The sequence below is a fragment of the Solanum verrucosum genome, unplaced genomic scaffold (assembly GCF_900185275.1).
Source record: "Solanum verrucosum unplaced genomic scaffold, falcon-dt-bn FXZP01000545.1, whole genome shotgun sequence".
Lineage (NCBI taxonomy): Eukaryota > Viridiplantae > Streptophyta > Magnoliopsida > Solanales > Solanaceae > Solanum > Solanum verrucosum.
In genome coordinates, this window is record NW_026020593.1 from 1 (window position 1) to 144,179 (window position 144,179).

The 144,179-nt window shown below is 37.0% G+C and overlaps 2 protein-coding genes and 1 long non-coding RNA gene across 5 annotated transcripts; 1 reads left to right on the forward strand and 2 right to left on the reverse strand.

Annotated features, from left to right (window-relative positions):
- Positions 1-13,694: 13,694 nt before the first annotated feature.
- LOC125811281 (ethylene-responsive transcription factor ERF020-like) lies at positions 13,695-14,111 on the reverse strand. The gene has a single exon (XM_049490784.1). It carries the CDS (start codon positions 14,085-14,087, stop codon positions 13,695-13,697), a length of 393 nt encoding a protein of 130 aa, XP_049346741.1. The 5' UTR covers positions 14,088-14,111.
- Positions 14,112-37,660: 23,549 nt separating this feature from the next.
- LOC125811282 (uncharacterized) lies at positions 37,661-68,826 on the reverse strand. Of its 3 annotated transcripts, XR_007441909.1 has the most exons (12): positions 68,617-68,789; positions 63,719-63,932; positions 63,469-63,626; positions 63,219-63,364; positions 58,279-58,341; positions 58,091-58,183; positions 56,257-56,418; positions 53,825-53,916; positions 44,735-44,901; positions 40,506-40,657; positions 40,356-40,413; positions 38,150-38,263 (listed from the first exon to the last, which is right to left on the reverse strand). XR_007441909.1 is itself a non-coding variant. In XM_049490785.1 (10 exons), the coding sequence occupies exons 1-10, from the start codon at positions 68,714-68,716 to the stop codon at positions 37,959-37,961; spliced, it is 1,500 nt and encodes a 499-aa protein (XP_049346742.1). In that variant the 5' UTR covers positions 68,717-68,826; the 3' UTR covers positions 37,661-37,958. The 3 variants fall into 3 exon arrangements, 2 of the variants coding, with proteins under 2 accessions (XP_049346742.1, XP_049346743.1); XM_049490785.1 differs by lacking the exons at positions 40,356-40,413; positions 40,506-40,657 and having other exon boundaries at positions 37,661-38,263; positions 68,617-68,826; XM_049490786.1 differs by lacking the exon at positions 38,150-38,263 and having other exon boundaries at positions 40,355-40,657.
- On the forward strand, positions 50,444-50,685 carry LOC125811283 (uncharacterized). Its single transcript, XR_007441910.1, has 2 exons — positions 50,444-50,535; positions 50,574-50,685. It is a non-coding gene; the product is annotated as an uncharacterized LOC125811283 (long non-coding RNA).
- Positions 68,827-144,179: the final 75,353 nt, after the last annotated feature.

Below are 144,179 nucleotides of genomic sequence, written 5' to 3' on the forward strand. Positions count from 1 at the left end.
TATATTCAATTAGTCAAATTACTTCCAGAAACAGGTAATTAAAGAGGGGGTTTTGTTTGTGTGAAACAAATAGTAAGAATTTAATAAGTAATCAGTAATCAAAACTCAACTTTGGTTGTTATCAAGCTAAGAGAAATAACTAGGGTATACGTGTTCCCCACAAGCTCATAAAGCAGTAATCCTAGTAACAACAATCCTTTCCTAGTGTATTACATGCAAAGTGATAAGTTAGGTATCTCTAAATCCTTGGTCCGGCATCTAGAGAATTTCACCCCGCACCTTGGTCCGGCTACGTGTGTATAATTTACTAACCCTTACCTCTACCTCATATTAGACATCATAATCGATGTTTGGCTTAGTTATTACCTCACAGCAATCGGCACTAGCCTATTAGATAATATCACACTAAATCTATGTTGATAATTCTTTTCTCGTTAATTACCTCCTTGGTCGGGCAAGTAGTAACAAGGCAAGTTCTAACGTTGGCCACCGTTAAAAAGATCAATGCATGCAAAACACTATTTCAATAATTGCTTATTTACTGTTCATACGTTGTTAATTGTTCATGGTTCCCACAACCCTAGTTGTGGATTTAGTTACCCATATTAGCAAGAACACAATTCATAGTTTTAGATGAAGAAATCATGAACTTACGTAAAGTGAATAATAAACCCAGAAATTCAACTTGAATTGCAAAGCCAAAATCTTCAAAACGAATTTAGGAAATCAATAATTGTTAGGTTTTCCAATTAATCTCCCAAGTCACAAAGTAAAACTAGAATAATAATGTCTAACCCTCAAAAACGAGGTTTACATACCATATTTATAGAAAACAAATCCTAAATTAAAAGGGAAATAAATTAAGGAAAGTTTCTTCAGGCACGCGTCTTCATTCCACGAGACTGACTTACGGACCGTCAATGGATCTACGGTCCGTAACTCCCTTCCGTCATCCAGGACTTAGAAAATATTTCAGCTTCCAAAAATAAGCTTCTCTGAAGCAAACGACAGACTTGCAGTACGGACCGTAGATCGATCTACAGTCCGTCAATCCCCTTCGTAGCTCCACACTTAGAATCTTCAAAAATCAGGTACTGGAACCCTCGCAGTATCAATCTACGGATCAATCAGTACGGTCCGTAGATCAATCAATGTACGGACCGTCAATGGCCACTGCGGTTCCACACTTGGTCAGATTTCCCTGATTTGTCTTTCATACCTTGCCTGCTGATCTACGGTCATCACCTACGGACCGTCAATGGACCTACGGTCCATAGATCACCCCCGTGAATGCCCTTTTTCTGCATTTCTTTCGGCTGTCTCTATACTTCCGCGCCTGAACATCTTTCCTGCAAAATACGATAAAAACACATAAAAACCAATACAAAAAGGCCCTAGACACACACAACTTGTAAGTGAAATGTATTAGAAATACCGTAAACTCATGGTATATCAACCATCCACCAAGATGCTCATGATTTCGCCAAGTCTTGTGACTGTTGCCAAAGAGAAGGTGGGATTTCAAAGAGGCAAGAGCTTCTTATAAATCCTATATTGGTGATACAGTTGTTTGATGTATGGGGCATTGATTTTATGGGTCCATTTCTGAGTTCACATGGGATGAAGTATATTCTTGTTGCGGTTGATTATGTATCGAAGTGGGTGGAAGCAGTTGCGCTCCCCAACAATGAAGGTAAAAGTGTCATCGCATTCTTGAAAAAGAATATCTTCTCCAGATTTGGTACACCCGAGGGCGATTATCAGTGATGGAGGTTCCCATTTTTGTAATAAGTTGTTCTAGGCGCTACTTGAGAAATATGGTGTCCGCCACAATGTAACCACTCTTTACCATCCGCAAACTAGTGGGCAAGTTGAAGTGACCAACAGAGAGATCAAATAGATTTTGGAGAAAATTGTGAATGCTAATAGAACGGATTTGTCAAGGAAGCTTGATGATGCTCTATAGGCCTATCGCACTGCCTACAAGTCTCCCATAGGTATGTCTCCTTACCAACTTGTATATGGGAAGTCTTGTCATTTACTGGTAGAGCTAGAGCATAAGGCTATGTGGGCAATGAAAAAGCTAAATTTGGATTGGGGCGCCGCATCTAATCAAAGAATGAATGACTTGAATATCTTGATGAGTTTCGCCTAAAAGCTTATGAAAGTTCAGCCTTGTACAAAGAGAAGATGAAAAGGTATCATGATCAAAGAATTGAAAAGCAAGAATTTGTGGTGGGTGATCTTGTGCTTCTATTCAACTCTAGGTTGCGCTTATTTCCGGGCAAACTCAAGTCCAAATGGACCGGGCCATTTTTGCTCACAAAAGTGCTCCCCCATGGAGCGGTTGAGCTTAAGAATAGTGAAGGAACAAGGTTCATGGTTAACGGGCAAAGGATCAAGATCTATCTGGGTAACGCAGAAAGTGTGCAAGAAGGTGTTAAGGCCTACTATCTTGATGAACTCTGAGTAATCAAGAGGCATGCGTCGTGTCATGACGTTAAATCAAGTATTGCTTGGAAGGCAACCCAAGATATACAATCTAGCAAACTATAGGTTTTTCTTTTCAGTTTACTAGTTTTGTTTGTTTAGTTGCTTTTCTGTGTTCCTTTTCTTTTGGTTAGTGTTGGCTAGATATATCATAGAGTCTGTGTCTAAAAATTGTCTAGAAAATGTAAAAAGAAAGGCCTAATGGGTACAACATGTGCAGGGACGAAAAGCAAAATCTGCAGAAAAAAAGTCTGGTGCAGAGGTCTACGAACCCCATCGACGGTATGTGGTTCATTCCACGGACCGTGAATGGTGTCCGCCGATCCCAGGTAAGGTCCTTGAATTTTTAAAAGTGCAAGTGTGATCTACGGTCCTCATCTACGGACCGTAGATTGACTCATGGACCGTAAACGGGGTCTCGTGGGTCCAAACCCTAGTCTACCTGACCCGACTCGGACATCTTTTAAATAAAACCCCCTCTTCTTCAAATCATTCCCACTTCCCTCATTTGTACTCCCAAACCGTTTCTACACCCCTCTAACTACCCCAATCACTCGATATTACCATAAATCCACCATCAATTACCCCATACTCATTCTCCCATTTAACAAAGCACTCTCTTCTCCCCCAACTCTATCCCATTCCCCATTTTCAAAGGTGCGGTGTCTGGGTTCGGTGCAAAAGGCAAGAAAAGGTTGTAGGAAGTCTCGAGTCATCACACAATCACCTCATTCCCATTGCTTATAAGGTAATAGACTTTCATTTCACTTTGAATTTCGATTCAGTGATTGATTAAAGAAAGCCCGGAATTGGGTCTTGACCTTGGGTAGTTGATTGTTTGTAAAGGCATGCTAAACTAGAACTACAAACACCCTTGGGATGATACATAGTGATTGTGTGTCTTTATAATATATAAAACCAGTATAATGAGAGTCTACATGCTAGTCAAAATTTGATACGCTCAAATTACACCTCTTTTCAGAAGCATAAGCGATCGTTATCACGTAAGGAACCCAACTTGTAGGTTGGGGTCGATCCCACGATGAATATGGTTTAGACTTAAGTTCAATAACGATTTTATTCGTTTAGCTAATGCATTTCCGAGACAAATAAGTAAAAGGGGGGGTTGTGTAACAAATTTTGGAAATTATGAAGTAATTAGTAAGCAAGATTCAAACTTTTGTTGTTATCAAATTGAGAAGGAAACTATGGCGTATGTGTTCCCCATAAGCTCATAACTCCATAATCCTAGTGATAGAAATCCCTTCCTAGTGTATTACATGCAAAGCGATAAGTTATGTATCTCTAAATCCTTGGTCCGGCATCTGGAGAGTTTCACCCCGCACCTTGGTCCGGCTACGTGTGTATAATTTACTAACCCTTACCATTACCTCATATTAGACGTCACATCGATGTATGGCTTAGTTTTCACCCTCGCACCAATCAACATTAACTCTATTAGATAGTATCACACTAAATCTATGTTGATAATTTTTTTCTTATTAACTACTTCCTTGGTCCGGCAAGTAGCAACAAAGCGAGTTCTAACGTTGCGCACCATTGAAAAGACTTTTAGACGAAAGAATTATCAATGCATGCAAAACACTATTCGGGAATTACTTAGTTACTATTCATACTTCGTTAATCGATTATGGTTCCCACAACCCTAGTTATGGATTTAGTTACCCATGTTAGCAAGAAAACAATTCATAATGTTTGACGAATAAATCATGAACTTACGTAGTAGAGTAGAATAATCCCAGAATTTCAACTTGAATTTCAAAGTAAAAATCACCAAAACATGCTTAGAAAATTAAGAATTGCTAAAGTTGCAAGTTAATCTCCAAAGCCAAAAACTAGAATAAAAGTAGTGAAGTCTAACCCCCAAAAATGAGGTTTACATGCCCTATATATAGAAAAATAAGTCCTAACTTAAAAGGAAATGAAATAAGGAAATAATATTCCAGCATGCGTCTTCAATCTACGACAGTGACCTACGGACTGTGGATTGATCTACGACCCGTAGGTCCCTTCCGTGACTCAAGACTTAGACATTTTCAACTTCAACAATTGACACCTCTCAACTTCAATTGACGGATCTACAGTACGGTCCGTAGATAAGTCTACGGTCCGTAGATCCTCCTCCGTAGCTCCATACTTAGAATCTTCCAAAATCAGGTACTGGAACCCCTCTCAATCGCATTTGAGGGATCAACAGTACGGTCCGTAGATCAATCTATGGTCCGTCGTTTGCAACCGTGGTTCCACACTTGGTCAAGAATTCCCTGATCTTCCTCCATGCCTTGCAAGTCTATCTACGATCATCATCTACGGAACGTGAATGGACCTACCGTCCGTCAATCCCATCTGTAGATGGGCTTTTCTGCACATTCTTCAGTTGTGTCTCTTAGTTTTCGCGTATGAACATATTTCCTGCAAACATAATAAAAATACGTATAAGCCAATACAAAATGGCGCTAGACACACACAAATCTTAATTGAAATGTATTAAAAATACCATAAACTCACGGTATATCAACACCCTCAACTTAAATTCGTTGTTTGTCCTCAAGCGACACACTAAAACTCTAAATGACACTTTGTATAGAAGCAAGCATTTCAAGCACAAGCAATCACATGGCTTTCTACCTCGACTCCCTTCTCGAGTGAAAATCTTTTCTCTCAGACTCAACAAGCTAACTTGTGCGGATCCAAACATGACAACGACCGACCAATCAACACACAACATACACTATTTTACTATCACCAAGGTACCAACTTTCCGACAATGTACCTAATGCCTTTACTTCAAATGAAATCCCTTTTTCACACAATGAATTTGATTTTGAGTACAAGGATTCATTCAACACTCACACTCAGAAGTAACTTCAAGTACAGTTAGTGCTCAATACCATAGGCTTTCCCTTATTTTCACTGCTTAGACTCTCCAAACTAGGTTCTAGGATCACTATAGGACTTTCTTGTCTTGTAACGTAGGCTCAGGGTCAGGTGTGGTACATTTGGGTACTTTTAGTGACTTTCTACCCTCCTTGACATTACATTAGGCTTTCTACCTCTTTTTGCCCTATTTTTGACATCCTACCGTTTTATCTTCTTTCTCTTGATTCTCTTCAACTATGGATGTGACTTTAGACTTTGTAGCTCTTTATTTTTCATTTTCATCTTTTTCTTGTGCTTTATTCTTTTCTTTAGCTTTCAACAAGTCACATCCTTTCCTTTCTTTTCTTTTTTTTCTCTATTTCAATATCAAACTCTTTTCATACCCATTTTTCTTTCAGTTTCCTCTTTCATAGCAACCCTTAACTTATGGATTTTCCATTGGTTGAGGTGCACAATACCCGTTGCCAGATCAGTGCCAAGATTGAGGTTACTTTTTACATTAGCCACTCTCAACTTAGGCTTTTGGCCTAAGTCGAGGTGCACATGTCCAAGGAGGGACTGGGGCCAACATAGTAGATTATGGGAAGGTGAGTTAGAGGTTTAGAAAGAAATGGTCTAATTTAGGCTCAAAGCATTTGGATCAAAGGGAGCATTTATTTCATTTGGTTGGATTCTTCTTTTAGGCAATTTGTGGACTTATCAGAACAAGGGCCTATGATCACTTCCTAGCCTCTAGAGTAGATTGTCTTAGCAGGACTAACCGGGCAAGTTCTAGATTGGCACAAAAACTATTTGAATAATCAACTATTCTCACACTCTTGGCACATAGTTTTATTATTAGATTATCAGATTACCCAATTCAAGTTTTAGCTTAAGTCATGACATCAAGTTGATTCATTATCATGTCATACTCAAAGCCAACACATTCAACTCATTCTAGCCTACAGATTTTAGCACATATCACAAAAGTTTTTGGAAAGGTATCATTTCTTTCAAAATGTTTCATATATTTTTATTTTTATTTGCCATCATGTTTCTTTCTTTCTCATGCTTCTACACATACAATCCTAACACATGACAGTTCAACATAAATTAAGCAGTCTCTTGGGGGGAAGAACACAGGCAAGAAAACCCCAAGAGAGGATTATAAGCTGGGTTACTCAGACTTCACCCTATCACACACAATCCATTTACCCCACCCCCAACGAAAAAATAGGTGCAATTGTCCCCAATGCACACAAAAAGCAGTAAAAAGTAATGGATTTGGGTGAAGCGAACCTGTGGCGCATAGGGCCGACGAACCATCAAAAATGGGTGGGTCCGGTTTCCCAGAGCCCGCTACAGCAACATTGGGGCCACCTTCAGTAGTGCCCATGTCAGCAATCACAGCACCCTCAGTAGTGCTATCAATCATTCTAACCTCACCATCAGTGGTGCTCACAGCATGACTCTCAACAGTCAGAACCTCGACAACGGGCACAGAACTCGCAGCCCCACGTGCACTCTCACGAAACTTTTGTTGGTGCAACTCCTCATCTATAATAGAGGCTTTTTGAGCCTGTTCAGTCCTCTGGCGCTCCCGCTTCTTTGCTCGGGCCTCCTCAGTAGTGTCAGAATTTTGACTAGAGCGGTGCCTCTTCCCATGAGTACAGGTGGGCTCGGGTTGTGCATTTGTATCCTCTCTAAATAGAGCATTGAGTATGTTATCATCAGCCAATGCAGTGGGTGCAGACTTTGGCTCATCTGTGGGCGCAACAAGGATGGAATCAATGGCGGCCTATAGACTATCCAACTCAGTCCGAATGGAGGAAAAATCTGTGACCGGGGCTGGCCATGCGAGTACTCTCAACTCGAAGGCATCCAGACACTTATGAACGACCTGAACCTTCTTATCCATCATGGTTTCCATCCTCTTCTCCATCCTAGCCTCGGACTCTACAATGGACTTTTGCATCCATGGCTTCACATGGTGAAGCAGTGTGGCCATCTGCGCCTCCAACTTCTGAACTCAAGCTAACGGCACAACAAAGGCTCCAGAAGGCGGGGTGGCTCTAGATGAGATGTGGGCCTGACTAGCGGCCTGAGAAGAGGAAGCTGGGACAATCAGTGTGGGCTGGAGGGGAAGGCTCATCACCCTGCATCTGCTCGACAGCAGCTACTAAATCAGTACCCAATGGCACATCGATCAGCGGCCTTCTGTGAGGTGCTGCCACATTTGCCTCATCCCGAATAAGGCAATATCTAGGGTCCCCGTTGCCTATATCAATTTGTCACAATGCCAGATCGGCACACCATAGTCTTGAAAAATGAGGCACGAAAAAGGGTAAGTAGTGGAGGTCTTGAACGCCCTCTCATGAATCTCTATCAGCAACATGCGAGCGAAGTCAATCTCAAACCCAGCTACTAATGTTGCCGCCATTACTGCTCTATCCCATGTAAGTGCATTATCGGCCTTTGTAGGTGACACTCTGTTCCGCACCAGCAACCAAAAAAACTTGGCCACAAAATTCAAGGTGGCCTTACGAATACCCAAACGTAGTGAGCTAACCCACTCCACAAGCTCTCCATCTGCAGCTATTTGTCTAGCCAACCACAGTAAGACACCCTTCCTCTGTTCGCCATTACGCGTGAAGGCTCCAATCCTCACAACATCCCATCTGTACTCATATTCGGTCGTGTTGAGTGCCCAAGTGTGATCAGGGCCAAGGCCGTAGAGGAATCGGTTGATAGTGGTATGTGATATGTCCATTGTAAAATCTCGGACCATAGTAGTAGTGAGAGGGTCCTGGGTTGTGGGATTGGACCTCTTGTCAATCGAACCTCAGAGAGTGGCAGCATAGGAGGCATAGAACTCCCGGAAAATCTCCTCACTATAAGTCCCGGGGTCTCGAGCCATCCCATCACACTTGTGAAGCTGAAAAAGCCGGTGGATGTCGAGAATAGTGTGTAAACTCCCCGTGAGGACTCTGCTCTCTTCAGTAATAAGTCGAGCCATTTTATCTTTCTCGTTCCGCATCCTGGCATCCCAGTAGATTTTCCATTGCCCCTCAACACACGATTTGTTTGGCTCCCCAGCCACCAAATCAGGGACGTAGCTTCGTGACACCAGGACTTCTGTCGAACTAGTGGCCTCATCAAACGAGGCAGCTTTGTCATGTGACCCTGAGCCTATGCCGGATCCAGAATCGAAGTCGGAAGCATGGGCAGGCACTTGGTGGACTCTGAGCCGGAAGTAGAACTAGCCTCAGAACTGGAAGTAGAACCAACCGGTGACCCGATTAGTGTGTTCTACTCATCAGACTGGGAGACAGTGACTACGTCGGTGACCACCTGCCGGGATGTATTCCAAGTAGCCCGAGGTGCAGTAGGGGATGTCTTCATGGCTGGTGGAACATATGCTAGATCATTTTTTGTGTCTGTGTCTTCATCAATCAGCCTAAAAGTAGGCTGCACAGATTTTGATTTGCCCCTTTTGGAGTAGGTCACTTGCTTCGTAGGCGCCATGGTACCTGTGGATGTCTAATTAGTACCAAAATAAAATCATAACACACTTGAAAAGATTTTAGAACTAAGAACGAACAGAAACGAAAAATAGAAAAAAAACTCAGACAGTGGCTTCAATGGCCACCTACGGTGGGCATCTATGATCTGTAGGTTGACCTACAGTCCATGGATCCCTTTCGTAGATCAGAGGTACCAAAAAGTTGGTCTCTGATGGGAACCACGAATGTGCAGAACGATCCATAGATTGATCTACGGACCGTAGTCCACTTTCGTGGTTCCATACTTGGTGAAATTTTCATGTGCCACCAACCACGGACCTGATCTACGGTCCGTAGACATGGTCTCATGGATGGGATCTGTGCCAGGTTTCAGGCATCCTTCATGTTGACCCTAATTTGACCGATTTCAATAATGTCACCTAATCTAATCATGCATTTCAACAGAAATTATGCTAGTTTGTCATTCTAAGGGTTTCGATTACTAAATTCACATGAATTGCACAACAAATTAGGAACCCTAAGTCATCTTTATCACTAAAATCCTAACCATAGTGAATTTCATACATTTGGTTGTGTTTTTTTTGTACATTTGCCTCTTTGGCAGTGCAATAAACTTTCTGTACAGTCTACTAAATGTGCTTTTATGGGTTATAGTACTTCACAAAAAGGTTTTATTTGCTATGATCCATCTTCTTATAAATTTCATATTTCTAGAAATGTTGTTTTCTTTGAGAATCAGTATTTCTTTCCTACGATTGTAGATTCATCTTCTGCTTCTCCTCTTCTTCCTACTTTTGAGGATTTATCATCTTCTTTTAAGAGGTTCAAACTTGGATCTGTGTATGAACGACGTCGACCAACTTTATCCTATCCCAACACTGATCTGCCGCCTGAAACTGTACCACAACTAGAATCTGAGAATTCTTCAAGATCCGGTCCTCTTGAGCCTACTCAGCGATCTACCAGAGTATCTCGTACTCCAAATTGGTATGGATTTTCCTCTACTTTATCCAACATATATGTTCCATCTTGTTACTCACAAGCTTCCAAGCATGAATGTTTGCAGAATGCAATGGAGGGAGAACTTTTGGCTCTTAAAGAAAACGGCACATGGGACATTGTTTCATGTCCTTCAAATGTCCGCCCTATTAGATGTAAATGGGTTTATTCAATCAAACTTCATTCTGATGGAACTCTTGATCAGTACAAAGCTCAATTGGTTGTTCTTGCTAACAGACAAAAGTATGGGGTGGCCTATGAGGAGACTTTTGCACCCGTAGCCAAAATGACTATAGTGCGAACTATTATTGCCATTGCTGCTTCACAAAACTGGTCTCTTTATCAAATTGATGTCAAAAATGCTTTTCTTTAAGGTGATCTTAAAGAACATATTTATATGAAACCTCCACCTGGTTTGTTCTCATCGCCTACATCAGATGTATGCAAGTTGAAGCAGTCTTTGTATGGATTAAAACAAGCTCCAAGAGCTTGGTTTGATAAGTTCCGGTCTACTTTGCTACAATTTTCTTTTGCGCAGAGCAAATATGACTCATATTTGTTTCTTCGGAAAACCTCTACAGGTTGTGTTCTTCTTTTGGTGAATGTAGATGGCATTATTATCACAGGAAGTGATTATTCACTAATCACTTTCCTCCAACAGCAGCTTAAAGATTTTTTTCATATGAAAGATCTTGGTACTCTTACTTATTTTTTGGATTTGGGAGTTCATAATGTTGCTTCAAGTGTGCTTCTAAACCAACACAAATATACTCAGGATCTGATTTCTTTGGTTGGTCTTCAAGATTCCTCCTCTGTATATACTCCATTGGAATTGAATGTGAAGTATTGTCGTGAGGAAGACGATCTTCTTCCTGATCCAACTATATTTCGACAATTAGTTGGGAGTCTAAATTACCTTACTATTACTCGGCCTGATATCTCTTTTGCAGTTTAACTAGCTAGTCAATTTATGCAAGCTCCCCGTCATCTCCACTTGGTGGTTGTTCGTCGCATCATTCGGTATCTTGTAGGAACATCTACTCGTGGATTGTTCTTTCCAAGTGATTCTCCTATTTGTCTTAATGCTTTTAGTGATTTTGATTGGGCGGGATGTCCTGATACTCGTCGTTCAGTCTCTGGTTGGTGCATGTTTCTTGGAGAGTCATTGATATCTTGGAAGAGTAAAAAGCAAGATCGTGTATCAAAATTTTCAACATAGGTTGAATATCGATCCATGTCTACTGCTTGCTCCGAGGTTGTATGGCTTCGTGGATTACTTGCTGAGATTGGATTTCCTCAATCTCATCCTACTCCTTTCCACGCTGACAATACAAGTGTTATTCAGATTGCTACTAATTCAGTTTTTCATGAGAGGACCAAACACATCGAAGTGGATTGTCATTATATACGAGAAGTTGTAGATAAAGGAGTCATTACTCTTCCACATGTGTCCAGTGATCTTCAAATAACTGATGCGTTTACAAAATCCATGGCACGGCAACGCCATCAGTTTCTAGTAGGCAAATTGATGCTTCTTGATCCACCAGCATCAATTTGAGGGGGGATGTTAGCATGATGGACAACTAAATGATTGTATATATTAATGTAATTATATTGTGAGATAAATTAGCATGATCATATACATTTGTTGTAGAATCAAAGGAATTAATATTGTGATAGAATAGCTGATTTGGAGGGATAGCAAGGGAGATTTAGAGGGATTGAATAGCAGATTTGAAGAGATAGAATAGTTGATCTTTAGGGATAGGAATGGTGGATCTTTAGGGATGTGTAATTTTTATTCTCTACATAATGGAAAGACTCTCTCACTTTGACAGGCATTCAGCAGAAAATTGACAAATCTATTAAAATACTCGTCATATATATCAGAGATCACAAACCAAATGGGGTATATATGATGACAACCTGATGCCTGAAATTATATGTAAATTCCAACTTATTTTGACTGACCCTAAAGCATAGGAAATTACCAATTGTAAAAATAATAATCACGTTTTACAATGTGATCAACAACATTTCTTCCTTTATTAACATATGAACCCTTCCCCTTAACCACCCTCTCATTACCTTATAATGTTATTCCCTCCGGTTGTGCACTATGCAGGGATTTAGTCAACTAAAACTGTCTTTTGAAAAATGTATTTGTAATTTCTGGGGTAACGGTGTATCCGACCTACATAGCTCTACCTTACCTGAGGCAAACCAGAGGCCGAGTCATCGTGAATGCATCAGTGGAGACCTGGTTACCGTTGCTACGAATGAGCTTATACTCTGTAAGTATTGAACACCATATAGACCTTTAAATTGCATTTGTTCTGCCTTCTGATTTAACATTCTTGAGACTCTTCCTTTTGTCAATGTTCATAGTACACCTTAAGAAGAAATAATTTTGGTCGTATGCTTCTTTTCAGTTGCTTTCTTTTTCCTTTTTGGCTTGAACAGGCAGCAAAAGCCATAGTTATAAACTTTTACGAGACCCTGAGGTTAGAGATGAAGGATGATGTTGGGATCACGATACCAACACACAGATGGATAGGGCCTGAAATAACAAGGGGAAAATTCATGATGGATTGGAGGAAGGTGTAGATATGCAATGGAAAGAAGAAACGGAAGTAAGACTCTCTTCTCGTTGTGGAATTGATATTATCTGACTCTTCCAACACACTGCTACTTCATAGATGAACACGTTTGAATTTGTTTAGGCAGAAAACAGTCATTCTTTCATTTAATAGTTTACCCAAGAGTTGCTCAATAAATCAGTTGATTGGAATTTTGAGGAAAATTTCCTTTCTAAGCAGCATGAAACACACGTCGTAGGTGTTTCAATGTGTAAAGCTTACATGAATTTATTTTCCGAGCAGGATGGAACACACGGCATAGATGCTACACATGTTTTCCATTTCAAAGCAGTTGTTACCTTTTACCAGTTTTAATTTCTATATCTAGCAACTGATACAATTACAAGGTTATTGGAATAAGCTACATAGCGCTGTAAATTTTATAGTTACGGGTTAATTTTTTGCAGAGTTAAGATTGTTCGAAGATGTGAAATTATTACTACTATATAATTTCCTTGTCATTTATTAGGATCTCAACTTCAGTTCATTTAAATATGTATTACTAATTTTTTTGGTAACTTGTGGGTAATATATTATGACCATCACATTACAATGTTTGTTTATGACTTCTGGGTTAAGGCTCCGGCATCCGGAAGTTCAGAGGAAGGGTTTTCCAAGTTGATTGTGCGGGGGGAATGTCGTGGAGATCCGTACATGAAATATCCGGGCTGGTATGACATTTCCCTTCTTTATATGTTGAAGAATGTTTCTTTACACAATGATATTTTCTATTCTCGAGCTTAGCTTTTGTGTCGTTGTTACTGCTTTTGCTACTACTTTTTTTCCCTTTAGATGAAGCAGAGCACAGCAAGAGCAGCTTGATAACTGATGTAGTTTTGATTAAGCCTAGTAAAGATTAAAGAAGCTCTTTCGGACAGGGGCAGAGTGGGGGGTGCAAGGAGGCTCCTCTGTGTAAGGGAGTATCTATTGCAATGGTTATAGGTTTACGTTCATCCAGTAGCTTTATATTTGCGTTCATTATGTGTATAAGAATTGCTAGGTCATTGAAATAAATTTGTGTAATAAAGTTTTGTGTCAAAACTCAATCCGTCCAATTACTGAACATCATCAAAATTCATGAAATCGAACCAAACTTGAGTACATGTACAAGCAAAAAAGGTATTAAAAATTGATCGAGTAAAGTTGTGCTGTGCTTCACACATCAATATTGATAATCTTCAATAGAAATGTTGAGATCTTGATTTTGCCGATAATTATCAACAGTTTGACGATGTTGTTGATCAGCAGGTGTTGGTGTTGTAAGAAACTGAGCATCAATAGCCATGGCAGCATCAGAGGCAACTTTTTGTACAGATGTTGGTGACATTCCAGGTTGAACATTAGGCGGTAACATGGAAGGGAAGTTTAATTTATGTAAAGACGATGATTCTGGACGGAGACAATAATAGGCTATGTCATGTGCTATAGCTGCAGCTTCAGGGCTAGTGTAAGTACCTAGCCAAAGCCGTTCACTACTACCTGGAACTCGAATTTCCGACACCCATTTCCCCCATTTTCTCCTCCGAATCCCTCTGTATTTTGCACCTGAACTCATCTTTCTTCCTAATTACTCTTATGCTTGCTGACTGTTGTGTTGCCTTTGACAAAAATAAATAAAAATAGTGTTGGTTATTTATAGGTTGAAGATTGTGCAAGTCAACCCCTTAGGCCTCATGCATGTGGAGTGTGTGGACATAGAATACCCACTCAGGTCAATGGTCAAATTAAAATAGGTTGAAGCACTATGGACTAGCTTTTGATCCATTCAAGGGGGGCTAAATTGCTACAAAGAGGCGCAAAAATATCTTCATGATATGATTGAAATTTGATGCCTTGACAATTATTTGATGTATCATTTAAAACATGCAATACTATTCGGTTTATGGGTGCTTTTATAATAATGAATGGATTTTTAAATTATTACGAATTAACATCAAGTTATTTGATGTATTACTCCCTCCGTCCTTATTTATTTGTCAAATATTTTTAATTTAATTTTTTTTTAATTGTTATTTCTGACAAATCAAGTATAGACAATTTTTTTTTTATTATACCTTCAATATATTAATATTAAGTTAATGTCTTTGAAAATGTAATGAATAAATATGTTTGAGACTCTTTCATTAGTATGATTAAAATGGTAAATTTACTTTATTAATTATTTTTTTCTTAATAGGTGTGTCAAGTCAAAATTTGATACGCAAATAATGACGGAAGTGTATCATTTAAAGCATGTCTTCCTATTAATTAAATCGGATATTTCATTTTTTCAATTTATGTTGCTTTTACATTATTTTTGTAGAAGTATTATTTTGGAGTTTAAGAGTTGACCAATCTTATAATTTGGAAATTCTATTTCTGATGTTCATTTAGCTATTCGCCACAATTTTAAAAAATAAAATAATCTTAAGGACAAAATATGGAATATTGTAGCTTGTTATCTTCTAGAGTTGAAGTCTTATTCGTGAGTCAATTGTATAAATTCAAGTATGGAAAAGGCATCATCCCTGACGTCATGAATTAATTAGTGGACCAGAGTCATAATTAATTAGGTGATAGAGTCCAATTAAGAGTTTGTTTCACAATAGAGCTAATAATTATTCCCTCCGTTTCACAAAGAATAGTCTAGTTTGACTTGACACATAGTTTAAGAAAATAAAAAAGACCTTTGAATCTTATGATCCTAAATTAAAGTTATGTCAAATGTACAAAACCGCCCTTTAATCTTGTGGCCTTAAACATGTCACGTGGAAAACTGAAATTAAAATGTTACAAAAAAAAAAAGAGGTCGTTCTTTTAGAAACAAACTAAAGAGAAAAGGAGGTCATTTCTTTTTTAAACGGAGGGAGTACTTATTTTTAAAAGTGTTTTTTTTAAATAACTTTTTAGAAAAATGTTTTTTTTCTAAAAAATAATTTGTGTTTGACAAATTCGTTTGAAAAATGTTTTTGATAAGCTATTTGTGTTTCGTTATTTAAAAAAGAAGAAGGTGTTTTTCAAAGTCAATTATGAAAAAGGGCAAGCATCAATTTGCTTTTAATATTAAGATTATTTTATATAGAAAAATATAAAATAAAAAATTTATTAAATAAAAATAAAAAATAAAATTATTGAAGGAAAATTAATCAAACTTATGAGATATGCTAATTAATTAATAAGTGATATATTGATAATTATATATGTATATATTTAAGGTATATTTAGTCTTAAAAATAATTTTTTACTTCTACTTTTTTTAAATTAGAAATTTTTAGTTTCTTTCCAACAACAGAAAAAATGTTTCTTCTTTCATTTAAAAGCAGTTTTAAGAATTTGAAAAACACTTAATTATTCAAAATTAATGTTTTTTTCTCATAAAAGCACTTCTTGCCTCCCAACAGTAAATACCAAACAGACTCTAAGAGTAAGATTTTTTACACCTCCAAGTAATATAATTTAATTTATATAAATTAGTCTAATTCAATTTAATTTATATAATTTGATACTCTTTCAATCCATTTTTATTTATTTTAGCATGCGTTTGGCCGGTGAAACGTCGTTTGGGATGTCTTCCTTAGCCAATATGTTTAAGTGAATTTAAGCTTCAAATCCTTCAAACTTTCTTTTCAAGAAATGTTTGCACATAAGAGAACTGACCCCTAAAATCCTCTCAATTAGCATTAAAACATAACAATAATTCATGAGTATGTCTGTATGAGTCTGATAACTTATCAATATGCAAGGCATAAATAAAACATATAATCAGCTGAAATAGAAAATAAATGTAAGAATCAATCGGAATGCCACATCAAACGAGTTATTTGTGACTCTAGAGACGTAGGAGGTCTCGTACGCATACATAATAATATATATATCTGCCTAACTGATTATAACGTAGCGGTATATATATATATATAACCTGTAAAAATGTCATATAAGAACTGCCTAACTAATTATAGTTCGATGGTGTATATAACTCATATGAATGTCGTATAATTCCTTCCTTTTCAATATAGATAAGTGGTGTGTATAGCTCTTATGAGTGTTATAGAAGGTCTATCCAACCCGTCGTGCTCATACTATCATATATATGCAACATAAGGCTTACCCAACCGCCTATAGGTTGGTGGTATGCATATTCTTATGTTTTTATATATGTGTTGAGTTAAGCATACACACATTGAAAAGTCCAACTCTACAAATTAAATATGGTGCACAACACATTTATAAACAAGACTCTACTAGACATGACTTGCAAATTTCGCAGAATATGACATTGCTTTAATACCAAGCTTGTCAAAACTCAACTTAAGGATGCAATGTGCACTTAACGTCATACTTGACCCTGAGCTAACCTTGCTGGACAACTATGCTACTAACTTTATACTAATCACAAAATTAATAAAGTAAACAAATACATCTTGGCTTAAAAATAAGCCCTCAACCGACAAGATCCCTGCCAACATAACATGTAGGAAATTCATTCAATTCCAACAATTAATATAAAATAGAAACTAAATTTAGTGTGGGCCTTTGAGGCCACCATGCTAACGATAATAAATTAACTCTATGCGGTCCGTCGAGACCACCATGAGATCTAGAAATAATATAAGTTGAGCACATATATTCATAGATGACCAAGGCCAAATAGCTACTATGTTAAAAGGAAAAAACAACAAGGCCAACAAAGCCGACAACACACATTTATATCACCCAAAGTCTGCAAGCCTCTTAGAGTAATATACTTCATTGAGTTCCCCATCGATTGTATATAACAAAAGACTAACAAAACTTTTGAATTTAACTACTCCGGAAGAAGTGGAGCTGACCAATATGTTAGCTTAGATACACTATTGAGGAGACATGTATACTTGTCTGTTGAGACCTACATGCAAGAACGTAGCACTCCCAAGCAATAGCGTTAGTACAAAATAATATACCAAGTATGAAAGATAGTAGAATAACGGACATACCTAGAATATATTGAAAAGAATAAACTGAGCATACTAACTTTCTACTAAATGTAGCATTCAAGCAACAACCTACACGGGCTTCAATAAGCTCGATAAGTATAAACAATACAACCTATCTGGGCCTCCATAAGATTGACATATATAATTCAATCTATATATCCTTATTGGTTATATTCTAGCCCCGTATGCAAATATTACATCTCACTAGCCTCCCACACTCTGGGTATAGCTCCGAAGGCAATCGTTATGATCTAATAGCCCCTTCAGCATCATGTATATAGCCCCTTAGGCATTCTGCGTATCCCAATATCCCCTTAGGCAATATGTATTTAGCCGAAAAGGCAATTACTATCTTCCAATAGCCCCTTTGGCATCGATTTAACCCCATAAGCGATAGGTATAACCCATAGAGATATGCATGACTCATTACACTGCAACAAAAATAACTTTTAGCGCTATTAAATATTGACATTAATAAAGAGTGCTAAAGTTTTTACCGGCATTAGTTAAGTGTCATTAGAACCAATAATTGCTAAAGGCTTTAGCGACATATACAAAGAGTGTTAATTGCCTCTAAAAATATATATTTAAAGACAATTAAGAATTAACTGCCGCTAATGATTATTTTTGATGTAGTGTTATCTTCTTTAGGCAATCTGCATATAGCCCCAGACACAAGTCAAATCCCTACATCTAACTACAATAGCCACGAGGGCAATACCAAACAATCAAATAGCCCAAAGTCAAGCAATGAGGGATGTTTATATTAACTACAAAAGCTGTCATAATCGAATAATACTACGAGTAATATAATTTGGCTACAACAACTAGCCATATCTTTACTAAGATTTAAAAATACTTGTCGAAAGAAGGAAATAGTCTTAACATACCCTTTTTATGTTGATGAGTCAATGTTTATTATTTACAAAAAAATTTACCACTAAGAACAAAATTAAAAAAAAAAATCAATTTTTTCTTGATTTTGTTAAATAACAACTATTTTAAAATAAGAATAACAAGTAAAATAATCGAGACAAAGTACTTCCTCCTTCCAACAATAGTTGTCCACTATACTATTTTGGGATGTCCAATAATATTTGTCCACTTTATGAAATTAATAGATAACTTCACATTTAGTTCTTAATTTACTCTTATAATTAATTATAGGCATTTTCCTATTACATTTTTCAAGACATTGTGTTTATTATATGCAAAGGGTGATATAATAAAATTATCCTTTTACTTATAATTTCTTAGGAAATATACAAACTCAATAGTAGACAAGTATTATTAGATAGAGATAGTAATAAATTGAAAAGGTTGACAATGTCCACGGTCAAAGCTGAAGTAGGATTCAAAAGCAGTGAGCATTTCCTAATTAATTAGGGAGAAAGGGAACAACAATTTCAAACAACTTGTACATGTGAGGAAATTTGTGGCACGTAAATTTATTGCAACACCAACTACTAAATAAAAAATGGAAAAATCCTTTTGGCCAGAATTTAATCAAAACATTTGGCTAGAATTTAGTCAAAAAAATTGGCCAGAATTTAATCAGAATAGTATTTTACTAATGTTATTTTACTTTTTTGAAAATATTTACATTTTTAACTTTAATACATTTTAATTAAAAAATGGAAAAAATATCAATTTATTTTAAATTTAAAAAATATTTAAAAAAATTTAAAATTCTGACCAAATTTTTTGGTCATTATTACCAAAAGGCAACATTTGTCCCTTTCCTATAAACGCGTTGAATTCCACGCTTGGGAGCTGGGGCACCTACACCGACATAAAAATGTACTCCTCAAAATGAACATTAGTTATTGCCCCCTTTATTATCTACTTCTCTATCTCCTATTTATTTGTCCATTTTTAATTTGACACATATATTAAGAAAATAATAATTGACATAATAAGTCTACCATTCTACAACTATTAATTGATAGAATTTCAAAATCAATTTACTCATTAAAGAGATTATATTTTTGTTTTCAAAAATATTAACTCTCTAAATAAATTGAGGGGTATAGTAGGTAAACAATATTGTCTTTTCTTTATTTATAAAAAATGACAAGTAAAAATTCAAAATTGGACAAGGAAAAAGGGAAAGTGGGAGTACTCCATAGGTCCCATATTAACTGATTATTATATTAAATATAGTTGTCCAATATTAGTTGATCACTGATGTGTCGTGAAATCATGACACATTTGACGCTCGAAACTAAGAATTAGTGTGAGAACTTGAGTGTATCTATGTGGATATGATGTGTGCTTTGATGATTGAACAAGTAAAACACTTCGATGCGAAAGATAGAAAAATATGAAGAAAATATCTGAAACAACACCATGGAGCCCCACACGGGTCGTGGTCATGATGACGAGTCGTCTAAGGCGCGTGAAGCTGAGGCACTGAAGGTAGTGAAAATGACCAAGTGCCAAGTAAAGACCACGGAGCCCTAGACGGGTCGTGGTCCACTTGACGAGCCGTCTGAGGGCTCGTGAGGAAGCAACAATGGAAGGACCTTGGGAGCTAAGTGTTGACTGAAGGCCAAGGGACCCTAGACGGGTCGTGTTTGAGTAGAAGAGTCGTATTGTTGCTCGTGGGCAAGAGGCAAGAACTCCAGTGAAGACTCAAGTTCAAACACAAGTTCACAAAGCTCTAGACGAGTCGTCTAACCTCAGATGAGCTGTCTAGTAGCTCATGAAGGTCATCAGTGAAAGAAGAACCACACTGTCAAAGTGTGGGACGATGAGAGGGTTCACGTGCCGTTTGGCATGTGATGAGCCGTCAAGTGGGTCATGAAGTGTCGCGACAAGTCAGTCCTACTTCGAGTAGGACTTGTTTTTACAGACAATTTTAATTATTTAGGGTTTATATTTTAAACACCACTTCTTATCATTCGACTTTGGCGATAGTTTCCATATTCTAAACTTGGTTTTTGTCAATTATTTTTGGATCAAAACTTCGTGATCGTGACTAAGTGTTGATAATCAAGATTTTGTGTTGGTTTGCAATTGTTGTAAGTTAATTACTTTATGCTTTCAATGATGACTACTACTTGTTTACTTGAAAATATAAGCTGCTAAACACCACAACCAAGGTTGTGGAAACCATGACTAAAGTCAAGTAATGAATTCAAAATACTAGTAATGTATGATTGTTAGTTGTGCATGTGATTCTTACTTCATCATCAAATCTAGCTAATGAGTGCACGCATTAGAACCTTCCCGTATTTATCACTTGTTTCAGAGAAAGTGGTAATTAGGAAAAAGTAAAATCATATTCTATCAACTTGTAGTGAAAATTCGAGTTCAAGAGAAGAGAATTTCATCAACAAACATGCCAGGGTAAAAATGAAAACCTCTAAGACCGAGAGAAAAAGAGTGAAAGTCATCTAATAGGACTGAGAAGCGTTTAGATGCATCTAACATGCTAGGAACGTGTAATGCTAACAACTAATCATTGTTTGTATATGATTCAACACTAAATTAAAAGTCATGGGGAACACAAATTCTAGTCTCATTAATCAACTACTACAGTCTCTAAATTGGAGCGATTGTCATTTATGTTAACTTTGATACTCAGTTCACAATTAGTTACTTAAACAACAACAAACAACCCCATATTTACTTTATTTAATTACTTTCGTTTTGGAAATTGTAACCACAATTTAGTAAGAGTGTCAGTTAGGCTATTTCAGTAAGCAAATTCCTTGTGGGATCGATCTCAACTCCAGTTAAGTTATATAAATAATCATCGATCATTTATACTTCTTAATTGAGGTGTAAGTTTGGACGTATCAAATTTTGGTGCCGTTGCTGAGGAATTTCGGTTCAAAAATATTTTACTAGCAATTATTTCAATTGTAGTTGTATTTCCTAATTTTACTTCTTGTTTCTTATCTGTGTCACTTTCAGGTGAGTTCACTAGTGCATGTCAAATACCAGAAGTAATGGAGCTTCTTTAATTGCTTACTACCCGGAGTTAAGCAAAATAATAAACACATACAATGAATACACACTACTAAAAAACTGCCAAAAAATGACGCACTGAAAAGCGACGAATTGCGTCGCCCAGAAAAATGACGACTTTTGTCACGTTGTCCGTCGCTTTTTAGTAAAAATAATTATTTTTAAAATTATTTGACAAAAAGCGACGGACAACATCTCTTAGTCCGTTGCTTTTTTTAGCGGATTTTTGCGCCAAATATATATATAATTTATAATTAATTATTTAATATAGGTAGAGACGCTGTCCGTCTCTTTTTATTTAAAATAATTATATATAAATTTAAAAATAATCACTCTGTCCGTCACTTTCTATTAATTGTTATTTACTCCCTCCGTCCCATTTTATGTGGCACCATTTTCTTTTTGATCAGTCCCAAAAAAGAATGTCACATTTCCTTATATGGTAAGTATTTAAAGGTACAATTCCTCTTTTATCCTTGTTGGTCCCACTTAATTTTAAAGAAGTACTCCAATACATTTATGAGGAGAGAGAAAAGTGAGTCTACTTTTTAATATGACTATTTTTTGAAGGGAAAATTTGGTAAACATTTCAAAGTCTTCATTTATTTCTTAAACTCAGTGCCTAGTCAAATGTTGCCACATAAAATGGGACGGAGGGAGTAATAATTATTTTTTAAAGAAGCGATGGACAACATCTTTGTGTCCGTCGCTTCTTGGTCAAATATTTAAAAAAAGCGACGGACAGTGTCGCATAATCCGTTGCTTGTTGGTCAAAATCTTGGTCAAACATTTAAAAGAAAAAGTGACGGACATAGAGACGTTGTTCGTCGCTTTCCTTAAAATATTTGGATACCCAGTCGGGTTTTTTTCCACATTCTTCCTTCTCTCTAAAATCGTTCCAAGCCCAGACGCTGTCCGTTGCTGCCATCGTCGTTGCTGCTGCTGCCACCGCCTAGCTCCCTCTCCATTGTCTCTAATTTATCCTTTAATTGAAGGTTAGGATTTCTTTAAATTAGTTTTTAATTTTTTATGTTTGACTTTGTTAATTAGAGAATGAATTTGTGTTTTGGATTGAATGATTGATTGTGTTTGTTAGAGAATGAATTAGGGTTTCTTGATTTTAGTATTTGTTTGAATTTGAAAATCTTTAATTTGATTGTGAATTGGGATTTTTTAAAATTTGATTGTTAGTTAGTAAATTGTTAATAGAATGAAGTTTGAATGTCATAACATATATAGGATGAATGTTTGAATGTGATGAATATAAGAGGGTTTTTTTGAATTAGAACTTGAATATATATATATATATATATATACTAATTTTTGGATTAGAAGTTTATACATGACTAATTTTATAGATTGGAGATGTGAACTTGAATTAATTAGAATTAACTTGAACTTGAACTTGGAACTAATTAGCTTGAATATATAACTAATTAAGTTTAGAAATTAGATATGAACTTGAATTGAAAACTTGAAATTATTAAAACTTGAATATATATATATATATATATATATATATATATATATATATATATATATATATATATAAAACTAATATTCTTGGATTTGAAGTTTGTATTTAACTAATTTTAGAACTTTTCGTGCTAGGCAACTGAGGAAGCTCAACATCTAAATAAGTTGATACAAGACTATATTGCTTCTTTCATCAAAGTAGGAGATAAGGTTGGTGCTTCTAAATTTCTAAAGTTCAAGTACAATTGTTTTCAATAATGTGTTTGTGTCCATCTAGTATTGATACTTAGCTTTAATTTTGTGATAATTTTTTTGTGTCCATCGAGTGTTTGTTAAGCATAAGTACCAACACTAGTTGATCCTATTGATGAAAAAATTGATTTTCTTGCAAGATCGATTTGTGTCCATCTAGTGTTGATATTAAGCTTTAATTTAGGAATAATGTGTTTGTTTAGCATAACTACCAACACTAGTTGATCCTATTGATGACAAAATTGATTTTCTTACAAGATCGATTTGTATCCATGTAGTGCTGATATTAAGCTTTAATTTAGGAATAATGTGTTTGTTTAGCATAAGTACCAACACTAGTTGATCCTATTGATGACAAAATTGATTTTCTTGCAAGATCGATTTGTGTCCATCTAGTGTTGACACTTAGCTTTAAAGAGTTGTTAAGTTGTTAAAGTTAAAAAGTTGTTAAGTTGTTTAAATAAGTTAAAATAAATAACGTGGTTTAGTAGGTGGATTTAGTTGTTGGAATTAAGTCAATACTAAACTAGTTAAAGTTATAAAATTGTTAAGTTGTTTAAATAAGTTAAATTAAGTAATGTGGTTTTGTTGATGAATTTAGTTGTTGGAATTAAGTCAAAACTAAACTAGTTAAAGTTAAAAAGTTGTTAAGTTGTTTAAATAAGTTAAAATAAATAATGTGGTTTAGTTGGTGGATTTAGTTGTTGTATTAAGTAAAACTAAACTAGTTAAAGTTGTTATGTTGTTTAAATAAGTTAAAATAAATAATGTGATTTAGTAGGTGGATTTAGTTGTTGGAATTAAGTCAATACTAAACTAGTTAAAGTTATAAAGTTATAAAGTTATTAAGTTGTCTAAATAAGTTAAATTAAATAATGTGATTTAGTTGGTGGATTTAGTTGGTGGATTTAGTTGTTGTATTAAGTCAAAACTAAACTAGTTAAAGTTGTTAAGTTGTTTAAATAAGTTAAAATAAATAATGTGGTTAAGTCAATACTAAACTAGTCTTAGGACTACTACTAGTTTGAATTTGAAATTTTAATTAATTATTATAAATATATATTAACTATGAATTAATGTAGTAAAATTATTATTAAATTTTATTTATAATATAATTGAATATCTATATTTTTGTAGATGGATCATCGGTTGTGGATGTATAATATGCATTATGAAACTGGTGCTGATTTGAAACCTGATTATTGACAGTGTTAGAAATTTTATTGAACATATAATGACACTTGACATTTTCAAGAATAATGGATTGGTTAGGTGTCCTTGTAGTGAATGTAAGTGCTTAAATTTTTTTAAACCAAATAGAGTTATGGTTCATTTGTACCGTAATGGATTTAAGCCTAGATATTTTGTATGGATTGATCATGGAGAAAGTGATGGATTGGATGGTATGTTTTATAATTCAATGCCTGTGGATGTATATAATATGGTTGCACCGCATGGCCAAATTAGGGTTGAATAGGTTAGGGTTGAACATGATAGGGTTCATGAAATGATCAATCATGCTTTCGGGGTTCAAGATGGGATGGAACCAGAACAATATTTTGATGAAGCTCCTAATGAAGAAGCAATACACTTCTATGATCAATTAGAAGAGTCTAGTCGTCCACTATGTGAAGGGTGAATGGAGTCTGCATTCTGCCTTGTCAGTTGCGATTAGATTAATGAATATTAAATCAGATTGGAATGTTCCTAATGCAGCTATGGACTCAATGGTTGATCTTTTGGGTGAACTAGTTAATCCGGAGTTTAACATACCAAAGAACTTCTATCAGGCAAAGCGTTTGGTGTGCAAGTTAGGATTGACGTATGATAGAATTCATTGTTGTGTTAATGGCTGCATGTTGTTTTACCAGACTGATAGTGAATTAGAAAATTGTAAGTTTTGTGGACATACTCGTTATAAGAGGACTCCGGCTGGAAAGATGGTCCCAGTTCAGGCGATGCATTATCTACCTCTCATTCCTAGGTTAAAGAAGTTGTGTTCATCGATGAGGTCTGCCCCATATATGAGATGGCATCATGAATATAGAAGGTCGCCGGGTGTCTTGTCTCAATCATCTGATGGTGAAGCATGGAAGCATTTTGATAATGTATATCCTGATTTTGCTAGTGAACCATGAAATGTTAGAGTGGGGTTGTGTTCAGATGACTTCACGCCATTTTCTAATAATGCTTCACCTTATTCATGCTGGCCAGTATTTCTTACTCCGTATAATCTTCCTCCTGAAATGTGCATGACCAGTCACTACATCTTTCTAAGTTGTGTTATTCCAGGTCCCCGTAATCCAAAAAGTTGGATTGTGTCTATCTACAACCATTGATAGATGAGCTCAAACAATTGTGGTTTGAAGGCGTTTTGACTTATGATATATTAACTAAGAAGATTTTCGTTATGCGTGCTTCTTTAATGTGGACTATTAATGAGTTTCCTGCATACGGGATGTTGTCTGGTTGGATGACAGTTGGAAATCTAGCATGTTCGTATTGCATGGAAAATAGTAAGGCATTCACTTTAAAGCATGGCAGAAAAAATACATGGTTTGATTGTCATCGCCAGTTCTTGCTAATGGATCATGAGTTTAGAAAGATGAAAATGCATTTAGGAAAAATAAGCTTGAAAGTGACCCCCCACCTCCATTACTCACAGGGCATCAAATTTGGGAGAGAGTTTCTCAATTACCTAAAGTTACAGAAGCTTCACCTTCTAGACTTCCTGAATATGGTGTTGAACATAATTGGACTAAACAAAGCATATTTTGGGAGTTTCCGTATTGAAAGGACAATCTACTACGACATAATCTTGATGTGATGCACATTGAAAAAAATTACTTTGACAATTTGTTTAACACAGTGCTGGATGTTAAGGGTAAGACAAAAGACAATCCAAAAGCTAGAATGGGCATAAAGGAATATTGTAGGAGAAAAGAGTTATGGCTGCAAGAATTACAGAATGATAAAATAGTTAAGCCCAAAGCCAGCTTTTTATTTACATTGGATGAGAAACGTGAAATTATTGAGTGGGTTAAAAATTTGAGGATGCCGGAGGGCTATGCTTCGAATTTAGGAAAGCGGGCATATATGAATGAAGGAAAATTGATAGGTATGAAAGTCATGATTGTCATGTGTTCATGGAAACTTTAATTCCTATCGCTTTTAGCCATCTACCCGAAAGGATATGGAAACCAATCACAGAGATAAGTCTTTTTTTTAAAGGTTTGTGTTCTGGAAAGTTGTTGGAGAGTAGTTTAGACAGGATGGAGGAAAATATTCTTGTTACTACTACTAAGTTGGAGAAGATATTTCCATGTGGTTTCTTTGATGTGATGGAGCATCTTCCAATTCACCTTGTACAAGAGGCCTACTTCGGAGGTCCTGTTCAAACAAGATGAATGTATCCATTTGAGAGGTATCCATTTGAAATATTCACTAAGTTATATATATTCACCAAGTATTTTATATATTAACATATATATACTTGCAGAAAAATTGGTAGTTCGAAGCAAACGATTAAGCAAAGGGGAAAGATCGAAGGATCATTTGTTCAAGGTCATAAGGGGAAAGAAACTGGTGATTTTTATTCTTATTACTTTGGTGATGATGTGTCATGTAGGAGAAACAGGCCCAATCGCAATGATGAAAGCGATATTGATCCTTTATTTTCACTGATATCAATTTTTAATCAAAAGTGGTCGAGGATCTAAAAAGCGTGGAAAGCGAGGCTTCACTAATATGGAAATGCAATCAGCTATGAATCATATTTTGCTTAATTGTCCAGAGATTCAACCATATGTCAAGTACATGTTATAATATGTTATTAAATTACATACTAATAAGTGATCATTAACTAACGAAATACTTGAATGTAAAATGATCAGCTTGTTCGTAAACACATGGGGTAATGAAGCCATCTATACAAAAAATTTCAAATGGCTAAGGAACTATGTAAGTGTGCAATCACTAAGTATTTAATAATATATTCATGTTATACTAAATTATATTACTTGAAATAACAATCACATAGGTTTACGATGAATATTCAAGTGTCCAACATTTGCAATTAGTGAAAGAAGTAGCACTTGGACCTGAATCTCAAGTATTGACAATGAATAAGTATTGTGTCAATGGTTTTAAGTTTCAAACTGAAGAAATTTCTAGGAGCATGAAAATAAATAATAGCGGTGTCTACATACAAGGTGATGTTGATGGTACTGGTCAAACTATTGAATATTTTGGTGTCATTCAAGAGATTATTGAAGTGAGGTATTCAGGTTGGCCTAAGCAGAAGATTGTATTGTTTCGGTGTGAGTGGTTTGACCCATCACATAGAGGCACAAAGGTGGACCATCAACATAATATAATTGAAGTTAAGCACACCAAGAAATACAAAGTTGTGATCCTTTTATTATTGCACAAAATGCTAAACAAGTGTATAATGCTTCATATCCATTGCGTAGAGACAAAGCTGATTGGTGGGTTGTTATAAAAAGTAAGCCTGTGGGAAACATTGAAATTGACAATGTCTTAGATGTGGCGTATCAAAATGATGTTGCAATTGTTCAACAACAAGTTTATGTTGAATTGGAAACCACACTACAACATCCTCAACACATATTAGAAGAAGTATATGATGATGAGATACTGAATGTTAAGGAAGAAATATCCGAGAATGAGGAAAATGAATCATTTGATGACGAAGAATGGGACGATAATGAAAATGAAACAACTGAGGAGGAAGAATGGGAGAATGATGGAATTGAAACAAGCGAAGAGGAATAGTGTAGAATGAAAGCTAGCTAGTATATATATGTAAGAGTATTTTGCTAATTTTATTGAATTTAGGATTTTTATATATATTATATATGCAAATTTGCATACATATGTCATCAGACAGTGACAGTGATAGACATTGCGAGCATCTTGGAGTTTGCCAGACTAAACAGGCTAAAAAGAAGAAGTCTAGGAGACCCATAGATCCTGAGGATATTGCAGGATCTATTTCTTCTGTGCCAGAGCGCATCAGCCATGATACTCATATACTTGTTGTTCTGTTTGGTACGGCGGATCCTCGGCAATATTATCTTAATTACCGTCGACCAGCAGGTGCTTCCTCTACTTCACAGGCAGTGCCTTCATTACGCTACGAGGACCTACCTTTACATGCTATTCGTCGAGGATGACCCTTATCAGCAGGTACTCCATCTCCCACAGGTGCATCTCCTCAGTTATCTACCATGAGGATTAGAGATTCTTGTAGCGAGCAGTCAGATGCTATGGCCGGTACGCCTCCATTGACTCAGATTATGTGTATCCTGATGTATCACCCTCATCTACAACTACACCTAGTGCTACTCCGGATGAGATGCTTCCTCTAGTTCCTGGCCAGAAGGACAGACTTGGTAGAGTCATGATTAAGCCAGATAGATCATCGTAAGTTTCTTTTGTTATCTATTTGTTAGTTTATTTTATTTATTTATTATACTTTAATATATTATTCATGAACTAACATATTTATTATGTTTTTTGGAGGTGGCATCCGACAAAGGATGCTGCCCGGGCTTTAAAATACTGTGTTAGGAGACTATATACACATGCTTATCACTCTTGGGACGAGATCCCAAACAGTATATGCCAGGCGATGTTTAATAACTTTAAGGTATATATTTTTTAGTTAAGTTTAGTGTACTTTACTTTTTTTCACTATCGATCTAATTAACGTTATTCAATTTTTTTTATTCAGACTATGTGTACTTGGGAGCCGAGGCATAATCATGTCCTTTTGACCACATTTGAGAGGAAGACATCCACCAGACTGTTTGTCTGGCTAAAGAAAGTTTGGGATAGTGTTTAACGTCCGGATTGGATGTTAATGCATGTTTTTGATGATCTGGATCGGTATTGGAACACAGACAAGTTTAAGGCAATATCAGAACAAGCCAAAAAGGCTAGAGGCAGTCTTAGGGGTGGCTCATTGCACATCGGAGGTGCAAAGTCTGTTGGAACAATTGCAAGAGAGATGGTAATTAGTTCTAATTCAAACTTTTAAATAAGTAATTAGTTGATTCATATATATATGGTTATAAATTTCAATTTTTTATTTCTAGGAAAAAGAATTAGGATGCACTCCCATTGCACCGGAGGTTTTCAAGAAGACTCATGTCAGGATGAAAGAAAATGAGTCGGATCCAGATGTGTGGGTGGAGGAAAGAGCCGAACAAACTTTTGTAAGTTATTTAATATGAATAATATTTATTAATCATAAATATATTTATGATATGTATATATATTGATGTCACTTTTTATATTTAATATGCAGAATGAGTTTCAGCATTACGTCGCTGAGAATCTAGATAGTTCGGTCGAAATGACACATGAACTTTCCACCCAGATCTGGAAAGAAAAAGTGGTAGGGGGGACACACAAGGGTAGAGTCTATGGTCTAGGCTCTCGAAACAATGTAAGACGACTCCAGTCAAGCTTAGAAGAAATTGGATCGTCAAGTCAAGCCAAGGCACTTGACTATGTTCAGATTGTTGCTATGTCCGATCAAATAGCTAAACTTACAACGACACTGGCAAAGTCAGAGCGGAGAAGAGTAGCTGAACAAGAAAGCATGAGCAAGACCGTTCAGCAAATCCAAAAACAAGTGATGAACCTCGCTTGTGGAACTACTACTTCGGCTCCCGAGGAAAGCGATAATTACAGTACTGATAGTGAGGATGATTGTGTAGGACCCACTCCCTAGTTTACATCGGTGAACTTTTATGAATTTTTTGTAATTTTGAAAGACTTTATAAGTCTTTAAATTTTGCTTTAGATACTTTCGAATGTTATTTTAAGTTTCTAGTTTTATGTTTTGTGTAGATTGTTTATAATTGTGTGTTTGATTGGGCTAAATAGTAGATCAATCGAATTGAATTGCAGGTTTCTGCTGTAAAAAAAAATTGCAGAAAAAGCGACGGACAGCATGGTTTTGTCATTCGCTTTTCTGGGTTTTAATTTTTTTTAAAACCCAGAAAAGCGACGGACAGGGTCCTTTTGTCCGTCGCTTTTCTGGATTTGCATAAAAAATAATTTTTAGAAAAGCGACGAACAGATTCAAAAATTGAATTTCTTCAAAAGTGACGGACTGTGTCGCCTTTTAGAAAAAAATTTTAAAACAAATTAAAATATAGCGATGGAGTCCGTTGCTTTTGTAAAAAAAAATCAAAAAAAGAATAATTCAAAAATGCGACGCGGTCCGTCGCTTTTTAGCGATGGTGTCCGTCGCTTTTGAAAAAGCGTCGAACCAAAAAGCAACGGACATAATTGCGTCGCATTTCCGTCGCTTTTGGCCAAAAAAGCGACGGACTGCGACGCTTTTATCTGTCTCTTTTTGGCAGCTTTTTAGTAGTGGCACAAGAACTCGAAGCTCAGAGACAGAGACTGAGACAAGATGCCGAGACCATTTCTAGAGGTGCTTAGCAAAATGCTCATGACTCATCTAGGGTGGTAAAGGAGCATGAAGGAATAGATGAAATAGATCCTCCTCACCACCAACCACTAGCTCTAAGGGCTGGATCCAACAACAGGCACATATGGTCTTTGAAGAAGACGATCTAGATTTGGATGGGGCTGGAGCTACTGGAGCGATAGTATTGCCAATGCTACCTGAAGAGTAAAGTTCACCACCACTAGCACAATGATCCAACTGCTGAACTTGAAAGGAATGTTCAGAGGAGCTGCTAGTGATGATGCCAACCAACACCTAATGAACTTCGTGGCTATTTGTAAATTAGATGAGATTATTGGAGTTAGCCAAAATGCTATGAGGCTGAGGTTGTTTATGTTGTCTCTGAATGGGGAAGCGACAAACTGGCTAAATGAGTTGCCTTACACCTCATTTATGACTTGGGTTAAACTAAGGAGGCATTCTTGGAGAGGTTCTTCCCTGAAGCAAAAGAGTTGTAGATGAAGGACGAGATAGGGGCCCATAAGCAACTACAAGGTGCAGCAATGCATGACACTTGATGGAGATTTAGCCAAAAGTTGAAAAAGTACCCAAACCATGGCCTCACTGAAAGGCATTTAAAGCAAGAATTCTACAAGTCACTAAACTTTGACTAAACCAGTTGTGGATGTAGTACGTGGTGGATCCTTCATGGAGAAGCCATTTTCAAAGATTATGTCAATCATGGATGAAGTCTCTTAGAACAACAGAGTCTGGCAAACCAAAGATGCAGAGGTAGGAGATCTTAGGTTCACTTTTGAACTCTCAGCTGAGCAAAGGAAGAGAGAAGAAGAGAGGGACAAAGACATGGAACACATAAGCATTAGATGGATATGCTCACGAAGCACATCATATTGGGTCCAGAAAAAGGAAAGGTTGTCGGTGTTGTTAACAGGTATGAAGAGTAGGATTTTGACGTAGATAAGGAGACCAAGTACTTGAGAAACCAAGGGGTTTTCGGAATTATAACTCGGGCAACCAAGGATATACTTCTGAAAATCAAGGTCGGAATTATCAAAGAGATGGGCCATATGATAGACCAGGAAACCGGTAGTAAGGTAACAGGCAAAACAATGAGGGATATAAAAATGAACGGAGTAGTGTGCATGTACCTTCGGGTAATCGAAATCGAACAGGTAGTAGTTCCAGTGGTTCCAAAATGGATGACATGTTAGCTAAGGTTCTTTGGAAGGTTCAATCTACAAATGTGGGAGTGAAAAAGTTGAAAAATGATTTTTCTAGTATGAGTCAGATCATTGACTCACATTCGACGTCCATCAAGTAGTTGGGGCAATTGCCAGCCTCATTAAATCCAATAAAGAATGGAACACTACCTATGCTGGAGACGTCTATGCATAACCCATGTTTTCTAAGCTATGATGATATAATGTGGATTTGAACAATGAAAGATGAGTTTATGAAGATATGCATGTTCTTTATGAAATTGATGAAAATGATTTAAGATGGCTTTGAGGATGAAGCATAAATGTTTTTGTTGTTGTTGTGAAAGGGTTTTCTCACATATGGATTCTTAGAGTTGAAAGGTTTTTCTCAACTAAACTTTGAATCAAGATTTAGGAGCTATATCTAATGAAACCTAGATTGTATTGACTACTTGATGTGCCTTTCATGTATGATAAGACAAGCGACGATTACCCATGTCTCTTAATAATAAGGCAAACGGTGATTACCCATGTATCTTAATGATAAGACAAGTAAAGTCTAATGACTTTTTCGTGGGATTTATGCTTAGCACCGAGTGCAGAAGAGGAGATTACTCATGTCCCATAAACTATGTGCCACCATAGGTTGTCTTAGATAGACATTAGCTAGTGGATCTACTTAAGCTAGAAGTTATGGTTCTTACCTTGGCAAGTAACGAAACCCCTTTTCGGTGTAGGGTAGACATCGGATTCCATGTTATAGCTCACATGGTCTATATTTCATTTAAAGGCTACTTCCCACAATAATAATGAACTAATGTTACGTCTAGAAGTATCTCACATGTGTTCTAAGATGATTTTCACTTGCATTGACCATAATCATGATTATGCTTCTAGTCTCTTATCTTATGTTTTAACTTGGTCTTTGCATATCAGAAAAGTCCTTTTAACATTATTTGGTAACTTTTATGCATTATTATCATATTTGGTACATTCTTTTTACTAACGCATACTCTTTCCTACATTCTTTCAAAATGTAGGGTCCGACGCTCTGATTCTGCATCCTCATGGCTAATGATCACTTTAGTAGTTTTGAGAAGTGATGAATCCTCATGTTCAGAGGACAAAACCTTTATTGCTGATCGTCTTTACTTTTCTGATATTTTATGTGATGTATGGGTTACGTCCCAATCACTCTTGACGTAATATATGGCTTTGAGACTATGTAAGACTTCTGCTTCGTTTTGACAAACTCTTTATGATATAAACTGTCTTTTAAACTCCTAAACTCTATTATCTTGTATGATGTATACTAAGTGGCTTGTGTAGGGCCCTCTCGAGGTCCTATGCGCTATGTCATGTCTAGGGAGTACTTTGGATCGTGACAATAGGAATCTTTCTCTTGGTGTTAACCAGATAGAGAGCCCAGGATCTGATACCAATTGATAGAATGTATGCGTCCAGTAATAGTCAATGGACCAGGTTCCTTGACAGAATATAAGCGCAGAAAGTAAATAACTCAAGGTAAAACAGACACAAGAATTTTACGTGGAAACCCCCTTGCTCAAGGGGGGAGAAAATCACAACCTGTCTCACAAGATTTCAATCTTAACTCCATTTCACTCAAAACAGAGTATAACTTCAGATTAAAAACTCTTGTAACCTAGGAATTACAACTCTTTAATCCCTTCCTCTTACTGCAGCAACTCTACTACAAGCAAAAAATTAAGCAATAACTTTATTGCATACTGAACCAACTAACTCTAGTGGATTTAGACTTCAACAACCCGATATAGCTAACTCTAGCTAAGAATTGATAAGCTCAATAAGAACTTCAAACAATCTAATTCCTTTATAACTTAGGAATAGATCTTACACGTTTAACCACTGAAATATAAACCCTAGCAACAACTAAGAGCAATGATAAATGTCCTTCTACTGTTCTTGAGCAATATTCCGTTGACAAAGGCTTTTGCTTTTGAAAAATATCCTCTCTTTTTTTTTATAGAAACTTGCTTTGTGTCAATGGAGAATTAACATATTATAGGATAGGCACAAACACACAAAGAAAATTGGATGAGAGTCTATTGTGTTGTGGGAGACACACACCAACCACAATAGGTTTTGCATATCCAAGCTTTTGACCGCTATAGTTTTTACTACACGAAACTCTCAATTTCGTTAGGATCAGGTCCAAAGTTTGCTCAATCATGAAAACTTCAGATACTCAGACACAACTTAAAATAACAAGTCATGTGTTTTCTTTTTTTCTTTTTACCATAATAAATGTGAATATATGATTAATGTGTATTAAATTGATTATTATTGAAAGCAAATAAAAGTTTTTTTTAATTTTTTCCACATCAAAGAAGGAGTTATGGAGAGTTATTACTCCAATTTATTTATAATAATTACCATAATAATATTTTAATAATTGTCTTAGCTTGAGGCTTGATTTCCTGGCACCAGTCTTAAGGTGGTCCAGGAGTTGGGTGCTCTTTATTTTATAGTTATACTAGGCAATTTATCCGTACTTCGCGCAGGTATAAATAATCTTTCTAAGCTTTTGAACAACCTTTTTAATAATCGACTGTTACAAGAAAAAAAATGTAACTTTTAGTAGGTTTTAATAACATTTCAATAGAAATTAAATGATTTGACATTATAACATATCTCAAGAATTGTAAAAATATAATGAATGATTAAAAACATCTTCATATCTAATCATTTTTATCTTTTACATAATTTATCATAAAATATGTGATGATATAATTGTCTTGTTAAAACTGAGTGATGTTTTTATGTAGCGATTAAACATCATTTTTTCTATTTTTTTGTACATGAAAAATATAGAATCTGATAATTTTATGGTTAGAATAACTCCTTTTGAAAAAATATTGGTGAAAGTTTTCGATAATCAATATTAGTTATAAATAAGTTAAGTTATAAATAAGTTAAGACCGTTATAAATGTACACCATAACAACATAAATAAATATTTTTAGAGACAATCTACTTGCATGAGGTCAAACATTCACCACTTTTCGTTATTGTTACTTTGTTACTCTAACAAAATTTATAGAAGGAGAAAAATAAATTTGAAACAACAAAATAATATTGTTGACCCTTTTAGAAATTCATTCTTTATTAAACTACTGCTCTGAAGGCCCTTCTAGATGCTTTATCAATGCAACTTTACGACTTTTTCAGAAATATGTATGTATAATTGTTGCATTATGAAAGTACAAGTAGATCACAATGTTGGATTCTAGACTCATGTTAAAGAAATATTCTCGAACATTAAAAAATTAAAAATGAGTCTAACCTAGATAACTCAAATGCTCAGCAATGACTTGGAACATGAAGGACAACAAATCTATGTTAATAAACATATCTTTTGTAGCTTAAGATATTACTTTTATTTAGAGCAGGTTTTGTTTCATATCCTTCAAATTAAGCTTGCCGAAAATAGTCATAACTCACACCAAAAATATTTAGAAGAGCCGAATGAGAAGGAAAAAAAGAAAAGCATTAAAAGGACGAAAGGTTTGTCCAAGTGAGATCATATACATACCAAACGAAAAATAATCAGTACAATTTTAAAGAGACAAGAAAACAGCGAGAAAAAACATACATTAAAGGGAGTAAACTATGATATATACAATGATGATAACAAATCATTCTAACCAGAAAAGTTCACATGTTTTGAAATAACATACCTCAAAAAATTAACTAACACTTCATCAACTTTCAATTCTTAAAGTACTCGTAATATCCACTGATAAAATTTTGTAAAAATAGATAACCACAACATAAAAACCAAAAAATATGGACATGCAAAGTAATTAACTCTCGGAGGATTTTCTAAAGAACACAAAATCCCGTCCTTGTATGTGAAGGAATGACGTTGTTGATGAAGAAATTAGATATTTGTAAGGGCTTTTTTTTTATTGTACGCCTTCAACAATCCTAGTAGAGAAAACTTACTTGAATATTCAATTAACATTTGTTATTTAATTTGTACTAACAAATACTTATACAATAATTTTGCAGAAAAAAACAACAACAAAGTTTAAAGCATGTACTAAAAAATAACAATTAATAATATAAACATAAATTAATGACTGTAAAAAACATACCAGGATCTGTAACAATAAAATGAAACAAAATGGAAAATATCGAGCCCACTGAATGCACGGTGTCCCCTTAAGGAAATTATTCCCCTCTAGTACCCGAGGTTTAAAGGAATAGATCCTCTCAGGATAGAACAATTTTATTCACCAGTGTATTGATACAAAAACAATGGTGTCAATAAGTCATTCAACAGGAGCAAAGTACACAAATATTTAATTGTCCAAAAGAAGAAGAAGTTCAAAATTTTCGTTGTTTTAAAATGAGAGGAAATTCCCCTATTTATAGACAACAAAGGGTAGTGTGAACAAATGCTTATTGTGTCTTATCGGAAAGGTCACAACTTTTTGGAAAAGTTACACCCTTCGGAAAGGACACAACCTTTCATAAAAGTCACAACTTTTCATAAAAGTCACAACTCTTCATAAAAGTCACAACTCTTCATAAAAGTCGCAACTTTTCATGAAAGGGGAAGGCTAGTCTTGGAAATAAAATAAATTAAAAGGAAATTCTTGTTTGTGGTGGCGCCACGTAGGCAAGGCTAGGGCTCTCTTTTATATGATATGATTGATGAGTGCTGGTAATAATGTTTCACAGTTGTTACCAAAAAATATATTTTAATAATATAAATAACTGTATTTATGTTGTCAAACTTTTTATTGTCCTATCTTCAACAATACATACATGTATTATTTTTAAAAATTATTTTGTTATCGTCGCTCTTTGATAATCTCTATACAATTGGAGTAGGTAAGGATCCACCAAGTCATTATATGATATCATGACTTATCTTTTATATCTCAATTTACAATATGTGTTTAATTTATTTTTTTAATTATTGTAAAAATATAACCGCAGTCGTAATCTTGCATTATTGCAACTTAATTCTCTCATCTCGCAATGTCCTCTACAAGAATGAGAGTTCAAATACAAAAAATCTAATATTAACGGATTTTATGGGACACAAATTGCATTAGATGAGTGTCTGTACGAACATCGAAAAAATATCTCTAACTTTTGAATTTCGTGCATAACTATGTTTGAATATAATGCAAGTATTTCTTTCTCACTATGATTTACGACAAATGTATCTTTATTTATTTATTTTTATTATTGTGGCATTTATACAAAAAGAAAGTCACGTAATTTATGATCGAGTAGATTTGATATTGTTGGTTGAACCAATAATATTACTATAAGAATCATTGAATTTAGTATAAAACTATGATAATTAGATTGTCAATTAACTGAAGCTTTTCATATCAACATTTATGTTTTCAACTTTCTTTATCAATATGAGAATTTCTTTTTAGCAATGTTTCGGAAAAAGTAAAATCAAAATCGTATCCTAATTTGTGTTTCTCTTTTATTATATTATTTATTAATATATTTATCAAATAGTGACATTAATTATTTAAAAATATATTTAATTTTTTTCTTATAACCGCCCAAAGTCCTTACAGGTACACTAGTTAGTCTTATAATGCATATCTTTTTACTGCTCATATCTATTTCATGTTTGTCTTGTGGTTTTTGCGATTATACCTTCAAGTTTCTCTAATCTCATGGGTGGTTTAGGTCATCAGACCTATAGAAATCCATCGTTATTCTTTTTCCACCAATAAATTCTAATAACTGCAATGCGAATCTATGAATCTATGATTATGGTGAAAAGATATCTTGAAGATGAAACACTAAAATACAAAAGAACATTGATGAACTTGAATAATAAATATGTACAGTTCTTATAGACACACATTGAACTCTTACCAGTATTGTTCTCAATGCTAGTTCCTAAATCTGGCATGCAGCTCCAACAACTGTTACCAGCTACTTATACCTATAGTTAATCTTGTTAGCTAAGCTTAGGAGAAAATTGAATGGTAAAAGCTTGGAGCTAATTGGAAGAGAGTAGAACTCCCATCAAGGTTTAAAGGTGAAGCCTCGCATGATCAGAATAAGGGGAAGTTGCTACTAGCAATGCCGCCACTTAAACAAGCCAAGCCCACTACAACTCTCTGCATCATTAACATCTGTTGAGTCTGACCCGCTTCCAACTGATTCATCCGAACTCTCCTCTTGTAGAAGCTGAATTCTATCAGCATGTTTGATGATCCAGTCAGTGAATTCAGGAGACGAAGCTAATTCAGCTACAGCTTCCTTGGTAGACTCTTGCGTGAAATCTTCCCACTCCTTTGGCGAGAATCTCTTTCTGTTAGGTGTCTTGTGAAAAGTTGAATAGTATTCGCCCACTTTTTTACCCTTGCCATCTGAAAAACCTGGAAGGACCAAAATAAGCATCATAATGAAACTTGAGTGCTGCAATCTGCAAATCCCTAACATGGAGACCAAGAGCAAAAGGTGATAAAATATAATGGAAAATGGTCTGACACTGATAAAGTTGGAAACACAGGAAAAGGTGAACATATAATGTATATATACCACATTCAAACTAGTAGCATAAAAGACCTAATCAACGTTAAGGCAACCCATAACACATTGGTCAATCAATTTTTTCTTATGTGGTGGCCGTTGTGTGTGTGGGAGGGGGTCGGGGGATAAGTAGGACTTTAGACATGGATATCAAGCTCACAAGGCTGAATATTTTGCATCAGAAAATGGCTAGAAGCAACATAATTACTATAGTTTTGGGGGTATCCAAAATTATGAAACAGCCACAAAACATTGATAATTCAAGAGATCAATTACACCACGAGCCCAATTTATTGGACTCCTCTCTAGTGAACCATCCATCCATTTCTCCCAGTTGGCCCTTGTATGTTTTAGACATGTCTACTTTATAATTTAAGGGGACCAGATTTATTTGCTTAACTACAACTCTTAATCCAGGTTAATATCACTATTCTCTCATGTTCATTGCATTAGTTATACCTTTGGTTCCAACCACTTTACCCCTCCCTGCTTTCCAAAATCCATCTATGCTCTAGAAGGGTCTCAGTTTCAGAAATTATGTTTTTATGATCACACACGGTAGATGTGTACATTCACAATTTCACTTTACAAACAGAAATAACTTTCTCAAAGCACAAAGCTTTTTACATGTACAAAGGAAGAATTTTGAAAAGAAGAAACTTCAGAAGAATCAAGTATGATTTCAAATAGAATCCATCATCATGAATAGAACAAGCAAACCAAAAAAAGAAAAGGATTTCACATGGAAACCACAAATTCTCGGTCCAACTGCATCCACACACAAAACAAGTCCATTCAGCAAACTTGTCATTCCCAATTTCCACACTGCTCAACAGTAAATGCCTTTTGGCTAATTAATGTTGGTGTGGATTTTTCAACTAGAATGTACAACCACGTTCCTAATTTTTGTATCTCATATTTACAATGTAATGAAATCCCAAGTCTTCAAAATATTGGAATTTGAAGAAAACATTCAGAACTTCATGCTTTAGATGATTTGGGATATGTGAAACGTGAGAGGATGACGACTATCTGGCAGCAGAGAGGAGAGAGGATCCGATGGGAGAGTGGAGAAGAAAGAGAATGATTATTAACTTGGGTTAAGGTTGAAGTTAAGCAAATAACTCTGGCCCCTTAAATTTTAAAGGGGACACATGTAAGACATACAAGGGCCAACCGGGGGAAATGGAGGGATGACTCACAGTAGAGGAGCCAGAACCTCAATCAAATTCTAAGGTGGTGTGAAAAATTGGTGGTACTTACATTATCCAATTACAAGATGCCTTCTGAAAATCTTTATTTTTTCCCAATATATTTTTCCCTTTTTCTTTTTCCTTCTTTTTCTTTTTCTTTTTGCAAAAAGAAAACTTCCTCCTCCATTTATTTCCAACATGAAATGCTTTCCAATATGGTGCTTCCCTTCTAGATACTAGTACTTTCCAACTCTTCCTATTATCCTTTTTCCTTAATTTTTATTTTTTATTATTATTCCCCAAGCAGATTTTAGTTTACTGTATAGTAATTTGTAGGTCGGTGTTTTGATGGTGGTGATCAACACAGTGACTTTTTAAGCTATTATCATATTTCTTTGTGAGTTCTTAATATTTCAAATCTTATCTCCTATTGTTCATTGGTGGCATCTTTATCCCATAGGGAGTCAAAAGATATAAAACTTGGTTCTTCAAAAATAATTTTTCGTATTTTGCTATTTTTCTTTTCCATTAGTGTAAATATTTATTATAGAAAAGTACTCTCTAAATTCCTGTCTACCTTTTTTCAATATAAAGCATGTAGCAAATTATGAAGTTTGTATAACACATTTGTCGCACTGAAACTTATTTACGTTTTTCATCTGGAAAAAAAAATTTATTTAACTTCTGAAAGTTAATCATTGACTAAAATACAAAATAAATCAATTATGTAATTACACTTGTGCACCTGTTGGCTCTACAGATTTGTCCTAGTCTTCATACCAGATCTGTTTCTGATTTGAGCTCTTGACAAGTCAGAACCAGAGAAGATTGATGATTAGTGAACAGCTGTGGGTCTAAAAGAGTACAAAGATCCAAAGAGAACTCCATATCTCACCGGTTTGGCATCTCTGATGTCACTGTTTTTCCTTTCTTTCAGCTATGGAAATAAAACATGTAAGCTGTCCTCAGCTCCGATGATGTGAAAAAGGCTCAACGCTACCATGGATAACCCAAGATTTTGCTCAAGGAATGCCATGGATCTGCTAGCTAGGAAGAGGAAGACGGAGAGGTCATGAACTTTTTGCTCCTTTCCTAATCTGTCCTAAGTAACTAGTGGGGTTTTTGGGTCCAGTTTTTTATAGTTGTGGACTTTTTTCTTTGCTTTTTGTTCTGTTCAGATGTCGGTCCAGTTTTTTGTATATAACTTTGAAATTTTTTATAATTTCCCCCATTTTGGGGGTTCTAAGTTGAAAATAAAAAAACACTTGTGCAGTAAAATATGACATCGGGAATCATATTGTAATTACATTATGGCAAACAAAAATGTCTTTGTAATTACGTTATTGTATAATTATCATGGTGCATAATTAATAACACATGTAGTCCCTAAGTTAATTACACAATCGTTTCCAAACACACTTAGGCCCCATTTGTTTGTACTAAGATTAAGCATCTGAATCTGAATGCATATCTAAGTGATTAAGAAACGTCGATTAAAGTCTATAACTTGAAAGTGTGAAGGAGTATTTGAAGCTCATAAGGTTAAGACTATTAAGTGTATAAAGGTACTTCATATAGTTGAACAAGATTTGCATGCAATATTGAAGCTTAAGTATGTGAGCCAACCCACAATGGGTTTCAAGATTGTATGTGGTCTTTTCTGGTTCATAGATTGGTGGAGTGCAAGGCTTTAAGGCCTAAATTTAAACCTAAGTGTTCGACCATATATTACATCTTCACTACATTGAAGCACCTTGCAAACAGTGAGATTTTTCCAAGGATACGGCCATCTACGAGAGGTTTTACGGACATAGAAGTCGTTCTACAACCGTGTATTTGACCGTAGAAAAGATCGAAGAAGCTGAATTTGCAGAATCGGAAAATTTTTACAATCCATGGTGGGATCCACAACAAGTTTCACGCCTGTAGATGTTTTACGGCCAATTGCCAATCCGTGGATTTAAGCAGGCATAAAGTTTATGAAAGCTTAAAACATGCTCTAAAGCTGATTTCTCATCATTTTTTTCACATAACTCACCCATAAGCTCTCCAAGGGGGGTTTCTACGATGTCCAAGGTAAGGATCATTCATGGTTCAGGCTCGATTTTTGCCTGTTTTCGACGTGGTTGCTAATTAAAACTTTCTTCACTTCTAGTTTGAAGCACCATATACCAGCAAAGCTCTGGTTGCTAGTGTACTAAGCAAGGATCATCATATTGCCTCAAATCTAGTGTATCATAAAAGAACTAAACATATTGAGGCTAACTGTCATTTTATTTGTAAGTGTGAGAAATATTGAAGAAAAATATTATTGAATGTGTATCTACATTAGTGTTGTGAAAAGCAACAAAAAGCGTGCTTAAAGCGCGAAGCAAGGCGCAAGCACTGCACTTTTATGCTCTGAAGCGAGGCGCTACTGAAAAAGCGAAAGCTTCAGTAGGCAAAGCGAGAAGCGCGCTTAAAGCAAAGGCGACAAAAAGCTCGCTTAAATGAGATAAGCGCTAGTTAAGGTTAAAAAAATTCTGTAAGGTATTTTTTAAAATTTATGTAAGTATACTCGGGCAACATCTTTCCAATTATTTTTCCTCCTTGGTCGACTTGCTGCGACACTCTACAGGTTAGTTCTCTTCTTCTCTTCTCTTCATCTCTTCTTCTCTTTGGTCGACTATTGCTCTGTTTTTTTCTCTTCTTCTCTTTGGTCGACTGCTGCTCTTCTTTTTTCCTCTTCTTCTTTTCTTCTCTTTGGTTGACTGCTGCACTGTTTTTCTTTTTTTGTTTTGCTGGCTGCTGCTATGTTTTGTCTCTGTACTTTTTTTCCTTTGTTTTTTTGTTGTTCTGTGACAGAGTTACTGCTGCGCTGTTTATAATGCTATGCTCTGTTTTTTTCTTTTTTTTTGTTTTGCTGGCTCCTGCTCTGTACTGTCTCTATATTTTTTTGCTGTTCTGTTACTGAGTTACTCTTCTATTTTTGCTTGTAGTAAGTTGTATTTCTTATTCAATGTCACAATGAAGAATAGGAGTTTGATCCTTTGTGATTTGGTTATGTATTTGTTTTATATGTTATGACTTGTGAGGATTATTGACTATCTATTTACTTTTTAATCTAAGAATATGTTACCTCTATTTAGTTATTTAATTTTTTTTTATTTTTATACTAGATACCGCTTTAATTGAAAAAAGTGTGTGCTTTGCTTCTCGCTTCACAGCGAGCCCTCATCACTTTTTTTCGCTTTTCGCTTCCCAAAAAATTGCTACATTATTACATTGAAACCCTATTTATAGCCACTACACTAGACTCCTTTTCCAACTAGGACACTACAATACAATCCTTTTCTAAGTAGATTTCTATATACTATTTCTATTGGTATTCCTATTCTAAGTAGGATTGTATATATTATTCTTGTTCATATTCCTATTCTAAACTCTCCCTCAAGCTGGTGCATACAAGTTATATGTATCTAGCTTGTTACAAATGTAATTAATACGAGGATCGATGAGGGGCTTAGTGAGATATTTGCAAGTTGATCACTCGACTTCACAAAATTGACAGTCAATCTCAATGTGCTTAGTCTTCTCATGAAATACTGAATTTTGATGCATAATGTCTACCAAACATAGAGTGATAAATTCCCGGTGTTGAACTTCCCAAACCAAGCTTGAGAAACCTGTTTCAGACCATTTACGTAATCGACATACAAGGCTACGAAACTTCCCTTGAGCAACAAAATTAGATGGTTGTTGCTCCATATAGACTTCTTCACACTGCAGCAATCACCAGAAAGTGCTCAAAATCTGGTCTAAAATAATTGGATCGTCTTGGAATCAATAGATGAGTCGATGTTAAACAAGAAAGTCATCGAAAAACCAACTGAAACATGCTCATGCGTTGGCTTATTAAATTTGATGGTTGAAAGTGGTCACAATTTGAGAAATACAATTATATGAGTAGGGTTAGAATGATTGCATGACCCTACTGAAAAATAGAAATTATATGAGTAGGGTTAGAATGATTGCATGACCCTACTGAAAAATAGAAATTATATGGGTAGGGTCAAATTGACGATACGACCTACTGAAAAGGAGAAATTATGTGTAAGATCGAAATGATGGCACAACCCTACATAAATTAGAAAGTAGTCACCGAAAAAATGGCACGGTACTACACAAATCGAATATGAAAAAGCAGTCACTAGAAAGATGGCACGGTGCTACACAAATAAGATATGAGAAAGTAGTTACTGGAAAAATGCACGGTGCTACACAAATCAGATGTGAAAAAGTGCTCCGAAAAAATGCACATTACTATGCAAATTAAATATGAGAAAGTAGTCACTGAAAAGATGCATAGTGCTATCGGCTACGGAAATTAAATATGAGACAATAGTCACCAGATAGATACACGGTGACCCAACTTTCGCTAACATAAACATTGGTCAGACGGGTGGCAATGAGGAATAGACGCCCGCCGGTAGCGGAAGCTCTTTGATTCTTTACCAAGATCGAAGAGGCTCTGATACCATGTGAGAAATATCGAGGAAACATATTATTGAATGTGTATCTACATTATTACATTAAGACTCTATTTATAGACACTACACTAGACTCCTTTTCCAGACACTACAATACAATCCTTTTTCTAAGTAGATTTTTGTATACTATTTTTATTTCTATTCCTATTCTAAGTAGGATTGTATATATTATTCTTGTTCCTATTCCTATTCTAAACAGTAAGATTCAAGAAAACTTGATTTCCACCGACAATGTGAAGAAAGGAGAGCAACTAGTTGATTTGCTCACAAAGGCGATGAGTGAGACTCGAGTTAATTACCTTTGTAGCAAGTTAGGTGTGATTAATATCTATACTTCAACTTGAGGGGGAGTATTACAAAATGTATATAGACATCATTCTTAGTAATGTAGCCATAATTGGGTAGCAGATTTGTAGCAAGCCTTCTTTATTTTCTTTCCTAAGTTGGCACATAATGTATTGTATTTATATCTTGCTTATCTATTGGATTAAGACATTTAACTTCCAGTCAATCACACACATGAACCTTTAGCATCCATTGTAAGTTGGACAAGTATAAATGTGGTACCCTAATAAATATAAAGTAGAGCTAATACCTTTGACAGGAGAATCAGACCATGCAGATGAGCTCGGGCTACTGTATGGAACTCCAACCGAACCAAACTTTCTAGATTTGCTAAAGAACTCAGCACGTTTTCTATTCATGTTTATCTGCTTACTACTCTTTGCCCAAACATCTCCGATTCCAGAATATGACAAATCCCTGCATGCAACGTACAGATGTGTGAACAAAGAGCACTACACGTTTCAAACCAAGAAACAGTTCTAGCATCATATTTTACGTGATTTGAGAGAAGAGAAAGAAAAGAAAAAGAAGACCCCTTAAAATGGAAGTGATTGGAGGTTAGGCAGACAAAAGGATTCTATCTATAGCAAGGAGATTGGCTTAATATTCTCGCTTACCACATTTAGGAAAAGTAAAAGGAAACAGATTCAGACAAAGGCCGTTACACTAAATATCAAATGATAAGATAAAAACATGGGATATACAGGTGGAAGCATCTTTTGGCAAGCAAAAACAGGGAGTTCCACCTGGCTAGTAAGCAGCACAACAGCCTACTCAGGAACAAAAAGAGACATCAGGAAAGATAGACAATGAAAAGCAGCAAGTTGATAAGAATACAGATATACAGGAAATACACAATGTGAAAGACTAACAAACAAAGGAAAGAAACATCACAATAAAGTGGACACTGTGGAGTTGGTGATCAATACAGAAGGGATAAATGATCAAGTGGAAGCAATAAAAGTAATAGATCAATCAGTAGAAAGCAAGGAGAAGGAAAAACAAGATAATAACAAGAAAACGGCCCATTCAGAGCTGTTGGTAAACAAACAGAAAATAGAGCAACTCCAAAGGATGTGACAAAACTGAGACACAATTGACAGACAAGGTCTCTGACTTGGTACAAAATGTTAAAGAGGTACAACTCAAAGACACGGGACCACAAAGTACAGAACTACAGAAGGAGCACGGGGCAACAAAGTACAGAACTACAGAAGGAGATTATATGTTATCAAAAACTTCCTTACTTATTCCCAATCCTGAGATCATTCCCCTCTAGAGTTAGAATTTTCACAAACAGAAGAAAAGATATCAAGCCATTCAGGTTCTTGAATTTCTGCACAAAACATGAGACTTTTAAAGCTTTGATTCAAGAGAACTGGAATGCTGAGTTTTGTGGCAATCCCTTCATTGTTTTTCAACATAAATTGAAAAAGGTGAAAAGAGCTCTACTGAAGTGGAGTAAAGACACTTGATGAATTATATTTCAAGGGCAATTTGAAGAAGATCCAAGTCCTCCAAAAAGGAAAAGTTTATATAAAGTGCAAGCAAAACTCAGCAAAGATATCTACATTTGGAGGAAAAACACTGGAAACGCAGGTGTTTAAAGTGGCTTCAAGATGGTGAAAGGAACACAAAGTTTTCCATGCTTATGTGAATGGTAGAAGAAAGAAGCTAAGACTCACAGATATTCAATGCAGAAGGGGACAGACAGACATCAAGGAGATAGCAGATGAGGCTATTAGTTTCTTTCAGAAACAATTAACTGAGCAGCATATGTCAGAAGATTTTAACCTACTCAAACACATTACTAATTTGATTGATGAAGAGAAGCACATAAAGTTAACTGAATTAACAACAAAAGATGAGATTAAAATGGCAGTTTTTGAGCTGAGTGGAGAAAGTTGTAGTGGTCCTGATGGCTTAACAGGGAAGCTCTATCAAACAGGTTGAGAAACTTTAAAAGAAGATGATCAATATAGTGAGGGCTTTCTTTGTTGGACAGGATATTCCCAAGTCCATCATATACACTATCCTGGTTTTATTACCTAAGAAGGAGAAGATAAACATCTTTTCAGATGTAAGATCAATAAGCCTGAACAACTTTAGCAATAAGATCTTATTCAGGGTGTTGCATGATGATTGGTGAATCTATTACCTGGTATTATATCACCAAATCAAGCAGGTTTTGTTAAAGGAAGAAGCATTGTAGAGCATGTGTTATAACTTACGAGCAAGGGACATAAGAAAGAGGACCAAAACACCTAATGTAGTGATAAAGCTTGATATGACAAAGGCATATGATAGATTATCTTGGTTGTTTATCACCAAAGTGCAATTTGGATTCTCAAAGGTGATCGTTGATATGGTTTAACAGAACCTTGTCACATAACTGGATGGCTAGATATGATAAAATACCTGGAGACCTACAAACCAACACTGTACTATAAAACGATACAACGGACTTTGCCAGAGGTCGGAAGCAACAAGTGCAACACAGATTGGGCCAGCAGGGGCTATCCTGGTAGAAGTTCATATGGTTTTTGCTTAAGGAATCACCATGGAGACTTGTTAAACGCTCAAGTAAAGGACCGGAGCTCCTCTTTACCTTCTTTTTTTCTCTGTCTTTTTTCATTGATGGATAATCGAATCTATTTCAGATTAGGGGGCAAGTCCTATGATCTAACTGAGTCCAAATCTTGCTCGGAGACTTGGTATGACTGGGTGGAAAGTTCGAAAAGCCAGATGAGGAGGATGGTGTTGAGCAAAGGAGCTCTTTTTTGGTTATGCACAAGGTTGAAAGAAGCTACTGCCATAAAGGGAAGAAGCTTTAAATCTTAGAGGAGTAGAGTTATCTCTACCAACATTTACTGCTCTTTAAAGTTCAACAAATATGGCAGATTCATTTCAATTATTACGGTTAATGCCAAACAAGAGCAGTCATCATCATGCCAGAAAACAAACTTGATGAAGGTTGGAGTGGTCTTGTGACTATGATTGAAAACTTCATTAATAGAGATACAGGAGTACAAGGTGCAATAAATACTACTAGGGATGCTTCAAAGAAGCCTTGCATAAAAGTAAATGGACTCAGAGAGTCTGAAATAGACATGGAGCAAGTGACCCTAAAAGCAGCCTCAAAAATAGAGGGGAATGATTTTCTCAACAGATGCCTGGTCGGATGCTTTACTGACTATGTCCAGATACCCACTCGGAATGACGTGAGAAAATGGGCTCAACAGATGTGGAAAGGGGCTCAAAATCTTCAGGTCTATGATATGAATGGAGTCCAATTTTTGTTTGAATTCCAATCCAGAAAAGCTGCTCAGCATATCCTGTTGGGGGATTGGAGAAGACAAGGAAGCAGACTTTTGTTAGAATGGTGGTCTCCAAAAGCAGGTGCTTTTCCAGATCACAAAACTTTCGACTGGTTTTGGATTAGGGTTTTAGGGCTTCCATTGCACTTATGGTCGGAAAAAGTGATGAAGGAGATTGGGGAAAAATGTGGCGGTTGGATTGAAAAACGAGGAGGAAACTAAACTCAAAAATCATCTTAGATGAGCAAGAATTCGAGTTAAAGGACCCAGAGAGCAGATCCCTTCCACAATCGAAGTAGATGATGGAGATTATACCTTCTCGTTGCCGGTTTGGTGTGAATCACCGGCGAGGTACTAAAGGAGTGGGGTGGATGAGAACAATAATCGAGATGTCAGGGATGTCTCTGGGTAAGAGTGTGGCAGTCTGCCACAGCCCATGAAGGAGAAAGAGACTATTCATATGATAACCCAGGGGTCTGAAAGGGATATTACATCAAGCATTAACGAGAAAAGGAGATAAGGATTGATGTGACTAGTGGGACCCCTTCTGATGGCTCATTTAATTCTAAGGAGCCGTTGGGTCATATCTTTATTTCTGCTGGGCCAAATATCTCATTAAATCTTGTTGGGCGTTCAGCTCAAAGGATTCAGTCTTTTAAGACTTATCAAAAACATTTTGTGAAACCTTTTACTTATTTCATTAATGTAGAACTCGGGAAGGATTACTCCTTGAAAGCTCTTTCTCCCTTTGGAGATAATGTAGAAGAGGCCATGCGAATGACCACCACCTCAGTAGACAGGGAAGAGGCTTTTATTTTGCCACCAGAGTCCAGCGAACTTCTGAATATCAACATGCAACAGGACAATGACAAAATTGGAAGGGATGATTTTTGACCTTTAGACCCCGGAGGAGATAAGTTTGGGGGGGGTGCAACAGTGGGCATCTAACTGTTTACAGTGACCCAACAGCACTTAACATCGAAGAATTACAGGGGGAGGGCTACATAGAGGACAAGGCAACGCTTTGGGTTCACTCCAATGTTATTAAACTCAGTCAGCGATTCGGAGCAGCTTTCACAGGTTGTGAAAAAATTGCTTTTCGTTTATTCATGAAGGTGGACGAGAAGAGGGGTAAGGAGCAACAACAACACAAGGGCGACAAATCAATAAAAAACAAAGACTTGGTGCCTAAAGAGGTTAGAAATCTGGTCTTTGACATGAACTTCAAAGACGGAGAGTCTAGGAGCAGGGGGAGAAACTACTCCTTAAGTTATCAATGAAAATAAAAATTCTTTCATGAAATGTCAGGGGTCTTAATAGGGAGAACAAGAGATGTCTTGTAAGGAACTTTTACAACAGTGGGGGGGAGATATTCATGTAATTCAAGAAACTAAGCTAGATGGGGAAACTCTAATTTAGTTGAACAACTTTGCTTTAACAGATGGATGGGGGAGATACATATGGAGGCTATAGGAAGTTGTGGGGGGATAGCAGTGTTATGGGATAAAAGGAATTGGTTGGGTGAATTGGTTGACAGTGGTGACCAAATGATTACATGTAAATTTGTCGGCATTAACCAAGACCTCACCTGGTATCTGAGTGCGGTTTACGCTGAGTGTGGAAGAATCGAAAGGAGGAATCTTTGGCTGGAATTATCTGCTATTAGAAGTCAGTGTGATGGGCCTTGGGTAGTATGTGGGGATTTTAATGTTACTAGATACCCAACTGAGAGGACAAATGGACATAGAATCACAGGTGCAATGGCTGAATTTTTTAAATGGATTAATGAGATGGAATTGTTTGACCCTCCTTTATTTGGAGGATCTTACACCTGGAGGAGGGGAGAAAATCATATGAGTGCTTCTACAATTGATAGATGTTTGTTTTGTTCCCAATGGGAGGAGCTTTTCCTTCAGATCAAACACAATCTTCTTCCCAATGTTGGATCTGATCATAGACCTATCATGCTTGTTTGTGGGGATTGGAAAATTAAGAAGTCCTATTTCAAATTTGAGCAGTGGTGGTTAGGTGCGGAGGGTTTTAAAGATAAGGTGCGAGTTTGGTGGGCTTCGTTTCAGGTCAGTGGCACCCCTGCTTCCATTTTAGCCACTAAACTGAAGCTTTTAAAAGACAAACTGAAGGAGTGGAACAGGGAAAGGAATGTCAGTTGGAGGAAAAAGGAGGAAATCTTGAATGAAATCTCAATGCTAGAGAACAATCAAGATCAGAGGCTGCTCACTGAGGACGAACTGGCCCAAAAGTCCAATTATTTTTGGACTTTGAGAAGCTGGCTAGAAATGAGGAGATAGCTTGGAGGCAAAGGTCCAGAGTTCAATGGTTAAAAAGTGGAGATAAGAACACTAAATATTTCCACAGGATTGCCACAGCACACAAGAGTTTCAATGCTATTGACTCTCTAGAAGTGGAGGGTGAAACAATTACTGATCCTGCAGTGATAAAAGAGAACATTCAGAACTTCTATCAAAACCTATACAAGGAACCGGAAAATTGGAGACCTGACTTTAACCTCCATGAGGCTCCAGGAATTACCAATGAGGAACAAGAACGGTTGCGAAGGCAATTTGAAGAGGAGGAAGTTCTTAACAGTATCAAGCTCTGTGCCAGTGACAAGGCACCTGGCCCGGATGGATACCCTATGTGTTTCTACCAGTGTTTTTGGGAGGTCCTGAAGGAAGATATCATGAACACTTTGCAACATTTTCATTCTCACCAGGTCTTTGAAAGAAGTTTCAATGCTTTCATTCTCACCAGGTCTTTGAAAGAAGTTTCAATGCGACTTATGTGGCTCTCATTCCCAAGAAAATTGGAGCTGCTGCATTAAGGGATTATAGACCTATCAGTCTCATCAGTGGGGTCTGTAAAAATCATTGCCAAAGTGCTGACAGAAAGGTTGAAAAGGGTAGTAAATAAATTGGTGAACACTCATCAGATGGCGTTTATTAAAGGAAGACAGATTATGGACGCTGCTCTTATAGCCAATGAATGTGTGGATACTAGATTGAGAGGGGAGGTGCCAGGCATTATGTGCAAGCTAGATATAGAGAAGGCTTATGATCACGTGAACTGGGATTTTTTGCTAAACATTCTCAGACAGATGGGATTCAGTGAAAGGTGGTTGAAATGGATTGGCTTTTGTATTAAAACTGTTAGGTTCTCCATACTTGTAAATGGAGAACCTGTGGGTTTTTTTCCGTCAGAGAGGGGTCTTGGACAAGGTGACCCTCTCTCCCCTTTCCTATTCATCATTGCCATGGAGGGTTTCAACAGTATGATGAGGATTGCAATTAGCAACAGGTGGATAAAGGGATTCAAGGTTAGCAGCGGAGCAGGAGTAGATATGGAAGTATGTCATCTGTTGTATGCAGATGATACTGTGATATTTTGTGAGGCTATAGCTGAACAAATTTGCTATATCAGGATGATACTAATTGTTTTTGAAGCCATTTCTGGTTTAAGCGTTAACTGGAGGAAAAGTAACCTCTTTCCTATTAAAGAAGTGGTGCAGATGGAGGAACTAGCTGGTACCTTGGGGTGTAAGGTAGACAAATTACCAACAGTCTATCTAGGCATGCCATTAGGCAACAAACACAAAGAATTGATTATCTGGGATAGGATTTTGGAAAAGACGGACAAGAAGTTGGCAAACTGGAAGACACAATACTTGTCTCTTGGAGGCAGTCTCTCTTTGATAAATGCAGTTTTGGACTCGCTTCCCACATATGTGATGTCCCTATTCCCTATTTCAATAAGTGTAGTCAAGAAGTTGGACCGATTAAGAAGAAGTTTTATTTGGTTTGGGAACAAGGAGGGAAAGGGGTATCATTTGGTAGAATGGCAGACTGCACAATTACGCAAGGAGGCTGGTGGTTTAGGAGTAAGGAATCTGAAACTGCAGAATGATTGCTTGCTCATGAAATGATTATGGAGATTAAATGGAAATGAACATGCTCTATGGAAGGAGGTAATCCTGAATAAGTATGGCCAGACAGAGCAATGGTGTACCAATGCAGTATCAACCACCTATGAAACATCGGTATGGAGATCTATAAGGAATCTTTGGCGTAGACAACAACAACAACAACAACAACCCAGTGAAATCCCACTAGGTGGGGTCTGGGGAGGGTAAATAGTACGCAGACCTTGCCACTACCTCGTGGAGGTAGAGAGGCTGTTTCCAGGAGACCCTCAGCTCAAGAACATCAAATCTAAGTGACAGGAGAGATATATATAAAACAAAACAGCCAATACAAAAGATAGCGTATAATCAACAAATGAGACAATAACATCAAGAAAGATATTGGGAGTGAAACGCAGTAAACAGCATAAGGTTAGGACTACTCCAAACGCTAACAACCCAAACCCTCTCAAGGGAAGACACACGCTAACCCTACTAACCTTCAACCTTAATACGCGACCTCCACTCCTTCCTATCTAGAGTCATGTCCTCGGTAATGTGAAGCATAGCCAAGTCTTGTCTAATCTTTGGCGTAGACTAGTAAAGAATTCATATTATGAGGTGGCTGGGAACAAAATACTATTTTGGAAGGACCTATGGATTGGACAAGAAGTTTTAATGCAAGTTTTCCCTGATCTGGCCAATATATGCACTAACCTTGAGGTTGCAGTGGCTGATAGCTGGTCCCCACAGGGATGGAACTTCTTCTTCAGGAGGCATCTTAATGACTGGGAAGTATGCAGGTTTGTGGAGCTATTGCAGATGATTGATGGTTTCAAAGGCACTACTGTAGAGGATGACACTTTTAGATGGAAACATGATAAGGATGGCAAGTTCTCTGTAGGTAGAATTTATAGGAAAGAGGTATTCCGGATGCCTGAGAACAAAATAGGTCCTTGGAAGCATGTATGGAAAAGAATGGCTCCTACTAAGGTCAAGTGCTTTGCTTGGTTAGTAATCAGTAAAGCTTGCCTCACTCATGAGATCCTGCAGAAAAAGGGATTGCCAATTGTGTCCAGATGCATGTTATGTAGTGACGCTAGAGAGACAAATAATCATCTGTTCCTCCATTGTAAAGTCACATCTCAACTTTGGACTATGTTCCTCAGTTTAACAGAGACAAAATGGTCAATGCCAGAGCACACAGCAAACTTGTTAAGTTGCTGGATTAGGAGAGGGGGAAGCAAGACACAGAAGAAGTGGTGGAGAATAATCCCACACTGTATCTGGTGGACTATCTGGAGGGAGAGGAATGGAAGAAACTTTGCAGATAGATTCAACAACATTCAGAAAATCAAAGAGAGCTGCATAACAACTTTCTACTTTTGGTGTAAAGAACATTGTATAGAAAATGCTGAACAATTAGTAGATCTTTTAGGATTACTGTAATTAGTCTCTTGTTCTAGCTTGTTACTTCCTTTTTGGAGGTCTCCAGCATACCTTAATGCTGAGGAATACAACATTACCAGTTTCAAAAAAACAAAAAAAAAAACGCTCAAGCAAAGGAACTACCAAAAAATCACCTTACATTCCTTGGGCAAATTCTGCCATTTTTCGTTATCATTCATGCCATATGGGGTACATACCTTTAAATTAAATATTCTTTAAACTTTTATAACATGAATATTATTAAATATAATTTTTTGGTTAAGTTTTGTCTATAACAACCAAATAAAATTTAAATGCTAATGGTGTTATAGGCGTATACAATAACATTCAAAATAAGATCTGGACAAACGAGGTTGTTATAGAGAGGCCTCACTGTAATTCCACTATACACACTTGTTAGGGGGATGAAGAACAAAGAATTTTCAAAGGATAGAAAAGAGCCAAAGGATATCTTTCAGTCATGTGTATTTTGGTGTAAACATAGTTGTACAGATTTTTGAAAGTTAAATGTTGTACATGATGTTGTCATTGGTGTGTAGATTAAAGACAGATTATTTATTTATCAAAAAAGGACGAAAGAATTGAGGCCAATTATACTGCATAACAGAGAATGACCATGAAGAAACAATTCAAAGGAGAACTTAAGACAAGAAATTACCTTGACGCATGCCGCTGCACAGAAGTTACAGCAAAGCAAATAAGCCACCAAGAACTGAGCACCAAGATCGCTAAAGGAGAATCAAGTGTGCTCTAGCAAAGAAAAAGACAAAATTAAGTGCACTATATCTTATGTTAATAACAGCGTCAAGCATGTGTCCGCATGTGTATTAGATTAATTTGACTACATCATAGTGCAAAAATATACATGGCACATCAGAATTTTCACAGATACTTCATCCCTTCCTAGTTATTTTTCTATTATATAAACCATAAAAATCATTTTATAGATAGCACACCAAGATGATGCCAAAATTACATTGTCTAGCATTGAGCTTCTAGAAAGTCTTCCCAACCCCAAAAGTATAGATGACGTAAAAGAGAGTTCTTGATCTTCAACAATGGTTTTCAGTTCCTTATTTCTTTAATCAAGTAATAATACTTTATTAACAATGGACACAAAACATATACTTGTATATAAGGAGTAAACCAAAAAGTAGAGAACTTCACAATGTATATGATTTTCTAAGAATGACATTAATTCTTCTATACCTAAAGGAAACTTATGGGTGCAGCAGCAAAAGAGAACAAGGGATAAGATGCTATCCTCAAGTATGCAAAATCCTTCTCTATTCCATCAAGGTTCTCCTAAATCTTTCTCCATACGATCAAAATAAGTGCTACTAGAGCAATATCCCACGCCCTGACCCTACTCCCCATGCCTACCCTGAATGATTGTATTCCCGAAAAACTATATTAAATGATAAAGACGAAGATAAAGTAGTACAAGTAGGTGTGTCACCTACTTAAGAACAGTGTTATCAAAAGCGCGCTTAAGCCCTGAAGCGAGGCTTAAAATGTGTTGAGCGCTTCGCCTCGCTTCATGTGCGCTTCAGTGTCGTCATCAAGGTTCTAAGGCAAACGTTTCCTTGCCAATGAGCCTCTTATGAAGAAGTGAAACTAACTAATTGATATTTCACTTGATCATAAATTTTTTTCAATTTCTTTGGTCATATATTTGTCATTCATGTTTATAATTATTAGTCTCGGACTAAACATATATATTTATATTCTTTTCTCCCTTTGCACCTTTTTTCATTAAAGTCCACGCTTTATTTCTCTTAGCGCTTAAAGCCCCCACGGACCTTAGAGCTTTTTTGCGCATTTCGCCTTTGATAACACTGCCTAAGAATACAAGGCCAAAGTTAAGAAAGCAAGTAGGTGCATCACATGCTTACCAAGTTTAAGGCCCAAACTAATAGGGCCAAAGGGAGATGTTTCTTCCTCAATCTAAAATCTTAAATCATAAATAAGTGGCCTCATTTGGTATGAACTACCATCATTGGATTTATATAATAACCAACCTTCAATGTTGGGTTGATAAAATCCTCCTTAAGAGATAACCTAATCAAAACATGTTGATTACGGAAGGAACCAATCTAACAGTCTCCCTTCATACTATATTGTGTTGGAATAGTCGATCTCAATTCCTCCAGCTCAAGCCATCCATATGAAAATTTGCCAATAGCGTGTTGGAGATTTTCAATGATGACAATTCTTTCAACTTCCGCTTTAGTCCATCCAATATACGGTTCTCCATGTAGCATCGTAACTAGAATGGCAATGGTACGGTTCTGCATGGCGTTCTTCATTGTTTGAGGTTTCAAGAGATTGGAGTAGTTCATATTGGGTATGGGGTTGGCTTTAGGATTCGAAGGATGTGGGGCTAATGGGGTTGTTGAAGAAGAAGGTTGCACCAGAGACTGCCTAAGGCGAAAATCCAAGTGTATGTAGGGTTAGGGTTTTACATGAGAGAGAAGAGAGCTCCATAGCTATTGCAGAATTTTCATTAAAGGTCACCACACTCCGAAATGGTCCTTAACATAGCTATGAAGAAATGGCACCTGGGCCTAACTCAACCCCAAAAGCTAGCTCATGAGGGGAGGATTGCCCAAGTCCATATAAGGAGGCAACCAATCCATTCCCCTACCAATGTGGGACTTTTATCCACTCTAACACCCCCTTCACGCCAGCTGGAGCGTGGACCACGAGTCCAAACGGGGATGGACCTGGCTCTGTAACATGTTAAATTAGGTCTTAGGCCTAACTCACACTTCAAAAGCTAGCTCAAAGGGATGAGGACTTACCCAAGTCCATATAAGGAGACCACCCGTCCATTCCCCAACCAATGTGGGACTTTTACCCACTCTAACAATAGTCATTGCAGAATAATTGTATTCTTTCTCTTACTTTGTTTCTCTATTTTATTCTTAATCAAAGTTTCACTATTAAATTTCTAATTAACTGAAGACTGAAAAGATAATTGTGATTTCTGCTAGAACCCAACAACTGAGCATAGGAAGAACATATATGTGCACATAAAATGCCATCATATCAACATCGAAGTAACTGAACAAAAGAAGTTCTCAAAACCTGGAAGATGAAGGTAATGCCAATGATGCGTATGGCCCATTTAACAAATTGCGCAACACCAACATCCACATTACCATCATCTGATATAACAAATTTCCGCACCAACCAATATCCTAGACCAGCTCCAGCAAGGATGATTCCGACAAGAATAAATACAGCGACCTGAAATCAAGATGAAATCCACTAAGATACACATCCATGATCTTTTTTGGTGCAAGTCACATATTCAAATGCATAAATGAAACATATCAAAAGACTCATAGGAAATTAACATCAAACTGGTTTCTTTATGGAAGATACTCCCATACAAAAATCTTGCAGTACACATCAAGTTGCAAGGGCCCAAGAAAGTTTTATGAGCAAGAATAGAGTCAACTTTCTTTTCCAAAATGAATACGGTTTATGGGAAGAAAGTCAACATATGAAACTGAACTCCAATACCGTAAATAGAAGTACTCATCAGGGGGAGATTGAATAAGGAATTGACTTCTCTAAAAAGAAGAGAATACTATTTCATCAGCATCTGACATTGCTTTACTTGGCTTATCTAGTAGACTGTTTTTAGCTTTTACGTGTCCAGAGGGATCAAACATTTAGCTTTAGTAAGTGCTACTACTCCTATGTTTTTGGTAGTTAGCGATTATATGATGTTCTTTTTGCTCTTGGAGTAAGAAAAATATGTCTGAAAGATGCATAGCAGTGAAATCAAGAGATTCCAGAATCTCTCTTTCCTGATCAAGTAAAAGACTAGGCCAGCAAGGTCTTCCTTATTATACGTGTGTGCAAGAGATTTTGTTTAGTGTAAGGAGTAAGGCAGAATTCATAAATGAAATTGAACACCCTGTTTCATTCTCTGTTCATTGATGATACATGAACTAGTTTTCGGATATCTATCAGATATGAGTGTATGGAGGTATCCAATACTAGTTTATTTTTGACAAATAATTGCAAAGTAACACCTTTTTTTTTTAATTATCACTCATCCAATATGGGTACGGCAACCACACCCAGTTTTTAAGGCATCATTTGGCAGGTTAATTTATCAATCTGAATCGGCAAACTGAATATACTACCTCCGTCCCATAATACGAGGCACAATTTGACTTCAATAATTAGTTTGACCAATTTTGGCCTTGAAACAAGCAATAACATAATTACTATCCAAAAATAAAATTATACTTACTTCAACTATGTCCACTGTTGCTCTTTCCTCGTAATAGTTTCAACTTCAAATATCAGAATTACCAACAAAAAAATTGCACTCAAAATTTTACTAAGCGTCACTTCCAAACGTTAATTATCATACTGTAAATATTGGGTCAGGTGTCCTCAACCCTCCCTCCACAAAATTCAGTTTAATTTAGCCAATTTACTCTAAAAAGGCTTAATAGATCAATCTACTTATGAACCATTTGAGGTTTTACAACATTATGAACAAAGAGGTCAAGCAGTCTTTAGCAATATGTATAGAAATATGCCTTTACACAGACTATGGTACTCCTAGCTGTCTTCACATGATACTTGTATATTAGGACTAACTCAAGTTCCCAATCATGTGTCCATTAAGATGTTCAACGATTAATACAAAGCATAAACCTGTAGGTGTTCAAACACAAATGAACGGCAGTGAGACTTAATAGTAGGCAAAACGTAAATTGCCAAGGACTTTAGAGGCTTAGGATCAGAAAAACATTAAAGCAAAGCTAAAACGATTCAGCCACAATGACGATAAGCCACAGAGTAACAAGACGAGATAAGAAAGGAAACAGTCTAGGATTAACACATGGGTAAACTGTTAAATGAACATCCTATTTATTGCAAAGAGAGAACATACAGGATTGTGGAACTCTTCACTTAGCCCAAAGTTTGAGACGATGGAATTTATCAGCATAGAGAATTGATGCACCAAAACTGATCCTGCTCCAAGCTGAAATAAGATTCAGATTGAAGATAACTAACAAACCATCAGCACAAGCAAATTTATCACTGCTGAAAATGAATTATTTGGACTAAATATCTAACCACTGATCCATAGATAGTCAGGTAGAATATATTTTTCCTTCCAGTTGGCAGCAACTTCATCCCCTGTAAAATGAAGCAAATGTAACATACCAGATGTTATGAGGGAACTCTTAAGAGAAACTCAGTCAGAAAGGCTTGTTTTGTATTGACGAAACTTGAATAACAACAACAACAACAACAACCCAGTGAAATCCCACTAGGTGGGGTCTGGGGAGGGTAAATAGTACGCAGACCTTGCCACTACCTCGTGAAGGTAGAGAGGCTGTTTCCAGGAGACCCTCAGCTCAAGAACCACATCTCAAAGTGACAGGAGAGATATATATAAAACAAAACAGCCAATACAAAAGATAGCGCATAATCAACAAATGAGACAAAGACATCAAGAAAGATACAGGGAGTGAAACGCAGTAAACAGCATAAGGTAAGGACTACTCCAAACGCTAACAACCCAAACCCTCTCAAGGGAAGACACACGCTAGCCCTACTAACCTTCAACCTTAATACGCGATCTCCACTCCTTCCTATCTAGAGTCATGTCCTCGGTAATATGAAGCATAGCCAAGTCTTGTCTAATCACCTCTTCCCAATACTTCTTGGGCCTACCTCTACCCCTCCGCGTACCCTCTACCACCATTACCTCGCACATCCTCACTGGGGCGTCTGCGCTCCGTCTCTTCACATGTCCAAACCATCTCAGTCTCGCTTCCCTCAGCTTGTCCACCACCGAGGCCACTCCCACCTTCTCCCGGATAACCTCATTCCTAATCTTGTCGCTCCTAGTGTGTCCACACATCCATCTCAACATCCTCATCTCCGCAACATGCATTTTATGAACATGTGCGTTCTTAACTGGCCAACACTCCGCTCCATACAACAAGGCCGGTCTAACTACCACTCTGTAGAGCTTACCTTTAAGTTTCGGTGAAATTTTCTTATCACACAATACTCCAGAGGCAAGCCTCCATTTCATCCAAGCAGCCCCAACGCGATGTGTGACATCGTCGTCGATGTCGCCACTCCCTTGGATTACAGCCCCAAGATACCTAAAACTTTCCTTCTTAGGAATGACTTGTGCGGCAAGTCTCACTTCCACGTCTGTCTCATCCAACCCATCGCTAAATTTGCACCCCAAATATTCTGTTTTGGTCCTACTCAACCTAAACCCTTTGGACTCCAGCGTTTGTCTCCACACCTCCAACCGCGCATTAACTCTGTCCCGCGTCTCATCAATCAGTACTATGTCATCCGCAAATAACATACACCACGGGACCGTCTCCTGAATGGACCGCGATTGACGAAACTTGAATAAGCTAGTTAATTTTCTTTCCAATGTCAATCTGATAAATCCAGGTGATACAAACATACAGCTCTTTGCAAGATCTTGTAGCTCAATGTTCCAGGTTTCTCTCTTAAACTGCCTAAAATTTACATATTGAAGTCTAATCCCTACATAAATGGTTATCATATTCCATGCAATCTTTTTGTTTATATCATCCTAGTTCTTGTCAGGTGTTATTCCTAATAAGTGTTTATGCATATATTTGTATCCTCTTGCAGTCCTTTTCTTTTCTAACTTATCAACAATCGTATGGGGCTGCATCAAACAAAAATGGAAGTCGATTGTCATCTAATATGGCTCTCATTTGCTGGTTCCGTGTGTGTGTGTGGCGGAGGGGGGGATGGGGGATGTTTACAATTGGAAAATTAGATGGCATCTTATTTTTATGGTAACTGATGTTAAATCTTTTTATAGATGAGTACATCCAGTCTACTCTGGCAAAGATCTCACATTGGGGATGTGTTTTCCACCAATTTCACTAGTGATTGACGGAAAACTATGGTTGAAAGTACTTAGTATGGAGAACAGAATGTATTTCATTTCGGGAGAAAATCATATGATCTAACTGAGTGTAGCACTGATTCGGAGATAAGGTTTGAGTGGGTTGAGCGTAGCAAGAACTTAATACCAAGGACGACAATCAGCAGGAAGATTCTCCTATGGATATGCCAGTCAATGCGAAGAGTGTCAAAGAACCAAGGTAATGTCCTCAAAAGAGAGAAACATGGACCAAACCTTGCAAGTCTTTTTGCTCTCAGAAGTTCAATCACTATGACCGTTATTTGAGTGTGGTCGCAGTACAGAAACATATAAGGTCAGTAACTATTATGCCAGAAAATACACTAAATGCGGGTTGGAAGGATGTAGCAACAAAAAGGAAGGCGTCACTACTAAAAGAACATTTATTACATGTGAGAGAACACCTATTACAAGTGAAAAGCAGAGTGTTGAAGGAACTAATATTGAGGTGCTGGCTAAAAGAAAATGGAAGATCAATGACTTACAGATGATGCAGTCAACTGAGAACCCCATCAGAGTCAAAGAAGCTACCTACCCTTCAAAATTAGATCTCCTGAGTAGATGCATAGTTGGAAGATTCATTGGCGACTATGAAACTCCAACTCATAATGAAGTGTCTAGATGGATTTGCAGCACACAGAAAGATGCTAATGCTGTTCAGATGAATGACATGGATGGTTTCAAATTTCTATTTGAGATTACGATGAGGAAGATGGTGGAACATATTTGGTTGGTGAATCGAGATGGCAGCGAAGCACCTGGGAATTAAATTGGTGGAAACCAACGTCCGATGAATTCTGACTAATAAAATTTGTTTTCCAGAATTTTAGGGCAACCATTTCATTTACGGAACCAGAAAATCATGAAGGAGATGAGAATTGCGGTGGCTGACTGGAAACAGAGGAAGAGACAGAACCCAAGAACCATCTGTGATGGGCTCGAATTGATAAGTTGGTAGTTTATGGGCTCAAAAGGTTCAACTCAATTGATAAGTAGGTAGTTAATGGGCAGCAAGATTTACTAAGGACTATGGAAAAGGTTGAGGGTTGAGGGTTGTGTGTGGAGACTTCAACATAACCAGTTTCTCAACAGAAAAGCAAGTGGCGGCCGAATCTCTGAATCCATGTCTGATTTCTCATAGATTATAAATTACTTAGAGATGGTAGATCCTCCTTAATTTGGGGATCTTATACATGGATGAGCAGATATAATAGACTCAGTTCCTCAAGAATTGTTGACAGGTTTCTTGATTTTACTAACTGGAAAACAGAATTCAAAAGCATCAAACAATCCATCCTTCCTAGAGATAGATGGCATCTATCACAGTTCAATTATACTCATGAGAATCTACAAACAAAGAAACAAACAAACAAAAAAGGAAAATACAACTAAGCTCAAGATACTTCTTGTGCCAGGAGAGCGTAGAAGACAACAAAAATTTTACATTGTAAAGTGACAGGACATTTATAGCAACTTTGTTTGAGCATGACTGACAGAATCTACTATGGATATGCTGAAATGCTGGAACAAAATGGAAGGTAGTGAAAGCCAAGAAGTGGTGGAAATCAATATATGGTGGACTGTATCGAAAGAGAGAAATGCAAGGTGATTTGAAGACAAGAATATCTCTACACAAAGACTTAGATGAACAGCGTAATGTCTTTTTATTTCTGATGTAAAGAGAACCTTGTAGAGGATGCTGAATCTCTAGTAGATATTATGGAATCTCTAGTAGATTGTTTGTTTAGGGGAACTGTAAATACAGTTTCTAACATTTCCTTAATGATGATGAATATACTGTTACCCTTTTCCATTAAGGAAAAAAAAAAGATGACACCTGACATCCCCCATGGTGTATTTTTAAAAAAGGAATAAAAATAGACCAACACCAAAAAGTTCATCAATCTCCTTAACCACAACAAGACAGTACAAGGACAATTCATATGTATCACAAGGTTAAGGAAAATTCTAGTAGGCCTATGCCCACAAAGGTACATGTTATGAAGGACCTGAACTAGTACATGAAGAATATGAACTACAAGCAAAAAAGGAAAAACAAAAACTAGCTTTTAGATTTCACTGACTTTTTTTTTTTTTTTGAGAAAGTTTTAGATTTCACTGACTTATGACTGAATAAAGTTCATTAACTTACCAAAGCGAACAATGCCGCAAATTTAACCCACTTAAGGTTTCTTTCTGGCAGATCCTAATGTTGACATTTCTACAGTAACTCTCCTCTACTAATATTTTGTTTTTGAAAAAAGTAACAGCTCTCCTCTACTAATGTTCTTTTCCACATACGAAAAAAGAGGTTTTTGTTAGTTCTGCAAAAGTGAAGCCAAGGCTTCCCCTTTTGTGTAACCTTGAAACCTATAAGAGCCAGTGAGTTTGTTTTTGCTTTTTGGATCAAATAAGAGCCAGCGAGTTTTCATTACACAACTTCTCCAATAGACCCTTCTGCACAATTTCCTTGTAATTTTGAGATCACACTAGATTTCACAAAACTAAAAACCTTGGAGAGATTAGCAGCTTTCTATCTACATCAGTTTCAATCTTTTTTTTAAAAATGGTAATGTTATCAGTTTCAATCTTTCTTCCAAAAAGGTTATTTAAGGTTTCAATTGGAATAGAAGTATTTAACTCTACGAAAGAATGTAAAGAAAAGAAAGATGAGAGATATAACCACATCAATTGAAAAACCCATAAAATTAAACACAGTTTTCTGAAAAATTGGATAATGTTGGTTAGCCACTTATACCAATAAATAAGGATCACATTTCTCATTATTTGGCATGAGCCATAGGTCTAGTAAGTTTTTTAGGCTTGGCAAAGGCATTGGTATTAACCGAGCAGCTAAAAGTTGAGCTATAGGGCCATAAGGGCCAACATATACACAGAAACAGCTCTAGACCCTTACACGAACGGGTAAAAGTAATAAATTGAAGCAAATAAGACGGTTATCCCACACAAGCCTCCCTGTACACATAATATAAATAGGAAAAAGACCTAAACTATTTTGATACATACATAAAAATGATGACAGCAGAAAAACCATTCCACAGCTAAAGATGAATAACTTTACCTGGAATAGAAGGACAATGATGACAAGACAAACTCCAATAGCCATTGAACTGCTGTAGTAAAATGGAACCCAACTACTTACAATAGGTGCCACGAGCAGCAGCATTATACCAAATGCAAGAAACAGCAGACGCCATCTTTGTAAATCTGCACATTGTAAAAAGGAGGTAACTAAGCCGTAGACAAGAAACAGAAGGAAACAGATTCCACAGATCCCTAAAGTCCCAAGCATAACAATGCATCTGCCCAACCTTCTTCAATAGTTACAGTAACAGAACCAGAAAGACCACCAACAAGCTTCACATCAAGAATTCTATCCTCATAAGGGGACATGACAGAGTTCCATGGCCCTTTCTGTAAATTCTTCCACGCATCATGTTCACACTGGCACAAGCCAAGAGAAGAATTCCTGCAAGATAGAAATCCCTGAGTCATAATCTCCAATGGAAAAGACTAAATCATTGTCAGAGAAACTTGAGAATAGAGGCATTCTCTACTTACTTGTGAAAGCATATCTGTAATTTTCCCAGCAATCTATCTGGGGTTACTGCTGATGGGGCCCAACTAACTCGATATGCACTAGAATAACTGCTAAGTCTCCATCGTGATAGACCGGTGATTAGTATGCGTTCACATAATACATCGTCTTTTGACAAAGGGTCTGTCACAAATTTAATTGGAGTCACATTCAGTATCTGATTTTTCAATTTGACACCTGTCATGTCAAAAACACTAAGTTGAGTAATGCAAGATTGAGTGCTAACATCAAGATAGTATTCTCTGACAACTTATGTGAGTCAGCATCTGATTCATTTTCACTATCAAGGATATCAATCTCGAGAAAAAGCTATTTTATGCAGACCTACATAAATTAAAATTATTCAAGTTTGCGGCTTTTTATTTTCCCCTAGGAAATGGAGTATCTTCAAACCTTTAGAAAGCTATCGTCTAGAGTGTTCTTGTCCCAGGTTAAAGATGCAAACATCGGTCTTTGTAACATCTTAGTTGACTTGACAAATCCTTTATGGACTAAATCATATATATAGTTTATAGATGTCATTGTAATGCTTTCAGATAATTGGAATTGAAACAGTTGAGAAGTTTGTCACAATTGTTCATTTTTCAAATGGTATGTTGTCCAAAGAATCCACAATTAATTCCTTGACTTCTAGCTTTTCTCTTTCTCAATATTCTTTTTGACAGTGTATCACTTATAATCTTTTTCTTTGCTTAGTCACTACTGCTAACCCTGCATCTTTTTTATCTCTCCTTGAGCCGAGGGTCAATCGAGACAACCTTCCTGCCATCACAAGATAGGAGGTAAGGTCTGCGTACACACTACCTTCCTCAAACCCCACATGTGGGATTTTACAGGGTTTGTTGTTGTTGTAGTCACTACTGCTCACCAAACAGCCCAGGATTCACCTCCATCTTTTTACTACATTATGCCTCCAATATATATATATTAAAAGAGTCTCTATGTGGCCTGGGTATAGCTGTGTTGAATGGGTATAAATGCTTAATGTCTCTCCTGCAGAATGCATTAAAAACAAGCCAAAAGTGAGCACAACCGAGCAATTTAACCGGCACTCGTACCAAGATCCTTCCAAGCAATATTTTGCTCTACATTTTTTTTGGTTTAGAATTTTTGCTCTACAATTTATTTATTTTTTGATAATGCTAACATTCTGTATATTAACAGGCATACTAAACAATTACAAAAAAGGATCTTCCTGACTATTTTCCTTTTACATAATGTCTAACACATCAAAATATCTTCTGTTTCTTTAAAGCACTCCTAACTACACCAAAAATAAAAACAGACCAAACAATTCATCTTCAACTTCTTAATAATACATTGCTTATCCTCAAAATCTTCATACAGTCCACCAAATACATGTTGGGGCAATCCTCCATCTCTCCTTCGCCTTGGACAAAATACCTTCTCTGCCCCCAACACTCTGGTACCTCCTTTGCCCTTGCTGGCATCACCCACTAGATACCCCTCAAGTTAATTAAAATTTTCCAGATCTTTGCAATGTAAAAAAAGATAGTTGCTTATCTCTGTCTTTTCCCCACACAAAAGCTCTGGAACATAACTGAAGTCCCTACTTCTCAGTTCTGCCTGTGTTAATACAGCCTCATTTGCCACAAGCCAAGTGAAGCAAGCTACTTTATATGGAATCTTCTCATTCCAGATCATTTTCCATGGTCAGCATCCCACTTGGTTGTTGACTTAGATCAGTTACCTATATGCTTCATTCACTTTATATTTTCCCTGTGTATTTCCTTGTGATACCATACCATCCACATCTCCAGTTACACCCTCAAATTGGGGTAGTGTTCTATAAAACTCAGTTATCCTCAATCCCCAATCATTTAAGAGTCTCCTAAAAGTTAACTTCCAAACCTGTTCAGAATAAACTTCAGCTACTATTGCCTCCTGTTGTTGGCCTAAGTTGTAAATGTCTAGAAAAGTTTGTTGCAGAACCCCTTGGCCCATCCACTAATCCTTCCAAAAGTTTATATTTACACTATTCCCTACTATAAACCTTGATTTACTTATCATTTTGGCCACAGATTTCTAATGGATCTCCTCACACTGCATCCATAAGGGATATTTACTGGATTGGTGGTCCAATTTCCTTCTCCCCTCATTTTCTTCTAATTACTTCCTTGCATAAAGGATTTTCTTCGGAAACAAATCTCCATAGTCATCTCATCATCAAACTTTGGTCCTGCGCTTTCAAGTTCCTGATTCCCGTTCCCCTTCTTTCTTGTTTATTGTCAAGATATCCCATTTGACTGAGTGGGTCTTCTTTCTATCATCATTACCCTGCCACACAGGAAGTCTCTCCTTAGTTTATCATATCTATCCACAACACTAGCAGGGATTGGATATATAGACATCATGAAAGTTTGGAGAGCATCCAAAACACTATTAATGAGTGTCAAATCTAACCCCAAGGCATAGGTATTGCATTTTCCAATTTGTCAGCTTCTTCTGGCATGTCTCCATCACTCCATTCAAGACCCCTTTGATTTTCTCTTTGCTCCCAAAGGCATGCCCAAAAATATAATATGTGATTCTCCCACTTTTCCTCCCAAAATATCAGCTAGCATATGAACCTCTTCCACAACATTTACTGGTAAGTGTAGCTCTAACCCCAGTTAATATGCAGCCCTGAAATGGCCTCAAATACGATGAAAATAACCCTCGGAAATCTGAGTTGATCCTTGTTAGCATTACAGCATATTGTAAATGAGTTATTTCCATGTTGTTGTCTTAATCTGGAATGAACTTCAACGTTTTTGTCCATTGAAGGAAAGCTAACACACGTGAGAGTAGCAACATACACTCCATGACAGTCATGAATGTAATCTGGAGTTTCAAATTCTTTAAATTCAAAGTGCCACAAACGTGAGTCGAATCAAGTGGTTGTTACTGCATTAGTTTGGAAACACTTTAAGGAGCTCATACACAAAATTTGGGATCTATTTAGAGAAGATTTGAGCTGATATCCATAAAATCCACCACTGAAGAGCTCCGAAGCTCAAATTTTAAAATTCAGAATGCCACAAATGTGAATTGTTTCGTGTGAGTAACATATCAAAAGAAGCAAAACGTTGAGCGCTCATATCGAAAAGTGTCCCTGTTTAGAGAAGATCTGAGTTGCTCGGGATAGAAAATAATTTCCAGCTCATTGAAGAAGATGACTTGCTGCAAATTTCCTGTTTTTGTGCCCTTGGACAGTGAAGGAGGAGCTGAGCATTGAAACATTGAAGAACAATTCGGGTACACAACCAGTTCAGCTCCACGAATTGCTGCCCAGAAAGTTGTTAACTTCGTGTCCATGAAACACCAGAACCAGCTGCACTTTGTCTCCACGAAATTTGTTCATTCCCACGAAGTTGCTGCCTAATTTTACATTTGAAATTGTTACTGTCTTTTGGATGAGAGTTTAGAAACATGAAGAAGAAAGCTGAAAACACCGGCAGCCATTGAAGCTTATCCAAAAGCTTGAGTTTGAATTTCGACTTGCCGCAAACGGGCTCCGTTTTGAGTGGTTAATATATCAAAAGAACTGGCACGTCAAGAGGAGCTCATACCTAAAATTTGGGGCGATCTTGGAGAAGGTATCTGGTGGTTTTGCATCAATTTATAGCATCAGCAATACGAAAAATGTAATGAACACCTGGAAAAAAATTCCAGACTTGTATGATGCGGAAATAACCACTAATTTACTGTTTTCTTTCCATTTTTCTTTAGAGATCTTTAACTAGATTACATTGAGTATTAATCCTACTTGCATTAATCATGTTTATTTTTGTGTCTGTATTTCTGTCATGCCAATTTCTTTGGAGCTTTTCTTGTTTGACTTTGGTGCTAACTATTTGATTCAAGTATGTTAGGTTTTAGAGTCATCCGTTATTCATTAAAACAAAATTCATTCTGTCCCTAAGGTAGGTTTGAGACTCGTGACAAGCGATTGATATGAGCAAGAACGGTACAAGTATGTAGTAGAAAAAAAGGGAAAAATTCTCTTTCCACCTACTTCTCCTAATCCTCATCAAGGAATTTTGGGCACTTACTCTAAATCCCATAAAAATGAGAGATAAAAGATTGAGATAGGAGCAAGGGAATGAATCGTGGCAACTCTATGATGAAAAAAGGAAAGGACGTGCGGAGTGAAGTAAGAGAGTCGCCACAAAACCAATCTAGCCTTCTTCTTTGTTCTTAACACAGACTCCTAAAAACGAGCCTACACTTAATGAAACAACAAGTATGGTGGTCTCCTTGAATAAATGACTTGACGTGCTTGAAAACATGGGATTGGAAGCTTTGCCCCAAGGTAAAGAAAATCTTTTGAGACCTTGAATGTAGAATAGTTAAACTTGACACTGAATATTTTGAATGAACAAAGTGTGCGAGATAGCTTGTGTTCATGTGAGCTTAACAGGTTAGGCACCTCTAGTTATCTCCTCAACCCTTAAAATACATAGTAATTCCAATTTCATTGATAATTATACAATATATATGTGCACATAACAGGCAGTCCTTTCAATACTGTTCAGGTAATCAAGTGAAGACGATACAATCTCCAAAGTCCACAAATATATCTCATGAACTCTTTCACTATACCCTAAATATAGAGAAGGTTTCTAGTCACAAAAAAATTGTTCGCTAGTTCGGCTTCTCAATAAAGCAACATGTAACTATAATTTTCAATGGCTATTTTGAACCTTCTGAGTTGATGAAGTATTTGTGAGTATTAAAATTGTCAAAAGTAGCAAAATTGGGATGCCCCAAATTCAAATATAGACTACACAAGAAGAATATGTAAAGGAGAAAGACATAAATTAAAAAAAAAAAAAGAGAATAGTGGAAAAAGAGTAACCTTGGAGAGCAGCAACGTGAGCAGTTGAAAGAAACAGAGAGACGCAAAAGAGTACGGGAAGAAGAAAAGCACTTCTGCCGAAGAATAAGAGGAACCCCATTAATGGATCCACTTCCCAAACTCCGCCTCTTCCTCTTCCTCTCTTCCTCTCTTCCTCTCTTCAGTTTGAAATGAAAAAAGAATTCAAAGGCGGTACATGCCTAGAGAAGACGCAATCAATAGGTACTTGTGTGAGACTTCCTCCAACTCTTAGGACCCGTTTGCCAAATAAAATTTGGGGGAAAATTTGACAAATTGAATGAGACAAATGACAAATTGTATGAGACAAGTATTTGTCTCATACAATTTGTCATTATTTAGCAAATTTTTTTGATAAATAACTTAAATTTTCAGATACTAGAAAAAATTAGTATTTGGGTTAAATTTTATTATTTGGAAGCTTTTAAAAATTCAAATTCTATACCAAATTTTTATCTTTTATAAAAGCACCTTCTATAGTTATTGTTTGCGCTATATTACATTTTTTTTACGTGAACAACAAAGCAGTGATGGAATATTCAATGAATATGAAAGTGATGATATGGTTGTGGATGAAAATAACGAACGATCAACTCAGGGTAACAAAGTCATTAACTTCGTCTACTTCACGATGTATAGAATGATGTGTGTTGTACTCACTTCGAACTACCACATTGCTCCAGTGTCATGGACACTACTTGTTATTTGCTGCAACGAAGATCCAATTAACATATAGAAAGAAAATATTATATATATATTATGTGGATTTTCATTAGTCATACATATAATAAAGGCTAAACCAATTGCTGAAACCCTAAAGTTGACAACAATTTTCACTTAGACATTTTAACTAGATTTTTTCATCTTAGACATCTCATATCGAACCTCGTTATGTCATTTTGACACTCTTTTTACAAGCACTTGTTGACTCCAAGCGTGTATTAACCAAGCGCGTCTATATGGATTAGATGCCCAATTATATCATGCCAACTCATTTAAAGTCTATCATATTAAAGAAAAATATAAACTAAAGAGAAAAAATAAAGATCAAAATACATGACAAAGTAACCAATGAAAAAATGACATGTGGTCATTTTATCCAAAAAAAAATAAAAATTTGACAAATCTATCTATCTATCTATCTATTGTTGAAAAACTATATGCACAGCGAAAGCATACCAGAATCATACAACTTACATGAATAATAGACAACACATAGTTTATGCTAGAACAAGTACAATCATGTTAGAGCACATAAACTTTCTGAAATATAATTCAACAATTACCTCTTGAAGCGTGAGTAGATACATTCAAGTGAATCCACAAGCTAGTCGACAAACTAGAACCTTCAAGCGAATCCACAAACTGGACCAGAGTTCTGTCGTCTTCTACATTGATCCCAAGTTCACTTTCGAACTCTCTCAATACTTGCGTGGGCAAGTATCTTATATAAAACTTATTCTCCTTCAAGGGTTAGAAGAATCCCTATTTATAGAGATTTCTTCCTCGTCCAAGGAGAAGAAGAAACACAGTCTTTCCTTAGAATAGAAAAAGACATGTATTTCTCCCTTTCCTTATAATGGAAAAGACATGTACTTTTCGTTTTCCATAGAATAGAGAAAGACACATACTTCTCCTTTTCCTTAGAATAGAGAAAGATCATACTTCTCTCTTTTCCCCTTAGAATAGATTCTGAGTTTTAGTTAAATATGGGCATGGTAGGGACCACATAATTAATTACTGAGGCTTCCTATTATGGAAATAATTCTAAATAATTAATTTGAATTATTCTTACCATAATAAATTACAAATCATTCCACTATAAATTCGTAATTACACTCCTCTATTTATATTTTGAAATTCCCCATTAAACACATATGTAATTCCCATGTTAAGATTACATATACTAATCAATAAATTAAATTACTGACGAATTTAATTCAATGATCAATTTCCTTTAGAACATTGTTTAACTTATTTCATGTGTCGGATTCATAAATCCACTTGCAAGGTTTCATGCGATGGAGACTTCTAAGTTTCTCAAAAAGACATATCATCAATCTTTATATCAAGACATGGATTACGTCAACTAACTTATTATTTCACCAATATATATTATTATCATCCAATCTACCAGACATATTGACCCATCTCACTACTAAAAAACAGCTTAAAAACGACGAACAGAAAAGCGACGGACGGCGTCGCTCCAAAAAGCAACGCCTTTTGCCACACTGTCCGTCGCTTTTTAATAAAAATAATTATTTTTAAAATTATTTTACAAAAAGCGACGGACGGCATCTCTTAGTCAGTTGCTTTTTTTCACAGATTTTTGCGCTAAATATATATATAATTAATAATTATTTATTTAATATATGTAGAGACGCCGTCCGTCGCTTTTTATTAAAAATAATTATATATAAATTAAAAAATAACCACGTTGCCCGTCGTTTTGAATTTATTTTATTTTATTAATTAATTTTAAAAAAAGCGACGGACGGCATCTCTTAGTCCGTCGTTTTTTGGTCAAAATATCTAGTCAACTATTTTTAAAAAGCGACGGACAGTGTCTCTTAGTCCGTCGCTTTTTGGTCAAAATGTTGGTCAACTATATTTAAAAAAAGCGACGAACTTAGAGACGCTGTCCGTCGCTTTTTATTAAATATCTAAAAGACATATTGCCATTTTCTTATTTTCCTCTCTCTCTCTCTCTTCACTTTTATTCTCTCCCTTCTCTCTCTCTCTTCACTCTTATTCTCTCCCTTCTCTCTCTCTCTCTATATATATATATCGATCTCCCTCCTATCGCCATCGCCGTCGCCGCCCTTCCCGTCGCCGTCGCCGGTCATCGTCCTCTCCCAGTGCCCACCTTCCCCGTTGCCGTCGCTGCAGGTAAGGGGTTAAATTTTTTTTTTTTCAATTCTAGTGATTATAATTGATTTCTGTTAGTATATTATTGTTTTTGTTTGTTGGGTTGTGTTATTCAATTGTTAGTTTGATTTGATTATTGTTAGTTAGGTATAGATAATTGAAGATTTTTTAAAAAAAATTGGGCATTTTTAAATTGGGCATTGTTAGTTAGTGAAGAATTAGCATTGTTGTATTTTAGGACTAGTTTAAACTCGAGAATATATAATTTTAGGTTGAATTGGTATTTTTTTTGGATTTGATTTTATGACTAGTTAGTAAAGTGTTAATAATTTGAAGTTAGAAATTAGTAATTGAAGTGTTATAAGTAGATGATGAATGTTTGAATGTCATGAATTTAGATGATGAATGTTTGAATGTCATGAACTTAGAACTTGAACTTGAACTTAGAATTTGAACTTGAACTTGAACTTAGAACTTGAACTTGAAATTAGAACTTGAACTTGAATTTAGAACTTGAACTTGAACTTAGAACTTGACATTGAACATAGAATTTGAACGTGAACTTAGAACTAGAACTTGAAATTAGAACTTGAACTTGAACTTGAACTTGAACTTGAACTTATAATTTAAAGTTAAACTTAGAACTTGAAATTAGAACTTGAACTTAGAACTTAGAATTTGAACTTGAACTTAGAATTTGAACTTGAACTTAGAACTTGAACTTGAACTTGAACTTAGAATTTGAACTTGAACTTGAAATTAGAACTAAAACTTGAATTTAGAACTTGAACTTAAACTTAGAATTTGAAGTTGACTAAGAATTTGAACGTGAACTTAGAACTTGAACTTGAAATAAGAACTTGAACTTGAACTTAGAATTTGAAGTTAAACTTAGAACTTGACCTTGAAATTAGAGCTTGATCTTAGAACTTGAACTTGAACTTAGAACTTGAACTTGAAATTAGAACTTGAACTTGAACTTGAACTTGAACTTAGAACTTAGAACTTGAACTTGAACTTGAACTTAGAACTTGAACTTGAACTTGAACTTGAACTTGAACTTGAACTTAGAACTTGAACTTGAACTTAGAACTTGAACTTGAAATTAGAACTTGAACTTGAATTTAGAACTTGAACTTGGCTTAGAATTTGAACTTGAACTTGAAATTTGAACTTGAACTTGAACTTAGAACTTGAACTTAGAATTTGAACTTAAACTTAGAACTTGAACTTGAAATTAGAACTTGAACGTAGAATTTGAACTTGAACTTAGAACTTGAACTTGAAATTAGAATTTGAACTTGAACTTGAAATTAGAACTTGAACTTGTAATTAGAACTTGAACTTGAAATTAGAACTTGAACTTAGAATTTGAAGTTGAACTTAGAATTTGAAGTTGAACTTAGAACTTGAACTTGAACTTGAACTTAGAACTTGAACTTGAACTTGAACTTGAACTTGAACTTGAACTTAGAACTTAGACCTTGAACTTGAAATTAGAACTTGCACTTGAATTTAGAACTTGAACTTGGCTTAGAATTTGAACTTGAACTTGAACTTAGAACTAGAACTTAGAATTTGAACTTAAACTTAGAACTTGAACTTGAAATTAGAACTTGAACGTAGAATTTGAACTTGGACTTAGAACTTGAACTTGAAGTTAGAATTTGAACTTGAACTTAGAACTTGAACTTGAAATTAGAACTTGAACTTGAAATTAGAACTTGAACTTGAAATTAGAATTTGAACTTGAACTTAGACCTTGAACTTGAAATTAGAACTTGAACTTGAACTTAGAACATGAACTTAGAACATGAACTTAGAATTTGAAGTTGAAATTAGAACTTGTACTTGGAACTAATTAGCTTGAATATATAACTAATTAAGTTTAGAAATTAGATATGAACTTGAATTGAAAACTTGAACTTATTAAAACTTGAATATATATTTTGATTCATCTTGTTCTTCTTTTTCTTTTGATTCAGAGTTTGTTGCTTCTGAATTACATTCTAGCTCTTTCTCTAGATCATATAAATCTTTTTCTTCCATTTTTTGTTTTTCAAGAAATTTTTGGATTAATATTTCATCCATACTTCCTTTTTGATAAGTGTTTCCACTTGCTATATATATATATATATATATATAACTAATATTCTTGGATTTGAAGTTTATATTTAACTAATTTTCGATCTTTTCGTGCTAGGCAACTGAGGAAGCTCAACATCTAAAAAAGTTGATACAAGACTATATTGCTTCTTTCATCAAAGTAGGAGATAAGGTTGGTGCTTCTAAATTGCTAAAGTTCAAGTACAATTGTTTTCAATAATGTGTTTGTGTCCATCTAGTATTGATACTTAGCTTTAATTCTAGTGATTATAATTGATTGTTTGTTAGTATATTATTGTTTTTGTTTGTTGGGTTGTGTTATTCAATTGTTAATTTGATTTGATTATTGTTAGTTAGGTATAGCTAATTGAAGACTTTTATTTTTGGGTTTTTTTTTTAAAAAAAATGGGCATTTTTAAATTGGGCATTGTTAGTTAGTGAAGAATTAGCATTTTTTGTATTTTAGGACTAGTTTAAACTTGAGAATATGTAATTTTAGGTTGAATTGGGATTTTTTTGGATTTGATTTTAGGACTAGTTAGTAAAGTGATAATAATTTGAAGTTAGAAATTAGTAATTGAAGTGTTATAAGTAGATGATGAATGTTTGAATGTCATGAATTTAGATGATGAATGTTTGAATGTCATGAACTTAGAACTTGAACTTGAACTTTGAACGTGAACTTAGAACTAAAACTTGAAATTAGAACTTGAACTTGAACTTAGAATTTAAAGTTAAACTTAGAACTTGAAATTAGAACTTGAACTTGAACTTAGAATTTGAACTTGAACTTAGAACTTGAACTTGAACTTAGAACTTGAACTTGAACTTGAACTTGAACTTAGAACTTGAACTTGAACTTAGAATTTGAAGTTGAACTTAGAATTTGAACGTGAACTTAGAACTCGAACTTGAAATTAGAACTTGAACTTGAAATTAGAATTTGAACTTGAACTTGAAATTAGAATTTGAACTTGAAATTGAAATTAGAACTTGAACTTGAACTTAGAACATGAACTTAGAATTTGAAGTTGAACTTAGACTTGAACTTGAAATTAGAACTTGAACTTAGAACTAATTAGCTTGAATATATATAACTAATTAAGTTTAGAAATTAGATATGAATTTGAATTGAAAACTTGAACTTATTAAAACTTGAATATATATATATAACTAATATTCTTGGATTTGAAGTTTATATTTAACTAATTTTCGAACTTTTCGTGCTAGGCAATTGAGGAAGCTCAACATCTAAAAAAGTTGATACAAGACTATATTTGCTTCTTTCATCAAAGTAGGAGATAAGGTTGGTGCTTCTAAATTTCTAAAGTTCGAGTACAATTGTTTTCAATAATGTGTTTGTGTCCATCTAGTATTGATACTTAGCTTTAATTTAGAAATAATATATTTGTTAAGCATAAGTACCAACACTAGTTGATCCTATTGATGACAAAATTGATTTTCTTGCAAGATCAATTTGTGTCCATCTAGTGTTGACACTTAACTTTAAATTTAGAAATAATATATTTGTTAAGCATAAGTACCAACACTAGTTGATCCTATTGATGACAAAATTGATTTTCTTGCAAGATCGATTTGTGTCCATCTAGTGTTGACACTTAGCTTTAAATTTAGAAATAATATATTTGTTAAGCATAAGTAACAATACTAGTTGATCCTATTGATGACAAAATTGATTTTCTTGCAAGATCGATTTGTGTCCATCTAGTGTTGACACTTAGCTTTAAATTTAGAAATAATATATTTGTTAAGCATAAGTACCAACACTAGTTGATCTTATTGATGACAAAATTGATTTTCTTGCAAGATCGATTTGTGTCCATCTAGTGTTGACACTTAGCTTTAAATTTAGAAATAATATATTTGTTAAGCATAAGTACCAACACTAGTTGATCCTATTGATGAAAAAATTAATTTTCTTGCAAGATCGATTTGTATCCATCTAATGTTGACACTTAGCTTTAAATTTAGAAATAATATATTTGTTAAGCATAAGTACCAACACTAGTTGATCTTATTGATGACAAAATTGATTTTCTTGCAAGATCGATTTATGTCCATCTAGTGTTGATACTTAGCTTTAAATATAGAAATACTATATTTGTTAAGCATAAGTACCAACACTAGTTGATCCTATCAAGGACAAAATTGATTTTCTTGCAAGATTGATTTGTGTCCATCTAGTGTTGACACTTAGCTTTAATTTAGAAATAACATATTTGTTAAGCATAAGTACCAACACTAGTTGATTCTATTGATTTAGTTAATTGGTGGATTTAGTTAATGTTGTTATGTTGTTTAAATAAGTTAAAATAAATAATGTGATTTAGTTAATTGGTGGATTTAGTTAAAGTTGTTATGTTGTTTAAATAAGTTGAAATAAATAATGTGATTTAGTTAATTGGTGGATTTAGTTTTTTGAATTAAGTCAATACTAAACTAGTTAAAGTTATAAAGTTGTTTAATAAGTTAAATTAAATAATGTGGTTTTGTTGATACTATGGTCTAGGCTCTCGAAACGATGTTAGACGACTCCAGTCAGGCTTAGAAGGTATTGGATCGTCACGTCAAGCCGAGGCACTTGACGGTGTTCAGATTGCTGCTATGTCGGATCAAATAGCTAAACTTACAGTGGCACTAGTAGAGTCGGAATGGAGAAGAGTAGCTGAACAAGAAAGCATGAGTGAGACCGTTCAGCAAATCAAAGAACAAGTGATGAACCTCGCTCGTCGACCTACTACTTCGGCTCCCGATGACACCGACGACGAGAGTGATGAGGATGATTATGTAGATCTCACTCCCTAGTTTAGATCTCTAGATATTTATGAACTTTTTGAAATTTTGAAATGAATTTTGAAAGACTTTATAAGTCTTTAATTTATGATTTAGATACTTTTGAATGTTATTTTAAGTTTGTTGTTTTATGTTTTGTTTAGATTGTTTATAATTGTGTGTGTTTGATTGGGCTAAGTAGTGTAAAATTGAATTGAAATGCATTTGCAGGTGGGCAGCAGAAACTGACAGTTGTTGCTGTAAAAAATATTGCAGAAAAAGCGACGGACAGTGTGGTTTAGTCCGTCGCTTTTTTGGGTTTTATTTTTTTTAAAAAAGCGACGGACAACGTGGTTTTGTCCGTCGCTTTTCTGGGTTTTAATTTTTTTAAAAACCCAGAAAGGCGACGGACAACGTGGTTTAGTCCGTCACTTTTCTGGGATTTTCAAAAAAAAAAAATCTAGAAAAGCGCGGATTGCGTCGCCTTTTAGAAATAAAAAAAATGAAAATTAAAATAAAGCGACAGACTCCGTCGCTTTTGTTAAAAAATTCAAAAAAATAAACGTAAAAAAGCGATCCAGTCCGTCGCTTTTTGCGACTCAGTCCGTCACTTTTTTAAAAGCGACGCAGTCCATCACTTTTTGAAAAGCGACGCAGTCCGTCGCTTTTTGAAAAGCGTCGGGTTAAAAAGCGACCGAGGTGACTGCATCGCTTTTCCGTCGATTTTGACCAAACAAGCGACACAGTCCATCGCTTTTGGCCGTCGTTTTTTGTCAATTTTTAGTAGTGTCTTAGAATCTCACCTTTGAATAAATCAAAATGATAATTAACATCTACAAATCATAATAGTTATATAACGATTTAGAATATATGTACATTTAACAGTTTAGAGAATATGTTTTTTGTCAATCAGTCTAAAACAACTATCTCTACTCAGTCCCGTTCAATACATACAAAATGCACTAGCACAAGAAGTTGGAACTATACCATTCCCATAATCAAGATAAACTACATATAATCTTGTGCTATAATCGTACCAATGACATGTCCAATTCCCATCTTAGATTGTGAACAAAAAACTTTATAGTTATAAGAACCGATGATTTAATCCTCTATGTATAAACTAAAACTCTATATACTAAATCATCTGCTATATAATTAAACAGACAACATAAACGAATATATGATCTAATAAAAATGAATAAATAATTATTCTATAATAAATACTATATCTAAACACATGGTTAATAGTATATATCCCAACATTCATGTCACGACCCAGGGGTACCCCCTAGATGTAACAAGGCGTATAAGACACCGATAGGCCTCATACAAGCCACTTAGCATATCATAACATAAAGTAGTAGAAAAGGTGCGGGAATTAAAACTTTTCAAATACAATCAAAGTCTTTTATAAAAGCAAACGGAAGTCCAACATGACATTGTATCAAACAATCTAAACATGAGAAATAGAAATCTTGGGATGCAACCCATACAACAGTCTCAAAAATAAAGGAAAGACATAAAAAAGATAAGGTGATCCAATCCTTGAATACAATGAAGACTCACCAAAGCTCCACTTCACAATCCTCTAGGAACCTAGCCACAAGTGTGTGAATCGGGAACGCCGGACCCTACATTTGATAAGAATGTAGGCAAGAGTATGTGTTAGTACAATCAAGTACTAAATATGATGTTTAGCATAAGCAACATAAACATAAGCATTAGTCAACATAATACATAAGGCATAAGCATAATCAATGTATATAAAGCATTATAATGAAAAAGGAATACTCCATTAAGCAACCTCACTTAAGCTTAGCCAAGACATAGGTCATCCACCTCTTTTCAAGCTTACATCATGTAAGGCATATCTAGCAACACTCTACACAAGTCAATTTTATAACATAATCTCATTAATCATACTTACTTTTAAAGACATGGGGATTTGCCTCAATGCCAATTTATAAAGGCTAATGAGTATTCACCTCTTGACCTACTTACTTTTAGATTGCGGGTACTCGCCTCCACAACCTCATCATATGATGCGGGTACTCACCTCCACATCATTTCTGTAACACCCCAAAAATATTTTCGAACTAAGATTCGAATCGTTCTTCGTAGTGAGTGAGATTTTACCAAAGAATTAAAAATTTCTTAAGTGTTAAGGTCTCTAGATGTATCACCTTGAGTTCCAAAAAGAATTAAATTGGAAATAGCAAAATCTGAAATTTTGCAAGTTAAGCTAAGTATGAGTTTTGGGTCGACTTCAAACAACCATAACTTCTAGCTCAAGATGAGTTAGGTGTGATACCAGATACCGTAGGGAATATCTTTGAATTATATTTCCAATGCCACCGCGTTTTCTTAGTTTCGAGTTCGTATGAGAGAGATATGTCCATTCGAAGTTGGGCTGTCTAGATAAGGCAAGTCAAAACCGGATTTTAGAAGGGTATTTTGGTCTTTTCCTTACCCAATTAGATTTAATTAGTTTTTAGTAATATTTTAGGGGTATAATCTGATTAGGTTCAGTTGTATGATCCTAGTTTACGACTAAGATTTTAGTTGAGAGTTCAAGAAGAGAAAAGAAGAAGAGAGAAGAGGAGAAAAGAGAAAGGATCGAAGCGTTCGTCGAAAATTTTGAGAGTTGTTGTGGATTGTCGCCATGGGTTTGATCCCTAAGAGGTATGTAAGCTTCCATAGTGCTGGGTTTGTTCACCCACATGCCAAACGTATTATTTTCAGCGAAGTTTCATTCTCAAAAAGTTGAAGGATTTAAGTTCTTGATAGGTGTTCTTGAAGTTCTTTCTAAATCTTGTTGTGGGGTTTTTGATGATTTTTTGAGATCAAAGTGAGTGTTTTAAGGGCTGTATTGAGTATATTAGAGTGTACTTATGTTAAGTAATTGATTCTAAGTGATTGGGGAAGAAACCGTTCGATTCTAGGCGAGTTAGGGTGAGAAAACGAGCAAAGAAATTCGTCGCATATTCTGGGTTGGGGCCTGGCGTGTTGCGCCAGCCAGAGCGCCCCAAAGTAGGCTCTGAATCTTTGGTGTTGGCGCTCTGCGCCACCCATAGCTCCATGGTCGCCTGCCCCGTCCAGTTTGCAATTGGTTGCTCCGTTTGAGTTCTTTCGAAGGGTACTTTCACTCTTTTTCGATTCTAACTACTCTAAGCTACTTCTAAACACCTAAAATCATTCCTAACATGATCATAACCTTGAATTCATAATTCAAATTCAAGGTAAAGTTAACAGTTAAGTTTTGAGAATTCTTTCGAACATTCTAAGAAAGTCCCTTTGAGTCATTTTGTGGACTCTTCTACAACTTCTAGTAACTTGTTTCAAGACTCGATCAAGTGAGTATGAGAATAAGGAGAATGTATTCATGAGTCTAATTTTTCATCACGAGATCCTTCATATCATGAACCATAACTCTTGAATTCATAATTCACATTCAAGAGAGAGTTAAGAGTAGAGTTCAAGCAAAGTTTTGAGTTCAATTGTGAATCCTTGGAGATCCATAATCGATTTGAGTTAAAATTTGAGGAAGTAAATATGAAAATGAGAAGAGTCGTATACCTGAGTTCCTTATTGATATTTTGACCCTTGAGTCAAGTCGTTCATGCCTATAACTTCTGCATGAACTCAATCAGTTGAGTACCTCTGAGAGGAGTAGTATCTTCAAGTTCTAAGTCTTGGGTATTGAGTTCCTAATCCCCTTTGAGATTATATTTCTAATCATTGGACTATTACATGTTACCCGTGAAGTCTTTGAGTTGAATTGTTCATGCCCATAATTCCGCATGAACCCTATAAGTCGAGCAGTCTTAAAATGAGAAGTATATTTGAGTCCTTGAGTTGGGTTATTCATGTCCATAATTCCACATGAACCCTCTGAGTTGAGCATTCTTGAAATTAGTAGTATCATTGAATTTCTTGAGTTTCGAGTATTTGAGTTCTATCTATGGTTATTGAAAACCTTGTATTGAGTCGTTCAAGTCCATAATTTGGCGGGAACCATATTTTAGGAAGTCTTTTACAAATGTTTAAACTTTGATCTAAGACTTAAGCTTTGAAGCTGAGTAAAGAGTAAGAGTAAAGTTCATTTTCTTTAAAATGATAGATGGGAACTAAGTATTCCCAAGAGTAAATGTTTTCACATTTAAAATGAGAGGAAACTGAGATTTCCAAAAGAGTTTTGAGCAAGAAAGGGAACATCGATTCCAAGAGAGCTTTTAAGCTAAGTTTTGAGTAATTATCTCAAACCAAAGAAAGAAGTTGTTTTAAAACATATGAGCTAAGTATATTTTTGGGAGTAGTATTGAGCACCGATATGGGGATGCGAGTTCATATTAACTCAAGTCTCCATAAACCATGTAGCCATCATGGGTATTAATGGGTCATGCTTTTTAGATGATCACATAAGTTAAGCTAGTGGATCCACTAAGTTAAGTAGTTCTATATGACGGCAAAGTATAGGATAGTCTGGCAGCGTGATGGTAAGAACGTTGTATTACCACTTAGGCTCATAGTGGTGGTTGTCGGTTAGAGAAACTCCCACAGAAACTATATTACTTTATTATATAAGTAAAGTTGAGTTTGTTATTGAATTTTCTTTAACGAACTAAGTTGTTTTTACTGTTTTATAAAGCTTTCCATATATTGCATGGGTATTGTTGCTTTATATTGAGTTGAGTACCCAGAGTCGAATATCATATCTTTGAGTTGAGTATCTAATCTCTGAGTTGAGTATCTTATCCTTGAGTATTCCTTAAGTTGAGTAAGTTTGAGAAGAGGCAAGTATGTTTCCTTTTTACGCTTATGTTTACGCTTTAGAATTCCTCATACATGCTCATACATTCCACATACTGTGCCATTTGGCCTGCATCTTCTCATGATGCAGTCACAGGTATTTAGGATCATTAACAGGAGATTCGTTGATACATCCGGGAGTTCGAGTTAGCTATGGTGAGCCTCCTTGTTTCCGGAGGATTTCATTTACTTTTCAGTTTAGTCAGGATGTCGTGGGTCTTGTCCCAACTTCCATCTTTATTAGTTAGAGGCTTCATAGATAGTCAGTATAGTTGAGCAGTCTGTATTATTCATTTTATTAAATGTTTTAAAGATTTAAGTTGCCTATTTTATGGCGAGTTGAATAATTTATTTTTATTCAGTTTTCTTGTGAGTTAAAGCTTGTGTTTAAGTTTCATGAATTTTATTTCAGTTTTAAGCTTTTGCATGCTTGAGTTAGTCTTCCGCTTGTAGTCAGCCAATATGAGGGTTCGCTTGGGGATCAACAATGGTCTTCGCATGCCGGCCACGTCCAGGGTGTAGTCTCGGGTCGTGACAATTTCATAAGGAGCATGGGTACTCGCCTCCATGTCTGTTCATCATAGTAAGAACGTGGGAACTCACCTCTTGTTCAAGTCTAAGGAGTAGGGGATTTGCCTTTTATCCTTTCATATGGAGGTCAAGGGTAATCGCCTCTAGCCTCATCATTCATTAAGCATTTTAGTCTAAATTCATTTTAGGTGAGCAATCCTTTCAACCTAGAATCATTCATATGAGTAAACCTTTCACATTCATTTAATCATTCTTATCAATTCATTATAGGAAGTATCTCTTCCAAATCATAGCATTTACAATTAACAATGCATAGTCTATGCCTTAATCTCAAGCAATTAACATGATATTCATCATATATACTTCAATCTAGATCAATTCTATTCATAATTCATCAATCATATTAGGAGATATCTAACCCATAGAGTTTCCATCACATGGCATCAAACCCATTCTATACATATTACCCTAAAATCATAGGATAGGCATGGGTTCATGTAATTTCATCCTAAATACATGCAATTCTATCAATTCAATCATAAACAATCATAATCCACTCAATTGGATCAACATTCATCATAACCCACAACAATGGAAGAAACCCTAACTAGAATTGGGAAATTCTTCATCAAATTATGGAATTCTAAGGGACTCAACGGGAGGAAGGATCCCATGGATGAAAACCCATCATACCTTAGTCACAATGCCCACAAAAGATTGAAGATTTGAGGACTTGACCTAGCTTCAATCTCCTTTTTCTTCTTTTACCTTCTAGAGAGAGAATATTTGAGAGAGGATTTGGGTTTTGTGATTTGAGAGAATGACTTAATTGGGGGATTTTGGGAGTTAAAAATACTTATATATGTGGTCTAGTTCTAGGCAAAATGACACCACTTTAATTTAATTAAAACCTGAAAAGACTCTTATGCCCCTAAAATTAACTGCCAGTGATGAACCACGGACCCCTGACCGACGGACCGTCGACTGACCTACTGCCCATCTTGGTTAGTTGTGGTCCATGGTCAGAGAATTTGGCCAATCCAAGATACTCCCATCCATGGACCGTGGACCCACCCACGGGGAGTGGTCCTGGCCATGGTTCACTGCCTTAGGCAGTGCCTAGGGTGCCCTATCCACGGAGTTCACCCATATAGCATCTGTCTAACCACGGGGCGTGGATGGCCCACGTGGGTGGCATCTGGAAATGGTGAAAAATGGATAGGCTTTCCTCTTTCGAATCCGGGGTGTTACATTACCGCCCCCTTAGGATCATTCGTCCTCGAATGAGATTCTAAGCACGTTTCCAAACGAAAAGACTCAAGACTAGCAGCCCATCATGCATGCAACTCATCTAAATGCACACAACTAAGGAGGAAATATCAACTCCAATCTCCATATACTCAATGCACCACAAGGGAGTAGGAACTACATCTAATAACCCAATATGCATGAAATTTTAACATTTTTAATGTTCAAGGAGGCACTATCATCTCCATCTCAAAACAATGCTCTACATAATCTCATAGAGCTCATATGCAATTCAATCTTCAAAAAGCACAATTTCTAAGGGGACATCTCCACTCCAACTAAAACATGTTCAATATCTCATCTCATGAAGTCTATAAGCAACTCATACTCAATACTCAATAACATGAGGAAAATAATGCACAAAAGCCATTAAACTTAAGCATTTTCATGAACATGCAATTTCAAGGAAATCATGGAAACACATAAAACATACATGATTGCAAACATAAGCAAAACAAGAGGAACTTATTACCTCAAGCTAGGATAGGTGGAAAACGATGAGGATACCGGGACATCATATCGGCTTCCGCCTCCCAAGTAGCACCCTCAACTAGATGGTTTCTCCATAACACCTTAACAGAAGCTACCTTTTTATTCCTCAATCTCTTGACTTGCCGATCCAAGATCACAATCGGAACTTCTTCATAAGAAGGGCTCTATTTCACTTCTAACCCTTCTAGGGGAATTATGGATGTCAGATCTCCAACACATTTTTTCAACATAGAGACATGGAAAATCGGATGCACCGATGCCAACTCATTTGGCAAATCAAGCTCATATGCAACCTTACCAACACGTCCCAAAATTTGATATGGGCCTACAAAACAGGGAATAAGTTTCCCTTTCTTCCCAAACCTCATTATACCCTTCATGGGTAAGATTTTCAAATAGACCCAATCATTAACCTCAAACTCAAGGTCTCTCCTTCTAACATCGGCATAGGATTTTTATCGGCTTTGGGCGGTTCTCAACTTCTCTCTAATGAGCCGGACTTTATCCATAGCCTCATGAACTAATTCAGGTCCAATCAAAGCAATTTCACCCACTTCAAACCACCCTATAGGAGATCTACACCTCCTACCATAAAGATTTTCAAAGGGGGCCAATCCAATACTAGAATGGTAGTTATTATTATATGTGAACTTTATTAACGGTAAGTGATCATCCCTACTTCCCTTGAAATCGATGATATATGCTCTCAACATATCCTCTAAAGTTTGGATCGTTCGCTTCGCTTGCCCTTCGGTTTGTGGGTAAAATATTGTGCTCAGCTTAACCTTAGTGCCAAGACCCTTTTGGAAGGATTTTCAAAACTGAGAAGTAAATGGAGTACCTCTATCGGAGATAATGGACAAGGGCACACCATGTAATCTTACCATTTTTGTCAAATACAATTTGGCATAATCTTCCGCCGAATAAGAAACCTTGACGGGAAGGAAATGTGTCAATTTTGTCGTTCGATCTACAATCACCCAAATAGAGTCATGTTGGCACCCGGTGCGAGGCAAACCAACTATAAAGTCCATATTTACATAGTAACACCCCGTATCCGAAAATAGAGATTTCAGATTTTTGGTGTTACAGGTGGCACTCACGGACACCATCCACGGACCGTAGATGGACTCACGGTCCGTCCTGCAGGTCCGTGGTTCATGACAGAAAACTTCCCCAGAACTCAGTCAGAAAATTTGGCTAAGTGTTGACCCACGGCCGGACTTACGGTCTGTAAGTCAGGTCACGGACCGTAGTTCGTGTCCGTGGATCGATGCCCCAAAAGACCAGCTTCAGTCTCGAACTACGTTTGACCAGAACGGACCGTCATTCGATCCACGGTCCGTAGGTCTGACCGTAGATCGAAGGTTAGCAGCCAGTTAGCTGAAAATTCTGATGGATCAACTTCAGATGGTCATAACTTTTAGCACAAAATGAATTATGTGTCCCATGACCTATGGTTAGATAGATAATTGAATTATCTTTCCAACGCCACCAAGTTTGCTAAATTCTGACCTCCGAGTAAAAAGTTATGCCCGTTTTAGTGAAGACCTGTCGGGCAGACTCGACCGTCGATTGATTGACGGACCGTCAGTCAGGTCCATCAGTCACTCCGACAGCAGCTAATTTAAGGGTCTTTTGGTCTTTTCCTATTTTTTTTAACCCCTAAGATACGTCGTTTAGACCCTAAATCATGAGACTTTAATCAGTTTAAACCTAGAAACATAACTAGAACTTACCTAAGTCAAATCATTAATCAAACTTAGAAGAATTAGAACGCTAAGAGGAGAAAAGAGGTCAAGAACCCTAGTTCAAGAACGCAGCAAGTTTCCTTCAGTTCCAGCCCCGAAATCGAAAGATTTCTCCGTGGAATTCGTCACCAGGTATGTGGGATTTCACTTGTGGGTTCATTTCACCCATTAGGTCCCTAGAATTCAGTCAGATTCTTGATTCCATGATTATCAACAGACCTAGAGTTTCTAGAATTATAGCAGATCATCATAAATTAGTTATTTAAATGTTCCAAATCAGATTAGCATGTTATTGCTCAGTTTATCGCATGAATTTCAGAACCCTAGCTATGTATTTCTTTAGTTCTTGAATTACACATGCTAGGTCAGATATTTCAGTATTCAGTTTTACATGCCTCAGTTTATGAATGCATCATTATCAGATTAATTGTTGCATTCTCAGTTTGCATGTTCAGTTTCGAGCTATCCAGTATTTACAGAAATTCAGTCATAACCAGTTAACTACTTAATTCATTGGGAGTAGCATAATACCGAGTTGGACTAGGGTTTCAGCGTACCCATATAGTTCCAGAACTACGAGCCACGTAGGTGTAAGTCCCCTCTGTGGGCAACATCAGTTTAGTGATCACGCCAGCATGCCTTTATACCTCTGGCAGGGTATATTGGGTCCTCTCGATGGGGCGTATACATCGGACTCCACATTTAGCTCATGTGGTTTTATGTCGGTTATTAGTAGTTCCCACAGTTCAGTCAGACTCTATTGCATTGACCATATTTCAGTACAGTCAGTATTCAGTCTTAGCATGTTATAAATTTGGTCATTGCATTCAGTTAGCTCAGTATTCAGTATTTCAGTATCTATATCATGTTCAGATTATATCATTGCTCAGTATGCTTTGTTCAGTTATATGTTATTTCAGCTTTACTCTATCCTGCATGCTCAGTACCTTTCAAGTACTGACGCATACGTGCGCTACATCTTCTCGTGATGTAGGTTCAGGTTCTCAGTATCCAGATCACGCTTAGATCGGTTCCCGGTCTTCAGTTCAGCTGAATCAGTTGGTGAGTCCACATTCTTCGGGGACAATAGTCATGAGTTTCTTTGCAGTATTTTAGTCCTTTAGTTTCAGTTTTGCTACACTTAGCTGGGGCCTGTCCCAGCATTTCTAGTCAGTTTAGAGGCTTATTTCAGACATAGTTAGATTCAGCTTAGTGTTTTGAGTTTGATATTTCTTTTGTATTAAACTCTCAGATTTGATATATTCATTTATAGTAAATGGGTATTCCCCATCTTTTCAGATTTATTTATAAATTAGCTTCCGCATCAGTTTATTATCTTTAGTATGCTCATGATCATGCCAGCAGGGTTAGCTTGGGATCACTTGTGGTCCTAGGTCCCGTGTTCGCGTCTCGGGGGTAGCTCGGGGCGTGACAAACTTGGTATCAGAGCATTAGGTTTAAGTGTCCTAGGATGTCTGAAAAGCCGCACTAGGTAGAGTCCTTTTTCATGGGTGTGTAGTGGCACCACATCTAATGAGAGGGGGCTACAAAGTGTCTTTAGGAAAAATCTTCATTTTCTTGTTACTCTTATCGTGCGTAAGGTATGATCTAATTCCATTCTAACTAGACGTTCTACGTTTCAGTGATCATGCTTCCTCGTAGAGCTTATGCTAGGAATGCGAATGCCAGGAACACAAACGCAGCTCCTCCAGTTCCAGATCAAGAAGTGTCGAATGCTGAATTCAGGAATGCCATTCAGATGTTGGCTCAGAGTGTCGCTAACCAGAACAATCAGCGGGTTCAAGCTCCTTGAATGCAAATGGTAGATCAGCAGCAGCAAGGGTCCGTGACTTTGTTAGGATGAATCCTCCAGAGTTCTTAGGATCGCAGACTGGTGAAGATCCCAGAATTTCTTGGATGAGATCAAGAAGATCTTTGAGGTAATGCAGGTCACTGGGAATGATCGGGTTGAGTTAGCATCTTACCAACTTAAGGATGTAGCTCATATCTGGTATACTCAGTGGAAGGAGAACAGGGGTACAGATGTTGCTTCTATTACTTGGGATTGTTTCAGCGAAACCTTTCTGGACAGGTTTTTCCCCATAGAGTTGAGAGAAGCAAGGGCCCAGGAATTTATGAACTTAAGGCAGGGTAACATGACTGTCCAATAGTATGGGCTCAAGTTTAACCAACTCTCCAGGTATGCTCCTCACATGGTTGATGATTCCAGGGCTCAGATGAATAAGTTTCTCTATGGAGTGTCAGACTTAGTGAAAACAGAGTGCAGGAATGCTATGTTGTTGGGAGACATGAACATCTCTAGGCTCATGACTCATGCTCAGCAGGTTGAGGGTGATAAGCTTAGGGAACAGGCTAAGGAGACTAAGAAAGCAAGAACAGGTAACTACGAGTATTCCCACCAGAAATCGGGTGGTGGAAACCGCTCGCATTTTTAGCAGAAGTCTTCGACTCCAGCCCCTTCATCAGCTAGTGTTCCATCCCCCAGGTTCCGTAATGATCAGAAAGGTAGGGCGTCAGACTCTTAGTCTCAAGGTGGTGTTTTAGGCACCAAAACCTACCCAACTTGCCCGAAATGTAGTAGGAACCATCCGGGCGAGTGCCTTGCAGGTAAGGAAGGATACTTTGGGTGTGGTCAGTCTGGTCATAGATTGAAGGATTGTCCTTCAAGACAAGGTCAAGGAGGAAATAATGGTAGAGCTCAGTGTACAACTTCAGCAGCACCAACAGGTCGCCCGACTCAGCAGGGTAACTCTTCTGGTACTGGTGGCGGACAGCGCCGAAACAGGCTTTATGCTCTTCAGGCTCGTCAAGATCAGGAAGATTCTCCTGATGTAGTCACTGGTACGTTACGAGTCTTTGATCTTGATGTTTATGCTTTATTAGATCCAGGGGCTACTCTTTCTTTTGTAACTCCATATATAGTAGTCCAATTCAGTGTTAGCCCAGAAATTCTCTCAGAACCTTTCTTAGTCTCTACTCCAGTCGGTGACCCAGTTATAGCTAGACGGGTATACAGAAATTGCCCTGTCACAGTCTCTCAGAAAGTCACCTCAGCAGATCTTGTAGAGTTAGAAATGGTAGACTTCGATGTCATTCTAGGCATGGATTGGTTACATTCATGTTATGCCTCAGTTGATTGTAGAACTAGGATTGTTCGTTTTCAGTTTCCAGACGAACCAATTCTAGAATGGAAAGGTAGTAGCTTAGCGCCTATGAGTCGATTCATTTCTTACCTTAAGGCCAGAAAGATGATCTCTAAGGGTTATCTCTATCATCTAGTTCGGGTTAAGGATTCTAGTTCCGAAACCCCAACTCTTGAGTCAGTTCCTGTAGTCAGTGAGTTTCTAGAAGTGTTCCCAGAAGATCTTCCTGGAGTTCCTCCCGAAAGGGAAATAGACTTTGGAATTGATCTCCTTCCAAATACCCAGCCTATCTCTATCCCTCCTTACAGAATGGCTCCAGCTGAGCTTAAGGAATTGAAAGAGCAGTTGAAAGACCTTTTAGATAAGGGCTTCATTAGACCTAGTATTTCACCATGGGGTGCACCAGTGCTATTCGTGAAGAAGAAAGATGGTTCTCTCAGAATGTGCATTGACTATAGGCAGTTGAACAAGGTCACAATCAAGAATAAGTATCCCATCCCTAGGATTGATGACTTGTTTGACCAACTTCAGGGTGCTAGTCATTTCTCAAAGATAGACCTCAGATCAGGTTATCATCAGCTTAGAGTCAGAGATAGTGACATTCCGAAGACAGCCTTCAGAACTCGGTATGATCATTATGAATTTGTAGTTATGTCATTTGGACTAACCAATGCTCCTGCAGCTTTCATGGATTTGATGAACAGAGTGTTCAAGCAGTACTTGGACTTGTTCGTTATCGTCTTTATTGATGATATCCTCATTTACTCTAGGAATGAGGAAGAACATGCAAGTCATTTGAGAGTTGTTCTGCAAACTCTCAAAGATCACCAGTTATTTGCAAAGTTTAATAAGTGTGAGTTTTGGTTACAATCAGTTGCCTTCCTTGGGCATATTGTGTCTAGTAAAGGAATTCAAGTAGATTCCTAGAAGATAGAAGCAGTGAAACAATGGCCCAGACCTACTTCTGCTACAGATATCAGAAGTTTCTTGGGTTTAGCGGGCTATTATAGACGGTTTGTGGAAGGATTTTCATCCATAGCCTCACCATTGACTAGGTTGACTCAGAAAAAGGTTAAGTTTCAGTGGTCAGATGATTGTGAGAAAAGCTTTGCAGAACTGAAAACTAGGTTGACTACAGCTCCTGTCTTGACTCTACCAGAGGGTTCAGATGATTATGTGATCTATTGTGATGCATCCAGAGTCGGCCTAGGTTGTGTGTTGATGCAGCGAGGTAAGGTTATACCTTATGCTTTCAGACAACTTAAGGTACATAAGAAGAATTATCCAACTCATGACCTCGAGCTAGCAGCAGTGGTGTTTGCACTTAAGATTTGGAGACATTACTTGTATGGTGTTCATGTAGATGTGTTCACAGACCATAAGAGCCTCCAGTATGTATTCACCCAGAAAGAGTTGAATCTTCACCAGAGAAGATGGCTAGAGTTCCTCAAAGATTATGATATGAGTGTGCATTACCATCCTGGTAAGGCAAATGTAGTAGCAGATGCCCTTAGCAGACTATCTATGGGTAGTGTAGCACATGTTGAGGAAGAAAGAAAAGAGCTAGCAAAGGATGTTCACAGACTTGCTCGCCTAGGAGTTCGTCTTATGAGCATATCAGATGGTGGTGTAACGGTTCAGAATGGGGCAGAATCTTCTTTGGTAGTAGAGGTTAAGGAAAAGCAAGACAGTGATCCAATCTTGCTTGAACTTAAGGGTGCAGTCCACAATCAGAGAGTGGAGGTTTTCTCCCAAGGGGGAGATGGTGTACTTCGCTATCAAGGTAGATTGTGTGTTCCTGATGTGGGTGAATTGAGACAGCATATTCTTGCAGAATCCCATAATTCCAGATATTCTATTCATCCAGGCGCCACTAAGATGTACCGCGATCTGCGGGAAGTCTATTGGTGGAATGGTATGAAAAGAGATATAGCAGATTTTGTGGCTAAGTGCCCCAATTGCCAGCAAGTCAAGGTAGAACATCAGAAACCAGGAGGTATGACTCAAGAGATTGACATTCCTACTTGGAAGTGGGAAGTGATCAACATGGACTTCATCACAGGTTTACCTCGTACTCGCAGACAACATGACTCCATTTGGGTGATTGTTGATAGGGTTACTAAGTTTTCTCGCTTTTTGGCGGTCAAGACTACAGATTCGGCGGAGGATTACGCCAAGCTTTACATAAATGAGATTGTGAGGTTGCATGGGGTTCCTTTGTCTATCATCTCAGATAGAGGTCCTCAGTTTACATCTCATTTCTGGAAGTCATTTCAGAAAGGTCTTGGTACTCAGGTTAATCTTAGCGCAACATTTCATCCATAGACGGATGGTCAGGCAGAGCGTACCATTCAGACCTTAGAGGACATGTTGAGAGCTTGTGTGATCGACTTCAAGGGTAGTTGGGACGATCACCTTCCTCTTATTGAGTTCGCCTACAACAATAGTTACCATTCCAGCATTCAGATGGCCCCTTATGAGGCATTATATGGGCGTAGATGTAGATCTCCAGTTGGTTGGTTTGAAGTAGGTGAAGCAGCCTTGATAGGACCAGATTCGGTCCTTGATGCTATGGAGAAAGTGCAACTCATTAGAGATAGACTTAAGACTGCTTAGAGTCGCCAGAAGTTTTATGCAGATGTGAGAAGAAGGGAACTAGAGTTCCAAGTTGATGATTGGGTTTTCCTGAAAGTGTCACCCATGAAGGGAGTGATGAGATTTGGCAAGAAAGGAAAGCTCAGCCCCAGATATGTAGGCCCTTACCGGATCTTGAAAAGGATTGGTAAAATGGCTTATGAGTTAGAGTTGCCAGCAGACTTAGCAAAAGTACATCCAGTCTTTCACATTTCTCTTTTGAAGAAGTGTGTGGGTGATCCAGCATCCATAGTGCCATTAGAGAGTGTGGCCTTGAAAGATAGTCTTTCTTATGAGGATGTACCAGTTGAGATTCTCGATCGTCAGGTTAGAAGGTTGAGAAATAAAGAAGTCACTTCAGTCAAGGTTTTGTGGAGGAGTCAGTCAGTAGAGGGAGCTACTTGGGAAGCAGAAGCAGCCATGAAGTCCAAGTATCCTCACCTCTTTCCTTCCGATTCCATTCCAGTTTGAGGTAATAGTTCCTCATCAATTTTTCAGTCATTCATGCGAAAATTCAGTCTTAGAATCATGTTCCTTCAGTTTATACTTGCATTTTCAGCGTATTTGCATGTTCTTGGAACTCAGTTCAGTCAGAAATTCAGTTCTCAGCGTTTAGTGGTAGGGATTGCAGCCCTTTCCCTACATTTCAGCTAGATTAGTCTTCATTCGAGGACGAATTGTCCCAAGGGGGAGATAATCTAACACCCTGTATTCGAAAATAGAGATTTCAGATTTTTGGTGTTACAGGTGGCACTCACGGAGACCATCCACGGACCGTAGATGGACTCACGGTCCGTCCTGCAAGTCCGTGGTTCATGATAGAAAACTTCCCCAGAACTCAGTTAGAAAATTTGGCTAAGTGTTGACCCACGGCCGGACTTACGGTCCGTAAGTCAGGTCACGGACCGTAGTTCGTGTCCGTGGATCGATGCCCCAAAAGACCAGCTTCAGTCCCGAACTACGTTTGACCAGAACGCACCGTCATTCGATCCACGGTCCGTAGGTCTGACCGTAGATCGAAGGTTAGCAGCCAGTTAGCTGAAATTTCTGATGGATCAACTTCAAATGGTCATAACTTTTAGCACAAAATTAATTATGTGTCCCATGACCTATGGTTAGATAGATAATTGAATTATCTTTCCAACTCCACCAAGTTTGCTAAATTCTGACCTCCGAGTAAAAAGTTATGCCCGTTTTAGTGAAGACCTGTCGGGCAGACTCGACCTACGGACCCAATCGACGGACCGTCAGTCAGGTCCGTCAGTCACTCCGACAACAGCTAATTTAAGGCTCTTTTTGTCTTTTCCTATTTCGTTTAACCCCTAAGATACGTCGTTTAGACCCTAAATCATGAGATTTTAATCAGTTTAAACCTAGAAACATAACTAGAACTTACCTAAGTCAAATCATTAATCAAACTTAGAAGAATTAGAACGCTAAGAGGAGAAAAGAGGTCAAGAACCCTAGTTCAAGAACGCAGCAAGTTTCCTTCAGTTCCAGCCCCGAAATCGAAAGATTTCTCCGTGGAATTCGTCACCAGGTATGTGGGATTTCACTAGTGGGTTTCTTTCACCCATTAGGTCCCTAGAATTCAGTCAGATTCTTGATTCCACGATTATGAACAGACCTAGGGTTTCTAGAATTATAGCAGATCATCATAAATTAGTTATTTAAATGTTCCAAATCAGATTAGCATGTTATTGCTCAGTTTATCGCATGAATTTCAGAACCCTAGCTATGTATTTCTTTAGTTCTTGAATTACACATGCTAGGTCAGATATTTCAGTATTCAGTTTTACATGCCTCAGTTTATGAATGCATCATTATCAGATTAATTGTTGCATTCTCAGTTTGCATGTTCAGTTTCGAGCTATCCAGTATTTACAGAAATTCAGTCATAACCAGTTAACTACTTAATTCATTGGGAGTAGCATAATACCGAGTTGGACTAGGGTATCATCGTACCCATATAGTTCCAGAACTACGAGCCACGTAGGTGTAAGTCCCCTCTGTGGGCAACATCAGTTTAGTGATCACGCCAGCATGCCTTTATACCTCTGGCAGGGTATATTGGGTCCTCTCGATGGGGTGTATACATCGGACTCCACATTTAGCTCATGTGGTTTTATGTCGGTTATTAGTAGCTCCCACAGTTCAGTCAGACTCTATTGCATTGACCATATTTCAGTACAGTCAGTATTCAGTCTCAGCATGTTATAAATTTGGTCATTGCATTCAGTTAGCTCAGTATTCAGTATTTCAGTATCTATATCATGTTCAGATTATATCATTGCTCAGTATGCTTTGTTCAGTTATATGTTATTTCAGCTTTACTCTATCCTGCATGCTCAGTACCTTTCAAGTACTGACGCATATGTGCGCTACATCTTCTCGTGATGTAGGTTCAGGTTCTCAGTATCCAGATCACGCTTAGATCGGTTCCCGGTCTTCAGTTCAGCAGAATCAGTTGGTGAGTCCTCATTCTTCGGGGACAATAGTCATGAGTTTCTTTGCAGTATTTTAGTCCTTTAGTTTCAGTTTTGCTAGACTTAGCTGGGGCCTGTCCCAGCATTTCTAGTTAGTTTAGAGGCTTATTTCAGACATAGTTAGATTCAGCTTAGTGTTTTGAGTTTGATATTTCTTTTTTATTAAACTCTCAGATTTGATATATTCATTTATAGTAAATGGGTATTCCCCATCTTTTCAGATTTATTTATAAATTAGCTTCCGCATCAGTTTATTATCTTTAGTATGCTCATGATCATGCCAGCAGGGTTAGCTTGGGATCACTTGTGGTCCTAGGTCCCGTGTCCGCGTCTCGGGGGTAGCTCGGGGCGTGACATACATCTTCCCACTTCCAAGCGGGAATGGCAATATCTTGAGCTAAACCTCCTAGTTTTTTATGCTCAACCTTTACTTGTTGACTATTTGGACATTTAGCCACAAATATCGCGATATCCTTCTTTATCCCATTCCACCAATAGACTTCCCGTAAATCACGGTACATCTTGGTGGCCTCCGGGTGAATGGAATACCGCGAACTATGGGCTTCTGCCAAAATTTGTTCCCTTAGCTCATTAACATTTGGAACACATAGTTGACCTTGGTATCTAAGTACCCCATCTCCCCCTTGGGAGAAAGCCTCAACAGACTTCTTGAGTACCCCTTCCTTCAATTCCACCAAAGTCGGATCAAGACATTTTTTAGTTTCACATCATTTACAAAAGATGATTCGGAGCCATTATGGACCATGACACCACCTTTGTCGGAATCTACCAATCGAACACCTGATCGGGCCAACCTATGGACATCTCGGGCCAATTTTTTTCTATCATCAGCTGTATGTGAAACACTACCGATCGACACCCTACTAAGAGCATCCGCTACTACATTCGCTTTTTCGGGGTGATAAATAATACTCATATCATAGTCCGTCAATAATTCCAACCACCTTCTTTGGTGAAGATTTAGATCTTTTTGGGTAAACACATATTGTAAACTCTTATGGTCGGTGAAAACATCCACATGGACCCTATACGAATAATGCCTCCAAATAGGCAAATACCACCGCCGCTAATTCAAGGTCATGGGTAGGATAGTTCTTATCATGAACTTTTAGTTGCCTCGAAGTATAGGCAATCACTTTACCATTTTGCATAAGTACATATCCCAATCCCACTCTAGAGGCATCACAATATACCATAAAGAAATTTGTACCTTTCAGGTAAGGTCAAAACCGGAGCGAAAGTAAGTCTATCTTTCAACTCTTGGAAACTTTTCTCACAAGCATCTGACCATATAAACCTGGCCTTCTTTTGAGTCAAAGTCGTCAAAGGAGAAGCAATTGAGGAAAAACCCTCAACAAACCTTCTATAAAAACCAACCAAGCCCAAGAAGCTTCTAATATCTGTCGGTGATAGAGGTCTAGGCCAACTCTTGACGACATCCGTCTTAATCGGATCCACCTCAATACCCTTGCTTGAAGCAATATGGCCTAAGAAAGCCATAGACCTTAACCAATATTCACATTTACTAAACTTTGCATAGAGTTGTTGGTCCTTGAGAATTTGGAAAACAATCCTCAAATGATCAATATGCTCATTCTCACTTCTTCAATAGATCAAAATATCATCGATAAACATAATCACGAACATATCAAGGTATTGTCTAAACACCCTATTCATCAAGTCAATGAATGACACCGGGTCATTAGTCAACCCAAAAGACATAACCAAGAACTCATAATGACCATATCGGGTTCTAAAAGCCATTTTTGGAATATCTTCCTCTTTCAACCTCAATTGTTGATAACCCGATCGGAGATCAATTTTAGAGAAATAACTTGCCCTTTGAAGTTGATAAAATAAGTCATCTATTCTCGAAAGAGGATACTTGTTCTTTATGGTCACTTTGTTCAATTGGCAGTAATCAATACACATACGGAGTGAACCATCTTTATTCTTAACAAACAACACCGGAGCACCCCATGGTGAGATACTCGATCGAATGAAACCTTTATCCAATAAGTCCTTTAATTGTTCCTTCAACTCCTTAAGTTCCATCAGAGCCATTATATATGAAGGAATAGAGATAGGTTGGGTATCGGGGAGAAGGTCAATCCCAAAGTCTATTTCCCTTTCGGGCCCTTTCGGGAGGAACACTGGGTAAATCATCGGGAAAAACTTCTGCAAACTCTTTTACAATAGGAGCCGACTCAAGAGTATGAGTTTCAGACTCCACATCCCTCACCCTCACAAGATGGTAGACACAACCCTTTGAAATCATTTTCCTAGCTTTAGGTAAGAAATAAATTGACCTCTAGGCATAGAATTCTGCCCCTTCCACTCAAGGATAGTCTCATTTGGGAATTGAAATTTGATCACTTTAGTCCTACAATCAATAGAGGCATAGCAAGAATGCAACCAATCCATACCCAAGATGACATCGAAGTCAATCACATCGAGTTACACCAAATCTATTATAGTGGAGCTATGGGATAAGGAAATGGGACACCACCTATAGATTCTTTTAGCCACCACAGAATCACCAACGGGGGTAGAAACAGAAAAAGGTTCTAATAATACTTCGGGGAGCACATCAAACCTCATATCTATAAAAGGAGTCACAAATGACAAAGTCGCACCCGAATCAAGTAAAGCATACACATATATAGGGAAAACTTTTAATATACCAGTCACAACATCCGGGGAACTCTCTTGGTCACCTCTAGTTTGGAGAGCATAGAAACGATTTTCCTTTGGAGCATTTCCACTTGAGCCACTTGGACCGGATGAAGGGTAGGGTTGAGCTCTACGACTAGTGTCTCTATCATTTTTAGTAACCAAAGGGCAATCCCTTATTTTATGATCCATTTTAACACACCTGAAACAAGCATTAGAGCCCGCTAGACACTTCCCTTCATGGTTTCTCCCATATTTAGCACAAGTAGGCATCAAAGATTTACCACCATCTCCTTGGGTTTTAGGGTTTGGCACCCTTTATTTCTTGGCCACAGAGGAGCATTTGTAGAATCTTTCCCGGAGTACCTTTGTCGAAATCTAGAATGACCCCGTCCACCAGACCTAGCATGAAAATAGTTGCCATCATCCACTCTAGCCCTTTTTACCTCCTTAGATCTCTCTTTGAGATTTTCTTCCTCAATTTGTTGATCATGCAAGATAAGGCGAGAAATGTCCATGTCATGAACAAGCATAGTGGTGCAACACTCTTTGACAACCAAGTCGAACACTCCCGAAACAAACTTACTCATTTTGGCCCTACGATCCTCCACAATGGAAGGAGCATACTTGGATAGTTGAGTGAACCTCAAGGCGTATTCCCTTACACTCATATTTCATTGCCTAAGGTTGATGAACTCAAGTAACTTGGCCTCTCTCATCTCTAAAGGGAAAAACCGATCAAGAAAAGCACTTTTGAACCTTTCCTATTTTATGGGACCCGCTTCCATCGGCCTTGCCTCTTTCCACTGATTTAGCCAAATCTGAGCAACTCCTTTGAGTTGGTAAGCGGCTAGTTCCTCCTTCTCTATCGAAGTCACACCCATGATAGAAAGTGCCTTATAAACCTCGTCGATAAACTCTTGAGGGTCTTCCTGAAGTTTAGAGCCATAAAATTTGGGCGGGTTCATTCTTGTGAAATCTCTCACACTTGCCACCGCCGTACCCACACTTGGGTTCACGGGGGCTACCATCTCTCTATTGGCCTGTGCTGTCACGGCTTGAGCCAACACTTGGAACGCCGATCAAAACTCCACATTGGTCACATTCTCATTCAATGGGTCAATATGACCATGCGGAAGAGCTTTGGGAGGAACCTGAGGAGGGACCTCTTTCTCAATGTTGCTTTCCTCCAACCTTCTAGCATTAGCCCTTCTAGTAGTCATTTCCTGAAAACCATCGGGCACGGATTAGGAGAAAGACTTATAGAGTTAAATTCCATGTCAAGACTTAGAGAAATGAAGAAGTGAAGTTTCCTAAACATCTAATAGTCTCTCATTCATAAATGTGGCGAACTTCACACTTATGAACAAAACTCTACTAGACGTGGTTTGAGACATCTTAGAACAATTCTAAACCTTGTGCTCTGATACAAAGTTTGTCACGACCCAGGGGTACACCCTAGATGTAACACAACGTATAAGACCCCAAAAGGCCTCATACAAGCCACTTAGCATATCATAACATAAAGTAGTAGAAAAGGTGCGGGAATTAAAACTTTTTAAATACAATCAAAGTCTTTTATAAAAGCAAGCGGAAGTCTAACATGACATTGTCTTAAACCATCTAAACATAAGAAATAGAAATCTTGGGACGTAACTCATACAATAGTCTCAAAAATAAAGGAAAGACATAAAAGAGATAGGGTGATCCAATCCTTGAATACAATGAGGACTCACCAAAGCTCCACTTTACAATCCTCTAGGAACCTAGCCACAAGTGTGTGAATCGGGAACGCCGGACCCTACATTTGATAAGAATGTAGGCAAGAGTATGCGTTAGTACAATCAAGTACTAAATATGATGGCTAGCATAAGCAACATAAACATAAGCATTAGTCAACATAATACATAAGGCATAAGCATAATCAATATATATAAAGCATCATAACGAAAGAGGAATACTCCCTTAAGCAACATCACTTAAGCTTAGCTAAGACATAGGTCATCCATATCTTGTCAAGCTTACATCATGGAAGGAGTATCTAGCAACACTCCACACAAGTCAATTTTATAACATAATCTCATTAGTCATACTTACTTTTAAAGGCATGGGGATTTGCCTCAATGCCTAGTTTATAAAAGGCTAATGGGTATTCACCTCTTGCCCTACTTACTTTTAGATTGCGGGTACTCGCCTCACAACCTCATCATATAAATCGGCTACTCACCTCCACATCATTTCATAAGGAGCATGGGTACTTGCCTCCATGTCTATTCATCATAGTAAGAACGTGGAAACTCACATCTTGTTCAAGTCTAAGGAGTAGGGGAATCACCTCTTATCCTTTCATATGGAGGTCAAGGGTAATCGCCTCTAGCCTCATCATTCATTAAGCATTTTAGTCTAGATTAATTTTAGGTGAGCAATCCTTTCAACCTAGAATCATTCATGTGAGTAAACCTTTCACATTCATTCAATCATGCTTATCAATTCATTGTAGGAAGTATCTCTTCAACATCATAGCATTTACAATCAACAATGCATAGTCTAGGCTTTAGTCTTAAGCAATTAACATCATATTCATCATATATACTTCAATCTAGATCAATTCTATTCATAATTCATCAATCCTATAAGGAGATATCTAACCCATAGAGTTTCCCTCACATGGCATCAAACCCACTCTATCAATTTAACTCTAAAATCATATAATTGACATGGGTACATGTAATTTCATCCTATATACATGCAGTTCTATCAATTCAATCATAAACAATCATAATCCACTCAATTGGATCAACATTCATCATAACCCATAATAATGAAAGAAACCCTAACTAGAATTGGTGAAATTCTTCATCAAATTGTGGAATTCTAGGGGACTCCATGGGAGGAAGGATCCCATGGATGAAAATCCATCATACCTTAGTCACAATGCCTAGAAAAGCTTGAAGATTTGAGGACTCGGTCTTGACCTAGATTCAATCTCCTTCTTCTTCTTCTTCTTCTACTTCTACCTTCTAGAGTGAGAATATTTGAGAGAGGATTTGGGTTTTCTTTTGTGATTTGAGAGAATGACTTAATTGGGGGATTTTGGTGGTTAAAAATACTTATATATGTGGTCTAGTTCTAGGCAAAGCGACACCACTTCAATTTAATTAAAATCAGAAAAGACCTTTAAACCACTAAAATTAACTGTCAGTGATGATCCATGGACCCTTGACCGACGGAGCGTTGATTGTCCTACGGCCCGTCCTGGTTACTCGTGGTCCATGGTCAAAGAATTTGGCCAATGCACGACACCCCCATCCACTGCCGTGGACCCACCCATTGGGCGTAGTCTTGACCGTGGTTCACTGCCTTAGGCAGTGCCTAGGGTGCCCTATCCACGGAACTCACCCACGTGACGTAGGTCTAACCACGGGGCGTGATTGACCCATGTGGGTGGCATCTGGAAATGATGAAAAATGGATAGGCTTTCCTCTTTCGAATCTGGGGTGTTACAATTCATCCATCCATCCATCCAACTTAAAAGCACGAGTTCTCTAACTTGAGTATTAAATTACTATAACACTCCAACTAAAAACACGCAACTATATCTATGTGAATAACATAGTTCTCTTGAAAGGGTGCAATTTTTTCGATGAGTTATGATTTTTTCGATGGATTGTGACTTTTCTGATGAGTTGTGATTTTTTCGAAAGGTTATAAGTTTTCCGATAAGTTGTGACTAGTACAAAGGATTGTGACTTTACCAAAGAGTTGTGACTTTTCCAATGGATTGTCACTTTTCCGAAGGGTCGTGACTTTTCATATAAGGTACAATAAGCACATGTTTATATTACCTTTGTTGGCTATAAAAAGAGGAATTTCCTCTCATTTTTCAACCACACAATTTACTAATCTTTTACTCTTCTTCTTACACTTTAATTTTTTTTCCTGTGGTTTATTGTTGTTGACTGAGTAGAAGGTCAGTGGAATTTGAGGTACCACCATTATGATTAAGTAAATCATTCTATCCTAAGAGGATATATTTCAAAACCGTTAGTACTTGAGGTAAATAACTTTAGGTGATATAATAATTGTTTTTCTTTTTTTTCTTATTATCTATAGTAGTATGTAATGTTCCAATATATTTATTCTATTAAGCATGGAATACATGTGCAATGCACGTGTCCGAGAACTAATTTTAAGAAAAAATAAACACTCCCACCCTTTCCCCGGTCATCTTCTCCATTGTATTACTCCATTTTTATTATTTTCTACCTTTTTCTTTTGAATTATTGTGGTTGAATTTTATATGATTTGGGGTGTTTTTAATATGGATTCAATTTCTTGTTTATTTTTTGGTATACCTAAGCTTGTAATGTGAAATTTAAATTGAAATTATTGTAATAAAAGATTTAACCTCCGTTTAAGTACTTTAAGTTTTGAGAAATAATGAAAGAAATAGTGGCTGTAAAATGGGAAAGAAGAAGCAAAAAAAAAAAGGCTAAAAAGCTCCTCCCGCGTCAATAGTGAGTGCACACACCCACTTTATCATGTTAGTAAGACGTGTGACATAGCGAAGTCTGACATGAGATGTCTAAAATGAAAAAAAGTCTAGTTAAAGTGTTTAAGTGAAAAATATTGTCAAATTTAGGGGGACACCGATAGGTTATAAATAAATATTGAAAAATGAAAAGTATTTTTATTAGTATTATGTTATAAAGTAGAGCTGCTTATTGGATGGATAGGACGGATAATTATCCTTTACAATTTGACTTTTCAAATTTTAAATATACTAATCCGCTAGCAATCAATAACCTATCAGTTGATTTGGTATCAAATTAGTAATTAACGGGTGGTTATTAGGTGGTATATTGTCTCAATCATTTCATTCCCTTCTTTCATTTCCACTCATCATTATATTGATCGCTCATCAAACAAAACAATATTATATATCTCTACTTGGGCGGATAATTTTGTAATTGTAAATCACAATGAGAAATATATGAAAGTATAAAATTTGAGTATGCATAAATAATAAGCATATATTTAACAAATATACTTACAGTAAAAATGTAACTGCAATAATTCTTAACGGGTTAACAATTTACTCAATAAGGAAATTGAGTAATCCACCCCCACACAGATAAACCGCTAACTAATAGATTTTAATATGTTCACCAACCATCAATCCGACAATCCAATACCAATAATCCGACTTTACAGTTGGTTTATTGGTTATCGTTCAATTTTGAACAATCCTATTATAAAATCTAATTAAATATTCTTTAAATTATCTAATCCATCATTAATTTTTAATGTTGTTTTACTCTCATCATTAATTGAAATAAAAGTTTTACTAAATTTTATATTGATCCAATTTTCTTATTTTTTCTATTTAATAAGTAAACATTCTTGATCATTTAGAGGTATTTTTGTATATATAGATGATTTAATGGTAAGTTTTAACAAATGTTCCCTCTTACCAAAGACACATCTTTCATTTATGAGAAAATACGACAAATCCCTCTTGAACTTGGCAAAACTTATTTTAGCACTTTAGCTATACGTGTGGTTATTTACCCTGTAATTTCATTTTATGTGAATTTAATACAGCACGGCCAAACAGATGATGTGGCAAAAAAAGAAAAAAAATTGAAGGTGTAAAATATTGTTTTTTTAATATTTTTTTAAAATGGTCCCACTAGTATATATATCTATATCTATATTACCTTAAAAGCATGAACTCCTAACTTGAATGTTAAATTACTATAATATCCCTAATTTAGGTTGTGACTTTTTCGATGAGTTGTGATTTTTCTTATAGGTTGTAATTTTTTTTAAAGGGTTGTGATTTTTCCAAAGAGTTGTGACTTTTCAAAGAGTTGTAACTTTTTCAATAAGTTGTGAAGTTTCCAAAGGGTTGTGAGTTCTCGGAAAGGTCATGACTTTTCAGATAAGACACAAAAAAAACTTGTTCATACTACCCTTTGTTGACTATGAATAGAGGGGTTTCCTCTCATTTTTCAACCACCGTGTTTTAAATCTTCTATTCTTCTTCTTTTTGCATTTTTTTTTTGTGATTTATTTACGTTGAGTGAGTTCGAAGTTTAGGGGAATATGAGTTACCACTATTCTGATGATGTACATTGTTCTATCCTAAGAGAGTATATTCCTTAACCTCGAGTACTTGAGGAAAATAATTCTGATGAAGTAATAATCATTTTTTTGCTTTGTATATACATTAGTATGTAATGTTCCAATATATGATGTTAACATGATGTAGTCTAAATTCATTTGTTTTTGTTAACAATTTCTCTTGTGATGTAGATAGATGTTTCTGAATATTTTTTTTCCAAAATTATTAAACTTCTCAAGAGTTAAAGAACTGTCAAGATTTTTTTTTTGATGCCCAAGACAAATGAATGACTTATTTATCAATGCTACTTGTGTGATTTAGATTGTCAGGAAGTTTGCTTCAAAATAGTTATTACAATATAAACATTGTCACTTTCTTTTACTGATTTACTATTTCTTAATATTTTGGTATTTTTGATTAAGAAAAGTTAATATGACTTGTAATAACGTCAGTTGAAGATTGTATTAGTTTAATTTTTATTGTAGTCTAAATTCATTTGTTTTTGTTAACACTTTATCTTGTGATGTAGATATATGTTTCTGAATATCTTTTTCCTAAATTATTAAACTTCTCAAGAGTTAGAGAATTGTCACGACTTGTTTTTTTGATGCTCAAGACAAAATAATGACTTTATTTATCAATGCTACTTATGTGATCACGATTGTATTATCAAATTAACAAGATCTTCTAACTTCAAAATATATTATTTTAAAAATTTTCGTAAAAAAAACTCACAACAAATGTGAAAATATGTGAATATATATGAATTTAAGATTTATCATTAACAAAATAAATTTATATTCAGTAATATAGAGTAAGCATTTTCATTTTGTCCCTACACAAAATTAAAATCTAATAACTATGAAAAAATAATAATAGTATAATTAATTAAAAGTCCTATTTATTTATGTAAGTATAAAATTTATTAGAAATTCATCTATTACACATTAATTCTTTAGTTATAACATTATAAATTCTCTTAGTTATTACTAATTATTGCAAATGTTATTCATACTCTTTTACATTCTTTAGTTATAATATTATGAATTCTCGTAGTTATTACATTAATTATTTCTATCTTTCATCCTCTCTTATATTAACTTTTGACCAATAATTTTTCATATTATTATACCGCCTCTATATACGTGATAACACAGTGTTGTTATTTTTCCTTGGACGAATCATGCTTGGTTGAATAAATTGAAAACTGTTTACAAGTATATCAACTATATCTTTGTTGGATGTAAGATAAACAGGTGATTATTTATATGATTTCACAGATCAAATATATTCTTTAATTTATTTTTTTTCGGTAAAAAATAAAAGGAAACCTTTCTCAGTTAACTATGGACAGTCAGAAACTATCTTTGATTTATGTACACATTCAATCAAGAAGTCAAATATGAGAGACAATATAAAGAACGACATCTATTATGTTATAACTTATAAAATAAAAATTATTATACAAAAATAGTTCTAAAAAATAAAATGTAGTTGTTCACCGCATGTTCATATGACATCTAAACAGATTAAGTGGAATACACGTACAAAACACATTCGGTTATATGACAAGAAAAATACACAACAAATATCGTCTATAAGGTAATATTAGTGAGATACGACTAATTATATGATTGAACCTCATCAAATTGAAATAAATATATACATTATTACATTTAACTATGAAAATTTTTCATTGACCATCTTCATAGGTTTGTGTGAATAAGAGATATATATGACGATCCACATTAAATATTCACAAAAGAATCTGTAATATTATTTTGTGCAATTATTCAAATCTCTGCTTAAATTTTCTGAATTGATAATCACGTGCAACTTACGTGTCGAAAAACTATTATTATATATATAAGGAAAAAATCACCCACCCCCATTCTTTTTCTTCTTCAACCCCCCCCCCCCCCCCCTACCTGCTCGTTTCTTCTTCCTCAAACTCCCCACCCCACCCAATCCTCTTTCTCCTTCTTCAAACTCTACACCTAAAATACACTTTCTCGTTAAACATGGAAACATAAAATCACATTCAAGATCCACATAATTTTCTTTACTCTTTACTTTTGAGATTTGATTTTTCTTAGAAAATTATGATTTTTTTTTGAAAAATGAAGCTTGGGCATGAAAAAATATGAGGTTTTGTCAAACGATCTCTAATGTTAATGGTTGACAATGATGGTGCAAGCGACGGGTAGAGAAATAATTTTTTTTTGTAAAATTCACTACATATAAATATGTGTTTTTCTTAAATTAGTTAAGAATTAGAACTTGATTAGTATATAAAAATATAAAAATGAAGAACATCGACTGCCGACAATGACAATAAGGGACGGTGAGTATTGAAAGAAAAAATCATTGCTAATGACTTCAATTTTTCTTAAGCTAATTAAGAATAAAGGATTAATTAGTATTTGAAAATTTTACGAAAAAATCCCCCAAAAAAGAAAAAAAATGAATTTAAACAATCAAAAATCAAATTTTATAGAATTTCCAATATGACTCTGACGTGGTGCTTATGTGGTTATGATGTGTCAATGATGTGGCGCGTGTATAATACACTTTCCATTTTGAGTATGGTATTATATTTATAGGGTGGTATTAATTCACTTCAAATATGTTAAGGGGGTATTTAAACGTCCGCGTAATTTAAGTGCTAAAATAAGTTGTGCTACCAAGTTCGAGGGTTGTGTTTTCTCTTCATTTTTTCTCCCTTCCATACTTCCTGACTTCCGCTTTCTTGTGACTTATTTTCTATAGTAGTACTACTCAAAGAGAGAGGAATAATGTTTGGAGACTCTTCCTCTATCCATTTTTTCTAGTAAATTTTTTTTCTTTTATGTACTGTAATTTGAGTGTTCACGTTTTGTTTTTTATCTTAGATTCAGTTTATAATCTTTCTATAATTTTATTTAAATATAATTTTTTGTGCACTTCTCATCTTCCTGAGATTTAAGAAGCAAGTTCAATTATGCACATCAATTTTCCAATACATTAAATTTTGATAATTAGTTTTTTGTTGTTGTTAGTGTGGATTTCACTATTTTCGTATTTGTTATTAACTTCTGACTTTGTTTCTCATTTTTTGGACCAATTTGTCTCTTGTGTCTGTGTTCTTGATTTTGGTAAGTTTTTTTCCATTTTTTTTAGTGATTATAGCATTTGTGAGCCTAATTTTATACATGTATTGTATCTTATTTTAAATTCATGTATAATATTTTATAATGTTAGTTGCTTTTTTCTTATTTTTACTATTTTTTTGTTCCTTTACTTTAAATGGATTTATGCAAATAACTCTCATTACTTGAAGACATGCATTTAACATGTTTGATGATGTGCTTCACAAAATTGAAATTAGATAGAAGTAAAAGAAATTTTGAAGACGAGATAAAGGAGTAGAAGAGGCTTCATGTTGTAAAAATAATTTGGGGAAAAAATTGATAAGCATTTGTACCTCAGGTAGCTTCAAGTTGTATGCTTTAAGTATATAATAAATAATAGAAAATTGATAGACATTCGTACCCAGGTACCTCCAAGTTACACATTTCAAGTATATAATAAATAATCGAAAATAGATGGCATAAAATTGTGTCTAATCATGTACTTCATAGCATTGTCCTCTTCATTCCAATATCAATTGCTATCATTGTGGATCTTGAATATGAATCAATACCTAAAATAATGATCTCTAAAATATTATGTTGAATGTCAAAATTATTTTCAAATTTTCTAATTTTGTGTTCTCTTGTGCTTGTTTTGGGAGTTTCTAAAACTTGACCAGTTGACTTCGGTCAAAAGTTCAGGAAGATGACCTCAGAATGCATTTCTGACAGTGTGTTAGCTCTGGAACATTGATTTTAGTCTCTAAGGACGTTCAGTGCGGATCCTAAAGTTTTTCGAGCGAATCCCAAGCCTCCTTGTAGAATTTGGCCTAAAACAAAGTTTGGATGTGGGGGTCACTTTTCATCGAGACGACCTCGATTGGAAATTATAAAAGCTTTGTTGAGTCCAGAATGTCGAATTTAGTGGAGTAGCATATCTTGTTTGCGTGCACGGGGTTCCAAACAAATCCTAAGCACCCCAGAGATTTTTAAGTTGGCCAAAACCAGTTGAAGCATGGCCTGCATTTCCCTTTTTCTCCCTTTCTTTCACTCTTTTTGAATTTTACAATCCACCCTATGTTCTTTTAAACATGATTCATTGGACACCTCATTTCTTTTGTCCATTGCACAAGCTTTATTGCAACATCTTTTTCTTATTCTTTCTCTTTTTTTTTTTTATATATATAGAGGGGTTCCATCTTTTTCAATACAATCCATCAAGGGCAAATTTTTCACAAACTTCTTAACTTTCCTCATTTTTCACCACACCCCCAAGCCTAAGTCGGTTATTCAAATGGACCAATGCTTCATGAATGTTTTAGGTTATGGGAAAAAAAGGTCAATGTGTTCATGTTTCATCCAAAGAAAAGGTTAGGCTCAAAATGCTGCCAAGCTAGGTTCACACTCTCACAAGGTAGTCACAAAGAGGTATAATAACAATTTGGTTGACTCTCCAGAAATTGTGCCTAAGATCATCTCTATCATTAGTCTACATCACGAACGGGGCAAGTTCTAGGTATTACCAACCACACATTCCTAGACAATCTCAGCACACATGGAATTCAACACAATCATCAAACAAGATTCTACAACTTTAGCTCGCGTGCAGCGATCATCACAAGATTCATTTCAACCATCGACCAGTCACAATGAGATGCTAAGAGTTCATACATGACTTATGCAACTCAAATTTTCCTCATTGGAATTGCACAAACATATCATTCAATCAAGAGCACTATTCAAGTCATCAGTATTGATCACAACGGATACTCAAATACGCAAGAGAATAACTACATTCACAAACATCAAGAGGTAACATTTTTAATTTGGATCAAAAGCCAACATTCACATTAAAAACCAAAAACTGGTATTCACACAAAGAAAACATATAGAATAAGATATCAAAAACCAATCATTCACAAAAACAACCCAAAAGAGGAAGGTATGAAGATACCTCACCCCGCCAAACAAAACTAACAATTGTCCTCAATGTAACGAAAATAAATAGTCTAAAAATAAAGCTGAAGGAGAGTCAAAATCCCCTTGTCAGGCTAAGCCTGAGGTGGACTCTGCACATCTGGGACTCCCTCAATCTGGGCATCACTGCCCGACTCATCTCCATCCGTCGCTCCGCTGGAGCCTACCATCGGCGTGTCCTGAAAAGAGTCCTTTATGGTTGTCTGTACCATCGCGCCCTCTAGGTCATCACATACAACTGCATCACGATTACCTAGCTCCTACTCATCAGTCTCGGGAGCATCAGATTCGGCATCATCATCAGCCACAACAACATCTCCGGTCGTAATAGCCGGAGGGATCTCAGAAATGGCTGGCAACTTTATACTCAGGACCTCGGGAAGGTCCACCATGCTAAAGAACATAGAAAGATCCGTGGATTTAAGCTCACCTATATCATGTCTCAAGCCAATAATATCGTCTCTCAAAGCAGTCACATCAGCCGACTGGCGTCCACTCTGCTCACATGCCTCTACCCTCACTGTGAGGGCATCTACCGCTAGGCCATGTGTGGTGATAAACTTTTGGTGCTCTCTCAACCTTGCTCGAATAGGAGCTAAAGTAGCAGGAATGGCCCTCTCAATCATACCAGGGACAACAACCTCTACCCGGGAAACACGTACGTCAGCAGATTGGGCCAGATGGCCCATCTTGAATAACATTGCATGTGTCAATGGTATTCCAGAAGCACCAGCAGGAATAAAAGTAGTAGTAGTAGAAAAATAAGAATGAACATTAGTAGAAGTGATAGGGGTACTTGAAGGCTCACAGGTCTGAGTAGGAGGGGCTGTGTCTGTCTCTAGCATCTCCACATTAACAACCGGGGAAGTGTCCACCGGCACAACTCTCTTCTTCCCAGCCTCGTCTCTGGTGTACTCGACCTCAATCCTCCAGATGTCAGTAGAGAAAGTGGGAGTCACTTTCACATCTGTCTTCTCCACAAAAGACACTTAGGCATAGCTCCGTGATCAACACCGGAAAAGGGAGTGAAGTCTGACTCTGCTAGGCCCTTTTGGCTATCTTCTACTCAATAATGATTCAATATATCCTGGTCATTAATGCATCCCAACAAAGCCGCCTCAGGATGCCGGAGTATGGACTCACTCTAGGAAAGTATCAAGGTGCTGCTGCTAAACTCCAGTCTCGATCCACGATTGTGTGATGTCGAAAATCAAATGAGCCAACCACCCCTTTAAGTCATCAAGGGTCTTCTTTTGTATTTGATCTACCAAGAAGTAGATCATATTTATCGTACACCCCAACACCTCATTAATGTCTGTGCTGCTACACTTCACTCTTTTATTCCGCACCACCACATGATCAACCAGTGCGAACGAGATGGCCTTCTTCGTCCCCTTTAGTACCAGCCTCCCATATTCAGCATAAAACTCTCGGACCCAGGAAGGTATGTATGAGCCTCGAGGACGTATAAATAACTCAAACTTGTGGAACTTGATGGTGTTCCACACTTTAGGATAGATGTCCACCACTCCATCTGTAGACAACCACTTCTCTTCTAAGATTGTCCTCAACCTGACAGCCAGTGATCGAGATAGAGGTGCTTGTATTGGGGGCCTTACTGGAGGTACCTGCTCAACTGTCTGTGTTGGAGGTGGAGGAGGTGTAAGAGTCACCGGCATTCTGGCCGGACCATGTAGTGCTTTTGAGCGCAACTCAACTCGTCTCTGATCATCTTCCGGCTCGGATATAGATGCTGGCGATCTAGACCCCAAGTTATCCTCACCTTCAGATTCTGAAGTGGTGAGGTGGGTTTCATAGATACCCATGCTATCGGTGCTATCCTTAGCCGGACATTGCTCCGCAGGACCCTTTCCCTTTCCTATGCTCTTCCCCTATGTCGGAGGAAGTTTGGATTGTGTAGCTCGTGGAGGAGCAGTACCCTCCTTTATCACTATTCCCCATTCTCTCTTTTGGGGTGGTTGATTTCTACCTGGAACCTTAGGTCTTGCCATATCCACAAAACAACATAGAATGAACCAATACGTTAGAAATAGGTAAAAAATATCAAAGTTTAAAAACTTACAGGAAAACTCGTCGACTAGTTCAGCGAGTTGCCAAACTCATTCGACGAGCTATATTGAGCTCGCCGAATGTTATAGAATAAAATTTCACAGAAATTAGCACAAGTCGGCTAACTAAAAGTAGCTCGCCGAAAGTTACATAATATTTCCCTAAAATTGGGGCTGACAAATGGCGATAGCAAAGACATTTGGTAAGTCGCCGAGTGAACTCGGCGAGCTCAAGCATATTGCTGAATGTTATAGAAACAATTCATCAAAATTGAAGAACAAAAAGGTGATCTAGGGGTCACTTGGCGAACCGCCGAGTCATTCGGCGAGCTTGACTAAGTTTGCCGATTGGTCTCTCGTTCCAGTGTTTGACCCCGACCTTCAATTTTCAACCCACAACCCACGATAATGAAATTTAAGCACTATTCTTTGCAATTAAACTTAGACTCATATAAAAAATGACCCCGGGGTACTCAGACTTAAAGGTGTGCACTATTTGGATTAAACCGAAAAACCAAACCAAATCTAACCAAATTCTAATTTGGATTGATTTTTTGGTTTGGTTTTGGATTAATAATTTACCTTGTTTGATTTTTTGGTTTGGTTTTGAATTTAGAAAAATGAAAATCGAAAAACCAAAAAAACAGAATTACACACACACTATATATATATATATAATGTTTAGAATTATGTTTCTAATTATTGACATAACCGATTAACCGAACCGAAAAAACCCAAACCAAACCAAATTTATTTTGGTTCGGATTGGGTTACACTTCTTTAGAACCACAAAAACCGAAAAATCCAAATCGAATAGTACAAAACCAAACCGAAAAACCGAATGCACACCCCTACTCAGACTTCCCCCGATTTGTCTAAAATTGACCAATGAACATCTTTTGCCCTTAAGAATGACGTCACCCGCTCCATCACTCGGCAACTTAAGTCGATCAGTACAATTCAGGTTACTCAGACTTAACCCACACCAGACCCAACATACAAACAATACACACCCACAATTTCAATCAGTTAACACACGTGATTCAACAATTATAGGCTAAAACACAAACATAAACATGATACGATAGTAGCCCTTACTTAAAATCAACTGATTACACAAGATTAAGCAATAGATACAACAATATTACTAGCATGAATAAAAAACTATGGAAGATCAAGCCAAGTTCGGGACACCAACCTCAAAAGTAGATGGAAACAAATGCTAGGCAAGAAACTACGAAAGCAAAAATACAAAAATCCTCCGAGCAATTGATCCCATACAAAAAGTACGAGAAAAATATAATATAGATATGTAGTGCAAGAGTGCAAAGAGTCAAAAAATGTGAAATGAAAAGCAAATTTTGAATTTAAATTGGTTAAGGTTTCTTTTTGACACTTCAATTCGCGCCCTAGTTGGTGATATTAACTTATGTCGCCAACCATTCGGTGATGCGCTGAATGGTGCTTTTTCCTGCAGAACTTTATTGAAATCCAGCAATTTTGTTGGTAAAAAAGGCAGTTCAGATCGGGCTCGCCGACCTGTTCGGCGAGTTGCTGAACGATACCTAAGCTCGCCTAATTGCCTCTTTCCCCAAAATTTCAAATTTTTAACCTGCACATCTAACACCCTTTATTCAAATAACAACATTAAAAACTAAAAACTTGCGTTGCCTCCTAAGAAGCGCCTTATCTAACGTCGTGGCACGACGAAGACATGCTTTCAAACTTCATTCTTTGGGTTAACCATGGTATCACTCGATAAACCCCCTTTTTTGTCTTGGATTTAGATGAGTTGAGATTTGACCCATCTGTGTTTCCAGCTGCTTAATTGATACTGAATGTGAGGTAACGGTTTGGTTCAGAGATGAGACGTCATCTTTCATTTCCGTTAGCACCTTGTCTGATCCTTCCAATTTGTTGAGAATACGTGCAAGCATATCTTTAGTGCAGAAATTTTCATGATCACCACTTTGCTCTTTTGGTTTTTGACGCCATGGGGAGGCACATATCGTTCTTTGTCACCATCCCTCTCCCTCCAATTCGTACCACGCTCACTCCATTCCCTATATCGGTCTCTCAAACCATCATCTCGATCCCTATTCCAACCTTGGTTCCCGCCCGGCCTTGGATAGTTCAGACGGAAACCACCTACTTGATCTGCCAAGAAATGCACTTCTTCATTGTACATAGCTACAAAGTGTGCTTCATCAGGGTTCACTCCACTAACTTCGACTGCATTCATAGCCTTGGAACAACTTCCCATGATGTGTTTTGACAATAGATCCATTTGGGTCATCATCTTGGCCATGTTTTCATCCTGCTCTTGGTCCTTTTCTATTTGTTCCTTTGTCATCCTAAGTTCAAAGGAGACACTTGATCAGTTGTAGTGTATCAAGCACAATAGATCTTTGTCATCTCATCAAGAAGAGTATATGCTATTTCAAACGGTTGTTGCATGATTCCTCCTCGACCGTGTTGGTCTGCCACACCTTTGTTGACTGAATCTAGACTCCAGTAGAAGTATTGTAACAACATATTGTTTGGGAGTCCGTGAGTTGGATATTGGAACAACAATTTCTGAAACCTCAACCATGTCTCATGAATTGGTTCACCATCCACTCTCTTAAAGTTTTGAATATTGTCTCTCAATGTCACCATCTTCGAAGGAGGGAAAAACCTTACATAAAATGCATTAGTGAGCTCCTCCCAAAGAAGTGATTGAATGCCTTGGTAAATCATCCAACCACTTCGTTGCCTCCCCCATTAGAGAAAAAGGAAACAAACGAAGTCGGATAGACTCCTGATTGATGTTCTTGAAGGAAAATGGCCCACACACATCCACAAAGTTCCGAATGTGGTCATGAGGATTTTCAGTAGCTAGACCTCCAAATAGACCCTTCATTTGCAACAACTGCAACTTAGTGTTAGTCACATGAAACACCGCATTGCCCACAATCGGAGGCAATCAAATAGCACCCGCACTTCCCAACTGATCTTTATTGACATCGTGCAAGTTACCGATGTCATCATTCTGCCCAAGTTGGCTAGCATTGCTCCCGTTAACACTCATTTCTTCACGTGTTTTAGAGCAGCCAACAACAAACAAAAATAGGTTGATTCAACTACAACAAAATTAGTTCACAACTAAACTTCACTAAAAGAATTCTAAACACCATTCCCCGGCAATAACGTCATTTTTTATAACGCTCAACTACACTTCATCCGATTCTAAGTGTAGGAGGTCGTAATCAAATATAAACCCAACTAAGAGTTGGGGTGTATCCCACATGGAGTGATAAAGTAAAGAATTCAATTACGAAGTGAAATGAGTGTTCTAATCGTTTGTAGAAGTAGACATTTTCGAAACAATTGAAGTAAATAACAGGGGTTTGACAATTAATGTCAATTGGGGACATTGTAGTGAACAATTAACAACTAAGAACAAATGGGAGTAATCAAGAAGAGAGGCCTTGGGGATGTGATAAATTGAACGCCAATTTCGCTATACGGGTGATTATTATTTACTAAAAGTCGCTGAATCTTAGTGGGTAGGATAGGATTTAAGTGCAATAGCCATTTCTCAATCAACTATCGCGAATCAAGCGAGTTCTCTCGAACCTCGACAAACACAACACATATAAACATCCCAAAACCTCAATCAATCTGATTTTTTAAGCAAGATTTGTAGGATAGAATTCAGACCCACTTTCTCAAGCTAAGTCCACAATAACCAATCACTGCAATCATCAATTAATAGTTTTAATTCTTAAACCTCTTTCTCAAGCTAGCTTTGAATGCTAAACTATAACTGTATTTATAACTACAATACATCAATTAAAACTCAACTACTAATTGAATCCACTTCAAATCAACAATAAAATCAGTAAATACTAACACCATAAGCTAATTGAAACATTCAATCTCATAATCACACCTCCAAGAATGGGGGTTTTAGCTACACATAATAAAGAGCAAGAAATAGTTACCAACTATGTTTTCCATTAGCTTGAGTAACAATCCACAAGTCTTCAAAATGCTCAAGTTGAGTTCAAAATCAATTAAACCCTTAATCTCTACTCAAAAACTTAAAGAACAATGTTAGGGATCAAGAACCTAGAACTGGACAATGAGGGAACTCTCAAAAACTTTAGAACTCTTTCTTCTTCTTTTGAAAATTACATTTGTACGTTCCTAGCTTTTCAGCTTCGAAACCACTCGATGGAATAAGTCGAGCTTTACTGACTAGGTCGGCGACTCACCGAGTGCTCCTTTCCATCCCCTTCTTGGCTTGGTTTTTCCACACTTCCCTTCTATGACTTTAGGCGATCAAAACTTCCATTGCCGATCCATTCGTTGCGTCACCGAAACTCCAATCTTCTCGCTGAGTTCACTTTGTCTATGGCTTTTGACGCCATGGGGAGTGCGTCAATGGTGCCCCTTGACCAAAAGTTTCTAGTTCCAATTTTTTTTACATGTCACTGTTGCTAAAATGCTACCTTACTTTAAAAGAAAAACTCTAGTAATTTCAAGTCCTAAATCATTCTGAAGTGTAATTGTTTAATCAAGAACAATCCTTTCATTCCCTCTACCATTTCGGAATAATATTTGGCCCTATTCGCTGTGATTCTTACGTCCAGAATGTTGTAGTAGCATTGTAAACGAAAGGGGAAGCTGTATTGTTTGGGTATTTCGACTATCAAAGCATTTATCTAAAAATTCATCTATCAATCCAAACCTTTATTCTACTCTATCAATTCTTAGCATGAAATTGTTCTAAAGCGTAAAATGAAGCAAGGAGAATAGAGTTCTATCTTAGTTTGACGATTCTAAACAAAGTGATCAGAGGGTTGAGAGGGTTTGAGATACGTTTTAAGTTATAAATATATCTATGTATTTCACACAAGAAAATAGAGCAATAAGCTTCCTAAAATTTCAACTAGAAGTGTCCAATAGAACACTTTATCATATGTCCATGTGCTCAATATAATTGGATCAAATTATAATTCGAGTATCTAAATAAAATTTAATTTAAATGGGCTATTGATTTAATAGATCAACTTTTAATGTTCTTAAATGCAAATGGTGGTGGATCATATATATCCTCTCTCAAACGTTCCATGTTGCAAAAATAGGACAAAACCCACAACAATTTTCCTATAAAAAAACAAAACAAAGGGAAAAAAATACATTCTCTATTCTATAAACAAGATCACCTTTTGAGTGCTTGTTCCTTATAAGTGCTTTTCTTTGGAGGAGCCTGGTCTTCATCATTGAAAATGTTTTCAAGGTAATTAGGCACGAAAGCATTAAATCCAAAGATCAAACTAGGATGCAATTTAAACAATCATTCACTTTTTCTATGACACCAATAATATCAATTATGTGAGAAATTTACAAACAGTTAGTCCTACGTAAATTACCAAATTTTAAAAGAAAATAATGAGAATCATAACATTAGGAAATTTTTAGTAGAAAACCTTTGAGCCTTAAAGTGTTTCATAATATCAATGAACATTTCATACTTCTCCATTTGGTTTGAAAATTTTTCCCTAACTTCTGTCACATTAGACAACGCATCAACTATATCTATACGACTGTCATACCTAATTCATCCAAGAGATAGAAAAAAAAGCATCAGAACCATAGCCATAAGTAGCTCGTCAAGTACATTGCTGCAAAATCTAGCGTCTAACGATCAATAATGTGTGCGAAATATGAGAAATCAAAGCTCAAATTCTAGTAAAGCCAAGTGATAACTTTACATGTGACTAAATCTTGGTAACTATAGTTACTACAAATGTAATTTTTGGAAATAGGAAGTGGAATATTTTAGACAGTCACAAACATGGAAGGGTTATTAGTAAATTTGCTAGTAAATTTTATGTGGACAACCAATATACCATTTGTTACAATTGAGAATCTAAAAAAATCATAATATGTTGAGCATCTTAACACATTATAATTGTGCCATGCTGCAAAAATGGGACAAAACAAACAACAACTTTTGCTACAAAAGTCGAAAAAAGGAAAGAAAAAAAAAGACATTCTCCTTTCTATAAACCAATTCACCTTTTTAGTATTTGTTCCTTAAAAGTGGTTTTCTTCAGAGGAACTTGGTCTTCATCATTGGGGATTTTATCACAGCCATTAGGCACAGAAGCATTAAATTCAATGATCAAACTAGGATGCCCTTTAAGCAATTCTTTCAGTTTTGCTATGACACCAACATTATCAATTCTGTGATAAATGTTCAGTAACATAGACCTACATAAATCCCCAAATAAGAAAACAAAGTAATGAGAATCATGCCAATAGGAAAATTTAGTTGCAAACTTTCAAGACTTAACATTTTTCATAATATCATTGAACGTTTCATACTTCTCCATTTGGTTTGAAAATCTCTCCCTAACATCCCTCAAATAAGAAAACACATCAACTACATCTACTACTATCATACATAATTCATCCAAGATATATAAAAAAAACACAAATGCATCAGAACCATAGCCATAAGTAGCCATTCAAATACATTGCTGCAAAATCAATTGTGCGGTTTAACAAGAACTAAAGTGCATGAAAATATGAAAGATTAGAGCTCTAGTTTTAGTAAAGACCAGTGATAATTTCACACATGACTAAATCTTGGTAAGTAGAGTTACTACAAAGTTAGTTGTTGAACATAGTAAGTGGAATATTTTTGATAGTCACAAATATGTTAGGCTTAAAATAAAATTTGGCAGTAAATTTTATGTGGACACTAGATATACCATCTGTTACAATTGATCATCTAAACACATGATAACATGTTAAGAATTTTGAAGGACTTTTGTTCGCATTCGCAAAATATCATTAGGTAGATAAGTTCACAACATAAATTTTTTTTGTCAATATTTATACACATCAATCTCGATTGCAGCATGTTTGAGGTTTGAAAGCTTACTCAGCTCAATGGGTATAATTATAGTTTGAGTATTTAAACAAAATTTAATTTAAAGGGGCTATTTATGTATTAAGTACACTTTTAATGTTCTTAAATGCAAGTAGTGGTTAAGTTACATTCTCATCCATCAAACCAATTCTTAGTTTGGGAAAAAAGCAAAAACTTTGGATAATCATGTACATAAAAATTACGAGACACATAAAAATCAGTAGAGGACATAGAACTTATAATTCTCCATGGGAAGAAATAAATGATAGCTTAAATGGTGGTGTATCATATACATCATCTCTCAATTGCTTCATTTTGTAAAAATGAAGAACAAAAACAACAAGAATATTTGATTTAATGAATGGAAAAATGATATTCTACATTTTATAAAAAGAACTTCTCTGAAGAAGAAGAAGAACAAATGCCTCAAAATATATATAAAAAAATGAAGTAAAATTAATGGTTTAGATTTAAGAAAAAAATCTTCTTCCAATTTATTTTTTCTACCTTTTCCTTTTCCCTCTTCTCTTTCACTTCTTGTGGACTTAGAAAAACTACAACACCGACTCAAGTTTGAGAAGGAAAGAGGTGAGGCAAAAAAATGCCTATGTGGCTTCATACTCCCAAAGGATGGACCAAGCGAGACAAATGTTAACTCTTACTTAGTATGAAATTATCAGTCAACCACTGGACAAAGTATTTATTGATGATGGGAAGGAGACCGTTATCCCTTTTCCTTTTCACTCTTGTCTTTTCCGGCATTTAGACTTAGAAAAACTACAACACTCACTCAAGTTTGAGAAAGAAAGAGGTGAGGCAAAAAAATGTTAAGATTATGTATATATGTTTATTAGTTACATGTATGCATAAAAGGTATAATTCTTAATTGGGCTCAAAATTAGTTACAGGTGTGCACATTTTGAAGTGCACTATTGAAACCAAATTTTGATTTTTTATGCATCAGTCTGCTTTATCAATTAATTTACCAAATTGAATGTAAATTGGAGAATTAAGTTTATTTCATAAGTAAGTTTTTATCTTGAAACGATATTAATTTTCAAAAAATTATATATTACTCAAAAACACAACCTACAAAATGATTGATTGTTCTTTACATGTATGTAAAAGAGTTTTCTTTATGTATATTTGTAACTTGAGATGAATTGGTATCATTATGACTAGACAATAACATAACATTGAATATTTTGAATTTTAAAGTTATACTTATTAATTTTCATGATCAGAAATTAGGCTACTTTAGCTCATATTATATCACTCTAGGTGACATTTGACTACAAATATAAGATTTGGTACTATTCCAAAAAAAGAAGTCCAGATTTTTTGTTAGTACTTTTGGTTATGCGATAAATTTGTGGGCAATGTAATCCATCTAAAAATGAAAAAAAAAACTATATTCAAATCTCTTGTCATGATCCGAATACTCGAATCGTGATGACATCTACTATAATCCAACTATAGGTAAGAAAACTTGTAACCCGAAATGACAAATAACATGCACACGAGGTAGAAACAACAATTAATAAGTGATACATGATATAATTTAAAGGAAACCATGGAAGATAAGAACAAAAGCCCATAAATATACAATAAAATTGAGAACCACACCTAAAACATGGTAGTCACATATACAGAGCTACAAGAAAAGAGTACAACTCCCAAAAGTAGATCAAAATGTAACAACGCGATCCATTGTTACTAAAAGGGATCTCGTTCGATGTTCCAAAATTCTAGAAGTGGGGTGCATGAGCTTTTAAAATTTAAGCATAAAGTGATTTTTATGTTAGATCGAATTTTTGTCATGTTGACCTCAACTTGCCATAACATGAGGCTTATCGTTATGGCGGCACTGCTATAGAGGGAGGCTTACCGCTATCGCGGTACTACTATAGAGGGAGGCCTACGGCTATGGCGGCACTGCTATAGCGGGATGTCAAAAATTTGGCAACCTAATAATGCGTTGTCTCTTATTTTTATCCCACTTTTCAAGGAGAAAATAGATGAGGGTTGCTCCAAAAATCCTCCGAAGCACTCGGGGTAAGGGGGCATGGGGGGGTACTAGTGCGCAAGTAAGGAAGAAGCCTAAAGATTTTCCAATGCTCGATCACCTAAGGTTGTTTTTGTGGAGTAAATTCATGATCAAGGTCCATCATTTGTTGCTTGATGCCTAGGTAGACTAGGTTTTCTTTTAATTAAGTAGTCAGACTTGCTTTTACCGCATAATATATAGTAGATGTTCAGAGATGGAATATATTGCAAGCAGGTTAAATATATCATCAATACGAGGCATGGGGTAATAGTTCTTCACCATCACCTTATTCAACTGCATGTAGTTAATACACATTTGCATATATCCATCCGTCTCCAAAAAAAAATAATGGGGACACTCGAAGGCGATAAACTAGGTTGAATGAATTCCTTGCCTGAGAGGTTCTCAATCTGAACACTGAGCTCCTTGAGCTCTATGGGGCCATCCAATAAGCTAAAAAAAAATAGGACGAGTGCCCGAAAAGGTCAATAGGAAAATCAATATCACGCTCTTGGGGTTGGACATAAAGTTTAGTAGGAAACACAACCAAAAACTCATAGACAGGAACCGACTAAACTTGAGGAACTCCCTACTCATATCCCACACATAACCGCTTAGCACTAATATTCGAACCTGAATAAATAAGATAACTCCAAACAATATGTGATTACAAGAGGCATACAAACCCGCCGAGGGAATACTAGGCATGACTAAGGCTACAGTCTTAGAAAAACAATCTAAGATCGAGAAGAAGGGGAATAACTAGTCCATTCCCAGAATTACATTAAAGTCCAACGTATGAGGTAAACCTAGGTGTCGTGCATTTGGACAGTCACCAAACAAGACCAAAATACTTGATCCACTACTAAAGACTAACCCGCGAGGGTAAACACATGTAATTGCATTGTAAAAGGCTCCAACCTCATATGCTTACACTAAGAAAAATACACAGAGAGATATGAAAAAGTAGATCCCACATCAAATAAATTCGAGGCGGGCTAATGACATAAGAGAATCATACATATGAACTTATAATCCAATGTCTTAGCCTCCGCCCAAGCTGTACCTACATACAAGTGAGCATGTGCACCTCTACAATGGCTATGTAACATACCTCCCCATGGACTACCACGAATACCCTAGTGACAACAACGATGTTCTTTACCCGGGTCTCTACCTTTATCAAGAAATGTTGTTGGTAGGGCTAGTAGAGCTGCATGTTAAGCTAGTACAATCTGCCTGTCACGACCCAGGGGTACACCCTAGATGTAACATGGTCTAGAGGACCCTAAGATTCCCCATACAAGCCACTTAGAATTCATAACATAAGAAATAGAATGTAAAGAGATATTGAAATACATTTCAAGTCCCAAAAGTTTTTATAAAAGTACATCGGAAGTCTAAGAACTCTGTCTCAATATCCATCTAATACAATAGGATGAAATTGGGCCTAGATCATACATCATGTCTAAAATTGAAAGTAAGAAAGAAAACTAAAACAATGAAAATCCGTCCTTAAAGCATGAGGACTCACCAAAGCTCAGAAATCTCTTAAGTCAACCTCTAGCCACGAAACTGAGAACCCAGACAGTCGGACCCTACAGTTAGAGAAATGTAGGCAAAAGTATGTGTTAGTACAAAATAATGTACCAAGTATGATAGCCATGCATAAAATATTTAAATCATGATAAAAATGACATTTTTAAGTATGCAATGATCAAGCTAAAATGTGTATTTTGAGAGTTAGAAACCATAAGTCATGAAACCATGATAATGCAAGTAAAATCATCTTTGAACACATGTGAGATACTTCTTGAAGTAAACTTAGTTCATTAATTTTGTGGGAATTAGCCTTAACCGACATAAAGACCATGTGAGCTATAACATGATCCCCCGGTGTCTCCCCTACCAAAAAGGGTTGTCCTACTTGCCAAGGTAGAACCATGAATCTGAGCTAATGTGGATCCACTAGCTAATGTCTATCTAGAAAATAATCCTATGGAGGCACATAGGTAAGGGATAAGGAGATTGCTATTAGAAACCGACCTCTACTAACGGGAGAGCTTCTATCTCAATATCCTCTCAGTGCTAAGCATAAATCCCATGGAGTAGTTATTTTCTTAACTTGTTTTTATTATCCATGGAAGGGCATGTCATCTTGACAATTGAAGCTATCCATGGAAAGGTATCATGCAATAACTAATCCAAGATAAGTCATCATCCATCGAGAGGTACAATTAAGTAACCAATCCAAGCTAGGTCTTATTGGGATAACTCCTAAAGTCTTTGATTCATAGTTTAGTTGAGAAAACCTTTCAACACTAAGAATCCTATATGTGAGAATGCCCTTTCACAAATCATGCTCTAATGTGTTTATGAGAAATCCTTTCAACAACACAACAACAATCATCATCAATGATACTTTATTCTCAAAGCATCCTTAAAACATTTACATAAATCTCATAAGAACATGCATAATTCCATAATGCACCTTTCATAGTTCTAAACCCACTTTCATACATCAACATCTAGAAATCATGGGTTAGATATGGGCTCATAAAAATTCATCATAAAATCATAAAATTCTATCAATTCATCCTTGATTTCATAAAATCTTCTTTCATAATCCAAAACCCACTTTATATGAACATAATTGGAAAATATGGGATTTACATAGGTTCATGGGGAATCATCATAAAAACCATAGTATTTCATCAATTCATGAATAATAGATCATTGTTCAACCATTTAAATCAACATTGAAGAGAACCCCTGGCAATCGAAGTGTAACATCATGTATTCAAAAAAGGACAAATAACAACTTCCCAAATGTTGTAGGTGCAAGACCACGCCAGCCACCCATGGCCCGTGGGATGGACCACGGACCGTAGGTATGGTCCATGGTTGGCCGGCCTAAGTGAGGTTAGAGGGGCCAAAACCATGGCCGGATCATTGGTTAGACCACGGTCCATGGTTCGAAGCCCCAAAGTCACGTTTCTGACCACCATTGACGGCCGTGCAGGACGGTCTGTCATCCTGACCACAGTCCGTCAGTGGTGGGTTGTGGTTCACTGCTGTTAGTTATTCTCAGGGGCAGTTGGGTCTTTTCCTAATTAATTAGTTCCTATATTATGTCATTTTGCCTATATTTAGGACCCCTATATAAGTCTTTTAACCCCCAAATTCACCCTATTTATTTCATTCTTCCAAATTCACAAAAGAATCCCAAATCTCCTCCCAAATATTCTCTCTCGAGAAACTTGAAGAAGAAGAAGAAGGATTCATCTATGGTTTCAAGCTAAGGTTTCAATTCCTCCATTGAAGGCTAGAATTTGGAGTCAAGGTATGATAGTTTTCATCATGGATTCCTTTCATCCATGGAGTTCCCAAATTCCTCTATTTCAAAAGGTAGAATTCCCCAATTGAGTTAGGGTTTTCTTCAATTATCATGGTTTCTTATCATTATTGTATGCATGAATTGATGAATTGTAATGGCTTTATGATCAATTCCACTATGAACCCATGTGATCCCTATGTTTTCAAGTTATGAACTATATGTTGTGGGATTTTGATATTCAAGGAAGATTTTTATGAAATTGAGCATGTATTTCTAGTTTTACATGAATTTATGATGAAATCCATATCTAACCCATGTTTTCTAAGAGTTGATGATTGAAATTGGGTTTTGACCTCAAGAAGGTGAATTATGGACTTATGCATTTTCTATGAAATCTATACAAATGTTTTAAGGGTGCTTTGAGAGTAAAGTACCAATGATGATAAGTATGATGTGTTATTGAAAGGTTTTCTCATTTACACATACTAGCATGATGTGAAAGGTTTTCTCACACAAAAAGGATTCTTAGGTTGAAAGACTTTCTTACCTAATTGAATCAAAGAGTAGGAGCCATCCTAATGAACTAGCTTGGTTTGGTTGTCCAAGGGCAGATTTCCATGAGTTATGAGATAAGTCAAGACTTAATAAATATTCCGTGGGATATATGCTTAGCACCGAGTGGATATTAATAGTGAGACGGAAGCTCTCCCGTAGTAGAGGTCGGGTTTCTAGAAGCAATCTCTTGAGATGAAAGCTCTCCCGTAGTAGAGAACGGGTTTCTAGTAGCAATATCCATATCCCCTAACTATATGCCCCTATAGATTAGTTAGCTAGTGGATCCACTTAAGTTAGAAGTTTGAGGTTCTACCTTCGGCAAGTAGAACAACCCTTTTCGGTGTGGGAGATACCAGGGATCATGTTATATCTAACATTGTCTCAATGTCGGTTAAGGCTAATTCCTCACAAGTAATAATGAACTAAGGTTACTCAAGGAGTATCACATATGAGTTCAATGGGTTTAAAGAAGAAGTTAGCTTGCATTAACCATGATTTATGACTTATGTTTTATAAATCTTTCATATTATGTTTTAGCTTGGTCAAATGCTTTTCATGAAATGAAATGTTCCTTTCTGCATGATTTAAATGTTTTTATGCATGGCTATCATAGTTGGTACATTGTTTTGTACTAACGCATACTCTTGTCTATATTTTTCCCAAATGTAGGGTCCAATATTTAGGGTGCTCAGTTTCGTGGGTAGTGGGTGATTTGATTGATTGCCGAGCTTTGGTGAGTCCTGATGCTTCGAGGATGGAGTTTATTGTTTTCACTTTCTTTCATGTATTTTTTTCTTTTGGACATGATGTATGGGCTATGCCTGGTTTCATTCTATTATATTAGATCGCTATGATGAGACAAGAGTATAGAGTTCCACTTTCCGTTTTATAAAATGTTTTGGACTTGGACTATTGTTTTACTCTTATTGTTTTAATTCTTATGTTATGAGAGCTAAGTGGCTTGTATGGAGTCCTTCGGGGTTCTATACATATGTTACATTTATGGGGTACCTCTGGGTCGTGAAAAACTTGGTATTAGATCACAAGGCGTAGAATGGTCCTAGGATGTCTCATAAGCCACGTCTATTAGAGTTTAGTTCATAAATGTGAAGTGCGCCACATTTATGAATGCGAGGCTACAAGATGATTAGGAAACTTCACTTCTTTCATTAGTCTTAAGTTGTGCGATGAAGTTTAACTCTATAAGGTCTCTCTCCTAATCCTTATCCTATGCTCTTCAGGATATGGATAACCGAAGAGCTTATGCTAGAAGGAATGTGAGGGAGAATGTGAAACAAGAAGCTCCTCAAGTTCCGATTGATCCTTTGGCCGAACAAGTATCTAATGCAGAGTTTAGGGTTGCGTTTCAAGTGTTGTCTCAAGCCGTGATGGCCTAAACCAATTGGGAGATGGTGGTTCCTGCAAGCTCAAGTGTGAATTCGGCAGCTTCAAGAGTGAGGGACTTCACAAGATGAATCCTCCGGAGTTTCATGGTTCTAAAGTTGAGGAAGATCCTCAAGAGTTTATTGATGAAGTCTATAAGATTTTGATGATCACGGGAGTTACGCTGGTGGAAAAGGTAGAGTTGGCCGCTTACCAATTGAAAGGTGTGGCTCAAATTTTGTATAATAAATGGAAAGAAGGGAGAGGGGAAGATGTGGGTGCTCTTGATTGGGAGAAACTTAAGGCTGCTTTTCCTAATAGGTTCTTTCCCTTAGAGATAAGGGAAGCCAAGGTGCTAGAATTCATTAACCTTCGACAAGGGAGTATGAGTGTGAGGGAATATGCTCTAAAGTTCACTAAATTGTCCAAATATGCTCCGACAATGGTTGCCTATTCAAGGGCTAAGATGAGTAAGTGTGTTTCGGGTGTGGTTGAAATGGTGGTTAAAGAGTGCCGAACTGCAATGCTCATTCATGATATGGACATTTCTCGTCTCATGGTGAAAGCACAACAAATTGAGGAGGATAAAATCAAGGAAAAGTCTAGAGAGGCAAGAAGGGATAAGACCGGTGATGGTAAGTTCTCACATGCAAGGTCCGATAGACAAGGTTGTCCTAGATTTCGGCAAAGGTTTTCTAGTCAAGGTTTCTCCAATGCTCCTCCTAAGTTCAACAAAGATAGGGTGTCCAACCCTAAGCCACAAGGAGGTGATGTTAGTGGATCTTCATTGCCTATGTCTAATTGTACTAAGTGTGGAAGGAAGCACGATGGTAAGTTCCTAGCCGGCACGGATGGTTGTGGTGAAAGTGGTCACAAAATGAGTGATTGATTGATGCTTATGGATAAGGGAAGAGAGGGCAAGCAAGCTACTCCTAGTGGTTTAGTTTCCAATGCTCCTAAGCAAAACCGCTTCTATGCACTTCAGACCCAAGGTGAACAAGAGAGTTCTCCAGATGTGGTTACCTATTTGTTGAAAGTTTTCCAACTTGATGTCTATACTTTGCTTGATCCCAGTTTTACCTTGATTTTTGTGACGCCATATATGGCTATGAGGTTTGATGTTCTTCCAGATGTGTTGTTAGAACCTTTTTCTGTCTCTACTTATGTTGGTGATTTCTGTGGTGGCTAAGAGGGTGTATAGAAGGTGTCCTATTTCCTTGTCCCATAGAGTTACTTTTGTTGACTTGGTAGAGCTATAGATGTTAGATTTTGATGTTATCTTGGGTATGGATTGGTTGTACTCTTGTTATGCTTCTATTGATTGTAGAACTCGTGTAATCAAATTTCATTTCCCGAATGAGCCTGTCATAGAGTGGAAGGGGGGGGGGGAATTCTATGCCTAAGGGTCAATTTGTCTCTTATCTTAAAGCTAGAAAGATGATTTCTAAAGGTTGCTTTTACCATCTAGTCTCGAGTCGGTCCCCGTTGTTAATGAGTTTCCAGAAGTGTTCCAAGATGATCTATCTAGTATTGCTCCCGAGTGGGAAATAGACTTCGGTATTGACCTCTCCCAGATACGCAACCTATTTCTATTCCTCCTTATCAATGGCTCCGACAGAACTTAAGGAGTTGAAAGAACAATTGAAAGATTTGTTGGATATGGGTTTCACTCGATCGAGTATCTCTCAATGGGTGCTCTAGTTTTGTTTGTTAGAAAGAAGGATGGGTCTCTTTGTGTGTGTATTGACTATCGTTAGTTGAACAAGGTGACCATTAAGAAAAAGTATCCTCTCCCAAGGATAGATGATTTGTTTGACCAACTTTAAGGAGCAAGTTATTTCTTTAAGATTGATCTCCGATCGGCGTATCACTAATTGATGGTGAAAGAAGATGACATTCCGAAGAAGGCTTTTCGAACTCGGTATGGTCATTATGAGTTTTTAGTAATGTCATTTGGGTTGACTAATGCTCCATCGGCGTTTATGGATTTGATGAATAGGGTGTTTAGACAATACCTTGACATGTTTGTGATTGTGTTCATTGATGATAGTTTGATCTACTCAAGGAGTGACGAGTAGCATATTGATCATTTGAGGATCGTGTTGGAAATTCTTATGGACCAGCAACTTTTTGCAAAGTTTAGCAAATGTGAATTTTGGTTAAGGTCCATAGCTTTCCTTGGTCATATGTCAAGCAATGGTATTGAGGTAGATCCTAAGAAGACAAATATGGTGGACTAGACCTCTAACTCCTTTGGACATTAGAAGTTTCTTAGGTTTGGCCGATTATTATAGAAGGTTTGTTGAGGGTTTCTCTTCAATTGCCTTTCCTTTGACGGCTTTGACTCAAAAGAAAGCTAAGTTCATATGTTCTGAAGCGTATGAGAAGAGTTTTCAAGAGTTGAAGGATATTACTTCCGCTCTGATGTTGACCTTACCGAAAGGAATGAATGGTTTTGTGGTTTATTGTGATGCCTCAAGAATTGGGCTAGGGTGTGTGCTTATGCAAAATGGGAATATTATTGCCTATGCCTCAAGGCAACTTAAAATCCATGAGAAGAATTATCCGACTCACGACCTTGAATTAGCGGTGGTCATTTTTGCCTTAAAGATTTGGAGACACTATTTGTATGGAGTTCTTGCTAATGTGTTTACTGATCACAAGAGTTTGCAATATGTGCTTAATCAGAAAGATCTAAATCTTCGCCAAGGAAGGTGGCTTGAGTTATTGAAGGATTATGAAATGAGTGTTCTTTATCACCCCGATAAAGCTAATGTGGTAGTAAATGCTCATAGTCGGTTATCTATGGGTAGTGTTGCTCATATTGAGCAAGAAAAGAAAGAGTTGGTTCGACATGTTCATAGATTGGGTCGACTAGGTGTTCAACTAGTGGACTCCACCAAAGGTGGTGTTGTGGTTCACAATGGGTCCGAATCATATTTTGTGGCGGATGTGAAAGCCAAGCAAGGTCTTTATCCAATTTTGGTAGAGTTGAAATATGGGGTGCTTAAGAAATATGTTGAGGATTTCTCCCAAGGGGGAGATGGGGGTACTTAGATACCAAGGTCGATTATATGTTTCTAATGTTGATGACTTGAGGGAAAATATTTTGACAGAAGCTCATAGTTTGCGGTATTCTATTCACCCGGGAGCTAGTAAGATGTACCGTGATTTACAGGAAATCTATTGGTGGAATGAGATGAAGAAGGATATTGCGGGATTTGTGGATAAATGTCCAAATTGCCAACACGTGAAGGTTGAGCATCAGAAACCGGGAGGTTTATCCCAAGATATTAGCATTCATACTTGGAAGTAGGAAGACTTGAATATGGACTTTATTGTTGGTTTGCCTCACACCCAGCGAGAACATGACTCTATTTGGGTTATAGTAGATCGGATGATGAAATCGGCTCATTTCCTTCCCGTCAAGGTTTCCTATTCGGCGGAAGATTATGCCAAGTTGTATTTGAGAGAGATGGTAAGGCTGCATGAAGTGTCTTTTTCCATCATTTCCGATTGTGGTACTCAATTCACTTCTCAATTTTGGAAGTCATTCCAAAAGGGTCTTGGTACTCGTGTTAAGCTTAACACGACCTTTCATCCCCAAACCGATGGGCAAGCGGAGCGTACTATCCAACTTTTTCAGATATGTTAAGGGCTTGTGTGATTGCTTTTAAGGATAATTGGGATTACCATTTGCCATTGATTGAGTTTGCCTATAATAATAGCTATCACTCGAGTATTTATATGGCTCCATTTGAAGCCTTATATGGTAGGAGATGTAGATCTCCTATAGGTTAGTTTGAGGTGGGTGAAGTTGGCCCCATAGATCCTGAATTGGTAGAAGAGGCCATAGAGCGATAGTTTGACTCATTAGAGAGAGAGGTTGAAAATGGCTCAAAGTCAGCAAAAGTCTTATGCCGATGTAAGAAGAAGGGATCTTGAGTTTGATGTTAACGATTGGGTTTACTTGAAAATCTCACCCATGAAGGGTGTAATGTGGTTTGGTAAGAAGGGGAAGCTTAGTCCCCGATATGTAGGCCTATATCAAATTTTGAGGCGTGTTGGCAAAGTTGTCTATGAGTTAGATTTGCCAAATGAGTTGGCAATGGTGCATCCAGTCTTCCATGTCTTAATGTTGAAGAAGTGTGTGGGTCATCCGACATCCATAGTTTCCTTAGAGGGTTTGGGAGTTGATAAGAGTCTCTCACATGAGGAAGTTCCAGTTGAGATTTTACACTGGAAAGTTAAGAGGTTGAGAAATAAGGAAGTAGCATCTGTAAAGGTGTTGTGGAGGAATCATTTAGTTGAGGGTGCTACTTGGGAGGCTGAGGCCGACATGATGTTCTGATATCCTCATCTTTTTCCTTCTACTCCTATTCTAGCTTGAGATAATGAGTTCCTCTTGGTTTGTCCTTCATTTTTGGAGTCACGAGTTTTATGTGTTTCTATGATTTCCTTATGTTATGCATATTCATGAAAACTTGTGTTTTGAAAGAAATGAGTTTATATGATTGATTTTCCTCATGTTGTTGTGCATTGAGTATGAGTTGCCTATAGACTTCATGAGATGAATTGATGAACATGCTTTAGTTATGCTTTTTGAAAGTAAATTGCATATGAGATCTATGAGATTGTGTTGAGCATGCTTTTACCTTGGAGAAGGTAGTTTCTCCTTGAACATGAGTTATTTTGAGATTTCATGCATATTGGGTTGATAGATGTAGTTCCTACTTCTTTATGATGCATTGAGTATGTTTAGTTAGAGTTGATGTTTCCTCCTTGATTTGTGCATTGCATGCATGATGGGCTGATAGAGTTAATTTCACCCATCTTATGATGTTTTGAGAACGTCCTAGCTTGGAGTCGATAACTCCTCCTTGGTTGTATGCTTTGCATTGTTAGGTTAGGTTGTTAGTTCCTCTCCTACTCTTTTAGAACCAGTTTAAATCTCATTCAAGGACGAATGATCCCAAGGAGGAGATATTGTAACACCCCGTATTCAAAAAAGGCCAAATAACAGCTTTCCAAATGTTACATGTGCCAGACTACGCCGGCCATCCACGGCCCATGGAATGGACCACAGACCGTAGGTGTGGTCCGCGGTTGGCCTGCCTAAGTGAGGTCTAATGGTCCAGAACCACAACCTGACCAATGGACCGTTGGTCAGACCACAGTCCATGGTTCGAAGACCAGAGTCAGATTTCTGACCACCATCAACGGCCATGCAGGACGGTCCGTCGTCCTGACCACGGTCTGTCAAAAGTGGGTTGTGGTTCACTGCTTTCAGTTATTCTCAAGGGTAATTGGGTCTTTTACTAATTAATTAGTTCCTATACTATGCCATTTTGCCTATGTTTAGGACCCTTGTATAAGTCTTTCAACCCCCCAAATTCACTCCATTTATTTCATTCTTCTCATAAAAGAATCCCAAATCTCCTCCCAAATATTCTCTCTAGAAACTTGAAGAAGAAGAAGAAGGGTTCATCTAGGTTTTCAAGCTAAGGTTTCAATTCCTCCATTAGAGGATAGCATTTGGAGTCAAGATATGATAGTTTTCATCCATGGAGTCCTTCCATCCATGGAGTACCCATATTCCTCTATTTCAAAAGGTAGAATTCCCCAATTGAGTTAGGATTTTCTTCAATTATCACGGATTCTTATCATTATTTATTTAAATGATTTAATTATGATCTTCTATACATAAATTGATGAATTGTTTTCAAGTTATGAACTATATGTTGTGGGATTTTTTTGATCTTGAAGGAAGAGTTTTATGAAATTGAGCATGTAATACTAGTTTTACATGCATTTATGATGAAATCCATATCTAACCCATGTTTTCTAAGAGTTGATGATTGAAATTGGGTTTTGACCTCAAGAAAGTGAATTATGGACATGCATTTTCTATGAAATCTATTCAAATATTTTAAGGGTGCTTTGAGAGTAAAATACCAATGAAGATGAGTATGATGTGTTATTGAAAGGTTTTCTCATGTACACATACTATCATTATGTGAAAGGTTTTCTCACATAGAAAGGATTCTTAGGTTGAAAGGCTTTCTCACCTAATTGAATCAAAAAGTAAGAGCTATCCTATGAACTAGTTTGGTTTGGTTGTCCAATGGCACCTTTCCATGAGTTATGAGATAAGTCAAGACTTAATAACTATTCAGTGGGATTTATGCTTAGCACCGAGTGGATATTGATAGTGAGATGGAAGCTATCCCGTAGTAGAGGCTAGGTTTCTAGAAGCAATCTCTTGAGATGGAAACTCTCCCGTAGTAGAAGACAGGTTTCTAGTAGCAATCACCGTATTCCTTAGCTATGTGCCCTCATATGTTGGTTAGCTAGTGGACCACTTAAGCTAGAAGTTTGAGGTTCTACCTTCAGCAAGTAGAACAACCCGTTTCGGTGTGGGAGATACCAGGGGATCATGTTATAGCTCACATGGTCTCAATGTCAGTTAAGGTTAATTAGCCACAAGTAATAATGAACTAAGGTTACTCAAGGAGTATCACATATGAGTTCAAAGGTTTTAAAGAAGTAGTTAGCCTGCATTGACCATAATTTATGACATATGTTTTATAACTTCTTCATATTATGTTTTAGCTTGGTCAAATGCTTGTCATGAAATGAAATGTCCATTTTTGCACGATTTAAATGTTTTTATGCATGACCATCATACTTGGTACATTGTTTTGTACTAACACATACTCTTGCCTACATCTTTCCCAAATGTAGGGTCCGATATTCAGGGTGCTCAGTGTCGTGGCTAGTGGATGATTAGATTGATTTTTGAGCTTTTGTGAGTCCTGATTCTTCGAGGATGGAGTTTGTTGTTTTCACTTTCTTTCATGTATTTTTATCTTTTGGACATGATGTATGGGCTAGGCCCAATTTCATTTTATTGTATTAGATGGCTTTGATGAGACAAGAGTTTAGACTTCTGCTTTTCGTTTTGTAAAATGTTTTGGATTTGGATTATTGGTTTACTTTTATTGTTCTAATTTTTATGTTGTGGGAGCTAAGTGGCTTGTATGGAGTCCTTCGGGGTTCTATACCTCATGTTACATCTAGGGGGTACCTCTAGGTTGTGACAGGAATAAAACCCTAACTCAATTGGGGAATTCTAACTTTGTAAATTGGAGAATTTGGGAACTTCATGGATGGAAGGGATCCATGGATGAAAATTATCATACCTTGATGCCAAAATCTTGAAAGCAATGGAGGATTTGGAGACTTGTTCTTGAAACCCTAGCTTTCTTCTTCCATTTCTATAGAGAGAAATATTAGAGAGGAGGAGCTTGATCTTCTTTTTGAAATTTAAGAGAATAAATTTAGTTTGGGTGATTTGGGAGTTTAGAATCATTATATAGGGGTTTGGGAAAAAGGAAAAATGACTTAGTATTGAGTTAAAATAATTGGAAAAAGACCCAATAACCCTTGACTTAAAAACTGCCGAATTGGCTCACTAGAATCCCATCACGGGTGGTCATGATTGACGAGTCGTGAAAATATTCAGTATGACAAGGATTCACTATTTTAGGCATAACTTTTTACTTGGAGATGGGAATTGGAAAAACTCGGTGGCGTTGGAAAGAGGACTTCGAGACCTTCAATTTAATAGGTCAAGGTTCACCTAATTCATTTTCTACTAAAAGATATGATCGTTTGGAGTTGACCCCAAACTCTAAGTCTATTGAAAACCTTTCACGGACGACCTCACGGTCCGTGTAGGGCTTCACCGGCCGTTGTGATGCCCGTGGCCCTTAACCAGTAGCTAGGGGAGGACCCCTACTAACTTGAACCACTTGACGATCGCTTTGAAGGCCTGTCAACCTTACCACGGTCCATCTATGTATCTGTTAAAGTAAAGCCTGCATGGGGCATGTTCTGGAAACCTACCACGAGCCCCTTAACGGACCATGGTCCCCTTCACGGCCTGTCTGGGGCTCCGTGGAGGGTTCCATGGTCCACTTCTTAGGCTTGTGAGTTTCCCACTTGACCCATTTCTAGATTCCTTGACTCCGGGGTGTTACACTATCTCCCCCTTGGGAACATTCGTCCTCGAATAGAACTCAACTAGCACGAAGAAGGTAGGAGAGAAACTAACAACCCAATCATAATTCAACTTCATCAAAATGCACATAACCAAAGAGGAATATCGACTCCAAGCTAAAACATATTCAAAACATCATATGGAAGATAGGAATTAGACCTAGTAGCCCAACACGAATGCAATCACATAAATGCACATATCCGAGGAGGAAGCTTCAACTTCAAGCTAAAACATACTTTTAAAACATCTTTTCATAAGACAAACATGAAAAATTATACTCAATGCACATAAACATGAAACAATCAATTAAACTAAATCATATTTTCATGTGCATGCATGAATGAGGAAACATAAGGATGACTAAGACATCCGAATCTTAAATAGTGAACCATGAGGAGCTAAGACCTCAAGCTAGACTCGAAGATAAAGGAAAGAGATAGGGATACTAGGAAGTCACATCGCCTCCAACCTTTCACTCATCGAACCATAACAAGGAATTCTTCCAAATCCAACACACTTTCACTCACGTACCAACCATAAGGCACACTATCTCCCCCTTGGGAGAAAACCCCACTAGTCTTTTCAAATTTATCTCCCTCAATCTAAACTAAACACCAACGTCTTAACAACCACTAAACCATTGATACAAGTAAAAACTTAAGAAGTTTCCACAAGGATCTTCAAGGACTATTCCAAACATAATCTCCATACATGAAGTCTTACCATATCCAACGAAACATTCAATATCAAGCAATTCATAACCTACATCTAAAAGACCTTAACTTACCAATTACCGCATCCAGGGAAACCTCATGATCTTCTTGAGTTTGACGAGCATAAAACCTATCTTGTTTCCAGCCACCCCACCTCTAGGACCGGAGGAAGGGTAGGTTTGAACCCGTCAACGACTATCTCCCTCATTTCTAGCAACCGAAGGACAATTCCTTATTTTATGATCAATCTTACCACAACCAAAACAAGCATTAGAACCGACTAGACATTTACCCTCATGTCTTCTCCCACACTCCCTACACTCGGGCCACATTTGCTTACTACCACCCTTACCTTGAGAATGATTTCCTCCATCGGACCTTGAATGTGAAGACTCACCATCATCCCTTCTTGCCCTCTTTGAATCACCAATTTTCTCCTCAAGCTTTTATTCTTCTATTTATTATGCATGTATCATCAACCGATAAACATCCGTCTCCTTAACAAGCATGTAGGTTAGGCATTCTTTGACCACTAAGTCGGAAGCCGACATAAACTTACTTATCCTTGCCCTTGGATCGACAACCATATTTAGAGCATATTTAGAAAATTGTGTGAATTTCAAAGCATACTCCTTCACACTCATATCTCCTTGGCAAAAGTTAATGAACTCAAGTACTTTTTCCTCTCTCATCTCAATGGGAAAGAACCTATCAAGAAAAACAACCTTAAATTTCTCCCAATCAAGAGGACCCTCATCTATCACCCTCTCTTCTTTCCATTGGTTGAACCAAACTTGAGCAACACCCTTAAGTTGATAAGTGGCCAATTCTACCTTTTCCATCGGCGTCACTCCCATGATCATCAACACCTTATACACCTCATCAATAAAATCTTGAGGATCTTCCTCAACGTTACACCCATGAAATTTGGGAGGATTCATCCTAATAAAGTCCCTTACCCTTGTTACCGCCATACCCACCCTTGGGTTCACGGGAGCCTCAACCTCTCTATTTGCTTGAGCCATCATAGCTTGGGCCAATGCATGAAATGTGGCTTGAAACTCATCATTAGTCACTTTCTCGACAAAATGGTTGTCCGACACTCGGGGAACCTCTTGTCTCACATTTTCACGAACATTCCTATTCCTTCTCATGGGATTCCTTCGTGGAGGCATATTCTGAAAAGCATAAATATGGGTTAGGAGAGAAAGACACCTAGAGTTACACTCTATCACACGACTTTAAAGTAATGAAAGAAGTGGAGTTTTCTAAACATCTTATAGCCTCTCATTCCTAAACATCCTATGACCTTTCTATGCCTTGTGCTCTAATACCAAGTTTGTCAAGACCTAGGGGTACACCCTAGATGTAACATGGTGTATAGGACCCCAAAAGGCTCCATACAAGACACTTAGCATTCATAACATAATAAATAGAATGAAAAGAAAATACATTTCAAGTCCCAAAAGTTTTTATAAAAGTACAGCGGAAGTCTAAACACTTTGTCTCAATATCCTTCTAATACAATAGAATAAAATTGGGACTAGCCCATACATCATTTACAAAACTGAAAGTATGAAAGAAAACTGAAACAATGAAATTCCGTCCTCGAAGCATGAGGACTCACCAAAGCTCAAAAATCTCTCAAGTCAACCTCTAGCCACGAAACTGAGAACCCTGACTGTTGGACCCTACATTTGGGGAAATGTAGGCAAGAATATGCATTTGTACAAAATAATGTACCAAGTATGATATCCATGCATAAAATATTTAAATCATGATAAAAAGGACATTTTCATAAGTATGCAATGATCAAGCTAAAATATTTATTTTGAGAGTTAGAAACCATAAGTCATAAAACCATGACAATGCAAGTAAAATCGTCTTTGAACATATGTGTACTTCTTGAAGTAACCTTCATTATTATTGTGAGAATTAACCTTAACCAACATAAAGACCATGTGAGCTATAACATGATCCCCAGGTGTCTCCCACACCAAAAAGAGTTGTCGTATTTGCCAAGATAGAACTATGAATCTGAGCTAAAGTGGATCCACTAGCTAATGTCTATCTAGACAATCATCCTATGTGGGCAAATAGGTAAGGGATAAAGAGATTACTACTAGAAACCCGTCCTCTACTAACAGGAGAGCTTTCGTCTCAATATCCACTCTATGCTAAGCATAAATCCCACGGAGTAGTTATTTTCTTAACTTGTTCTTATTATCCATTGAAGGGCACATCATCTTGCCAATCCAAGCTATCCATGGGAAAGTATAATTCAATAACCAATCCAAGCTAAATGATCATCCATGGAGAGGTACAATTAAGTAACGAATCCAAGCCAGGTCTTGTTGGGATTACTACTAAAGTATTTGATTCATAGTTTAGTTGAGAAAACCTTTCAACACTAAGAATTCTATATGTGAGAATGTCCTTTCACAAATCATGCTTTAATCTATTTATGAGAAATCCTTTCAACAACACAACAACAATTATCATCATTGATACTTTACTGTCAAAGCATCCTTAAAACATTTACATAAATCTCATAAGAACCTGCATAATTCCATAATTCACCTTTCATGGTTCCAAACCCACTTTCATACATAAACATCTAGAAATCATGGGTTAGATATGGGCTCATAGAAATTCATCATAAAATCATATAAGTCTATCAATTCATTCTTGATTTCATAAAATCTTCTTTCATAATCTAAAACCCACTTTATATGAACATAATTGGAAAATATGGGATTTACATGGGTTCATGGGGAAACATCGTAAAACCCATAGTATTTCATCAATTCATGCATAAGATATAATAATCTAATCATTAAAATCAACATTTAAGGGAACCCATGGAAATGGAAGAAAACCCTAACTCAATTGGGGAATTATAACTTTGTGAATTGAAGAATTGAGAACTCCATGGATGGAAGGGTTCCATGGATGAAAACTATCATACCTCGATGCAAAAAGCCTGAAAGCAATGGAGGATTTTGAGACTTGATCTTGAAACCCTAGCTTTCTTCTTCAATTTCTAGAGAGAAATATTTGAGAGGAGGAGCTTGATCTTCTTTTGGAAATTTAAGAGAATGAATTTAGGTTGGGTGATTTGGGGGTTTAGAATCATTATATAGGGCTTTGGGTAGAAGGAAAAATGACTTATTATTGAGTTAAAATAATTGGAAAAAGACCCAATAACCCGACTTAAAAACTGCTGAATTGGCTCACTGGAAGCCCATCATGGGTCATCATGACCACCATGACCCGTCAAACAGGTTGTCAAGAAATTCAGCCTTATAGGGCTTCACTATTTTTTGCATAGCTTTTTACCCGAAAATGGGAATTGGGCAAACTTGGTGGCGTTGGAAAGAGGACTCAGTGACCTTTAATTTGATAGGTCATGGGCCACCTAATTTATTTTGTGCTAAAATATATGTTCATTTGAAGTTGATCCTAAACTCTAAGTCTATTGAAAACCCTTCATGGACGACCTCACGGTCCGTGTGGGGTTTCACGGGCTGTTGTTATGCCCGTGGCCCTTAACTAGTAGCTAGGGGAGGACCCTTACTAACTTGACCCACTTGAAGACCACGTTGACGGCCCGTCAACCTCACCACGGGCCATCTAGGCGTCCATCAAAGTAGAGCCTGCATGGTACATGTTCTGGAAACCTACCACGAGCCCCTTAACGGACCGTGATCCCCTTTAGAAACTGTCTGGGGATCAGTGGAGGGTGCCATGGTCCATTTCTTGGGTTTGTGACTTTCCCACTTGACCCTTTTCTAGACTCCTTGATTCTGGGGTGTTACACCGCCTATGCAAAGGGCAATATTTGGAAAAATTGTCAAACTCCCGTCAGTCATAACAACCCTATTATGATCGGCCCGTAAAGTATCGATCACCACAACTTAAAGCACCCGATTGGGACCCATCTTGACTCTGACTCAGGGTAGGATCACTCTTACTGTAACAATCACCCTCTGAAGCACGTACTAAAGATCGAACATACCAGCTGGACTAACCCTGCTGAAACCATTGGTGGGGTCTATGAGAGAATTCTCTAGGGCTAGAATGGGACGTGAAATAGTTTTCCTCATTCCTAAATCTCTTGTCACTACCCCCGTGAGACTTATGATTGGGCTGCTCAATAGTATGGGCATGGTCAACCACATCCAAAAAGAAATGCACTGCTAAAAAAATAGATTGGGTCTCAATCTGCAACTAAAGTCCCAAATTGGTAACAAAACCCTCTCCTCCTCGGTAGATAGCATCATAGTAGAATGGTAGAAGAGCTCGTGAAAACTTACCTCATACTACAACACAGTCATGGAGCCCTGCTCCAACCTCAAAAACTGATCAAGAAGATGGTCTCTAATGCTACATGAAATGAACCCTACCAAAAATCCCTCAAAAACGCAATTCATGACACCAAAGAGACTTAGCTTAGTCTCAAGATAAAAATGGCACCACTGTTAGTTGGGCCTATTAAGTTTATAAGCTCTGAATTCAGATACTCTTGACACCACAAAGCCCAAATTATATAGCTGCTTGCAGATAGTAGTGAGAAACTCATGGGTTACCTCCCATATAGCGCAGAAAAACCCTGGAGGTGAAAGTTTCAAGAAAACTCCAAGCATCTTTTTCTCCTCCAGCGGTATAGCTTTGATCATAGTCATGGGTTGGGAGCCCCTAGGTGGTACCTCAACCATAGGTGCCCCTATTGCAGGGTGATCCTGTGGGGATAGTGTTGGTGCAACAAGGGCCTACTACATACCCCCAAATACTGTCAAGAGCTGGGTAACGAGCTCCTAATGATTGGGAGCCATAACTGTTCCTTGTGGTGGCTGGGCTGGACCCACCCCCATTGGCTGAATAGGAACATGAACTACCGAAGGGTCCTGTGCGGGTAATGGATCCCACTCTCTATCTTGGGCTGGTTCTGGATGATGAGTGTGAGATTTGGACTCATTTAGGGTTTTGTTTATATAGAATTAGTGAACTCAAATGCTCAATTTGTGCCATTAACTGATGTAAAACCCTTGATTTTCAGATATATGGATTGAGGAACAAAACTAGAATAGAAATGGGCAATAAGGACAACACAAGCTGAAACAGATAAGAAGAAAAACAAGCCTGATAAATGTCAAGATCACTCAGCGAATCACCAAGTTGCTCCTCTATCTCTTAAATTTGCAGAACTCTGAGACTCGATTAGAGGTAACTTCGGCGAGCAGCAATTGCATTCGGCATGACGTTGATCACATCGGCAAAGGACGACTATGTCGCCGAAAGTACTGATGGAGATCCGGATAAATGCTGATGGGCGCGTTAAAGACAAAAGGGCGCATCATGGAATGAAATGGTGGTCCCAATATGGCTCGCCTAAAATTATAGTGGTTGGACGAAGAAGATAGAAAGAATGAAGGCGAGACGAGAGGATGATCGCCGAGTCACCGAACGGTCGGTGAAGATCGACTTTCCTTGCCGATCGGCCCCAAAAATCCACACATCAGACTTGTATAGATTAAATTTTGCAAGAGAGAAAATCATTCAGAAAACATGTGGAACAAAAGATAGAGAGGAAAAACACTGTCATTGTTGATTTCAAGTGATTTTAGTAAGGTTTTTCATTTGGGTTTTGTAATAGAGAAGATATTATTCAATTTTGACTTTTGAATTTCATTTACCCAGCTATGAAAAATGTGGTAGGTATTGAATTTCATATTTTTACTATGATTGGCTAAAACCCTAACCTTTGGGGTTTGACGAGGTGACCAATTATTGGGTTTAACTAAATGGGTGTTATCAATTAGTGAATTTTGGTGTTAATTTGAAGTGGGTCTGAATTATTACTATGGTTTAACTTCATTATTGCATGTTTAGTGTAATATAGTTAAGAGCTTTGTGCCTGCACGAGATAGAAGTATAGAGCCAACATAGTAATTTGGCATCCTTAGTAGTGGGTCATGACTGTTTCAACTTGAGAAAGTGAAACCTGAGATTTAACCTTAGTATCTATCTTGAAAGAGTGGATTTGATGCGAAAGTGGGCTGGTCGTCTTATGGATAGTGTTGAGGTTCGAGAGAACTCAGCAAAAATAAGGTAGTTTTCGAGAGAAATTGCTTCGCTTATAGTCCATTTTACCCACGATGAATTAACATTGTTGTTAATGATGTACACCCATGAAGTTGAATGCGGCAGTTGGTTAGTCAATCCGCCAAGTGTTATCTCATTATTTGATTGTTCCTTGTTGATTGTTAAGTGGGTTGGTAACGACATCCTGGAGTTTGACTTCTAGACTCTTAAGTGTTGTGTTTATTCAGCTGAAAAGGTCACCGCCATACTTTCATATTCAAATTCAAAAGATAAAAGCTACTCTCTGTGGGATCGACCCCAACTCACTTAGTTGGGTTTATACTGATTTACAATTGGTGACACTTAGAACTGGATGAAGTGTTTTTGAAACGTTTATCAAAATGTCACCACTGTCGAGGAGTAGCGTTGTTTAGAGTTCCTTCATCAAAGTTACACGTGTGAGTTTGTCGGCTGTTGTTGAATTGATTTAGACTGCATTGTGTTAGTGTTGATTAGGCTGAATAGGAGTAAGAATGAGTGAGGAAGAAGTGAATGGTAGCCTAGCAGGCCACCGAGATGGTATCGATGATATTAACAGTGCATACAACCCAACCCAATCATGTGAAATAGGTGCAATTTTCCTACCATTAACTCATGAGAATGCAATATTCGAGGTCACGAGCACAACTCTTCATCTCCTCCAAATGAAAGGACTTTATGGTGGGCTAGCTCATGCAGATCCACATGATCATGTGAGAAATTTTATAGATTTGTGCAGTCCGTTTTCATTCAAGAATCTGCCACAAGAATCAATTTGTCTCAGATTATTTCCACTATCTCTGACGGGGGAGGCTAGCATGTGGTTGGCCGAGTTACCAAAGAATTCTATCACGTCGTGGGATGAGCTTATCACAAAATTTAATGCAAGATTCTTCCCTTCGTCAAGGATGATGAAACTCAGGGATAAAATTCAAGGTTTTAAGCGATTGGAGGGTGAACCTATCCATGAAACGTGGTTGAGGTTTAAGAAACTTCTACTTCAATGGCCAACTCAAGGGCAATCAAACAATTTACTACTCCAATATTTTTATCGGAGTCTTGATTCGGCTGATAAATAAGTGGCTGATCAATTGGTTCGAGGGGGAATAATGTTGCAATCATTTGAGGTGGCTTCATTTCTTCTTGACGACATGATGAAAATAAATCAAGCTTGGTACACTCAAGACCAGGTTTCTCCTTTTTGTTTTAGAATGACTCAAGAACAACTTGATAAGGAAAGAGAAAAGGATGAGAATATCAAGAAGATGTTGGCCCAAATGGAGCTACTGCAAAAGCATGTGTTGGAGAATGTGGGAATGCACAGGGAACAAGTGGAGTGTTTAGAGTTGAGGAGGGTTCTTCCTCAGGTTATTCAAAGCCGGGGGAGAATCAAGGTTAGAATTCCAAGAACTACGAGGAGGGTTTCCACCCATGCTTTTTACAATGAGGTGGGAATTAAGGTTGGAACTATCACAAAAAGGAAGAGCAAAAAAAATACTATCAAGAATGGGCTGAGCAAAGTGAATATTGGAAAAGAGAGGATGACCATGAAGAAGACCACACTCAATCGAGTGAGAGTCGAAAGTCGAAAGGGAGTGCAAGTAGTCCTTGGGTGAATGATTTGCTGTCACGCATCCTTGACAAAGTTGAAGGTTCAGATGATTTGTTAAAAGGAGTGAAAACCATTTTTTTGTCATTGAACAATAAAGTAAACTCTCACGTAGATGTAATCAAGCTACTTGAAGGTCAGTTGATTTTACTTTCAGCACAATTGGGACCAAATATGACAATGGAAAATGATGATAGAGGTCTAGCTGTGGTTACTCGTAATGGAATGGTAGTGATAGGTGATGTGACGGGCAATGACGAAGCTCAAATACATGAAGAATACAAAGGTATGGAGGAAAAAGAAATACCTATCCATGAAAGCATTGCAAAAGGGCCACAAAAAGATGTGGAAAAACACAATCCAATCCCAAAAGTTGTGCAACCTCTACCCAAAATATCTCCTTCATTTCCCCAAAACCTCAAAAACAAGAATTAGGATGAGAAGCTTAAGAAGTTTTTATCGGTGTTCAAGACATTATCGATCAATCTCCCTCTAGTGGATACATTGTTGTAGATGCCAGGTTATGCTAAATTTATGAAGGAGTTAGTCACAAAAAAAAGGAACTTGGATTTTGAAACAATCGAAGTTTCTCATAGTTGCAGTGTAATTATGACTAAGGAGCTGATAAAAAAGAAAGAAGATCCCGAAGCGTTCACCATCGGCATGCTTCAATTTGCCAAAGCCCTATGAGATTTGGGAGCATGCATCAACCTAATGCCATATGCAATTTATAAACAACTTGGGTTGGGTGAACCAAAAACCACAACAATAAGATTCTTGATGGAGGACCGATCAATTATTCATCCTGTGGGGATACTATATGACATCTTGGTAAAGGTTGATCGAATAATTTTACCTGCTGATTTTTTCATTCTCGATTGTGAAATAGATGCTGAAATTCCCATAATTTTGGGAAGGCCATTCTTGGCAACTGGGAGAGCATTGGTAGATGTGGAAGGTGGAGAATTGAAGTTCCGGGTGAACGAATATGAAGTAACCTTTAATGTTTGTAAGTCAATGAAACACCTAAGCGACCTTCACATGGTCTCTACTATTGATGTTATTGATGAGGTGATGGCAAGTGTGAGCCATTTGATGTGTATGAATGAACCACTTTAAGCCGTACTTGCTAACTATGATGAGTGTGAAGTTCAAGGCTACGAAGAGGTTGTAGCTACTCTTTCGGGCATGGGGGGATATTCAAAGACTCCATTGAAGTTGGACACTGAATTAAAAAATCGAGGAAGTTCTCCCACAAAGCCATCAATGGAAGAACCACTGAATCTTGAGTTGAAAGTACTTCCCTCCCATCTCTAGTATGTTTTGTTGGGGGAAAATAACACCTTACCTGTGATCATTGCAGGTGATTTGCTTGAATGGCAAGTAAAATTGCTCCTTGAGGTGTTGAAAAGACATATCAAAGTTATAGGTTGGACTATCGTTGACATAGTGGGCATCCCTCCCGGCATTTGCACTCACAAAATTCAGCTTGATAGTGATTGTAAACCAAGTGTTGAACATCAGTGGAGATTGAACCCACCGATGCAAGAGGTGGTGAAAAAGGATATAATAAAGTGGTTGGATGCAGGTGTGATCTACCCTATTGTGGATAACAAATGGGTAAGTCCGGTGCAATGTGTACCAAAAAAGGGAGGCATCACAGTAGTCCCAAATGAAAAGGGAAAGCTTGTATCTATGAGACCGGTGACCGGATGAAGAGTATGCATGAATTACCGGAAGTTAAACTCGTGAACCAAAAAATATCACTTTCCCATGCCCTTCATGGATAAAATGCTTGATCGACTTTCAGAGAGAGGATGGTATTGCTTTTTGGATAGGTACTCCGTTTATAATCAAATCTCCATTACTCCGGAAGACCAAGAGAAAACCACCTTCACCTGCCCATACAAAACTTTTTCCTTCAAACGGATGCCGTTCGGGTTATGCAATTCTCCGGAAACATTTCAACATTGCGTGCTATCTATTTTCGTTGATATGGTGGAGGATTCAATGGAAGTCTTCATGGATGACTTGTCGGTTGTGGGTGACACTTTTGAAGCATGCTTAGAACACTTGGGACAAGTTCTCCAAAGATGTGTGGAGACAAATTTGGTCCTAAATTGGGAAAAATGCCACTTCATGGTTAGGGAAGGTATAGTTCTTGGTCACAAAGTGTCACAAAAAGGGCTGGAGGTTGATAAAGCAAAGATTGAAGTGATTGAGAAGTTACCACCACCAATTTCGGTGAAGGGTATTCATAGTTTCTTGGGGCATGCCGGTTTCTACTGGAGGTTCATCAAAGATTTCTAAAAAATCACGCATCCTCTATACAAACTCTTGGAGAAGGAGGTGAAATTCCACTTTGATGATGCTTGCATGGTGGCCTTCAAGTGCTTGAAAGAAAAATTGATCTCCACTCCGGTTATCATTAGTCCCGATTGGTCAGAACCTTTTGAAGTGATGTGTGATGCAAGTGGCACGGCATTAGGTGTTGTGTTGGGGTAAAAACTCAACAAACTGTTTCACCCCATTTACTACCCAAGCAAAACTCTAAATGGTTCTCAACGTAACTACATAACTACAACAATAATTACTTACGGTAGTATATGCGTTTGAGAAATTTTGGGCATACTTGCTAGGCACTAAAGTGGTTGTTCACACTACTTATGCTGCACTGCATTATCTGATGGACAAGATGGATGCCAAGCCAAGATTGATAAGATGGGCCTTATTGTTGCAAGAAATTGACTTTGAAGTCAAAGATAGGAGAGTTGTGAAAATTAGGTGGCTGACCACTTATCAAGATTGGAAGGCAAGGAAAATGACAAGCTGGAGGTAGACATAAATGATGCCTTTTCCGATGAACATGTATTCATGATAAATCTCCAACAATCTCCTTGGAATGCTTATTTTGCTAATTACGTGGAGTGTGGATTAATGCCAGAAGAACTAAACTTCTACCAACAAAAAAGGTTCTTGTTCGATGTTAAGAAGTTTTTTTGGGATGGACCATATTTATTCTGAGAATGTGCAGACCATATCATTAGGAGATGTGTTCCGGAGGAAGAAGCCATCAAAATACTCCATGCTTGTCACGCTTCACCTGTTGGGGATCATCATAGTGGTGCTCGTACAAATGCTAAAGTTCTTCAAAGTGGTTACTACTGGCCGTCCCTCTACAAAGATGCTCTTGAGTTTTTTAAGAAGTTCACTCAATGTCAGAAATAAGGTGGAGTGTCTAAAAGACACGAGTTGCCTCTCACACCCATTTTAGAAGTTGAGCTATTTGATGTTCGGGGAATAGATTTCATGGGCCCATTTGTGAGTTCATTTGGTAATAAGTACATTTTGGTGGCAGTAGATTATGTTTCTAAATGGGTGGAGGCCGTTGCACTACTGAACAATGAAGGGAAAATTGTTGTTCAATTCCTAAAATGCTACATCTTTGCTAGATTTGGTACTCCTCGAGCTATTATTAGTGATGGAGGATCCCATTTATGCAACAAGTTTTTTGTATCTGCATTGAGCAAGTATCGAGCGAAACACAAAGTAGCAACTCCGTATCATCCCCAAATGAGTGGCCAAGTTGAAGTGTTAAATCGGAGATCAAGAGTATCTTGGCCAAGACAGTGAATGCAAATAGGATTGATTGGTCTCGAAAGCTTGATGATGCTCTATGGGTGTATCACACCGCATACAAAACACCAAATGGTATGTCTCTGTATCAGCCAGTTTTAGGAAAATCTTTCCATTTACCGGTTGAATTGGAACACAAATCATTATGGGTATTCAAAGCTCTAAACCTGGACTGGGCAAAGACTACAAAAGAAAGAGTAGATCAACTAAATGAGCTGGACGAATTC

Excerpts from the sequence above, each read along its gene's own strand:
- LOC125811281 (XM_049490784.1), bottom strand. The coding sequence starts at position 14,087 with ATGAGTTCAGGTGCAAAATACAGAGGGATTCGGAGGAGAAAATGGGGG.
- LOC125811282 (XM_049490785.1), bottom strand. The coding sequence starts at position 68,716 with ATGGGGTTCCTCTTATTCTTCGGCAGAAGTGCTTTTCTTCTTCCCGTA. Across the intron at positions 63,933-68,616 it reads TCACGTTGCTGCTCTCCAAG|GTGTCAAATTGAAAAATCAG; the intron begins GTTACTCTTTTT and ends TTGACATGACAG. Across the intron at positions 63,365-63,468 it reads TACTGTAACTATTGAAGAAG|ATTTACAAAGATGGCGTCTG; the intron begins GTTGGGCAGATG and ends TACAATGTGCAG.